The sequence below is a fragment of a genome, unplaced genomic scaffold (assembly GCF_019419815.1).
Source record: "Pyrus x bretschneideri cultivar Hongxiangsu unplaced genomic scaffold, Pyrus_bretschneideri_v1 Contig94, whole genome shotgun sequence".
Taxonomy (NCBI): domain Eukaryota; kingdom Viridiplantae; phylum Streptophyta; class Magnoliopsida; order Rosales; family Rosaceae; genus Pyrus; species Pyrus x bretschneideri.
Genome location: NW_025999836.1, coordinates 414,669 through 537,268, shown reverse-complemented (window position 1 = coordinate 537,268; position 122,600 = coordinate 414,669). Strand labels below are relative to the sequence as shown.

The following is a 122,600-nucleotide window of genomic DNA, read 5'->3' as shown; positions in this document are numbered from 1 at the left end:
CACATTTTCTAGTGGAGAACTAAACTGGTTCAAGCTAAAATCAACTTTTTCAGTTTATTTTTTTAGGTTTGATTCAGTCTGGTTCACTAATTCAAACGCCAACTCCTGCTAAACCAAGTTTAACTAGTATACTCATTCATTTTTAGCTTAATTACATCTGTGCCCCTTAAAACTAAATACAAGTCTTGCTGATTAAAGGATTAAACTCTTCAAATTAAGAATAAATGTACAAACCAAAAAGGATAAAAAAAAAAAAAAAAGTCTTCCATAAGTTTGAAGTCTTTTGTATGGTATTCAATGTGTGGTGGCATCCGTGTTTGTTGCTTTCAATCAAAACATATATAAGCATTGAGATGATGGGTTAGTTTAACGGTTCCTTCGAATATGAGGAATGGGTACGTGGTAGGTTTAGCTTAATAAGAGGCCACTAATGTACTATGCTTATAAAAAACGAGTGAGTTATTAAGTTTTAGCTTTCAACTAAATCTGCATCAACAATCAATTAGTAGGTTTAAGGGTGCGTGATAGCAAATATTCTTGAATTTTCCCTCATGTTTAGTTTTCATCTCTGAATTCTCATATTAGTTACTTTTGTCCTTTAACTTACCTCTGTGTTGCATGAATGGTCATTCCGTCGAATCTGCTTTATTTTCTATCAAATTTGAGGGTACAGTAGTCTTTTCATATGAAAAAAAAAACGAATTTATTTATTAAAAAAGAAAAGAAAAAAAAGAGAGAAGAGCTTGACTCCTTAAGGTTAAGAAGGAGTTCTTCCTCAAAATACTTTGTGGCCTATTCAAAGAATTTTGTTTTTAGCAGAACTATTCATGTTATAAATCCTTATATAAAGATCATCTCTGCAAAAAATCAATTAATACTAAGATATCGTATAGTCAATCCTTAAGGAGTTCCGATCATAAGCACGAAGTTCTATGAATAAGTCACAAAGTATTTTAAGGAGGAGTTCCTCCTCAATCCTTGAGGAGCCAAGTTTTCTCGTTAAAATTCATTTTCATATTTTTTCGATGAATTAGTGTTTTATCCCTCAATTTGACAGAAAAGTTGACGGAATTAACGAAAAGAACTACTAGTGCAACGTCATAATTCAAGGACGAGAGAAACTATTCATAGGATTCAATGACAAAAACTAAGCTCCTGGTATAGATAAGACCTTTACTACAACTTAGACTAAATTTAAATACAAGACTAGCTACAATACATGTATTTATTTAATAACACATAATGTTTGAAGTGAAATTCCAAATTCTATACCCTAGGCAGCAATCGGTTGAGTTTTTATGTTTTAATATGATAGTGTTACCACTCAATATTACGGTCTAATAGTATTTCTCTTCATTTGTAAGTGAGAGGTCTTAGGTTTGATTATCTCCTAAGGCGAATTTAAACCACATTATTATTAGTCTATTATGAGGCTAAGCTTACCTCTCACCTTTAGTGTAGATAATTAAGCCTACCTTTCACCTTTATTGTAGAACCTTTAGTGTAGATAATTACGCCTACCTTTCACCTTTATTGTAGATAATATTGTTTATTTAGAAAAAAAGAAAAAGAAAAAAAAAAGAATAATGTTATTCACACATCCATTTTGATCTCTCACACCCTCTTATTAATTTTTTGTCATTGATCTTTTTCTTTTTATTCGATCCAACGACTGAAAACTAAGTAAAATGTGTGAGAAGTAAAAATAAGTATGTGAATAGAACTATCTTTTTAAGACACACGTGTTACTTCCGTTATGAGAGTCCAAAATGTTCTTATCAAGCTTGTGAGTTGTGAGTAGTGAATCATGATGATGGCAACTAAATTAATCTTATTTTCTTTCTAAAATTTTCTCTAACATCCCAAACAGAGTCTAGTAGAATATCGATAACTCAATTACTTTACAGAAGTTTACACCAATGAAACTGATCACAGTCTTTTAATAAATAATAGTGATGTAAACAGATTCTTTAAGAGAAGGGGTTTCTAATTTTTGAAAAAAAAGGACTTGTTGTGAGACCCACACCATATCGAATTTCAACGATTCGAACTGTTTATTTTTTAAGGTGCACCCCATAGATGATCTTTGCAAAATATTAGCCAAATCGGAAATATTTGAGGCATCTAATTGAGTTCAAAGAAATTGACGAACACTATATTCTAAGAAACATTGAACTTTTATTGTGACAATCAAATAGACAAATGGTTTCGGATTCAATTGAATTTTTGCAAGGATGATCTATGAATCAACACTTACAAAATAGACAGTTCGGATCGTTGAAGTTCGATACGAGAGAATTGTTCTAAAAGAATTTATAAATTTTTGTTACATACCTTTATAATACTCCTATGATGTTTTTCTAACATCTCTTGTCAACCCCTTTAAGACCTTTTTATTTTTTTATTTTTTTTTTAGAAAGAACCCCTTTAAGACTTAAAAATCTCTAACTCAAACATAACTTACATTCCCTCCTAAGTCCATTTTTATGTTAAAAAAAGCTGTAAGAACATTGCTTAGTAACTCTAAAATATAATGCAGACTCTCCCAGTCCTTTAAACCAGTTTTATATACTCTATCCTTCTTTTCCTTTCTGTGTTATATATAAAGTTTGGTTGACTCCATATTATAAAAGAAACACCATCTAGCAATCGGTTGAATTTTGATGCCAATTAGTTGACGGGTTTCTATCCCAACAACTATTTGGTGCAGAGACAGCAACTCAAGTCCTTCCCATTTCTCTTCAACTTCCTTTTACTTGAAGCAACAACTAACAAAAAGAAAAATTACTCACCAGAAGAAGCACCTCATAACAAAAACAAATGTTCTTTGAGTTTGCCAGTATCAATCATAACCAAGTTAGCTAGCTCCACCTTTTTTTTTTTTTTTTTTTATTATAAATTAACACCTTTAAGCATAAACCAATCTGATATAAAATTTCTCATACAAATTCCTACATTATATATATTATACTGGCCAAAACCCACCAAAAAACCCAGTAACCCTAATTCCAAATTTAATAGATTTTTCAAAGAAATGGGTACAACGGAAAGAACAAAGAAGAGGGTCCAATTATGGAAGAAAGCTGCCGTCCATTTTGCTTTGTGTTTTGTTATGGGGTTCTTCTCAGGCTTTGCTCCAACGGATAAGGCTTCGCTTTTCGCTAGAACCGATGCCGTGGTTTCCTCCAATAAATCACTGGACTTTCCGCCGCAGTCGGTAGAACCGCCGCAAGAAATAGTACCGGATGTTATTAATAGAAGTTTGATAGCTGCAGAGACACCAAATGTGTCAATAGCAGCAGCAGCAGAACCTGCAAGGCACAAAGAGAGCTCCGAAAACTCGAGGTTCACACAAGAAGAAGAAGCAGAGGAAAAGAAAGAACCCGAAGTGACGCCGAGAAGGTTCATAATCATAGTCACTGCGACGGCAACGAGCACGAAAGACATTAAGTTTAAAAGTGTGTTTTTGAGAAGACTAGCCAATACTATAAGGTTGGTTCCTCAGCCGTTGCTTTGGATCGTGGTGGCGCCGAAAACGGAGTCGAATGAAGTGTCCGAAGTGCTGATGGGAACGGGGATTATGTACAGGCATTTGGTTTCGAGAATGAATTTTACAGACGCAGAAGCTGAAAGGGATCGCCAGAGGAACATTGCTCTTAAGCACATTGAAAAGCACAGGATTAGTGGGATTGTTCACTTTGCTGGGCTTTCTAATGTTTACGATCTTGGCTTCTTCGACCAACTCAGAGAAATTGAGTACGTAAATATTCCTTGATTCCTTATTTTTTTCATTCGATTAAAATTTTTAACTTTGAATATTATGTTGTAAATTAATTTTACCTAGTATTTTATGCTGTTAGGAATGGATCATGATATCTTGAATTTTTTTTATTTTTTATTTTTTTGAACGTAAGAAACCTATGGTTATTTAGCTGGAGGGATGGAGGTTTCAAAGTTCGAGTAGTTTTTAAGAAAGGTGTGATTGCCGGAAGGGTAAAAAAATAAGTGTCCCTTATTACTCATTCGGACTAAAAAGGTTGTGATTAGTGAATTTTGTTGGACTTTGCCAATATTCTAAAGTGCATATGTAAGTCTAAGTTTTTGAAACAATTACGAGTCTCGTAGTGGGATATACGCACATCAATAGCTAACAGCTGTTTACGTGCGTGCGTGACTGTTATATATGTATAGTTTTCAATTAAAATTTATAAATAAAAACAACTGGGTATAATTTAATTTTGATTTATTTATCACTATATACAAATGGATACATTGTAATATCTAAACAGAAATTTGTTGAAGGAAATAATCTTTTGTCAAGTGCTTCATTTGTTTATTAATTTGCAGGGTTTTTGGGACATGGCCAATTGCTCTACTTGCAGCAAACAGAAAGAAGGTGATCATTGAAGGACCTGTATGTGATTCTTCACAAGTCATAGGATGGCATTTGAAGCAAATGAACAATGAAACAGAGACTAGGCTTCCCATTCATATCTCAAGTTTTGCTTTCAATAGTTCAATTCTTTGGGACCCCGAGAGATGGGGTCGCACTTCATCTCTCCAAAGCTCCTATCAGGTACATGAATTGTCTCTTATCATAGTCTGACGTTAATTTTAAAATTACGGTTATTAAATATGTAGAATCATGTTTTTTAGGATAATGTCTCAATTCATAATTTGATAATATAAAATGCATGTCCCATATCTGTCATTCTTCCCTCTTATATACCTCATGAAAGTGGAGCTATGTGAAATTTAATATGCACCCATCGATGATAGACATGCTTCTATGCAAACGCATATTATCATAACTTTTCTGAAAAAAGTTTAAATTACAGTAAAAGGGAAAGTATCATTAAGAAAAAAGATATATGGAAGAAATCAAATTATTTAAGTTGGTGTAGCTGTAGCTGGGGTCCTGTCACACCAACCTGTCAGAGTATTTTATGCTTAAATATTATAAGTAAAATGGTTTAGTAGAGGTTGGCATCCTCCAACCATTTTAAAATCATTCAACTAACAATGCCCTTGAAAAAAATAAATATAAAAACTCTTGTAAAGATAAAAAGATGGAATTGACAAAAAAAAAAAATTATAAAAGTAAATACGATATCAGAACTAATCGTATTTATATATAATTAGGTTACTCTCTTTCAATTATTATTTGAATTATATAAGCATGTGGATGCTTGTTTTGCTTTTGAATATATGTTTATATATTTTTTAAGTTTAACAACAAGGTTTTTTAATTGCTGTTTTGGCAACAGAATTCAATCAAATTTGTAAAGGAAGTGGTTCTTGAAGACGAAACAAAACTAAAGGGAATCCCACCAGAAGAATGCTCCAAGATCATGCTTTGGTGTCTTCGTCTTCATGCTGCAGGAGGAGCCACTGCACCACACCAAATCAATCAATGAAAAATGGAAAATTAATTCGTTGGCAAAATAATTACGTACCAAATAGAGATATTACTCGATCATTTTGTTTTATTTTGTTTTATCATGCATGTAATTCTTTATAATTTTATTTGTTCTCTCTTTTTTGTTTTTTTCCTAAATTTTTGTAGTAGATTTTACGCCGCCAGTATACTTAAGTCAATAGCTTACATGATCATTGAAGGATCCCTATCACACTTATTACAACTTTGCCTACTTACAATAAAATAGGATCAGTACTCTTTTGTTGGGTGTTTATATTTATATATACTACCAAGAACTTATTAGAGCATCTCCAAAAAAGATGTCAAAGGCAGCAACATTGTTTTCTAATTGAAAAGTCAAATCTGATGTGACATGATATGGAATAACAGCTCTCACCTTACTTTCAAAATTGACAACGGCTTTAAATTTTTATTGATTAATTATTAAATACTTTTTATTAATTTTATTATTGTTTGAAAACATTTATCTTCCTCCCACACCAACTCCAACTCTGAAAATATCAGTCTGCAAACTGCAAAACCCAGTTTCTTGGTTCAGAGAAAACCCAACCCGTCACAAAATCTTTGAAGCTTGGCGTTCTCTCCAGCCAATATTTGAGTACTGAATATTTGACCACTAAATCTTGCAATGCATTTGAATCAAAGGGAAGAGGCTATGTGTAACATCCCACATCGTTCAAGGGAGTGGATCATGTAAGTCTTATATGTATATTCTCATCTCTACCTAGCACGAGCCCTTTTGAGAGCTCACTGGCTTCGGATTCCTTCGGAACTCCGAAGTTAAGCGAGTTCGCGCGAGAGCAATCCCAGGATGGGTGACCCACTGGGAAGTTCTCGTGTGAATTCCCAGAAACAAAACCGTGAGGGCATGGTCGGGGCCCAAAGCAGACAATATCGTGCTAGGTCGGGGCCTAAAGCAGATAATATCGTGCTACGGTGCAATTGAGCTCATGATGTGGTGGGGGCCTGGGCCGAGATGTGACAATCAGAGCCAATCCCTAGTCGAGTGTGCCGACGAGGACGTCAGACCCTTAAGAGGGGTGGATTGTAACATCCCACATCGCCCAAGGGAGTGGATCCTGTAAGCCTTATATGTATATTCTCATCTCTACCTAGCACGAGGCCTTCTAAGAGCTCACTGGCTGTATATTCCCATCTTTACCTAGCACAAGGCCTTTTGGGAGCTCACTGGCTTCGGGTTCTATCAGAACTCCGAAGTTAAGCGGGTTCGCTCTAGAGCAATCCCAGGATGGGTGACCCACTGGGAAGTTCTCGTGTGAGTTCCAAAAACAAAACCGTGAGGGCGTAATCGGGGTCCAAAACGGACAATATCGTGCTACGGTGGAATCGAACCCGGAATGTGGTGGGAGCCCGGGCTGGAATGTGACACTATGCGATATTGTATTGATTCAATTTATTTTGAATCCAATTTAAAAGAAAAGAAGAAAAGCAGACGGCTTGAAGTTATATAGGTATGAAACTTATTGAGATGATTTAACTTACTTTGTAGCGCAGAAGCCTCAGTTTTTTATGTCTTGGGTATCAATTCAGCTGCCCATTCTGGTGTACATGCTATTTGGGAAATTAGGAAATTAAAACAATGGAAAAAAATAAAAAAATGTAATCAAATTTGTAATTATAAAACAGAAATTATGAAAAGAAATAATATAATAAAATAATATTTTAATTTGACATAACGGGTGGAGAGAAAAATTTAGAAAGATGTCAAAATGCCACATACAATTTAAATTTTATGTTTAAAATTTAACATCTCCTTTAAAGATGATCTTATGAGTTTGATATATTAAACACATTTATAATTGCACTGAGGTCTTTCAACGAAGAATCTTAATTAGAATCAAGTAGAAAGAGATGTGAGTAGGCCCAAGTAAATTGTTTATTGGATGAAAAATACAGTAATGGACTCATGTATATTGTCTATAAACAAGTCGAGCCAAATCATATATCAATGTTCAAATTTGGCTTGTTCAATATTTTCAAGCTCAAAGTAAGCTTGTCTTACTTTTTATACAAGATAATCTCCATCGTGCTTAAAAGATTCAAGCTCAATACCGAACTCAAGCTATTTACTATAATAACAAAACTTCGAACTTGGAGGCACATTTTCACACAATAAAGCGTACTTTAAGATAGTCATATAAAACATCATTTTCATTTCGTTTTTATTATTTGAACTTAGTTGGAGGCCGAGCGATCACGTTGCAGTTTATGTACGAACAAAATAAAAATGAGTGGCATAATATCTATCACGTCTTAAAAAGGGGTCAATTAGAAGTTTTTTATTTTTATTGTAGGATGCTTTAGATTTTGGCTCTTACAATTCATGATTCCTAAATAAAAACTCATTTACATATAAACATCCAATAAAAGCCCAAATTTAAAATCTACAACTCAGAACACTATTGACCTACTAATATAATTTATTTACACCTATGCTACTTTTCCAAATCCCTAAATTTATTCCAAATTAAAAGTTGTAGAAAAAGTGAAATAAAATATATGAACTGTTGTATTGCATTAATTGTATCCATATCATACCAAAAATTTACCCTTTTTGTGATATATATATATATATATATATATATATTTTTTTTTTTTTTGCATTAATTGGGAAGTAAATTAATTTGTTCCAATTATTAAAAAAAATTATACTAAATCCATATTATATGTTTTGAATCAAATAACACTTCTCTAACTTGTAGGTAAATTATTTTTCATGTATTGTTAAATATATTGGCACGCTTTATTGTTGTATAAATATAGGTATGACATAATATTTTTCAATATAATACATCAAATTATATTTCTTCTTGTAATGGGTAAATTATTCTCCATGTATTAGTGAAAAAAGAGATATTAGATTACACACGGGGTATAATTTTTTGTATGTAAATTATGGAAATTAATTTGTAGGTAGGTAAATTAATTTGTTCCAATTATATAAAAAATATATACATACAAAAAAGTCCTTTTTTTTTTTTTTTTTTTGAGAAAACCTAGATTATATATTTTGAATCAAATAATATTTTTGTATACATGGTAGGTAAATTATTTTTTATGTATTAATACATATATTATCAGGGATGTTTTGTCACATACCGGCCCAGGGGGGGACCACTTCCCGGGCCCACTCCACCACCGTAGCACGATATTGTCCGCTTTGGGCCCCAACCACGCCCTCACGGTTTTGTTTCTGAGAAAGTCACATCCCGGCCTTGGCAAGATCACTTCCCGGGCCTGACTCCACCGTAGCACGATATTGTCCGCTTTGGGCTCCAACCACGCCTTCACAGTTTTGTTTTTGGGAACTTACACAAGAACTTCTCAATGAGTCACCCATCCTGGGAATGCTCTCACGCGCTACTCGCTTAACTTCAGAGTTCCGATGGAACTCGAAGCCAGTGAGCTCCCAAAAGGCCTCTAGGTAGAGATGAGAATATACATATAAGGATCACTCCCCTAGGCGATGTGGGATGTCACAATCCACCCCCCCTTAGGGGCCCGACGTCCTCGTCGGCACACCATGGCTATGGTTAGGCTCTGATACCAAATGTCACATCCCGGCCCGGGGCGGATCACTTCCTGGGCCCGCTCCACCACCGTAGCACAATATTGTCCGCTTTGGGCTTACCATTCCCTTATGGTTTTGTTTTTGGGAACTCACGAGCAATCCCATGATGAGTCTCACGTGATGGCCAGCATGCCCTCCTTAGGTCGGGGTGTGTCATGTTTTTTGGTAAAAATATATAAAGTAATATGTATATGATTTTTTGTAGGTAAAAGATAAAATCAAAAGCATGATCCAATTCCTAAGTTTATATTTTGTTGTTGGTATACAATATTTTGCATAATTGGAAATGTTCAAATAGTAGGTAGGTAAATTAATATGGTCTAATTATATAAACACACACACACATATATATATATACACACACACACACATGTTGAATCAAATAAAATTTTTGTGCATGGTAGGTAAATTAACACACACACACACACACACACATATATATATATATATATATATATTTATACACATGTTGAATCAAATAACATTTTTGTACATGGTAGGTAAATTACTTTTTTTTATGTGTACATATATTAGTTTTTTTTTTTTTTTTTTTTGTAAAAAAAGAAATATATATATATATATATATACATATATATATATATATATATATATATGAACTCATAATGCCAAATACATAGAATTAAGCCAACAATTATCATATTTGATATTAATATGCAATGAATTTTTTAACATTAATGTCTTATTTTTCTTTTTGCAAAATCATTAACTCTCTCCTTACAATCTGCATAGAATTAATTGTGCACATCATATATGCAATAGGGGTATTTTAGGCATCTAAAATATGTAAAATGTGTACAGTAATATGAAATTAATGAATTCACTTAGGTGGATCCTAATCACTGGTTTTTTTTTAAGTAAAAATATTATGTCGGATTTTATATGGAAAAATTTGAATTTGAGGGGTTAAGGTCATATTTTCAGTTTATTTATTACAAACAATATTCTACACTAATTTATGCTAAGGGAAGGATTTGGAGGCGAAAATGAATGGACGAGGAAGGCCGAACCATCAGGGTAATTCACCACTTGTGAGTCAATTTGAAGATAATCATTGTGAACTTACAAGAAAAAAAAAACGTAAACACAATTCTTCAAAAGCAAAATCTCAAAACATGATAATATAGGAAGCATCACCCACCAAAAAATAAAGTTGAATCTTCAATGCTTTACGTGTACTCTAATCCAATGAAAAATATAGATTATAACTTTGGCCATGAAATATAGAGATAATTTTTTTTGAACAAAAATATAGAGATACTTAGATTTAGGATCATTTTCACACTTAATCATTAGACTTAATCTTGAAGATTTTGTTTATAGAGTGCCATTGACTAGCTATTGATCCAACTAAACAATCTTCTCTTTGGTAAAGTTGTTATTTACCATAGTGGTGAAAAGGTGTTGAACCCTTGTATGGTGACGTAAGGTCGAACCCCGTCATTAGCTAATCTAACAAATTCTACCATTTGTAAAAATAAAAAATAAAAAATAAAAAAACAACCTTCCTCTTGTGTAACGATTCACATACTTTTAAAGCTTGCACTTTGCATTTTTTTTTATTGCGGTTTTTATCCTTGGACTATTTTTGACGTCCAAATCAATGTATGAATGGGGGTGAATGTCAAAGATTTAATTTTCCAGATTTAGTTATTGATATCACTCAGTTACGTTACAATAAATTTTGACTTGTCACTGTTTCTTAATTAGTTTTCTGGTCATTATGAACAAATAGTCAATCATGCGACATACTTTCTTCTTATTTCTTTAATACGTTTTGAGTCATTATTTGTTGTGCTTCAAAATTCAATTGTGCCATTTCCTTCCACTACATGTTGTTTACGAAATGTTCTACTTAAATTCAGGTTTATTAATTCTAATGATCCCTACATCATGTTGGAATTAAATTTGTGCACAACTACACATGGTGACAATACTCGTCAGAATCATCCATTAACGTTGGACATGGGGAGAGAATGAGATTGATTGGGGTGTATGACTGAATTCGTGTTGGATTCCCTACCTATCTCTTGGTGTGAAGAATCAAATCACGAGAGTAGTTATAAGGAATGATGTGTGATGTGTGTTGAACCATTCTTGATGAAGGAAACTTTGTTTAGGCATATATGAGAGATGAATCTCCATGAATAAGTCTACGTGTAGACGACGACGGAAAAAATATATTATTTCCATACGCTTCCCAAAACATAAACACCAGTTCTCAAAAAAAAAAAATAATAAATAAATAACACACACACACACACGAATGAGATGGGACTTGAAACAATATATCGAGTATCCCCCAAACACCACCCGCCTTCCTCACACCAAATGGTCACCGTCCATGACCCATTATGGAGAGAATATATTCAGTTTATAATTTTCATCACAGTCGAAGTCATGTCTGTGTATGACATATTGCTTGTTGTCATGGGGAATGTAATTGAAGATAATGGTCAAAATTTGGACAGTCCTATAGAGGGTTTTGGCTCACTGCAAGGAAATGTGGAGAAGGATATTGTTGGAGTTGGCTTCACTCTCCTCTTTTTTTCCTTCTCCTTCTATATGAACTGTCACGGTTAAGTCACGTCAACATCTTATATTAATTTTTTGGATAAAGTACAAAAAACTACCTCAACTATTGGTCTCACGACACTTTCATACCTCATCTTTTTAAAATGACAATGTCATACCTCATGTTACGAATTTGTGTCAATGTCATACCTCCGTCAGTTTTTCTGTTAATTTCTCTGTTAAGTGCTGACGTGGCTAGAGGCGGGGCCCACTCACTAATCCAACTGGATTAAAAAATAATTAAATATTAAAAAATTAAAATTAAAAATTATATTTTTATATTAAATTGTGGGATTCACCTCTCTCCTTTCTCTCTCGCCTCTCTCTTCTTTGCATCCCCAAAATCCCAAAACCCAGAAACCTTTCCCACCCGTCTTTCCCCCAACATTCCTCCACCACCCTCTCTCTCACCTCTCTCTCTTTTCTCTTTCTCTGGGCAACCTGCATCCCCAAAATCTCAAAACCTAGAATCCCATTACAAATATCAAAACCCAAAATCCCATCAAACCTCTATTTCTTCCCTTTTTTTCTTGTAGCAGAACAGTTGCGGGAACTGCCGGAACATTGACATCGCGTTGCGGCAGAAGAAGCCGATTTTTTCTAGGTAGTCGATTCGGGGCAGGAGCTTGTCTTCCATGCTGCAGGAGATGAGGGAGGTGTGTTTGTTGACTTGGTAAATGTTGATGCTCTGTAGGAAGTAGAAGGTGGGGCGAAGGCAAGTTTTGACGCTGTAGGTGAGGAGTCTGGGGCGGCGATTGATGACGCGACGAAGATCGGAGCCATTGACGTGGGCTTCGCGGAAGAGGAAGACAAGGAGTGGGACGATTTCGACGATGCAGGAGGAGAGGATTTCAAGGCACATGCCGATCAGGCGGTGGAATTCCGGGAGGTGAAGTCGATGGAGGTGAGGAGGAAGTGGACGGTGGGTTTGATGTGAGAGAGAGGGAAGGAAAGGATGGGAGGGTGGTGGTTAATTAGGGAGAAGTCGAGGCCAATGGAGTCGAGGTAGAGGACTTTTTCTTGGAAGTCGGAGTGGGGGTGTCTGTGGTTGGTGGCAGCTAGAGGGAGACGGTGGTTTTGGCGGTGGAGAGGATTGGGAAGTGGGGGGTTTTCTTCGGCGGCGGAAAGCAGTGGGAAGAGTCGTGGTGAGAGGAAGATAGGGATTCGAGTTTGGGAATGAGATTGGGAATGGAGAAAATAGGCTGTTTGGTGGCGGCGATGGAGGTGGGGAAGGGTTGCCTAGAGAGAGAGAGAAAAGATAGGCAAGAGAGAGAGATAAGAGAGAGAGGGTGGTAAAGGAAGGTTAGGGGGGACGGGTAGGAAGGGTTTCTGGGCTTTGGGATTTTGGGGATGCAGAGAAGAGAGAAAGGTGAGAGAGAGAAAGAGAGAGGAGAGGGAGAGAGAGAGGTGGATAACACAATTTAATATATATAAAAAATAATTTTATTTTTAATTTTTTAATATTTAATTATTAAAAATATATTTAATTATTTTTTTAATCTAGTTGGATTAGTGAGTGGGCCCCGTCATCATTTAACTGAGAAATTAACAGAAAAACTGACGGAGGTATGACATTGGCACAAATTAATAAGATGAGGTATGACATTGTCATTTTAAAAAGATGAGGTATGAAAGTGTCGTGAGACCAATAGTTAAGGTAGTTTTTTGTACTTTACCCTAATTTTTTTTATAGAAAGAAAAAGACAAAATAGAGAATGTGAGATGAGGGGATGGAAGGGGATGAAAAGAGGAGGGGATAGAATCCTAGTTCGATATTGTTATCTTGGACTGCGGGCAAGGTTTTTTGTGAGAGACAAGTGTGAGAGATCAGTGGGAGATAGGCAAAAAAGGAAAAGATGAATAAATTTTTGAAGGGTCATTTTCGTTACTTTGTTTATTAACTGTGGATGGTTAGATACTGAGTATAGAGTGAGAAAATCTAGTTTAGAGAGAGAATGTTAGAACCTTACTATATACGTCTTTTACAATTGCACAGAGAGATAACTAAACTGAATACCAACAATATTTCATTCACTTTCTTTCTTCTCTTACAAGCTTCTATTTTTAGTAATCCACTAACTCTAACAACTTGTAACTAACTTACAACTTCCATTGTACATTACTCACTAGAGGATGATGCCATATGGCAGCATCTTAACAGAGAAGGGGATAAATGAAAATGAGAGACCAAGGTTTCCTTCTCCATAAAAATAAGAGTAAATTGTAGCAATGGTCCCTTAACTTTAACTCAATTAGAGCAATGGTCCCTTAACTAAAAATCCATTACCATTGGTCCCTCAACTCATCAAAACGTGCAGCTATGGTCCCTCAACTTTAATCCAACTGGAGAAATGGTCCCTTAACTTTATCCCAATTGGAGCAATGGTCCATCAATTTTAACTCAATTGTAGCAATGCTCCTTCCAACATAACTCATTTTGACCAAATTCTGACGAAGTTTTACTAAAAGAACCATAGCTACACTTTTGATGAGTTGAGGGACCCAAATTGTAGCAATGGTCATTCCAACATAACTCATTTTGACGAAGTTGATGAAAAGAACCATACCTACCAATTTTGATGAGTTGAGGGACCAATGGTAATGGATTTTTAGTTGAGGGACCGTTGCTCCAATTTGATTAAAGTTGAGAGACCATGCTACAATTTACTCTAAAAATAATATATAGAAGCTTGTCCAAATTACAAAAAATGCCATTAATGAGTGCTCGAATTTACGCAATAGCCATTAGAACCAATGGTAGCCAAACTAAGTCAAAGAGACATGGGAAAAACAGGAAAAGCAAAAAAAAATTATAAGGTCATTTTGTCCTGTGCCAGTGGAAAAAAAGAAAAGAAGTGAGGAATAGTAAAATAGGGCATTCATTCCGATGTGCTTATAAACAGTGGCTGATAGAATTGAGTTTTAAGATCATCGGAGATGACACGTGAACATTTGGATTAAAGGGATAAAATTACCCTTAAGGTACACCGGAATTCCCACGTACATGCAATGGACAATAACGGCTCAATTAAGGAAGAGTCAAAGGTGATCAAAATGATATTTATTCAAACACCTCTCATCACTCCTTATCAAATCCTTATTCAAAAAGTAACTCCTAATTTTCCTATTTAATTTAGGAGTAACTGCCATGTTAATTGGAATATATTATTTCACATAATATCTTGCAATTATTCACATAATTTCACCATATATGGCGGGCCACTATTCTCCAAATAGGGCCGGCCATTCCCCTATAAATAGCCATATTATCCCACCAAAAAGTCAAGTCATTTGCTACCCACAAACTCCTAAACACACTATTTTCTTCGGCCAAAGCCCCTCTATTCATCGTAGGGGCGTAAGGTTTTTGGCCTTAATCTTGGGTGTTATTATTTTGCAGGTGCATTTTTATCAAAGGAGAAGACGGTGGAAATTCGTATCCATAAATTGGTGCTTTCATTGAGAGTTCGATAGAAGACTCCCACATTCAAAGTTTCTCATTTCTCGTTCGTTCGTAAATTTTTCGTATGTTCTTATTCCTAGAAATTTTTAATTCTTTGAATAGGTGTAGGAGAAAAATAAAATGGCAGGAAATTCGGAAACCACAATGAACAGAACTTCCTATGTTTAAGGATCCAGATCAAATAATGGAGGATGAAAAGTAGCCCTACTACGACGATCCACGAGGCTCAACCCGATAACAAAAGGATCAACTTTGCCACCACGAAGCACCACCACAATGATAGCCACAGGGACCACCATGGTAGTGGGGAGTGGGCTAGCTTCGTGGCAGCAAGCCCACAATGAGCAGGGAGCAGCAAGACAGCCACAAGCCCAGGCCCACGCCACTGTGCAGCAGTAGGCCCAGGCCCCAGAAGCAGCCCAAGCCATCAGCCCAGCAGCGCAAACCCAAGCCTTGCACGCCTCCACTCAGCACACTGCCCAAGCTGTCCAAGCCCAACACTCGTGGGCCCAAGGCCAGTGCGAGCCCAACGCGCTCCCGAGCCGAGCCCAAGCCCAACGCCCATACGCATCGCACGTGGGCCAGGCCACACACGTGGCCCAACCCACTCTCATGGCCCACCTAGCAATCCAAACCGGTCCAAGATCGATCCAACCATTCAGCTTCAGATTTCTGGACCGACGATTGAACCAGGGGTATTTTCACCATATTTCTCTGCAAATTTGACATATCACAACTTAAATCTCACGTTCGGAGTCTATCACACTTCCACTACTCAAGGAGACGCATACCATCCAAGCTCTTTTAACCCAAATGGCGAATAACATTTGTCCCGACAAGTTACAGAGTTGACAAGTGACCTCACACATTAGATGACCTTGGTGAATCAGCTTTTACAACGTACCGAGATGCAGCACACCCTAGACGAGATGTCCCAAAGTAGGATAAAGGTAGATGACGAACCTCTCCAGTAGAATCTCGGCAAGCAGCCCCTCGACCAGCCACGAATCGAGCGTTCGGGTAATATACACTCCCAACTGAGCCCCTAAGATAACTTAAACTCTCATCTTAGCACATGGAGGAGCGTGCACTCTCAGTTAGGCCCACGGATGAGCATACATTCACGGTTAAGGCCATACTTTAATAATCAACATGAGCAACCTTCCAGGCGAAGTGTTCATTTGCTGCTAGACTCACAAGGAGTATCCTCCACCTCACATCGAAATAGGCAGCACGAAGGACAGAGATAAGCAGTCACACAATTCGATTTAAGTTCAACTAGCAACCTATGAGTAATTCGCTTACTTGCTAGGAACGTACCATATGCACTACAGCCATAACATAGACTAGCCAAGCATATGGAAGAGCAGCCTAGATTAGTATATCATGACTGGAAGTAACTGAAAGCTCCGCTACCCCCAACAAAGGCAAATTCAGGAAGAAGTAGAGAGGCTTATGCCTGAGCGATTGCGTGATTTCTAATGCAATGAGGTCACTTACGAGGCACTATAACGAGACATGACCAACATAAGCAGGTCACACTTCATAGACGAAATCAAGCAGGCAAAGCCTTCACGTAAATTTAGCATGCTACATTTCACATCATTCAAAGGAGATAGAGACCTGGAGATACACCTAAAGCACTATTGAGGCGCAATGATCCTTTATCTGAACAACGACGCTCTCATGTGCAAAATATTCACCACCACTTTACAAGGCGAGGCAGAAGATTAGTTTCACACCTTGCCACCATAATCCATCCAAAGTTTCAATGAGCTTTCTTTGGTTTTCACCAAAGAGTATTTCTTTTATCGCTCGATCAAGAAGAAGTCTGACCACTTGTTCAACATCAAGAAGAACCTAAAAGAGTCGCTTTGCGATTATCTGAAGAGGTTCAAAATAAAGAAGGCAAAGATAGTCGAATGCAACAACTCGATAGCTAATGCAACCTTCGTAAAAAGACTCCCAGCAAACCACCCGATGTTCGGAGAATTGATTATGAAATAATATCTAACTCTGGTCGACCCTTTCACTATGGCAGATAAGCATGCACTTTGGAGCGAGGCTCGACAAGCAGATAAGACACCTAAGCAGCCTAAAAAAGAATTGGCAGTAGCTCAAAAGAATGAGGATGGGAAACAGTATAACAACAAAAGTAGGCATGAGGCTAAGCGCAGGGACCGATCCCCGACTAAAGAAGGCTCAACGCCCATGAACTACTCAAAGTTTTTTTATCTCAATCCATTAAATCCTCCACGACATCAAGAGTAAACCATGGTTCAAGCTACCGAAGCAATCGAAAGAAGATACCTCCAAGTTGAACCACACCAAGTACTGCGCATTTCATCAAGGTCCCGATCATACAACCCACGACTGCTACACTTGGAAGAATACCTAGATAAGTTGGTGAAAAAAGACAAGGTCGATGGATACTTGGAAAAGCCAGCTACGCAACCTAAAAGAAATGCAAACAAAGACTAAAAGCAGCCAACTAAGATAATTCAGATCAATGGCATTTTCGCTGAGTCCGAGCACTTGGGAGCGCTAACAACTCCAAGAAAAAGAAGATCTAGCAGGCTTTATTAGTCTTCCAGATCCAGGCAGTTGACACCCAACCTGGACACATTGTTGGCTTTACCGAGCAAGATGTCGAAGGTGTCGATTTCCCACATGACGACTCACTAGTGATATCTATCCAACTAGCCCACGCTATAGTCAACAAAATGATGGTTGATAATGGATATGTAATCAATCTACTTCAGATCTCAGTAATTCAGAAGATGGGCTTAGAAAACACAATCATAGGCCAAGCAGAGGTACTCACCAGATTCAACGAACACACCTCGACTACCATCGACAACATTACACTTGATGTGAGAACACCGCCAGTTGTCTCAAAGAAAATGTTCATGATAGTAAGCAACCCATCTCCCTACAATAGGATTCTAGGGCAACCTTGGCTAATAAAGTTGCATGGCATAACCTCTATCAAGTATCAAAAAATCAGATTTCGTATCCCGGGATAAGGAGTCGAAGAAATCAAGTCTAACCAGGCCATATCTCGACGATGCATTATGCAAGTATTGAAGGAAACAAAGAAGATTTTTACCCCCGTAGAGACTACCAAGGTCCAAAGGGGCGATGAAGCTACCAAATAATAATCACAGCAGATGGGTCAAGAAGCTGGTGTCCAAATCAATGCACCAGTAAACAAGACGGGATGGAAACCCAAAAATGACGCCGAGCACATCATTCTTGATCCTCAGCAGCTGGAGAAGACTGCTAGAATCAGCTTAAGTCTGAGCCCAAAAGAAAAAGAGGAACTCATGACTTTCCTTAAGGAAAATCGTGACATCTTAGCATAGTCACCTTCCGACATGCCCAACATTGACCTCTAGATAGTTTGCCACAAGCTACACGTTAACCCTGCTGCCAAACCAGTGATCCAAAAGAGAAGATATCTCGCACCTGAAAAAGTGACAATCATCGAAACAAAAATCGACAAGTTATTGGAGGCTAGATTCATAGAAGAGGTAGCACATTCAACATGGCTTGCTAACGTCGTGCTAGTCATAAAGAAAGAGAAAGACAAATGGAGGTTTGCTTAGACTACACCGACCTCAACAAAGCATGCCTGAAATATCCTTACCCAGTTCCCCGAATCGATCTACTAGTAAATTCAACTTCCTGAAACCAACTGCTCAGTTTTTTGGATGCATACTCCAGTTACAACCAAATAACGATGCACGAGCTCGACAAGGAGAAAACCGCGTTTGTGATTAAGCGAGGCACCTATTGCTACAAAGTCATGCTTTTTGGCCTCAAGAACGTGGGAGCTACTTACCAATGACTGGTAAACATGATGTTCAAGAAGCAAATTGGAGTAACCATGGAAGTCTACGTCGACGATATTATGGTGAAGGGTACGCAGCGATCAGACCACATTGGCAACTTGGCGGAAACTTTTGACATCCTTAGAAAGTACAAGATGAAGCTTAATCTTGCCAAATGTACATTTAGGGTATCTTCAGGCAAATTCTTAAGGTACCCAGTAACCCAACGAGGAATCGAAGCACATCCCAAGCAAATCCAAGCAAACCTATAGATGAAATCTCTAACTACCTTGAAGGAGATCCAAGGCTTAACCAGACAAGTAGCCACACTCAACCGCTTCCTTTTGCGATTTATCGATCGATGCAAGCCTTTTTTCAAAGCAATCAAAAAGGCATAATGAGACAAATAGGATGATGAGTGCAAAAAAGCTTTCCAAGACTTGAATAAATATCTCACATCACATCCCTTACTATCCAAGCTAGAAGCAGCAGATGACTTATACATCTATTTGGCAGTCTCAGAAGTAGCAGTGAGCTCTGCCCTCATATGAGAAGAGTTGGAGGCCTAACTGCCAATATTCTACACTTCTAAAGCTCTTCTCGATGAGGAAACCAGATATCCGAAGATAAATTGATTTTAGTGCTAGTTGTTGTGGCTCAGAAACTTAGACCATATTTTCAAGCTCGTACAGTCATCATCATGACTCAGTATCCTCTACGATCAATCTTAAATGGTCTAGACATTTTTCAACAAGTAATGAAATAGGCGTTGGATTGGTCAATACAACTTAGTTTACCGGCCTTACACGACGATAAAGGCCTAAGCCTTGGCGGACTTCATAGCAGAATTCACGCCCAGCCTAGGCGACGCAACAGAGTGACCTAACAACTCCTCGAAGGCAACCGAGCACACCATAGCCACGCTTACCTCACATAAGGGAGACTTTTGGCATTTGCACGTCGACAGTGCATCCAACTATAAGGGCTTGGGAGCAAGCGTGGTCCTTATCACCCTAGACAGTTTGATGCTTGAGCAGACGATCACTCTAGGCTTCAAAGCATCTAACAATGAAGTAGAGAACGAGGCCTTACTAGTAGGCTTCTGAATGGCAAAAAATGTGGCGGTGAAAAAGCTTGCAATTCATTTTGATTCCCAGCTAATCACCAGCCATATTATATGGGAGTACACAACAAAGCATCTGAAGATAGCACAATACCTAGAGAAAGTACGAAAGCAGCTTAAAGAGTTTCAGACTTCACTCTCACTTAAGTTCTGCGGGCAGACAAGGCCCACGTAGACGCGCTAGCCGGCCTAGGCTTCGCCCTCGACCACCAACTCAAACGTTCTATTCCGATGGAGTATCTGGACAAACCAAGCATAGAGGCAGAGCCATCAGTTGAAGTGTCACAGATTAGTACAACTCCAAACTAACAAGATTCCATTATAGACTACCTGGTCAATAACACACTCCCCACAGAAAGATTGGAGTCTAGAAAACTCCAAACAAATGTAGCACAGTACTACATATGGAACGGCATTCTCGTCCGAAGATCCTACATTGGATCACATCTCCGCTGCCTAGCACCTTTCGACAACCTAATTGTTCTAAGTTCAATCCAAGAAGGCGTTTGTGGAAATCACTCCGAAAACCGATCCTTAGCACATAAAGCTTTTCATATAGGCTATTACTGGCCTACTATGTATCAAGATGCTAAAGAGTTAGTACAAAAATGCGACAGTTACCAATGCTACAAGTTGGTACCAGCACTGCCTGCCAGCAAACTAAACACACATACGAGTCTTTGGCAGTTCATGCAATGGGCAATTGACCTAGTAGGGCCAATGTCGCTCGCTACTAAGGGTATGTGCATGATGATTATGGCAACTGATTACTTCACCAAGTGGGTGGAAGCAGAGCCTATGACAACCACTACTCAAGCGGACATAGAGCGCTTCATATGGAAGAAAATCATCTGTCGATTTGGCATCCCTCAATCCATTGTCACAGACAATGGCTAGCAATTCGTAGGCAAAGATTTGGTAAAGTTTTTCCAAAAATATGGCATCAAGCAGCATATGTCCACGCCTAGGTATCCTTGAGGCAATGGGCAAGTCGAAGCATCCAACAAGACGATTCTCAACTGCCTCAAGAAATTCCTCTCTGACAAGAAAGAAAAATGGCCAGACGAACTTCCTAGATGTTTGTGGGCGTATTGCACAAATAAACGACAAACAACCGGGGATACTCATTTTTCCTTAGCATTTGGTTTAGAAGCAATCATTCATCTCCATGTCATTGTGCCAAGTATCAACACTCTACTGCTAAGCATCGAGTAGAACATAAAAGAGATAGGCATAAACTTAAATATGGCAAAGGAGGAACGCGAGAATGTCATCACTCGCATTGCAGCCTACCAGCAACAATTCCTCTCTAGCTGCAAGAAAAGGGCCAAGATCTGGTAGTTCCAACCCAGAGATTTAGTTCTAAGAAAAACCTTCATCACTGCTCGCTGAGAAGGCTCCAAAGAGATGGATCCCATCTAGGAATGTATGTATAAGATCAGCAGAGCAGTCGGCAAGGGTAGCTACACCCTCGCACCATGAACGACAACGAGATCAAAAAAATAGTGGAACGTCTACAATATGAGGAAGTACCATGTGTGACCTCCCATTACATTAAAGCCCAAAGACTTAAGCAGCTCGACGGGTACCACCTTGCAAGCCGATAACTATCCAGTTGTTATGCAGTTCTTACCTTACAGCTAAGTTGTCATTCGTTTCACTAGTTGTTCAATGAAGAATTCAGAAGTAATTTACAACTTGGCTCAGCTGTATGCTTACAATAATTGATCACTCTTGCATTTCAAAAGAAGATCACGCCCTTCTTAGGGACTTATCGCAAGAACCCTATAGGGACCAACCATGCTCTCCAATGCAATAGGGTAAACTAATTCCCCGAAACCCATATAGGTTTGCTTTCCGATGCAAGAAGATAAACTATATACTCTGAATATCCAGACGTGGATGAGTCGGGCTGCCCTGGTGTAACTAGGTACACAATGGCTTGCGTTGGGATTCTTAGAAGTAGCCACAATGGCTTTTTTCAAAGCTTAGCTAACTAAAGGATTTTTGGTCTCTTGGCCTAATCCGTGGGGAACTGGACCTCAGAGACAGAGGCAGCATATTACGCAGTACGCCTTATGGACAATTGCCCTAGAACCCTCAAGCTGCTACTGAGTGTACTAAGGCAGCCTACGGTTTCCAAAAGGTTACCTACGGCTTGCCATTCGAGCAGTAAGTCGCGCTAAACTTATACAACCACACATTTTGGTGAAAAGTTAAACATTTAGCGTGTATATACAAAGCTCTATCCAGTGTCAACATGCTACGCAGTTAATAAGCTTCACCTTTGCTAAGCGCGAAATGATCGTTCAGATCTACACTTATTCCTAAAATGTTGTGATACTTGATACGCAACCCACATAATTGGTTACATAAAGAGCAATGAGTTCTCTCAGACCTTGCTTACGAAATTCCATACAACCGCGTACCTTTGGTACAAAAGCTTAACGAATTTCATGACCCAGAAATCTTTAATATGTTGTGATGCAGGCCATACAGCTCAAAGGATTGAAGAAAGCCAAAGTTAACAGTCACACGAACTTGTCTACTTCTGTAAGTAAGGCGTTTGGCTGCCTACCCTATGGCTAACAACTTTGCAAAAGTTATACACCGACACCTACGGCTGCATAAGCTACGTAGGCTTGTCTGCTTATAGAAAAGCAGCATGCCTGCCAATGGTCTAAAAGTCAAAGGTTGGGCGTAAATAATAGAAGCGAAGATGAAGAAAGGCGAAGGAAACAAGTTTATTAAATTTTCTACCAAAATTGATAAACAAATAACAAAGGCGATAAAGTTCAAGCAAAGTAAAAAAGCAACTAGGAAAAGAAAGAAAATCCTAAAGGCTACCTAGAAGATTACTCTTCAACAGCATGGACATCCTACGACTACTCGGTTGCCACACATTCAGCAACCGTAACACTCATAGCAGCGACATCTCCAGCGCTTCGCCCCCGACTGCCCCAACCTAAACACCAACTTCTCAGACTACTTAACCAATGGAAGCCTCAAAAGTAAAGGCAAGTAAGTCTTCCAGAGAAATATAGAAGGTCTCGAAGTCTTTCCCAGTAAATTCAAAGTCAGACGGCTTACCAAAGAGATGATCTACATAAACCAGCTTGTAGAAATTGGTCTGACTCTAAACAAGCAAAGCCTCAAGTCCAGCCTTCTCACCTTCAGCTGCTTGTTCTCCTCGAGCAGACCAATACGGACGCACTGTAGCTCATCCACTTATTTCTTCAGATTTTCGTTGATCTTCAATGTTCCTTAGAGTTCCAACACTTGGGGTTCAAACCTATCAACGACTTTCTTGAAGTGGATTACTTGATTATAAGCAGCAAATAACTCCTCATCCTTTGCATAAGCAGCAGAACGAAACTCAGAAATAGCACGCTCAAGATCTTAAACCTGAGGTATGTAATAGCCAATCTTTTTCTCTGCACTTTCATACTTAATGAGGATCGCGTCAAGCCTAATCTTCAAGTCAACGATCTCTTGGTGAGCGGTCTTAAGCTACAAAGAAGTAGGGGCATAGATAATTGGCATCTTCAAAGCGACGAGCTCAGACTCCAATCTCTTGATCTTCTCGGCAGAAGAATAAGCATCAGTTTCCATAATCGTTGCCATCTCCTTGGCAGCCTTAGTATCCTTTTGGTCAATGAGCATAGACTCGGCTGCCAGAATCGTCGTTTTCTGCATCAAGGCAAGCAGAGCAGTCTTCCTATATTAGGCCGTATGCTTTGCAAATGAACTTGGGGAAAAAACCCATCTAACGCCATCAACAAGCTTGGCATATGCGTCTATGTCTTCAAGCAGAGCTAGCTTAAAAAACACACAGATCTCAGTAGCTTTTCCAGAAACAGGCTTGGTGGATTTCTCATAACTGCCCACATGAGTAGCCTTCTCTTTCTCAACAGGTGAACCAGTCTTAGTAGCAAAATGAATAGGCCTTGATGCCACTTTAGCAGCAGAGTCCACCTTATCGCTCTTCATAGTAGTAAGCATTTCCAAAGGTGAATCAGACTTAGCTCTTAACGGACGTCTTAGCACAGACTTCGGCATTGAAGGTACGACAGAATCTCCACACTAAGCAATCTTATCAGTAATCATACTAGTTGTCTTCGGCATGGCAGGCGTCACCGGCTCAAATCTAGTAGGGGCAACCCACATTTCTCTCGGCGAAGAGGACTAATCAGCCAACACCATTCATGATACTCAGCAATGATACCTAAAGCAACGTGCACCTTCTTCATATATGGAGAAGTCTTGGGAATTGAGCTGAATCTACATAGATAGAGGAGGATAATCAACAAATTAGAAAACAGATTAGCAAAAGCACAAATCAACCTAGAGACTAAGCAGTTTACTTACCAGTGATGAAAATCGTTGGAACACACAACTCAGGGGATGAATCAGACTCCCACTCTCCACTTATCTCCAAAGTCTCCTTGGCCTAGTCATGATCTCTCTTGCTCGAATAATCATAGAGCCTGTGGTGGCATCGCAGCTGCCCAACTCCATCAATATGGCCTATGTCAAAGAAGTACTATAATTCGTTGACGATCAGATCCAAGTCAAAGAATTAGCTTAGATTGAGGAATCTCACCATCACACGGGAGCACATTTGGAGAACATTGAGCGGGGGAACACTTCATGGAGCAAAGCACTTCTTGGAAAAACGTGGCATGGGAAAAGTAAATCCTAACACGAAGTAGTATGGGTGAAACTTGATAACTCTCTGAGCCCCACTACATGGCTCATGGTTGCTACCCTCCTTGACATGTTTCACACGCATCCCAGACAGAATGGCATGCCTATATGCTTCAAGGGAATCTCTGAATGACCCAACCCAATTGAAAGGGAGGCTGATGCCTCCACGCCTCAATCTCTTTCTCATCTCTCATGCAGACCAGCCCAATTGCACGGGCCCGAGATCAACGGCTTGAACCTTATACCTTAGCACCCAAAAGCCTTGGCCCAAGCCAAGTGGCCCCTAGCCTATGCCAACATAATCCAAGCCGAGCCCCAACTCGTCTTGGTGGCTCACGCCACTGCACCTAGACATTGGGCCATGCCGAGCTGTTGTCACACCAAGCCGACAGTAACCACCTACAGCATCAGCAATGTCATGGCCTCCCTAACCATTTTTCCACACACCATCGATCCTCATCGAGCCAAATTTCAAGCCCCGAGGCTCCCAAAAATTAAAAAGACAAGGAAAATTAATTTTTCCTTACCTTGGTGCAGCATGAAGATGAAGAAAGCAATGAAAGACAGTCCTTTGCACGGGCAAGTGTAGAAGATTACTAGGGGAGGGGGAACAAATATTCTTGAGCTTTCTCTCTCTTGTAGGGTAGAATAAATTGCTTTTTAGAGTTGATTTAATCATATACTTAAGGTAGACTTAAATAGACTTTGGAAGTAATTTGTTTCCCTTTCCTAGAAGGATCTAATTTCCAATTAATGTGGGAATCTACATCAAAATAAGAAACAATCTTATGCTTCCTAAACCAAGGGAAGATCTCTACCTGCTGCCCTTTCCTGCAAGTAGCCCAACACGTGTGGGGGCATTTGTGGAGCAAAAAATAATCAAGAAAATTATGAAGGTGTCACGTGGACTTTGGGTCAGAAGGACAAAATTACCCTAGAGGCACACCGGGATTCTCATGCGCATACAACGGACAATAATTGCTCAATTAAGGAAGAGTCAAAGGTGATCAAAATAATATTTATTCAAATCCCTAATGGCTCAATTAAGGAAGAGTCAAAGGTGATCAAAATAGTATTTATTCAAATCCCTCCCATCGCTCCTCATCAAATCCTTATTCAAAAGGTAACTCCTAATTTTCATATTTAATTTAGGATTAATTGTCATGTTAATTACAAGATATTATTTCACATAATATCTTGTAATTATTCACACAATTTCACCATATATGGCCGGCCACCATTCTCCAAAAAGAGCCGGCTACTCCCCTATAAATAGCCCTATTATCCCACCAAAAAGTTAAGCCATTTGCTACCCACAAATTCCTAAACACATTCTTTTCAGAATTCAAACTTTGGTGTCTGTGATTCTTCGGCCAAAGCCACCCCATTGCAAGTGCATTTTCGTCAAAGGAGAAGACGGTGAAAATTTGCATCCACAATATTGCCTGACACTTTTCATTTAAAAATAATTTTTTTGCAGAACTATACCCAACGACGGAGCCACACGAGAGCCTGGATAGGCTTAGGCCCTTCCTGCAGCACCTACCGTAGCATCAAGGCTGGTTTGGTACTGAGGTGATTCTGAAAAAAACTGGTATAAAAAAAAGCTGGGAGTTGTTTTTGTGTTTGGTAAACATTCAGCTTCAACTTTTTTTCACAGTTTTGGGTGACAAAAAGCCAAAAACAAGAAGCTGCAAAACCTAGCTTTGAAAAACAGGCCCTTTTTCACATCTGTTTTACATAAAAGTTTACCAAACACTATAATACTGCTTTTTTTTTTTTTTTTCAAAAGCACTTTTACAAAAAAGTTTACCGAACACTCTGTTGCTTTATTTCACAGCTGCTTATTCTCACAGCACAGCAGAAGCAACTTTTTTTCAAATCATGGCAATACCAAATCAGCCCTTAGTATGTTGGTTTACAAGACTTTAATAAGCCACCATTTTAATGCATGAAGGTGCTGAGATTTTTTAATATTATAAAATAAGGTCTACTATAATGTGTTTTTGCGGTGGTAGTTTTAAGCCATGACGTTTTCAACAACTAGTTCTGCGTTTATGCTACATTTTTGTAATACTACCATGAAATCTCTAAACCTTCATAATTTCTCTTTAGTTTATAATTATTCATGACAATGTCACTAGCACTACGTGTATTCTTCTCCACTTATAAGTATGTGATTTTAAGTACAATTATGATGAGTGCGATGGTAAATTATTGTGGCTTACTCATAGCGTGGCTTAGCTCAATCTTTCACTCTTAATGTAAAATATCTTTGTATCAAAATAATTATCCATGCCAATACAACCCCCAAAGTTTCTCACATTATACTCATATTGTGCTTAATTCTTTTAATATGACTTAACTTAAAGGGAGAAGGATTCTCTCCCCTATCTTTTTTTCCTCCCCTTCTATTTGAACAGTTACGGTTAAGTCACATTAACATCTTATATTAATTTTTTTATAGAAAAAGAAAGCCAAAATAAAGAGTGTGAGATGAGGGGATGGAAGGGGATAGAAAAAGGAATGGAGAGAATCCTAGTCCAACTTAAAGGCCCATCCTAACCTCGATTTCTGGCTCCGCCACCGACTATACTTCTGATCAAGGCTAATTTTAGTGTTTTCAGTTGGAGATGACCTAACATGTATACAATTTAACTTATTCAGGCCATATTTAGGCAGACCAACCTTGATGGAATTTCGACGTGGTTGATTTGAGGGAGAACTGGTGTTTGAGTTCGGACACTAGTCCACCATCTGAGTCGAATCAACAATCTTTACTGGTACACTAAATGCCAACTATAATATTTGATATACAATAATATCTTACATAAAAGACAGTTTTGTAATAAGCAACAAAATAAGCTCGGTTTTGTAATAAGCAACAAAATAAGCTAATCCAATAAATTGATATTAAACTCGTCGTTCATGAAAAATAAACTTAAAATCTCACACCTAAAAATAAAAAGAAAAAATATTGTACCGCACTACAAGTCATCTAAAACATGAGTTGAAGTTCAGCTTAATTGAAATAGTCTTGTTTTAAAACGAGTCCTGAGAGTTTATGCTTAAATACGTCTTACGTTTGAAAGTAGACATGGAAGGCATTTGGACGCTCTTCCTAAACGCGTTATGCAGCATGATGAGCATGTTGGGTTGCTAACGAACAGGTCACTTTCTAAGTCAAATTAATTAAATCAAAAGAAAATGGATTGGGGGTCCAATCTTCAACCTGCCTCAATAATACGTTAGTTATGAGCTTTAAACACGTAGCTACTCAGGGGAACGTTTTAAACTCATCTGACATTCACCGTGCAACCACAATTTGGTATATGTACGTTCATCTTAATTCTTATTTTTACTTGTGTGACAACAAATGTGAAAGGTTAGCAATCAAAATTGATGAAAATTGCAACTAGATAAAATTAAACGCATCACTCGCTTAGTACTATGATTTATTAGTATCTTTCTTTATTTGTAAGTGAAAAATTTTAGGTTCGATTTTTGTTAAATGTGAATTTGAACCACATTATGAGGCTTAGCCTATTCTCTTACGGCTTAGTGTAAATAATATCGTTTATTCAAAATAATAAAAAACAAAAACATTCAATTGCATATGACATGTTTAATTAAATTTAAGTTCAACTAACTTTACTAATTATATACAACGTTCTCCTTGCATCGCATACGTATTATCCTATTGATCATATCAAGAGAAATAGTTTTCGTTTTAATATATTGTCATGGGTGATAATTATTTACAGTTACGCTACAAAATCAGTTTGCATATTAACGTATTAGTTTTTTAATTAGAGAAAAAATATTTTCTCTAAGCTTACTGTTCACCTAAGATCCCATCATACACATATCCTTGTTAATTTGAAGATTCGTCGTCAATGTATGCATGCAATTTATGTTTGATGTATTTTTAGCTTATTTTAGTTCACGAACTTTACAATATTGGATTCTGAACGATCTTGTTACTGTACTCAACATTATGCTTACATTTATATATACTACGAAGGTTCGATAATTTTAACCCCACATTCTCTCATGTTTGACAATGTTGGTGATTTTATTCAAAACTATACAAAAATCCGACCAGTACGGTGTAAAATATTGTTTGCGAGAGAAGTAAGCTAACGGTGACGGGGACAAATTGACCTCCGGTAGGGTCCTTAGTTGTTACCGTGACGGTAAAGGTGGCATCTGGTCCATTCTTAAATAATTGGGGCCCACTTTGCCCGACCCAAAACGTAGGACCCACGGGAGCAGAACCCAGCTGGTCTTCTTCATATGATATTCTGCTTCTCAATCCTTGAAATTTTCCTTGTCAAGATCTGACTTTATTTTCCCTTTAAGTGAAAGACAGGAGGGCCGGTGGAGGCCTATTGGCTGTTGCGCTTTCAAGTTTGTTGCAATACTTTCTTTGGTTGGTGGGGAAATAGTTAGAGGAGAAAGAGGAGGGCCAGTCTCTTCCCATTTGAGATCTGCCGCTTTGCTTACAGGGTAATGCTTTTGACTTGCTCTTTAATTTGGACCCGATTGTAGATTTTGTTTTTGGAATTCACTATGTGATGTGATGCTGTTTGAATGCTGTTTTTTTGCGCTGTATTTCTTGGATTGTTGGCATTTGGGTTACTAATTTTGGATAAAAGAAGCAATTTTTAACATGTCGGTGTTGTTTAATTTTGATTTGGAAGATAACCCAGTTGCTAGTTGGACCTGATAATTGTTGTGAATTTTCCTTTTTGGATAAAAAGAGGCAATTTTGGCATCTGGGTCTTGTTCCTTTTTTTTATTTGGAAGTTACCCAGTTGCTAGTTGAACTGGATAATTTTTATAAATTTTCATGTTTGATTGCTTAAATTTTACTGACATTTAGCAAAAAAAAACTTCTATTCTGCCATGGAAAGTCATTGTCTAGCTTAATTAACTGATTTTCTTTCCTTTTTTGCTCCCCCAGGATTTATTCGATAATCGATTTGATCATTAAAAATGCTGATTTTGTTATGGATGTGCCTCCTTGTACAATTTCTGATATTATGTACCAGATGCAGTCATTATTTTTATGCAATTGAAATTTGGAAGTTAACTTTGATTTGTTCCTCACAGGGATTAGTTCGAGGAATGTTAAGGAGATGGGGAAGAAAGGTTGGTTTTCTTCAGTAAAGAAAGCTCTGAGCCCTGATTCTAAGAAGAAAGAGGAGGTTTGAAGATGTTCGAATTCAGCTAACGTTGTGTTTAGTTGTATATTCCGTTACGAGTCTTTGATTTTTTTGTAACTTTTTTTTTTTTTTTTTTTTTTTTTCAGAGATCAGATAAATCAAAAAAGAAATGGTTTGGGAAACAAAAGTACCCGGAGTTTGAATCTACTTCTTATCAACCGTCCATTATATTGCCACCTCTTCCACCACGAGAAGAGGTGAAATTAACCACTGTGGAGAATGAGCAGAACAATGATGCTTACTCTGTTCCAGTCACCACCACAGTCACCCCTACCGCAGTGGCTGAGGCTGCAGTTTCCGTGGCTCCTCCGACTCAAGCTGTTGCAGAGGTTGTAAGACTCCCTACAACCACTCAGTATGCTGGAAAATCAAGGGAGGAAGTGGCAGCAATCAAGATTCAAACAGCATTTCGAGGATACCTGGTATGATTTTAGAAATTTATATTTTGGCCTTTGACATCCTTGATGGCAGTGTTCATAAGTTTATAAATGGATGCTAAAATATAACCTTATATTTTGGAATTAACCTGAGTTGTTTTCCAAACTTTCCAGGCAAGAAGGGCGTTGAGGGCGTTAAGAGGGCTTGTTAGGCTGAAATCATTGATAGAGGGATCTGTTGTGAAACGGCAAGCCACAAATACCCTCCGATGCATGCAGACTCTATCTCGTGTGCAGTCTCAGATACGTTCCAGGAGGATTAGGATGTTAGAAGAGAATCAGGCTCTGCAAAGGCAACTCCTACTAAAACATGCAAAAGAGCTTGAGACTTTGCGGGTCTGTTTTATCACTCTTTGTTTGTTATAATCTTTTAGATTGCAAAGTCTAAGTTCTCCTTTGGATTTAACATTTCATTTTTGCGGTAATTAAACATATGAGCTGTTTGGGAGACAAGTTATACTGGCTACGTTTTTATTTGAACCTAATTTCTAAACGCTTCTTTGTGAATAAACTAAAAAGTACGGGTTCAAAGTTTTTTCTCATGCTGGTGCGAGAAATGCAAGTTAGAATTATTGCATTGTTGACTCGGCCAAGTCAAATGGGACAATTACAAAGGTTGAAATCAAAGCAAAGATTCCCAAACAGATATATATTTGGAGTTTTATTGAGATAACTTTTCATCCAGATGAACGTCAACTGTTAACTCATTTTGAAAATTGATACAGCTTGGGGATGAATGGGATGATAGCATACAGTCGAAGGAGCAAGTTGAAGCAAACCTATTAAGCAAACATGAGGCAGCAATGAGAAGGGAAAGAGCACTCGCTTATGCATTCTCTCATCAGGTATTCTAATCTATTATATTACAGAACATAAATGAATTGAAAGGATTAGGAATAGCTTATGCATTCTCCTCTCCTGTGCTAAATTATGATGTAACGATGAAAGTCATGGGAACATTCAACTAGTTACCACTATGCTATTTGATTAGTTATAGTGAGTTTTGTTAGCTTGTAGGTTTTATTTTCCAAGCCTGAAACCAAATATTTTAGTATGCAACAAACCCTTGTTTACAATTCAGCAATATTCTCCAGCCTTGATTCCTTTGGGATTCTTTATTCATTTCATTACTATTAACTAGGTTGAGATCACATAATTTCCAGACTTGGAGTGAAAAAGGCGTAATCTTGGTCGTTATTGGTCTTGTCGAATGATATGGTACATGCATGATCAGGTGACGTAAAGAGTTCACAATTGCAACTAAGTCAGCTAAGTTAAGATTTATAGAGTAGAAGGTTAGGAAAATCATTTTGAAGAAAAAATAACTTGGTTTCCTTTAGTATAGTTTGCTTATCTGTGCGCTTAGTTGATTGGTCATTTCCTTGTGCATGTCAGTGTGTGTGTGTGTGTCTATGTTTACAAATAAAACCATGTAACTAATTACATATGGTGAATATAAACTGCTTGGTCCGCGGTTACCATTTATGAAACCAAAAGAATTTTAGCCGCTGATTTAATTTTAAGTTTTCCTGAATCTTGAATTCACCTCATTCTGGGTCTAACCCCTTTATCACTCCACAGAAAAATGGGAAGAATACTACAAAATCTGTAAACCCAATGTTCATGGATCCAAGCAATCCCACATGGGGTTGGAGCTGGTTGGAAAGGTGGATGGCTGCCCGGCCTTGGGAGAGTCGTGGCATGACAGATAAAGACATGCAGGATGAGCATGCATCTGTAAAGAGTGCAAGTCGCGGCATTTCTGCTGGAGAAATTAACAAGTCCTATGCCCGCTACCTCCTCAATTCCGACAAGCAATCCCCAACAGCCAGTGAAAAGCCAAGCCATCCTGGATTTCGGTCCCCTTCAACTCCTTCTAGGCCAGCTTCGAAAGTAGCTCGAAAATTAAAGCCAGCAGCAAGCCCAAGGGGTAGTAGGGTCCCGGATGATGACATGAAAAGCATGGTCAGTGTGCAATCAACTCAGTTTAGGAGGCACAGCATTGCTGGCTCCTCTGTGAGGGATGACGAAAGCCTAGATAGTTCTCCAGCAGTTCCGAGTTACATGGTACCAACGAAATCCGCAAGAGCTAAGTCCAGGCTGCAGAGCCCAGCAGAGAAGAATGGGATCACTGAGAAGGACTTGCCGCCTGAGTCAGCTAAGAAACGGCTGTCATTCCCAGCCTCCCCCGCTCGACCAAGGCGGCATTCTGGTCCACCAAGGGTTGACAGCAGTATAATCACAGCAAACAAAGTGACCGATATTGGAGTCGAAAGCTAATTATTTCCAGCACAGAAAGAAGAGTGGAAGAAAAGCTGTTTCATGGACCAAAAGGGAAAGAAATAAAGGTTTATTCCATCGGTGAATTGTTTGATTTCTTAATTAATACTTCCTCAAAAGTTGTTGGTGTGGGGTAAAATTACTCCCAGGAGTTTGCTTATGCTGCAAGCTATGGGCATTTGTTGTTATTTTTTCAAATTTGTTTATTTGTATCTGATATAATTACACCTCTTATCTGGGTCCTTGCCATTGTCAGAACCCAATTCTTAGAAGACGAAGACTAATAGTGTTCTGTTGAATTTCTTGTTTCCTCGGATTGGTGATTATAAAATATATGTATATGTATTTAATTTATGGATTATTGTTTCATTATTTGGTGTAGACAGTTCCCTTTTCTATTATTTTCAATTGCCTAAATCGGTTATTACTTTTAGTTTTTTAAAAAAAAATGAAAACTATACTCTAAATTGAAAATGAAATAATTATCAAACAACATTCAAAGTATAAAAAAAATGATAGTTGATTTCCAGCTTTGCCATTATAACATTGGATAAAACAATTTTCTATTTTTAAAAAGGGAGAATTTTTGGTATTGTATTGTATCAAATAAAGAGGAAAGTTAACAATCTAAGGTTACATGTAGCGTTATAAATCGACTTGAAAAAAATCTGAGCATGCATTAGGTTTGGCTCAACGAAGTTCAACTGGTAAAAGAAACAAGTCGAGTTAATGTTTGGTTTAATAAGAAACAACTCAAGCTTGAGCATTTATAGGTTTGGCTCATAAAAAATTGTGAGCAACTCATATTTCTTCCATGCAACTCAAGTGTAATGCAGCGGCTTGCTGTAAACAGCAGAAACCTTGAATGAGACATAAAGATGATCGGGATAGCGCTTAGAGAGATAGGATTGGATAACCAAGATCCGAATAGAACGCTTGGCACACAAATCCATAAAAGGACGCGCCGTTCCGATTGCAAGAATGTCACTTTACCGTCAAAAGCCTAGCTGATTTGTTGGAAAGATGCCAGCACAATGCTAGATTGAAAGGCCGCACGGCGGGATGGCGTATATAAAGGTCTGAAAACCTCCAATATTAAACTAATTTTCAGTGATTGAGATAAAACAAATTGGCTTGATTGAATGATATCTCTTAATGGATTTAGTCAGCACACACTCAGACTCCATCGCGTCTCCAAACTGCAGATTTGGAACGGAACCATCCCAAATCCAAGCATTCAATATCTTCCACAATCTGCTCCTCAGCTACTTGTAACAACCATTCTTTTAAGGATGGCTCCTACAGAACACACCCCTCAACCTAAATGGAATACCAAGTCAGTTTTTTTTTTTTTTAACAAACGATAGTATCTACACTAAAAAAATGTGGAAGTGAGCTAAGTTTTACAATGAACTTGGCATAATGATGTAGTTCAACTTTACATTTGGCGAAAATTGAATCTAAAATATCTCACGTGAAAAGAAATATCAATAAATTGTAATATTAAATCATTTTTTTCGTTTCCTTTTTCTGAATAATTTTGTATGGGGTAAAACAGAGATTTCAAAATAAAATAAAAAACAAAAGTCTTTCCTTATACAACAAGTGGTTTCCTTTGGCTTCTTCTACAAGTACTCGGTTGTTGTTGTCGGCGGTCTTCTCGTTTGCAATTACGTTTATTTAACCACCAAACATTATTTTTGTTGCAAGAAATCAATTCCTAAACGAAAATACCATAAACCCTAGTTTGGCTGAGGCTGACGGAACTGTTTCTCCGACCTCCAAAGAGTTACAGAAATGGTGAGCCCTCTTTCTCCTACATATATTTGCTCTCTCTCTCTCTCTCCCTCTCTCTCTCTCTCTCTCTCTCTCTCTCATATCCAACAGGGTAGTAATTTTATGGATTGGGATTATGCGGAAGATTCTAAATTTAGGGTTTATCGTCAGCGTCTGTTCTAAATTCAGATGAAAAATTATAGGACCCGAAAAATTTAGAATCTTTTGTCTAAGTTAGAACAATAAGTTAATTTTTTTTAGATTATTTGCTTTGCTATTGCCTAATGAACGACGATTTCTAAGAATTTTAATTTTTGTGTATCCTGGGCATCGATCATCCAACACTTTCTGTCGTTTTTCGTTTTGATTCGTTAGAATTTACGCGTGTACTGTCCATATTGGAGTAGGGAATTTTGTGCTTTGTGTGACTCGGACTGCAACAATGAAGGACTGTATCCGATTGAGCCTTTATGTTTGAATTCACAACTATGTACTTTGATAAGTGTTCGGCGAAGAGTTAACCGCTCGTAGTTGCAAAATAAATTTTTTATTGCTCGTAACAATGTTGCACATGCTACCGGTGATGCTTATGTAATATTTGCAACAGGTGACGGCGTTGATAGGAGGAGTTGCTGTGGCTGCTGCTGCTTATGCTGGCAGATATGGCATTCAGGCTTGGCAAGCTTTTAAAGCAAGACCACCTACAGCTAGACTGCGGAAATTCTACGAGGGTGGTTTTCAGTCTACCATGACCAAAAGGGAAGCCGCTCTCATACTTGGAGTGAGGTACAACCTGGCCTCTTTTTGAAATATGTATAAAGCTGTGTTCTGTTTGAGTCATGAAATCTGTATTGTGACATATTATATGCTAGAAAAGGTGTTTAATGTTCTTTATGGCGATGATGACAAAAATTTCTTTGAAATGTTTCCGTTGCTAATGTTTCCCCACCTATGGGTCTGTTATTGGGGTGTGGAGTTTTTCAAGCAATTGCAGCTCTACTTCCTTACATATCTAGAATGGAATATATGGATGAGGTTAGGATTATTTGATCGTTGGACTGGTTAAGCCGTAAGCAAGTCTGAAGGAGATTATTTTCTTTTAGAACCCACTATGTAACTAGCAGTTCTTCCCCTAGTTGTAGTTGTGGAAACCGGGTCTTTCTATTTTGTATTGTACCTATTGGTTTCCTCGCTTCTTTCAGAACCTTGGGCCTTAGCCTCTTTTCATAGTTCAGTTATTTACAATTGTGAAATTTATTACTTTTTTTTCTTTTCTATTGGCATATATGTGTCAAAATGTTCGTCCTGGTACTGATCTTTTAACCTTAGTGGTGGTTTTTAACCCGAGGTATACTTGAGCCTTGAGATTAGCTTATTAGCATCCAATGGATTTTAGGTTCTGCTCAAATAGAATTTTGGAAAGCTTGTGGGTGCCTAGCACAAAATTGGTTGTCTGTTCTAGGTCCTTTGATTCTTCACAAGAAATTTCTTTATTGGCATAAATGACAGGAAGCTTAACTTGTGCCATGTTTCTGACATCCCTCAGAACGTTATCCTCTATAATACTAGCATGTTTCCTATTATCGGTTTCAGTAGCTTAAGCTATTAGCTATGTTAGTTTTGAGTTCAACTATAGTGAATTTTTCATGTCTTGATATTGAGCTTGGAAGTTCATTCTTTCATCAAAATTTGGAACTTGCGTGTCTTTATGCCTGACATCAACTGAACCAGTGCACACGGTCCTGGTCAATTAGAGCAAGTCTCGAGCTGTAAAACCGGGACAAAGTGCAAGCTTTGGGGTGCTGTTTTATGTCTTTTTGCATTATCCGCTAGACCTGATGTACATATATATTCTTTATTTTCTCAGGGAGACTACTCCTACAGACAAGATCCGGGAAGCTCATCGGAGGGTGATGGTTGCTAACCATCCAGACGCGGGGGGTAGCCATTACCTTGCATCCAAAATTAACGAAGCTAAAGAAATGATGCTTGGAAGAACCAAGGGTACCGGCTCTGCTTTTTGATTGTATTGACTTGTCCTATTGCGTTGCGCCGATCCCATTTTAGGAGGGTCATCCCTGTTTTGGATCAAAAAATTTCGGTGTATATCAACGAGGCAGTTTCTATAGCAGGGAAATTATAATTTGAGGATCCCGTTGTTGGACCCTAATTGGAACTCTTGTACGTTTAATTTCATGAAATTTCTGAAGCATTGAAGTCATTTTTCTGATATCTTTGCTAGTTTGCTTCGCTTACGTAAACAAAGGAGGAATTGCTCAATAGGACACGTACTCTTTGCTGTGAGGCTATGACACTTATGTCAATTTTATTTTGTTTTCTAAACAAACCATTTAATATGGAATAAGCTATGGAAAACACTATAAACCACTCAACACTATAAACCCCTCTTAATTGAAAGACTAACAACCATATTTCCTTTGGTAATTCTGGGATACTTTCTCGTCTTCTAGCATGTGGTGGGAGAGATATGCTCTCATGAAAGGGATGACCAGTGACATTACATGACAAATATTTATTAAACAATTAAGATGGTGGAAGAGATATGCTCCCATAGAAAGGGTGACCGGTGACCAGTGACGTTATATGACAAATATTTATTAGGTACCCACAGGCACTGAATCAATTTCAATGATCAGTGTTAATTTATTTTTGAGACTGAATTGCCCTCTGTGCTTGTAGGCACCGAAGAAAAATCGATTGTGAGAATCGACAACTGTTGGAAGAGTTGAGTGCCACCAAAACACGCATAAAATTGGCTTAAGACTCCAAAAACAATGTGTCCATTACATTCGTTCATGTGGATGTTGTGGCATCGAGTGAGTTCAATTACTCTCATTTACTGTTGAAAATTACACATTGAGCATGGCATGTGAGCTAATCCTCCAAAACTTTTCAAACTCTTACCTTCACGCTCCGCTGAGACGACGAGCATCCTACGGTTATTCTATGGTATTTACATTAGAATTCTAGGTAATAAGAAGCGATTATCAGAAACGCAGTGTAAGTCGCGAGAGAATCAAGCATTCGTTGATATCTCTTCTGAGTTGCCTTTCGATGGCGTTGTATCTATATCCACTTTTTCCACTACTGGACCTTGAGGGCTTCCAAAAAGGGTAGTGAAGATCTGTCTGTGGCATTCATCACAGAAGTATAAGTACGAGAAGTGGCCTTCATTTGGGAGCTTATGCACGTAAGATCCAGGCAAAACCCGTGCTATATAGTCGGTCACTGATTGTGGGATTACCATATCATCCATCCCCTGTACAATATTCATTAGACTTAATGTCATTAACAAAATTCTCAGGCCAAGTCGCACTGTTCATAGTAGTTCTAAGTTCTCACTGTGAATTTCAGCATAAGATATAACTGACTCCCGCAAAACCAACGGCATACAAAAGTAAAATGCCACAAGATTCATAGTAGAAACACCAGAGCAGTGAACATTGGATGGGAAATTAAGCGATCGAGATAAAAATATATGCACCAACCTGCCATATGTGTATCCGGCCTAGAAATCCAGTCAGCATGCATTCTGCTTCACTGTTCGAGAGCCAAGCAAGAAATCCTCTTCGTTGACACTGTTTCCGTGCCTGAAGATCTGCCAGACTAAAACCCCACCGTGATACTTGTAGGACAGCTTCCTCTATAAAGGGTTTGATACTCCCTTGGCGGATCGACTCCTCTATATCCCTTTGCAAATATTCCTCAATTTTTGGATCTTCAATTAGAACTTCATCCTGCACATGATTATGAAAGTTGACATCTTGCAATGAACATTCCTGAACATATTAAAAAAGTGACTAAAAATACGAAATTTTTACTCTATCCAAGGCAGTCTTATTATCAACACAAAAACATATTGGCATGCATGATCATGCCTAAGGAAAATGAGAAACAGAGAAATCTGTTTAAAGCTGCAACTGACGGCGGGGAAGAAAAAAGTTTGCAACCTCGCAGACTATTTCAAGATAGATGACAATGAGCTCACCTTCTTCCCCAGTGAGAGAGACAACCACTTATCAATTCTGTTGTGTTTCCCTGATAGGAAGCTTCGGCGATAAAAAGAGGAGAGAAATGTTGGAAATCTACGAGCTAAAAAAAACATCAATCTCCTTCGCAGAACCCATGGTTCCCAAGTCTTTTTCATCTCCTCGTTAGTCATGCCCGGTTCATAGGGATTAATTATTGGGGCCACCATGGCTGCACCTGCAAGTTTACACAAGATTCATAATACAAGAAGTTATTCAACTCTTTAGAGAAGGGTGGGAATATACCATGATCATAAATTTTCAGAAACGAGTGATATACCTGCAACTCTGTCAGGAATATATCTGAGAGAAGCCCATGCATGCATGGCTCCACTTGAGTGGCCCAGCACCCAGAACTTTTCATCAACACCAATCGTGTTGGCTAAGTATAGCATATCCAATGCCGATGAGTTAAGATTCCTGCTGGGATGAGGATCACTCTCCCCAAAACCAGGAAGATCATATGTGACCAAGCGGATACCAAACTCTTCAAGCAATGATATCTTTATTCCTGGTATACCTTTTGAGAAAAAGGAAAAAGAAATTGGAAAAAAGGGGAATTAAGTCCATATAATCTTCAGCAAGAGCATATATATGGCTTCCAAGATTCTAACCGTCTAAAATAATTTAGCAGTACAAGTGATTTATTTACCTGCAAGTCGGGATGAAAGAAAAGAATGTGGAGCAATCAGTAAAAATCGAGTGCTCTTTGCAGGGACTCCTTGTTCTTGATAGGCCAATCGTCTCCCATCTGGAAGTAGTACATGACTAGCACTAGGAGGATGTATTTGTATTTTCTTCACTGATCGGACCAAGCTGTCATTCTTGGTATTGACATTCATAGCTGCACATGTTTAAAAATGTACACACATCATATCATGCTTCTATCACGAAGGAACACAAATGTATATTGCGATCAAATTCACGTTTTGGAGATCCTAGTAAAAAAACTTTCTTAGTTCATAGAAAAACAATAACCAATCTAGAACAACTTTTACAGGACAGTTGTATATTAATGAAATCATAATTCTAATACATACAAAAGGCCAAATAAGAATATTGTAACCACTCCATCAAGGAATTCAAGTGAAGACCTATACTGCGCCCATATGAACAGTTTGGGACTGATTCAGATAATTTTTTCTTTTATTTACTCATTGCACCAAATCTGTCATAAATCAGCAGACTAATATAGCCAGACTGTTAAAGACGAGACCAAAGTTGATTTCCCAAGTGCTAATATCACCACTCATATAGTCATGCCATATCCAGAGGATTTCTAAAGCATAGCAGCATGGCTCCAGGCACCGCAGAGCACCTTTCTCGTTAACTCCTCATAAGATTTAATGTAATGCAACAGAGCAAAGTTGCATCACCTAGAAACAATTGACATTTGAGAGCATGCACAGAGGCAAAACTTTCAAGTATGCATCGCGGATTAAAGAAAGCAAAATGGCAACCCTATGATAGCATCACGGACTAAAAAATCAAAGTAAGGTTTCATGCAAAGTTTAATTATGCCATCTTAAGCATCAACTTTCTGCAAACTGCATGACAACTACTCTAAATATTATAAAATGTTGCCACTCATGATCCATGATCAAGCGAGGATAGACTCGAGCTCAAGAAGAGCTCATGGTTCAACGGTTGAATAAGATGTATCAAAAGAACAAAACTCGAGCCACTAACTCAAAAACATCAGGAGCAAAAATATAACGTGAAAAATGAGAAAGCTTTATCCGAAAAAAGTATGTAGATCAGAAGTGTAGCGCCTCCCTAAACATTCCTTAGCATATAAAAAACATCCATCACAAAAGAACACTTAAACAGTAAATTAATAGTCTTCTGAGTAACAAATCCCTTGTTTAGTCATCACAATCAATCCAACAAACTTTCAGCATTTAACAAATGCAACACAATATACCTGTAAGCGCAAGAATGAACACGAAGAATATCACCGGCCACGCGTGAGCCGGATCGCGATCCTCCGGCAAAAACTCATTCAAGTATCTCAATTTCGCCCACGCCTTGGCGCAGGGCTTCCGAAGCTTTCGTACAATGTACGAGTCCTCAGTCAGAACGTTCTGCTCCACAATGTCCTTACAGCCTCTTGCCAAATCCACAAGTATTTCGCCCCAAGCGATCGCGAATCCTTTAATCTGGTCCTTGAAGCTCTCCGATTGCTCCAATTCTCCGCCGGAGGCGAAACCGGCCTCAAACGACGCCGTGGAGACCTCAGTAGGATCGGCCGCCGAGAATCGTATCCCCGAGTCACTCACTAGACTCGCCAGCTCGTCCCGCCACAAGCTCGATCCTCTCACCTCCGACATTTCGCTGAAATTAGAAAACAGAGTCTACTGAGAGTGAGAGTGAGAGTGAGCGATCAGAATCATCGAGAAGCTTCAATGGAGAGTAAAAGCTAAGTGCTTATATACAGAGAGAGAGAGAGAGAGAGTTGCAGAGGCAATGATGTCAAAACTGCAACTTTCCAAGCGTGAAATTCAAGCTTGGTTTGTTTATTCTAATTTTGCTAAAAAAAAGAAGAAAAACGAACCGACCAACATTAAAAAACGAATCGAAACCAACACAGAAAAAGTAAAAGAAATTATAAATACTCAATGCATCAAAAAGAAAAAGCCAAAAGCACCTCTCCACTGCTCACATCAGCTCAGCGGCGTTTTAGCTTTTGCTTTCCCCAACACTGAAACCGTTGCTTCTCTGAAAATTCTGATCTCAATCATTCAACTTTTGATTGGAATTGACTTGTTCAGTTCTCGTCGGCCCTTCGCCATAGCTGGTTTTCTGCAAGCACTTATACGGAAAAGAGCTTTTCGGTGCTTGAGGTTGAAGATAAAGAGTCGAAGACGAGAGCCGTAATGAGGTCCCATTTTGGTGTGAAGCGGGTAATGACGGTTGAGATGTGTCCACGTCATTAGCTGCTACGCGGTGCTTTTAACGGCTGGCAACCGGCTCGAGCGGTGCGTGTCCGGCGGTGCTGCGCACACTGTCGACCTGGAATTGACGGTTTTCAGTGCACATAGACGGGCCCATGTGACATGGGAACGTGCTTTTTAATCTTTTATGCTCTGTTCGATCTTAACCGTTAGTTCGGGTCAATGTTATGTTTCCCAAATCATTTAGCCTTAGTTTGGTGATTCTAAAAAAAGTATTTCACTTAAACCTAGGCCTGGCAAACGGGTCATGTTTATCGTGTTCGTGACGTTTTCGTGTAACACCTGTTATCTTAACGGGTCGTGTCGTGTCACACCCGTTATCTTAACGGGTCCTTAACAGGTCGTGTCACTTTACCCAACGGGTAAAGTGACCCGACCCGTTATGACCCATTATGACCCGTTAAGAAAAAAATATATTTTTTTAAAATTTGCACATACCACACATTGCCACATAAATATAACTTCAAAACATTAAAACATTTCTCGTTCAAGTACTATATCTACACTCGAAAATAAAAGCCTAATAAAAAAAATAATACATACACTACTAATATATTACAAATATTAAATGTGCAAGGATAAAGAGTTTTTGTTTTTAAGATTGTAAGTCTTTCTCAAAAGTTTACACCTGCATTTACAAAATCTTCAATTTACATCGATCATCATGAAATTGTATTCAATTTACACCTACATCTATATAATTATTATAGTTTTTACTTTTTAGGGATATAAAATTATTAAATTAATGTATATAATTATTAATATTATAGTTGATTCATACTTTTATTAAGTATATAAATTATAACATAAGATTTTGTGATATCCACATCCACTAGTGTATATATTTTAAATTGAAGATCAAATTCATTCTTTGTATTCATATAGGGTCAAGGAGTGTAGCTGTAAAAATTCATCAAAATCAGAGTTAAAATAACCATTAAATCTTGATTTTTCGTTTATAACCGTCGAAAAGCTTTGTCCCGTTACTTGATCTCTGAATGTTTTTTTTTTTGTGATTTTTTGCTGATGTGATCTCCAAGCATATACAAACAATTTTGACGGTTTGGATCGTTGAAATTAGTTTTGGAGAATTCGTAAAACGATAGATTGACTAACACTTAAAGTTTATTTATACTTTTATTAAGTATAACATAAGATTTTGTGGTATCCACTTGTGTAAATATTTTAAATTGAATATCGAATTCATTCATTGTATTCATATAGGGTCAAGGAGTGTAGTTATAAAAAATCATCAAAATCGGAGTTAAAATAAACGTTAAATCGTGATTTTTCGTTTATAACCGTTGAAAAGCTTTGTCCCGTTACTTGATCTCTGAATGTTTTTTGTTTTGTGATTTTTTGCTGATGTGATCTCCAAGCATATACAAACAATTTTGACGGTTTGGATCGTTGAAATTAGTTTTGGAGAATTCGTAAAACGATAGATTGACTAACACTTAGAGTTTATTTATACTTTTATTAAGTATAACATAAGATTTTGTGGTATCCACTTGTGTAAATATTTTAAATTGAAGATCGAATTCATTCATTGTATTCATATAGGGTCAAGGAGTGTAGTTATAAAAAATCATCAAAATCGGAGTTAAAATAACCGTTAAATTGTGATTTTTCGTTTATAACCGTTGAAAAGCATTGTCCCGTTACATGATCTCTGAATGTTTTTTTTTTGTGATTTTTTGCTGATGTGATCTCCAAGCATATACAAACAATTTTGACGGTTTGGATCGTTGAAATTAGTTTTGGAGAATTCGTAAAATGATAGATTGACTAACACTTAGAGTTTATTTATACTTTTATTAAGTATAACATAAGATTTTGTGGTATCCACTTGTGTAAATATTTTAAATTGAAGATCGAATTCATTCATTGTATTCATATAGGGTCAAGGAGTGTAATTATAAAAAATCATCAAAATCGGAGTTAAAATAACCGTTAAATCGTGATTTTTCGTTTATAACCGTTGAAAAGCATTGTCCCGTTACTTGATCTCTGAATGTTTTTTTTTTTGTGATTTTTTGCTGATGTGATCTCCAAGCATATACAAACAATTTTGACGGTTTGGATCGTTGAAATTAGTTTTGGAGAATTCGTAAAATGATAGATTGACTAACACTTAGAGTTTATTTATACTTTCATTAAGTATAACATAAGATTTTGTGGTATCCACTTGTGTAAATATTTTAAATTGAAGATCGAATTCATTCATTGTATTCATATAGGGTCAAGGAGTGTAGTTATAAAAAATCATCAAAATCGGAGTTAAAATAACCGTTAAATCGTGATTTTTCGTTTATAACCGTTGAAAATTTTTGTCCCGTTACTTGATCTCTGAATGTTTTTTTTTTGTGATTTTTTGCTGATGTGATCTCCAAGCATATACAAACAATTTTGACGGTTTGGATCGTTGAAATTAGTTTTGGAGAATTCGTATGCCATCAATCAAATTCCCTGTGTGTGTGTGTGTGTGTGTGTGTATATATATATATTTATTAAGTAGATTTAAATCTATTTATTTTGTACGTATAAATTATAATTGACTGGTACACGGAATAGTATATACATCATGTGTCACGTGTGTCATTATAAAAATAGTGAGATATGTCATGACAGTCATGTGTGTGATAAAAAGTTAATAACTTAAAAAAAAAAAAAAATTTCTCACCACTTCTATTAATTTTCATTTTTCCCTCTCTTTTTTGTTTCCTTTTCAACTTTTTCTTATCATTTTCACTTTTCCCTCCAACATCTTTCCCTAATTCCCTCATTTTTTTTGTTTCATTTTCAACTTTCTTAACATTTTCATTTTCCCTTCATTTTTTTTTTCAAAAAGGGCGGCAAGTTGGCAACGGCAAGAAATTGATTATTGAAATTTGAATGGAAAGAAATCACATCAAATTTCAATGGATGCAAAATCATGCAATGCATTATGCATATTAAATTATTAATTAATAATTATTATAGTTTTTATAAAATTTAATATATATATATATAATTATTATAGATAGACTTAATATTTTGGGGGTATAATTATTATAGTATATATAATTATTATAATTATTATAAATTTTATAGTTAATTTAATATATATATATATATATATATTTATTATAATTTTTAGGGGTATAAAATTGTAAAATTAATGTATTTAATTATTATAGTATTTTTTTAGGGTTATAAAATTATAAAAATAATATTCTACTTATCGTGTATCGTGTTACCCACGTGTATACCCGAACCAACCCGTTATCTTAACAGGTGCTTATCGGGTTACCCGATAACGATCCGATTCGTTATCGTGTCGACCCAAACACCTGTTAATTTCGTGTCGTGTCGTGTCGGGTTATCGGGTCGTGTCAGAAATTGCCAGGCCTACTTAAACCCTGAAAAAAGTGGCTATCAAAGCTTTTTTATGTTTAGTAAACATTCACCTTCAGCAGTTTTAGATGAAAAAAAAAAGCTAAAAACACAAAGCTGCGAAATCCAGTTTTGAAAAACCAACTTTTTTTCATATATGTTTTTACATAAAAGTTTATCAATCACTATAATACTGTTTTTTTTTTTTTCAAAAACACTTTTACAAAAAAGTTTACCAAACAATTTACTGCTTTATTTCACAGTTGCTTATTCTCAGAGCACAATAGAAACAGTTTTTTTTCAAAACACAACAATACCAAACCAGCCCTTAGTTTCATCCAACGATCTTTATTTTGGTGAGGTTTTTGAAAGGACGTGAGTATATAGAGTGGATAGCCCTTCGTGAATCAAACCATGAAAAATGTATTCTTTGAATTAATTTGCCTAGGGTAATGTTGGGAATATAAAATTTGTAAACAAAATTTGCAAATCACCAATATAAATAAGCAAGCTTATCAACGCTTAAGTAATAATTTAATCATCAACTTTCATATCATTTAGTTTACTAAATTTTGTCTACAAATTGAATTTCCTATCATTACCCATTTGCATATAGACCCCTTGGAATTTTAGCGGTGTCCGTTTTTTTTTTTTTTTTTTTTAACAAACAACAGTATCCACACTAAGGGGTGGGAGACTGGCTAATCTTAATAATGTGGTTCAAATTCGTTTTTGGCGAGAATTGAATCTAAGATCCCTTACTTACAAGTGAAGATGAATACTACTAGATCGTAGTTCTAAGTAGCAGAATATGCATTTGGCACTCAAAGAAAAACATTTGAAAACTTTCCACCTAGATTTTAATGTTGGTGCTAATGGTCGTGGCCGGCTACAATACTTCACTATATTTAATACAATCATTACTTGATTGTGTCCATTGTTAGTCTCAACCTATTAGCGAGAATCACTAAGACAAGTGTGTAGGTAACGCGATCAAGTCTTTATATGTTATGTATGATACTAGATACATACTCATGTCAATAAGACCTCAGTCATTGCAATAATGCAAATTAGTCCTTGAACTTGAGGCGTTACATTTGTCTTGTAGTTAGGTTCTTAATTTTAAATTATTGGGATTAAGCTACCTAATCATAGAGGCAAGTGAATGTACAGCAAAGAATCTCGAACCTTCATAGTTGAAGGAGAATGCTCATCGACAAGATTCAAAGGTCTTTGCCCAAAGCATTGTGATTTGAAATAAAGTTTCAAATTTATCGAGTTGAATATTGAGTTGATCACTTAGGCGCTTGACATGAAATAGCCTAACCAATGTGATTGATAGCATTATATTAGAGAATGACCATATTGGATTATAGTTGCAACGAAATAGCTAGATCCTCTCGTAATTAGTACATTGACTAGGGGACCATGACATGCGAATATGCATCTCTCATGATCTATAAGATCTCTGAAGACGAACATTGTTGTCTTTATAAAGAGGTGAATTAAAAGATAAGTTTTTAGGTCGAAAAAAAGAATTAGTTGAATCTAATTCATTTCAAAACCTCGTTAACGAGAACCTAAAAGATCACACATCCTATCTAGGATTATGGTGATGGAAATAACTAATTAGATTAATTAGTTTAGGTAAATAGCTGTTAATTAAATTATTTAATTAATCATTACGATGATTATATGTTTAAAAGCCTCGAAATAGTTTTTGGGGGTGCAGGGTCCATGGGGCCCAACCCCATTGAGTTTATTTGAAGTTAAGATAATTGAGAGTGCACTAGCGGCTCAAATTGCCTAACACGCTTTTTGGACGGAAAATAACATACAAAATGGTGATAAAGGCAACTTGCTTTTACGTGGTCGTGTGTGGACAAAAGAGTGAAAAGGTTGAAACTTCCACAAGAAGTTTAAGGCCTTCTTTACACATATGCACGTTGTCACATGCATGTGTAAAAGGTTGTCTTCTACTCTTTCTTAAAAAGGAAAACTAGTTTTAATCAAAATGAGAAAAATGTGTTGTAAGTGAATAGTACTAGAAGTGACTTTTTAGAGTTAAAATATCATTTTTATTGAAAATGAACAATACCGTAAGTGTTTTGATAAAACTCCATTCTTAAATAAAAAAAAGAGTTGTCTTCCACTCGTCCTTACATGCATTCTCTCTAAGGATAAAAAGTTAGTGTATTATCTCTTAAGTCTTTGCAATAGAAAAAGGTCGAAATGAGAAAAGCACCACCACCACAACCAAAACCATCTCCTCCCTTGCTGCTAGAGTGTTTTGGTCAACACTTTAGCACATCATCCATACTCATCTTAGTTCTAAAGGTCAACTATGGCAGCTATCAGTTCATTGGAAACGGAGTACGTAGGCAACCTACTGATGCGATGACTAGGTGTAACCAAAACCTACATAGGTTGTTCTTGGTCTTTAGAGATGGAGCATGCATGCAAAGGAGCCCTCCCTTCGAGTGATTGACCTTGATGAAAATCAAAGTGGTGATTTCATAGGTATAAAGTTTCTATCTCAAATAAGTGAAGTCGACATTGTGTTAGTTAGGCACCTTTACAACAACTTCAATGTAATAACCTAGGAAAAAATTTAAATATATGAATTGGATATTCATAATTATGAATATGTGGAAAGAATCGAGAATTTATATTAATTTATTTGAATTTAGTTTTAAATTAAACCGGTTACGAAATTTGAAGTTTGGAGATTAATTATTTAAAATCCATAAACCTTTTGAGGTCACAATGTATATTTTTGAATAGAACTTGATCTCACGAATGCGTAGGCGCAAACCGTTCGTGAAACGAAGTTATAACGAATAAGTTATTAACATTTAAAGTCAGGGATATTTTGTTAATTTTACTTTATTTTAGAAGGCTCCAGAAAATCTAGAGCAAAGAGTTGTGCCACGTCTATGGCTGGGATGAAAGCAATAGGAGATATGGACAGCTGGGATGGAAAGTAAAGAATAGAAAAGGAGAAAAGGGGGACCAATCAGAAAGAAGAAAAAGAGGGGAAAGGAGAGAGGAAGAAAAAGAAAAGAAAAAAAAAAAAAAAAAAAAAGGGTTGGGGGGTTGGGGGTGGCAGACCTGCATAACCTTTGGACCTGACCCATGTAACCCTTTCTCAGGGCCTTTCCGTCAATTTTTGCGACGAATCAAACCACCTACCCACCAGGGAAACACTTTAGGAACTTCCCTCTTTCCATTCCACCCCACGTTTGATGGAATTTGGCCTCAAAAAATAGTGGAACCCGCACGGTGGGTACAGCAGATTTGTGTGTAAATTCCGCAAATCCTGAAATGTTTTTCTCCAATTACCACCACCATTAGACTTCCCTTGAGGCCTGGATTAAAGCCCATGCACTAGTTAGGGCGTTGGAGTTGTTTTGGAGTCGAATCAAGAACACCCAAATCAAGGGTTTCCGAGGGTTTAAATGCAAATTGAGGTGTTTTTCGGCCGAATTGGATTTCAACCCAAGTATAAAAGTTGTTCCTCTCATTGAACTCTACTTGCCTGTAAAATTTGAAAATTTTTAAAAATAGTGAAATTTTCCCGCAACCAACCGCCACCCGCAGTGGCACATACGGCGGCGCGTGGACAGTGGGTCGACACTACATTTTTCATGCAAATTTTGATGTTTTGAATCCATAATTGATAACCATTTAATTTGATTCGATTGTGGAAGGTAAAATGGAATTTGGCCGATACTAGAATATAATAGAACGAATGTGAACTACAAAAGGCTTGATCCCGCTCAAGGGTTCATAGGCAGTCTAACAGGGTTAGATGCAACCTTGAATAATCGAGAATTCCATTTTGGTTGAGTAGTTGATTTAAGGAAAGAAATTTGATGAAAAAGATGAAACTAAATCTTATGCGTTTGATAAGATGTTTTTGGTTGAGATTACGTGACTCATTAAGGAATGTTAAATTAAGAATAGTGTTTAATGGTAGTATATTAAAAAAGAGTTTAATTGGGCCTACTATGGTAATTATTTCCCGAAAATAGATATTTCGGGGTGGGGCGTTACGAAAGAGTATCAGAGCAGATGATCCTGCTCTATAATATGCATGATTCTCGAGATATTGTTGGTGTGAATTATGATATGAAATGTGGTTGCATGATTTTAAAAATTTTGTGAATAAAGTGGCATTCATGTGACATATATATATATATATATATATATATATATATGTGAGATACTTATATGATTTGCATTTTGTTAGTGGTGCAATTTCCATGGTGATTATGAAATTCCGATAGTAGGAATTATTGTTTGCATTGATATTGCATTATTCTCAAAGTTCTTTGAATAATGAGGAAGTTATGTGGAATATAGATATTGTGAATCATCATGAAATGAAGTGAATTGGATTGATATTATGTTATGCACTATGGAAATGTTGAATTTGGGCATAACAGCCCATGGAATGGGAGGAATGTTGATTTGGGCAAAAAGAAGCCCGTGAATGTGTGATTTGGGCGAAAAAGCCCGTGGATGTGTGATTTGCGCGGAAAAGAAGCCCGTGGATGTGGAATTGGGCGAAATGACCTATGGAATGCGGAAAAGTGATTGAATGGGCATAAAGACCCAGTGTTTCCAGGAAAAAAGCTCCATGTGTGGGCTGTGAGAATGAATTATTGAAGTAATAAGAATATGTGATGTATATTGGCCAAGTATATTACAATCTTTTCCAACCTATTAGTCACTGATTGAGATAAAAGAAAAAGGTGGCAAAATCCTTGTTTTGACAATGATAAGTGAGGCTAGAAATTTTAAAATGTTGGCCAATGATAATTGTGGTTGGAAATTTTAATATTTATTAAAGTCATGATGATTTATTGAATGGGAATAAAATTATAAAATGTGGTTATGGTTGATCATTATATTTTATCATAAAGATTTCTTCATTTATTATTGGTGGACATGAATGAAAGTATGGAATGAGATTTCGAGTTCTTTAATATAAACGTTTTCCTAGTTGAGTTTTGCGTTTGAGGAAGAGAATTGACGTGGAAAGTTTATGAATTACAAATTTGATTGGTTTGGTTTGCCATTAATGAATTATGGCGAGAAATTCTGATATTTTGTTAGCCGCGATAGTCATGGCTTGAAATTTGACATTTGATTTTGCCAACGTGAGAGAAAATAATTGGACCACTAGTAGTTTAAAAAGATTAATTGATGCTCCATTTTCTACACAATTTGTTGCCTCTTGACATGTCAAAGTGCATTATGCGATGTAATGACCAAATTTGAGTACATGGAATCCCACAAGCCTTATGCTTTTTTACTTCACTTTAATCAAATATACATTATGGAAATGAAGATTTGAACTCGAATGCAGAAAGAAAAGCATTTGCTCTAATCAATATGATTGTGCCTGCATTTGCATTGTTGGATTTTGTTAGAGAAATATTTCATATTATCTACAAGGATGGTTAATAACAAAACACATATCATGTGTGCGTAATCCCAGATGCCCTAAGTTCAAATGCAATAGATGAACATATTCTCAAGTTCAATCGGTGCCCTTGATTGGTTGATGCATGTTTAATTTCAAGCATTGGTTTCTTTATAATTAGGGCGTTTAGTTTGTCCTTGAATAGCTTTAGAGCTCTCTGTCAAGTTTATGCTCACGTGTGGGAAGCTCTTCTAGAAAGAGTTCATAAACGTATATATATTGGGTTCCCATGCCCATTCATTAAACAATGGGAAGGGCAGAAGAAGAAGGAAAAAAAAAAAAAAGGAAGGATAAGGTTTTTTAATTTACTATGGGTAATTTAGTTTAATTGTGGATACAAATGAAATCATAGAACGAGATTTGATTTCGTTCAATGTTGATGATATGGCGGATTTGGTTTTAAACTTCTTTCCATTACCTAGTGATGTGATTGGAAATTCCAATAATTTTGGTTGGAATCTTTGTATTTGAACCACTTCCTGAGTCTGATTTGGTAACTTATATTCTTTCTGGCCTCCTTGACGATTACGAATCATTTTTTGATTCTATTGAAACCAGAAATGAATCTGTTACTTCTTATGAACTTCATGGTTTACTTTTGAGCAAGGAAATTTCCCTTCAAAAGCATAAAACTCGATTGACTACATAAAATGCATCTACTCCATTTCATGCTTATGTTGCTCAAAATTGTCAAATAATTCTGGTCATAACTCTGGATTCCGAGGGAATTATAGAAGCCGCAATCAGAATCGCAACAAATTTAATTAAAATTGCAATTTTGGGGGAAATCATTCTACTAACCAAATTGGTGGAATTCTTGGTGCTTATCCATCTCGATCAGGAGGATTTCAGCCTGGTCAATCGTCTTTCTTCTCTAGAAAATCAATTCCATGCCAGCTTTGTAATCAACATGGTCATTAAGCTCCTCATTGTGGCCACCTCTCTCAATTTGCTTATTTAATGACTTCTGGCAACAATCAATTCTTTGGAAACCAACAGTTTTCGGGTTATTCTCATATAGCTAAGTCGGCAATAACTAATCCTACACCCAATTATTAGATTATGGATAGTGGTGCTTCCCATCATGTTACTCCAGACCCTTATTTTCTCAATTATGTTATTCCATGCACTGGTAGTAAGCAGCTATTTGTTGGCGATGGTAAAGGTCTGTGTATATCTTATATTGATCATGCTTTTATACGCATATCTAATCCAGCTTTTAGACTTAAAGATGTCTTACTTGTGCCTCAAGCTTCTCATAATTTGTTCTCTGTGTACAAATTTGTCCATGATAACTAGTGTTTTCTAACTTCTGATCCTTTTGGATTCTATATCAATGATCTAAGACTTGGGAAGATGTTCTTCCAAGACCCCAGTGAAGGTGATCTTTATTCATTCTACTAGACAACTTCCAATGGATCTTCTAGAATAATAATGTTTCTTCGTGCATTGATAGTTGCAAAGGCCGATATTCATCTCTAGCATAGAAGGCTTGGAGACCCTTCTAGTGCAGTTTTACATTCTATTTTACATACTCACCATTTACCTGTAATTGGTTCAGTAAATAAATTGCAAGTTTGTGTAGCTTGTCAAATAGGAAAAACTTATAAGCTTTCATTCTCTATGTTGCCTTGTAACTCTGTCAAGCCATTTCATTTGGTTCATGCCGATGTATGGGGGCCTTCTCCTACCTCCTTTTGTACTGATTACAAATACTACTTACTACTAGTGGATGATTTCACAAAATATAGTTGGTTATACCTTTTGTTTGTTAAATCAAATGTTGCTTTAGTACTTAAAACTTTCGTTCTTAAAGTTCAAACATTATTTGCATCTAAAGTTCAATGTTTGAGATCAGATTCCGAGGGTGAGTTTTTAAACAAAGTACTTTAGGGTTTCTTTAATGATCAAGGCATTACACATCAGCTGAATTGTCCTCAAACACCTGAGCAAAATGGGTGTACTGAGAGGAAAAATCACCATGTTGTAGAAATGGGCAAGACCTTACTTTCTCAGAGTGAATTACCTTCCAAATTTTCGTTTGAAGCTTTTCTAACAGCGGTTTATCTTATTAACAAGTTGCCTCCACATACTTCATCCTTGAGTTCATGGGAAATTTTGCTTCAAGCTTCATCAAAGTATCACACAATGAAGCCTATCGGTTGTGCCTGTTATCCATGGCTTAAACCTTACTCCAGTCACAAGTTAGAACCAAAGAGTAAACTGTGCATTTTTCTGGGATATAGTTTAAATCACAGTGGTTATAGGTGCTATGATCATATCATTGAGAAGCTTTACATCTCAAGGCATGTTGTGTTTGATTAGAGTTTCTTTCCTTATCTTTGTCATAGTTTCTTAGTTACTACAACTCTTACAATGTCAGTGACTATACCTATGCCATCTACCTCTCTACTTGCAGTATCTCAATCTCAAGAATCTATTAGTACTGATACCCTTCTGCACCATCAATACATGTCATTACATCTGCGACTTCAACATCTGCACCATCACTACATGTCACTGATTCATAATCCCAAAATATTCACAGCCACAAAGCATCATGTTCCTTCTTCAGTTGATCTCCTTACCAAGATACCATTAACACCAACTACTTACCTACAAGCTTCTAAACATACTCCTTAGATAGCAGCAATGTAAGCAGAGTTTTAGGCCCTTCAATCCACAGGTACATGAGATTTGGTACATGTGAAACCCCAAAATTATTAAGTGTTTCAAAGTGGTAGTTATTTCAGATGCCTAAGATATCGGGAAAAAAAAAAGTTTATATTGATTGAGATCAATTCATTAGGAAGTAATAGTATCTTTCGAAATAATTTTTAGAGTTTCGAGGACGAATGAATGGGTGACATGTTGTTGCACAAAGGGTTGAGCTAGCCATGTGGCAAATTGATAGCTAGCCAACTAAGGGTGTTAGTCTTGTTTGTGGTTGACATGTGGTCACACCTGTAGAATTTTGATTGGACCACAAGGAAACAAGAGAACAAAAAGAAGAGGAAAGCACCCATTGTTTCCCTAGTCTGGAGACCCGAAGAAAAAGGGGAAAAAAAGAGAAAGGAAACAGAGGGAACTCTACAACCTTCCAACTTTTTCACTGTATTTTCATAACTTGAGTTGAGTCAGACTACAATCAAATTTTCATCTTAGTGATCGGGAAGTCGAGTCCAAGTATAGGAGGGTGCAAATCAATTTAGAGAAGAGATTTGTGAAATGTACGTGAAGTCGAATGGTGATTTTCGAACCAAGCATATTTGACTCACATATTCAATAAGTCGATTTTCGATTCATTCCTAGCCTACCAGCCTATTCATCCTTCCGCATCATTTTCAAAGAACTATTTGTCAAACTCGTTTCAGTTTCTTTTTATTTATTTTAGATGTATTGACGCATTGGGTGCGGAATCAATTCTTTCAGCGATTTCGGGTCCGGGACATGACAAAATGGTATCAGAGCAAACGATTCTTCGAGTTCTTGATTGAGTAGCTGCCCAAAAAGCAGAAAATAGTTGATCTTAAAACCATGTTCCAAAAATCATAACATTGGCGTAAATTTTCGAGTGATGAATCGTTTTCAGCTACAAAGTACGGAAATCGTTTTCACTTACAAAGTTGTGGAGCTGAGCTTTACAATTCAAGGTAAATTTTAAAAGCTATTTTACGAGATTATTTGTGACTTTGGGAATCCAAGAATTGATCTTTTCTTACATGAATTGCTAGCTTGGTAGATGATCAATTTTGAGCAAATTTTCATGTTCTCAATGTTGACGAAACCTCTAGTTAGAATATGATTACAAGGATTTTCTATTTAGTTCTTATGTGTGTTAAAATTTTGATTTCTCAGGACATTTTTGTCCCCTTTTATTAAGTTGGTGTTTGACAAGGATTGTATATGGGACTAATAACATATTTCATGTGGATTGTGGTTAACAAATAATATCATTTATATATCCATACTTTTGGGGCTAATTATGGAGTGAATTGGGAATTTGCATATAGAAGTAGCTAGTGTTGTGTGTTAATATGTGTTCGATTATAGTCTTTCTCTCTCAACTCTAACTAAACTACCTATTCTGTTTTGTTGGCGTGAAATGCATGGATATTGAATCATTTCATGAGTCCTATAATGAAGGTGCATCCATGTAAAAAAATAAAAAATAAATAAATAAATAAATAATAATAATAATAATAATAATAATAATAATTGTTAATCTCTCACTTTCGGGAGAATGAGTGTGGCTTTCATGGATTATTTTGATGACCTGAGAGTGAAAGGGATTGTGTGGTTCCCTTGGGCTTCGATCCCCTAAACCTTTAGAGGGTGTTTGCTAATGGACTAATCATGCAGGATAGTCTATGTGGTATAGCTGTAGAAATGGACACTCCTAAATTGAGAAGAATTAGGAGTGAAGGGCACCGTGCGATGCCTTTGGTTTCAATCCCCTAAACCTCTGGAGGCCTACACAAACGGATTTGTACCCATAATCCGTAAGGAGGGTACTTGTGATCCATGTGGTGTAGAAAGTAAATGGACACTCTTGTTACCCCATTTGGAATTGTGGATAAAGGTAAGGTGATCGACTACGAGACCGGTCATCAGGTTGGATTATTTATACTCGAACTCTGAGAAATAATTGTGGTAATGCTATTGTATAACCAATGATGTTTATATGTATTGCCAATGATCACTGTTGGAGATTCCAATATTTACAAAGGCCAGGATCATATTTTTTTGATTAGGGAATGAAATCATAGAGTGAGGTTTTGATTTGTTTAAAATAAATAGGGTGGGGGATCGAATGTGAAACATCTTTCACTATTTAATAGTCAAAAATCTCGGGGATGAGATCTATTTTAAGAGGAGACGAATGTGAAACCCTGAAATTATTAAGTGTTTCAAAGTAGTAGTTATTTCGGATACCTAAGATACCGGAAAAAAAAATATATATTTTGATTGAGATTGGTTAATCCATAAGTAATGGTATCTTTCAGAATAATTTTCAGAGTTTAGAGGACGAATAAATGGGTGACATGTTGCTGCACAAAGGGTTGAGCTAGCCACGTGGCAAATTGATAACTAGCCAACTAAGGGTGTTAGTCTTGATTGTGGTTGACATGTGGTCAAACCTGTAGAATTTTGATTGGGCCACAAAGAAAAAAGAGAATAAAGAGGAAAACACCCATTGTTTCCCTAATCTGGAGACCTGAAGAAAAAGGAGGGAAAAAAGAAAAAAAAGAAAGGAAACAGAGGGAACTTTGCAGCCTTCCAATTTTCACTATATTTTCATAACTTGAGTTAAGTTAGATTATAGTCAAATTTTCACCTCAATGATTGGGAAGTCGAATCCAAGTATATGAGGGTGCAGACAAATTTAGAGAAGGGATTCGTGAGATGTACGTGAAGTCAAATGGTGATTTTTGAACCAAGCATATTTGACTCACATATTTAATAAGTCGATTTTCAATTCATTCCCAGCCTACCAGCCTATTCATCCTTCCACATCATTTTCAAAGAACTATTTGTCAAACTCGTTTCAATTTCTTTTTATTTATTTTAGATTTATTTGCACACTGGGTGCGAAATCAATTCTTTCAGCGATTCCGGGTCCGGGGCGTGATAGTACCTCATCATCTTGCTTACAATCTTGTAGGTTGTAAATGGGTCTTCAAAGTGAAACACAAAGCTGATGGGTTTATAGAAAGGTATAAAGAACATCTAGCTGCTAAGGGATTCCATCAACAAGAAGACTTAGATGTTTCAGAAACTTTTAGCCTTGTGGCTAAACTACTAACCATAAGGATTCTTCTTTCCATTACAGTTCATTATGATTGGTTAGTACACCAACTAGATGTTAGCAATGCATTCCTTCATGGTCATTACAGTGCAACCTCCTGGTTTTGTTGATGCTTTAAAGCCTACACATGTTTACAAGCTCAAGAAATCCTTATATGGCCTTAAATAGGCCCCTAGAGCCTGGTATGAATCTTTTTATAGAACTATTCTTTCCTTGGGTTTCTATCCATCTTCATCAGATACTAACCCATTCATCAAGAAAAACACAATTATCACCTTCATCTTGGTTTATGTTGATGAGATAATTATCATAGGCAGCTCATCATTGGTGTGCCAAACCATTATTTCTCAACTACAAGCTATGTTACCTGTTAATGACCTTGGTAATATTCACTATTTTCTAGGAATTAAAATGCAAAGGTCTTCGAAATTATTATTTCTTCATCAATCCAAGTATGCTTTTGATTTGGTTAAGAAAACAGATATGTTTGGGGTTAAACCATGCAACATTCTAGTTAGTTCTTCTAAACTTGATCACTCTGGTACCCTACTTCCACATCATACTTCCTACAGGTCCACTGTTAGTGCATTGCAGTACCTTACCTGGACTCAACCTGATCTAGTCGTTGCAGTAAACCAAGTATGTCAACATATGCAAGCTCCAAGAACCACACATTTGCATGTTGTAAAGCGTATCTTAAGATACCTCAAAGGTACCATTGACTCAAGCCTATTGTTTACAAAAGGTACTTAACATCTCATAGCTTGGTCCGATACAAATGGATATTGTGTATTTTTGGGATCAAATTTGGTGTCTTGGAATGCTAAGAAACAAAACAATGTGGCTCGGTCATCCACTGAGGCAGAATACAGATCTCTTGCAAAAAATGCCGCAGAAATTACTTGGGTTTGCAAAATCCTTTTTGATATTTCATTTCCTTTTCTCAGAAAACTTGCCATCTTCTATGGTAACAAGAGTGCTATAGCACTAGCTTTCAATCCAGTTTTCCATACTAGGACTAAGCCTGTTGAGATCAATTATCATTTCATCTGTGAGAAAGTTCTTTTAGGACAGATTGGTGTACAACATGTTGGCACATTGTTAAAGCTTGCTGATATTTTCACCAAGTCTCTTCATGCTCATCATTTTGCTTCCTTGGCTAACAAGCTTTTAGTTCGCTCCTCAACCTGATCTAGTCGTTGCAGTAAACCAAGTATGTCAACATATGCAAGCTCCAAGAACCACACATTTGCAGGTTGTAAAGCGTATCTTAAGATACCTCAAAGGTACCATTGACTCAAGCCTATGGTTTACAAAAGGTACTCAACATTTCATAGCTTGGTCCGATGCTGATTAGGCTGGCTGCCCTGCTGATAAACGATCTACAAATGAATATTGTGTATTTTTGGGATCAAATTTGGTGTCTTGGAGTGCTAAGAAACAAAACAATATGGCTCGATCATCCACTGAGGTAGAATACAGGTCTCTTGCAAACAATGCCGCAGAAATTACTTGGGTTTGCAAGATCCTTTTTGATATTTCATTTCCTCTTCTCAGAAAACCTGTCATCTTCTATGGTAACAAAAGTGCTATAGCACTAGCTTTCAATCCAGTTTTCCATACTGGGACTAAGCATGTTGAGATCGATTATCATTTCATCCGTGAGAAAGTTCTTTTGGAACAGATTGGTGTACAACATGTTGGCACATTGTTAAAGGTTGCTGATATTTTGACCAAGTCTCTTCATGCTCATCATTTTGCTTCCTTGGCTAACAAGCTTTTAGTTCGCTCATCTACCTTCAGCTTGAGGGGGTGTGTTAGGAGTAATGAAGGTTCACAATCTTATCAAAGGTGTAAAGCACCAGATTAGTATCTTAGTGTATATGTTAGTTAAGGAAGTGCTGAGTCAGCACATTAGTTAAATTTAGTATTTATATATAATTACTCAATGTAATGAAACACAGTTACACAATTCTCTCTCTCTCTCTCTCTAAGATAATACTTTCCACAATGGCTAATGACGAGTTGTGGACACACCAACTTACTGTAAACAAAGAAGTAGACCTAAGAAAGTAAGGGGAATGGAACCAGATGAGAAACCAGCGACACCTATAAGAACGAAGCTTTCAAGATCATTCAATGTCAAAATAAAATGCAAAGTTTGTAGGGAGGAAGGACCCAACATGTGTCATAAAAAAGATGCCAACAGTAGTATCGGGTAATTTAAGAAAACAATGATTTATTTTAATCTGCATCTTGTGGACTGCTTAAGTTAATTAGTGACTTAGTTAAATTTTGGGACTTAGATTATCCATCATTATTTACATATGTATTGACTTGTCGTACGAACACTCCCATGAGAATTCAAGCAATAATGATGCAAATTTAACTGATAGTGCACCAAGAAGCTAACCATGCTTTACAAGTGCACCCAAGAGGCCAACCATACTCCGAAAATAAAACAACTCAACCAAGCTCTAGCATGCCAATGGAATCACAACCCGATGAACCCATTTGTTCTAAGACAAACCAGACAACCAAGAAATGTAGGCTCAAGTATCTCCTGCCAAGATGAGAAAGGTTTGGAAATCCTAGAGGATTTAAGTGCTTGATGTAATAGATTTGGGGTTTAATATGAGCATGTCCATATATGAAATGCTCTTGTGTTTTGAGACTTGGATTTAAGTGCCCATTGTAGATATTGCAAACATGAATTCTAAGCTTATTAAAGCTTATTTTGGTATTTTGGTATATGCCCTGATTTCCTAGAAACTATAGGCTATAATTGATGAAGCACAAGTTTAATTTGTGTGTTTTAAATTAGTTTTAAGCTTTATGGAATTACAAATATCATGCATAGAAATTATGCAAAAATCTAGTCTTTCTTTTCCAGTGAGTTTTCAAAATTTGCTTTTTTGTAGGTCAACAGATGGGTGTATAGTTCACCTTACTTTATTAAAATATTAATTTTTCAAACTTTCATGGAGGGAATTGCTGACCTTAGGCTATACGAACTCCAAACTTTGCCGCCATATTGACTTGGGCAGTTTTATTTTGGAGCCACTTTATTCTAGCTAGTCCTAAGAAGTTAAATGACGAAAATATCCTTACAATTGAGATGTTTTAACAGAAAAATGAATGAAAATTAATGGTAGGTGGTCAATTCCCGCGTCTAAGAGAGTTCAGGTAGTAAAAAATAAAAAATAAAAATTCAAGTAGTTTTGGCGCACATGCATTCAAGTTCAGGTAATATTAATGTATAAAAAGGCAAAGGCATCCTATAGATAACTCCGCTTAGGCGTGAAGTGAAGCCTCTAAAATTTTAATATATACCATATATATAATTATATTTATAAAATATAATACTTTGTAAAACAAATATAATTCTAACTAAATCAAGGTTAATATCATCTTTTTCATTACTAAGTCTAGTTGTACTTAGAAACTATGTCAAAAAGTCTTAAATGTTATAATTATTTATTTTATTGTAAGCAATTATAGAGAACTTCAAGAGAAATAAGGGTGAGTGACCACAATTATAGGGAATTTCGAGGAAAATAAAGGTTGTCACAATTATAGGGACTCTAAAATGAAATAAAGATTGATTGAAGCAATTATAGGGAATTTTAAAAGGAAATAAAGGCTTAGTGGAGCAATGATTATAGAGAATTTAAGGAAAATAAAGGATGAGTGGAGTAGTTATAGGGAATTGGAAGAGAAATAAAACTTTGCTACTCAAAATGCTAGGTGCCGAAATCTGAATGAGCAACAATTTAAAAAATAGAAAAAAGTTAGACTTTGTCATGCAGGATTTGGAGAGAGAAACTCCCTCTTTCTTGTTCATTGAAACTAAAAGTCTCGTGCATTTTAAAAACAAACATAGATTTTGAAGAAAAAAGGCCCAAGTTTAAAGATGTGGCCCAACACCGCCCTACGCACGAAAACCTAACCGTCTAGCTTCCAGGGCTACTTGGGCTCGCTCTGAGACGAGTTTTTTAAAACACTGGGTAATATTTTGGTAAAATTCCCTAAAAAAAGCCTTTAATATGTGGAGTGGAAATAATAATTCTTTTTGTGATTTTGGTCCCAACGGATTTGGATCCTCTCCTGAGCCTACTGAGTAAATCACATGGGCAATCCAACAGCTACAATTATTATAACTTTAGAAGGGCTCATGTTTGTAGTCGTTGGATCAAAATCCAACGGTCCATGTGATTTGCTCAGTAGGCTCGGGATGCTAAGCTGAGGATCCAAATCCAATCCCAACGTCTGGAGTTCGCCGCTCAAGCTCTCTGTCAACGTCTTCCTTTTTCCATACTTTTTCAGCAGAAATCCTAACATCGCCGAAAATATCAACCGGTCAGCTCGCCCGAACACCATTTGACACGTTGTCTGATTTCGAAGAAGCTGCAAACTTAGGCGTAGCCAAGGTAGTTTACCCTCTTCACCTCCTCCTCACGTAAATTTGATTATTTATTAATTTTCCTTTTTTTTTTTCCCAAATCTATATGGGTTGGTCTTAGATTAGGGTTGTGGAAGGGTGTATGGATTTGGATAGTTTTCATATTATTTTATTTTCGGCTTTTCGCAGGAAGATAAGATTTTGGCTTACTGGACAAAGTAATTGCCTCCCCTTAGACATGGCAATTTATTACACGGCACGTAAACGACACAAAAATAACGGGTTTCGGGACAACACGATAACTAATCGGGTCATTATCGGGTCACACGATAATAACTCGTTAATAACGGGTCCTTAACAGGTTTACACGAGAGTGACATGCGAGTAACCTGTTTCGACACGATAAGAAAAATGCTATTTTGATGATTTTAATTTTTTAAACTACTAAAAAAACTTGCTATAAAGTGCAATAGATATAATGAATATGTATATATTGTTTATTAATTATTATTCTATATAAATTTTAAATTTTAAGTTTTATTTATTTATTTATTTTTATAGTATATTATAGGCAAAGATTGAGATTAAAAATCATAAAACACATTAAAAATAAAATGATCAAGTAATTTAAAAATACCAAAAACATAAAAAAAATTATAATAATTAATTTCCCGCCTAATATTTCAAGAGTTTCATCCATTTCCAACCTAATGTTTGGGAAATTTTGCTACCTATAACCATCCATTTCCCGTCTAATGTTTAACCCAAAGAAAAAAAAATAACCAGCATTTTATTTTTTTATCTCTTATAACATTTTAACTTGAATAAAAATAAAATACGTAATAAAAAACATAAATGTAATTTTATTATTAAATATCATCACATACTAATTGAAACATAGTCTAATTAACACTTAAAATGTGACATCCCACATCGCCCAGGGGACTGATCCTTAAATGTATATTCTCATCCTTACCTAGCACGAGGCCTTTTGGGAGCTCACTGGCTTCGAGTTCCATAGGAACTCCGAAGTTAAGCGAGTAGCGCGCGAGAGCACTCCCAGGATGGGTGGCCCTCTGGGAAGTTGCTCGTGAGTTCCCAAAAACAAAACCGTGAGGGCGTGGTAGGGGCCCAAAGCGGACAATATTGTGCTACGGTGGTGGATCAGGCCCGGGTTGTGGTGGGGGCCCGGGCCGGGATGTGAAAATTTGGTATCAGAGCCTAACCCTGGCCGCGTGTGTGCCGACGAAGACGTCGGGCCCCTAAGGGGGGTGGATTGTGACATCCCACATCGCTCAGGGGACTGATCCTTAAATGTATATTCCCATCCTTACCTAGCACGAGGCCTTTTGGGAGCTCACTGGCTTCGAGTTCCATAGGAACTCCAAAGTTAAGCGAGTAGCGCGCGAGAGCACTCCCAGGATGGGTGGCCCTCTGGGAAGTTGCTCGTGAGTTCCCAAAAACAAAACCGTGAGGGAATGGTAAGCCCAAAGTGGACAATATCGTGCTACGGTGGTGGAGCGGGCCGGGGAAGTGATCTGTCTCGGGCCGGGATGTGACATAAAATATATAAATAATTAATATATTTATTCCAAGTCATCAAAACGATAAGATTCACTAACGCTTAAAGTTTATTTATACTTTCATTAAGTATAACATCAATGCGTATCCCATCAAAATGATGAAAGTATGAATAAACTCTTAAATGTTAGCGAATTTATCGTTTTGACGGGATACATATCCTACAAAACTAATTTCAACAATCCAACCGTCAATCTTGTTTATACATGCTTCGAGATCGCATACTCCAAAAATTGCAAAAAACAAACATTCAGAGATGAAGTAGTGAGACAAAACTTTTCAACGGTTATAAACGAAAAATCACGATTTAACGGTTATTTTAACTCCTATTTTGATGACTTTTTACAGCTACACTCCTTGATCTTATATGAATACAATGAATGAATTCGATCTTCAATTTAAGATATTTACACTAATGGATACCACAAATCTTATGTTATACTTAATGAAAATATAAATAAACTCTTAAGTGTTAGTTAATGTATCGTTTTGATGGGATACGCATGTTATGAAACTAATTTCAATGATGCAACCGTCAAATTTGTTTATACATGCTTTGGGATCGCATACACCAAAAATTGCAAAAAACAAACATTCAGAGATCAAGTAACGAGACAAAACTTTTAGACGGTTATAAACGAAAAATCACGATTTAACGGTTATTTTAACTTTGATTTTGATGATTTTTTACAGCTACACTCCTTGACCTTATATAAATACAATGAATGAATTCGATCTTCAATTTAAAATATTTACCCTAGTGGATACCACAAAATCTTATGTTATACTTGATGAAAGTATAAATAAACTCTTAAGTGTTAGTGAATCTATTGTTTGATAGGATACGCATCTTAGAAACTAATTTCAACGATCCAACCGTCAAACTTGTTTATATATGCTTTAAGATCGCATAAGCCAAAAATTGCAAAAAACAAACAATCAAAGATCAAGTAATAAGACAAAACTTTTCGACGGTTATAAACAAAAAAATCACGATTTAACGGTTATTTTAACTCCGATTTTGATGATTTTTTACAGCTACACTTCTTGAACCTAAACAAATACAATGAATGAATTCGATCTTCAATTTAAAATATTTACACTTGTAGATACCACAAAATCTTATGTTATACTTGATGAAAATATAAATAAACTCTTTAGTGTTAGTGAATCTATCGTTTTGATGTAATACGCATCCTACGAAACTAATTTCAACGATCCAACCGTCAAACTTGTTTATATATACTTCGAGATCGCATACGCCAAAAATTGCAAAAAACAAACATTCAGAGATCAAGTAATGAGACAAAACTTTCCGATGGTTATAAACGAAAAATCACGATTTAACGGTTATTATAACTCCGATTTTGATGATTTTTTATAGCTACACTCCTTGACCCTAAATAAATACAATGAATGAATTCGATCTTCAATTTAAAATATTTACCCTAGTAGATACCACAAAATCTTATGTTATACTTGATGAAAGTATAAATAAACTCTTAAGTGTTAGTGAATCTATCGTTCTAATGGGATACGCATCCTACGAAACTAATTTTAATGATCCAACCATCAAACTTGTTTATATATGCTTCAAGATCACATGCGCCAAAAATTGCAAAAAAAAAACATTCAGAGATCAAGTAATAAGACAAAACTTTTCGACGGTTATACATGAAAAATCACAATTTAACGGTTATTTTAACTTCGATTTTGATGATTTTTTACAGCTACACTCCTTGACCCTAAACAAATACAATGAATGAATTCGATCTTCAATTTAAAATATTTACACTAGTGGATACCACAAAATCTTATGTTATACTTGATGAAAGTATAAATAAACTCTTAAGTGTTAGTGAATCTATCGTTTTGATGTGATACAAATCCTACAAAACTAATTTCAACGATCCAACCGTCAAACTTGTTTATATATACTTCGAGATCGCAGACGCCAAAAATTGCAAAAATCAAACACTCAGAGATCAAGTAATGAGACAAAACTTTTCGATGGTTATAAACGAAAAATCATGATTTAACGATTATTGTAACTCCGATTTTGATGATTTTTTACAGCTACACTCCTTGACCGTAAATGAATACAATGAATGAATTCGATCTTCAATTTAAAATATTTACACTAGTGTATACCATAAAATCTTATGTTATACTTGATGAAAGTATAAATAAACTCTTAAGTGTTAGTGAATTTATCTTTTTGATGGGATACGCATCCTACGAAACTAATTTCAACAATCCAACCGTCAAACTTGTTTATATATGCTTCGAGATCGCATACGCTAAAAATTGCAAAAAAAAACATTCAGAGATCAAGTAATGAGACAAAACTTTTCGACAGTTATAAACAAAAAATTACGATTTAAGAGTTATTTTAACTCCGATTTTGATGATTTTTTACAAGTACACTCATTGACCCTATATGAATACAATGAATGAATTCGATCTTCAATTTAAAATATTTACACTAGTGGATACTATAAAATCTTATGTTATACTTGATGAAAGTATAAATAAGTGTAGATTTTAAAAAATCTCATGAACAATGTTATTTATTTGAGTGAAAAATTAATAATAATAAGTGTGAAAAATGTAATCACACGTAATGACAAGCTTTACAACTTTCATTAAGGGGTCAACTCCGAAATTTAGTATGTATATACTAATTTAGTATTATGTTTTACATTTTTTTGGGTCAAATTATGTTTTTCTTTTCATTTTTATTGATTTAAAATATAATTTTCTTAACGGGTAACGGGTCGGGTCATATTACCTGATAATATTAACAGGTTGATTTCAGGTCGGATCATATTACCCGTTTACTTTAACAGGTATTACATGACACGACCTGTTAAGCTATCGGGTATGACACGAAAATGACACGAACACGAGAAACACGACACGAATGCCAGGTCTACCTCCCCTGTTATGAACCTGTATCTTGATCACAATTAGTGATGTATTAGCAGATTAAATATGAGTATTAGGGAGTAATTAGTTATTGCCAGCTGGCAATTTGTTTTAGTGGAAACTTATATATAAGCTCATGCTCTGGAATCTGGATGTAAAGAAAAGATCAGTTTTACAGGAAAGAAATCAATACAAAAAACATATTGGAGCTCTACTCCCTCTCCTTCTTCCCTCTCCCTCCATGGCTTGTTGTAATTCGAACATGTTCAAACATCCTAAATTTGGGATTTTTTTTTTTTTTTTTGGGTCAATCAATCTTGGAATTATTTAGGGCTTTATGAAGTTATTTCATTTTTTTTCTCTTATATAAATGGTTCGAGGATACATTGTTCATTATCAAATTATGAACTTATTCCGTTGCCTTGTTGAAATGCACGTACTATTTGAACTATCTGAACTGATTCGTGCACAGTGCTTGGCAGTGTCAAACACGCCTTCCCCTTCCCTTTTCTCTGCCAGTATTTATCGTAGTTCCCTGTCTATTTACTGGCAGTTGTCGAGTGTAAAGTAACTTCATACACTGGAGTGAGTGGTATGATGATTCATGAAACAGCAGAAACGTTTGGGATAATTACACAAGATGATAAATTCAGAGGTAATTGAGCTGCTTATTCAAACCTTCAATTATTCAGTTGTTCTTGGTACAACTCTTGTGTTGATAAAACTTTGCCCTGAAAGTAAACATGTATGTGTGCATGCTGTAGATGATTTATTCTCCTCTCGTTCTGTGAATCAATAACGGATATTGGGCTTATTTGCAGTGGTGCCCAGAAAGTTTTCTGTTTTATATTTCAAGTTGATTGCTGGAAGATTACCTTGCATGGGGATAAACTCACTTCAAGAAACTTGGGCTTGTAATTGTTTCAGGTGATCTTCTGCACTATTTACACGATTACTCCCTTCCAGTACCCTTTTATTGTCTGTTTAGCATCCCTTTAGTTAAAAAAAAAAATCCCCTAATGATTAGTTCATTGTTATTAAGAAAACTGTTCAAGTCAAGTCAGTCACTCTTCCAAAAGGACGGAATTGTTCATCCCTATCACTTCTTCTGAACTCTGGCATTGACCGAAGTTTTTATTTTGAATTTTTTATCAGTTCCTCGAGACTGGTTGCTTCAGAGTTTAGACGGTTGTAGCCATGTTTCGAGAACACTATTTTCAGTTTAATTATGAGTATGAACAAGTCTCATTGTTTGAAGTTGCAATGAATCAGATTCAGGGTAAGCTTTTCTCTTTTAATGATATTGAACCAGCTTTTCAATGCATTATACTAGTATCTTCCCTTGGCCTCTATTCTATTCCTTCGCGATCATTTTACTCGCGATGTTGTTTCTGCAGGACCAAACGATATCCCCTTATTTCATCAAGACATGGTTGATCCCTTGGGTGACTGGTTGGTTTGAGCCATTTGACAACGTTGGTTGGCGGATGAGCGGCTGAGACGGCTTTGGCATTGAACATTCGAGACTAGTACTGGTCACAAGAGCAAGGAGCAATCATTGCCTCTCATTTTTTATGCCATGGATGTTTTATCTTCGTTGTATGACACTCGTAAATTCGGAGATCAAGAAAGAGTGTTATAAATCTGGCTTTGCTTGTAGAAATATGCATTTTCAGTCATAAGAAAGACATGACAAAACCAATAATCTTTCTAATCATGGAAGATTTTTATTTTTGACATTATATATGATCACAAAGCATGGAAGCACTGCCTCCGAATTCAAAACAACGAGTTCTTTCGATTCCCTAAATTGATCCGCAGTCCAGTCGACAGAATCAAATTCGCCCTCTTCGTTATCCATGAATGACCACCTTCCATGTCCATGTGCATAGTAATGAGCAATGTGCCCTGCAATCACTCTGCACATCACAATAGCCTTCCTTGCACTTGCACACACTCCTTTCCCTGCACATTCCTTGCTCATCTTCTCATGCGCCTTCCAACTGTTGTCGAACAACGATATCAGCCCTTCACCGGTAAACTCACCGGCTATTAATCTGCAAACTTGGCAGCACTTTCGATGACAAATACTTGAGAATCCATTGATCCCTAGCGAACATGTAATGGTGCCACCATGGAATTGCAGTAGCTCATTCCCATCAACCACCAACCTCTCCATCCTCTTGAGAATCCGACCCTTTTCATACCTGGATTTCACCACTTTCCTATACTCTTCAAACCTATGAAGAACATCCAAACTATGATTCACCCTCAACACCCTCTCAATTTTGAGGCCTATTTCACCCGCCCAACTACACCGGAAAATATCCTCCACAACGCCGATCCAAGGGTCTCCGCTGACAAGCTCCGAGACCGCATTAATCCGTGTCGCGACTGTTTTCTTTGCGCTCTTTTTCGACTGACTTGGAGATGAAGAACCTCCCTTGGGGCATGGTTTTACCTTGGATTTTGAGGGCACTTCCTTGGCAATCACGTCACGTCGTTTCGCCCCTTGCGGCGGAGGAGAAGGGTTGCCTTTTGGTTGTTCTTGTTGTGGGGATGTGGGTTTTGGCCTGGGTTTGAAACACTTGATGGTGGAGCTTGGATGGCACACCAACGCTGCCAGAGAAGCTGCAATTAGGCAGCGTTCGACCATTGTTTTGCTTTCTGAGAGTGCAAAGTTGACTCACAAAGTTTTTTAAAAACTCAGAAGCTTTATGTTAGTCCCATGATTACGTTAAACTTGAAGGTAAAATAGTAAGTGACCGATTAATGTGCATGATTTTTGGGAGGTGCCGCTGTAACGTTTCCTTGGCTGTACAAATTAGGGTATTAGAATCGCCAATAAAATCGCATGTCTAGACTTTACCAAATCCATTTGGGCCAAAATTGGATTACACATTAAAAATTCTTCCGCGGATTCCAATAGACAAAAACATGAGAAACGACAAACTGAGTGGTGCTTTTTTCCTAGCTAGCTAGGGTTTCCATTGCATAAATTAGTACATACAAGTGTTGGATTTATTTGGTCTTGTTGTCTTGGTCACCCAGCGGCTAGGGATTAATGATTTATGGTCACTCGATCAGATATTAAGAATTAAAATTGAAATTTAAAAGTCTGTAATACTACAATCTAGTGATATTCCTCTTCACTTGTGAGTGAGAGGTTTTAAATTTGATTCTTGCCAAATACGGTTTTGAACCACATTATTATGGCTCGCCCATTGTGAGACTTAACCCACTCCCTTACCCTTAATATAAATAATATCGCTTAATAAAGAAAAAATTAAAATATAAAAAGAACACCCATTCATTCTTAATATCAATTGTAAAATTGAGTAATTATAAATTATTAGTCCCACTAGACACGAAAGAGGAGGGGTAGGGGTGGGCTATCAAATCAACAGAGACTTGTTCGGGTGGTACATAATATCATCTATTTTGGAACCAAATTCGTGCACAGGCGTGAAGGATGAAGATCTACAAATGCGAGTAACTTGTAAAAGAACAAAAACCGTGAGTTAGCCAAAGATGGAGGGGGGGTATGGGTGTGCTGGTCAAAAGTTATCCGACAATCAAGTTCATAATCAATATATGACTCAAGTAGTGACCAAAAGAATAAATATGCATTAATTGTGTTACCAGATACTCTAAAAGGGTGCATATACTAGTCGAGGATGAGACCTTTTAAGATAGAGACTCCTTATTAAACTTGGAGAATCCCAGAGAATATATAGGAAGTAGATATTGCGTTCTCTTAGGAGTGTAACTACTTGCGCTGCATGTCAAGACTTAGATTGTAAGGACTCCAAGATTAAAGGAAACTTATTGATTCCTTGTTGGATTAGGTTTTCGTATCTTGTAGAACAAGCATGGTCAATCTCAGCGAAGTCATAAGACTTCGCCCACTGATTCTAGAGCAGAATGATAATGGCATCACTGCTCCATTTATTCAGCTCCATTGTGGAGGTTGTCGAGTCCGTGACCAAACTTCTGAGGTATTCGTATTCCGCTTTTCCATGCTCCCGCCCTTGAAAATTATGGTCCCATAATTGCCTCTAACTATGTACTAAAAAGACTTGTTCCACTTGAGGATGGATATTATCCAAAGACTATGCCTTTCAGAGTAAGTCAGAATACGTACCGTTTTAATTCTTCTTACGATGGCGTCTTGGCTTCATAACCGTCGAATTTTTTATATTCCATATTCAAACATGCATCCTCGAGAATCATGACAAATATTAGCAATGATGAAGCATGTCATGTTGCTTGTGAACATTTTATAAGGGGCGACTCTTTGCATCACCGAACATCTTCGACTTTTCAAATACACAAATCTCTAGGTGAAACCTTCCGTATTCAACAATGAGATTTCTTAGTAGCTTATCTCTAAGGGAATTGTTATTGGCACTCCAAAATTCTCATTCTACACTCCAAACTTTCTATATTTAGAAAGAAAAATACACTTATGATGAGTGTAGAATGAGATTTTTGGAGTGCCAATAACACTTCCCCATCTTTAATTGCTCTAGATTTGACCCTATTTTTCCAATTGATTCCTTTTGAGTTCTAAGCTTTCACAAATCACTCATGTCTTTTTTATGCTTTTGCCTTCAAATCCAAACTCCACTTTAAGCCTTCGATGATTAGGATATGTAATCAAGTAGTTTGCCACAACCTTCAATAGCTAACCTTGATTCTCTCCATGACTTCCTTAGCCTGCATACTTTGCCCCACAACCAAAGGCAACATTCTCCTCACAACTTTCACACTCGAGTTCAACTTGAAGAGAGTATAAAGACTCTTGAAAGAATTCTTCTTCATTAGAGCCTTCGTAACTTGCTCTCGATGCATTGTTCTTCTTGATAGACTTGACGACGAATTGAACCTCATCAGAGTGGATGATCCTGAAATAGCATATACTTGTAAAAGTGTACAACGGGTCAGCCCAAACCATGTACAATGATTTATGGACTTGATTTATGATTTTAATTGATTTTTATGGGTTACTATCAAAACCCTGTTGAGATTTTGCATTAGAAAAAGATCAACTTGTTTGGGTGACTTTTTTGTTTTTTATTTTATTTTTTATGATCAACTTTTTTCCTCCAACTTTTCATCCCCAACTATTCACAACCATTTTTTCCTCTTCAACCATCTTCTTTCCTCCAAATTTTTATCCCTACCTATTTGTCAACTGTTGAAATGTGTTAAATGGTTTAGATTAAAAGTTCAATACATTGCATAACTAAGATACCTTGGAGCTACATATTGTTAACTGAGTTGAACCAATTAATTTTTTTCTCATGAGATTGCAAGTAAATATTGCAAATACAAGAATTTACTACTTTAACATCTCCTATATCCCTTGAACTTTGAAAGTAGATGGGTATACTGCCCTTTCTCCATCATATGTGCTATTACTTATCACTTCATGAGCTTCAACAAGCTTTCAAGCATTGTGCAAATAACTTACTAGGGTGCTATACACAATAAAAATTGAATTACAACCTCTGTATTTCGTAATCGTAACCATCCATTATAAACTTTTACAAGCTTAAATTTAAAACAAATTATGCAATCCTAAGAACAAAACTTAAACTTTCAACAATCATTTCTTCGATTTTTGTAGCTACACAACTTAAACTTCCAGCCATCATTTCTTCGTTTTGCCAAAATTTTCTTCCTTACTATCTCACATTCTCGTGTCGTGCTCGGCACTTCAAAGAAGTCATTGTGCACATCAAACTTTCTATATTTAAAACCCAATAAAAGTGCATTTAAGCCTTCGATGATCAGAATATGTAACCAAGTAGTTTGCCATATTCGTATCTACTCTTGTAAAGCAAAGTCAACTGAAATAGGGATTGGCCACAACCTTCAATAGCTAACCTTAATTCACTCCATGGGTTCCATAACCTCCATACTTGGCCCCACACCCAAAGGCAAATTATCCTTGCAACTTTCGCACACTAGTTCAACTTGAAGAGAGTATAGAGACTCTTGAAAGAATTGGAGCCTTCATAACTTGCTCTCGATGCAATGTTCATCCTGATCGCCCTGAAGACAGATTGAACCTTTTCAAAGTAAATGATCCTAAAATAACATAAATTTGTAAAAGTGTAATAATGGGCTAGCCCGAACCATGTACAATGATGTATGAACTTGATTTATGATTTTGATTGATTTTTATAGGTTACTATCAAAATTTTGTTGAGATTTTACATCAGAAGAAAATCAACTTGTTTGGGTAACATTTTTTTTTTTTTTTTTTTTTTTTTTTTTTTTTTTTGTGATCTACTTCTTTTCTCAAACTTTTTTTTTTTTTTTTTTTTTTTTTTGTGATCTACTTCTTTTCTCAAACTTTTCATCCACAACTATCCGCAATCATTTTTTCCTCTTCAACCATCATCTTTCCTCCAACTTTTTAATTGTGACATCCCACATTGCCCAGGGGACTGATCCTTATATGTATATTCCATCTCTACCTAGCACGAGGCCTTTTGGGAGCTCACTGGCTTCGGGTTCCGTAGGAACTCCGAAGTTAAGCGAGAAGAGGGCTAGAGCACTCCCAGGATGGGTGACCATCTAGGAAGTTGCTCGTGAGTTCCCAAAAACAAAACCGTGAGGGAATGGTAAGCCCAAAGCGGACAATATCGTGCTACGGTAGTGGAAGCGGGCCCGGGAAGTGATCCGCCCCGGGCCAGGATGTGACAATTTGGTATCAGAGCCTAACCCTGGTCGCGTATGTGCCCACGAGGACATCGGGCCCCCTAAGGGGGGTGGATTGTGATATCCCACATCGCCCAGGGGACTGATCCTTATATGTATATTCCATCTCTACCTAGCACGAGGCCTTTTGGGAGCTCACTGGCTTCGGGTTCCGTAAGAACTCCGAAGTTAAGCGAGAAGAGGGCTAGAGCACTCCCAGGATAGGTGACCCTCTGGGAAGTTGCTCGTGAGTTCCCAAAAACAAAACCGTGAGGGAATGGTAAGCCCAAAGCGGACAATATCGTGTTACGGTAGTGGAAGCGGGCCCGGGAAGTGATCCGCCCCGGGCCAGGATGTGACATTATCCCTACTTATTTATCACCTGTTGAAATATGTTAAATGGTTCAGATTAAAAGTTCAGTACATTGCATAACTGAGATACCTTGGAGCTACATGTTGTTAACTTTGCCGAACCAATTAATTTTTTCTTATGAGATTGCAAGTAAATATTGCAAATAAAAGAACTTACCACTTTAACATCTCCTATTATCCCTTGAACTTTGAAAGTAGATGGGTATAATGCCCCTTCTCCATCATATGTGCTATTACTTATCACTTCATGAGCTTCAGCAAGCTTTCTAGCATTGTGCAAATAACTTACTAGGATGTTGTACATAGTGAAAATTGAATTATAGCCTTTGTATTTCGTAATCATGACCATCCATTACAAACTTTTACAAGCTTAAACTTAGAACAAATCATGCAATCCTAAGAACAAAACTTAAACTTTCAGTGATCATTTCTTCAATTTTTTGTAGCTACACAACTTAAACTTTGAGCCATCATTTCTTCATTTTGCCAAAATTTTCATCCTCGCTATCCCACATTCTTGTGTCATGCTTGGCACTTTAAAAAAGTCATTGTGTACACCAAACTTTCTATATTTAAAAATCAATAAAAGTACATTTAAGCCTTCAATGATTAGGATATGTAACCAAACAGCTTGCCACATTCATATCTACTCTTGTCAAGCAAAGTCAAGTGAAATAGGAATGAGCCACAACCTTCAATAGCTAACCTTGATTCCCTTCACAGGTTCTATAGCCTCCATACTTTGCCCCACAACCAAAGATAACAATCTCCTCACAACTTTCACATACGGGTGAACAAAATATAAAGACTCTTAAGATGATTCTTCTTCATTGAAGCCTTGACAACTTGCTCTCAATGCAGTGTTCTTCCTGATCGGCCTAACGACGAATTAAACCTCATCATATTAGATGATCCTGAAATAGTATTACTTGTAAAAGTGTACAACGAGTCAGCCCGAACCATGTACAATGAGACTAAGTGGGCTACAAGCCATGCTTGAATCGTGTTGTCCCAACCCATTTTTCTCGACAAACAAACCCCGACTTAACCTATATTTGGTCACACCATATTTTTGTCAGCTCGTTGTGACAAAATTTTCGTCCTAACTCATCCCAATTTGGCAAGGGTACGTAATTTAATTATACGGTAATTCTCACTTCATTACCCTCAAGCATCGTGAAATTTCAACTTTCATACTTAAAATTTTTTGAAAATTTAACTTCCTCCTCCAAACTTATTTTTTCTAGCCTATAATCCATCATATTATTTTTATCTGAATAGAACCCAGTGATTAGGACCCAACTAAACAACTTACCAAATTAAGCTTGTGTATTAGTTTTCATATTTTTTTGGATTCCTAATATACCCCCAGCTAAGCCATTTATGTATTATGTATCTTGATATAGAAACTAATATGCAACGTTTTGTAATTGATCACGTTCACTCAGGTTTGGCAAGGGTCTTGTAGCCATGAAATATGTTCTAGTTGATGTAGGAATTAATTTGATTTTTTTTCTTTTATTTTAACAATAAATTTCAATTTTAATATCCTTAATTTTATTGAAATAGTTTATCCATTAATATTTTCTTATCACAAAATAATGTATTTAAGTCGGTTGTCAATCTAGGAATTAGGAGGATTTTAAAAGATTTTAAAAGTAATAGATTTGATAGGATTTGAAAACTCCTACAAATTTCATATGGAATTTTAAGGATTTCTATATGGCTTTTTAAGGATTTTTATGGACTTGATTTTTGGCTTTGATTGATTTTTATAGGTTATTATCAGAACCCTGTTGAGATTTGCATTAGAAGAAGATAAAACTTGTTTGGGTGACCTCTTTTTTTTTTTTTTTTTTTTTTTTTTTTTTGGGTGATCAACTTCTTTCCTCCAAATTTTCATCCCCAACTATTTGCAATCATTTTTTCCTCTTGAACCATCTTATTTCCACCAACTTTTCATCCCTAACTATTTGTCACCTGTTGAGATGTGTTAAATGGTTCAGATTAAAAGTTCAATCATGGCATAACTAAGATACCTTGGAGCTACATATTGTTAACTGAGTTGAATCAATTAATTTCTTCTTATGAGATTGCAAGTAAATATTGCAAATAAAAGAATTTACCACTTTAACAACTCCTATATCCATTGAACTTTGAAAGTAGCTAGGTATACTGCCACTTCTCCATCATATGTGTTATTACTTATTACTTCATGAGCTTCATCAAGCTTTCCGGCATTGTGCAAATAACTTATTAGGGTGCTGGTACACAGTGAAATTCATATTAGAGCCTCTGGATTTCATAATCGTGACCATCCATTACAAACTTTTACAAGCTTAAACTTAGAACAAATGTTGCAATCCTAAGAACAAAACTTAAACTTCCAGCCATCATTTATGTGATCTTTCTATAGCTACAGAGCTTATACTTCAACAGTTGAGAGATTCTTCAATAATCACGGTATATTATAGTGGTTCTCCAGCAACAATAGTATTAGCTCGACCTTGGGGTAAAACTTAAGGGTTTCGCTTGGGTTTGGGTGGTTGGAATTAGATGAGGGTAGAAGATAGTAGGAAAAATAGTTGATATCGAGCTAGACAAGGATGGAAAAAAGGTGACCCTTTTCGAGGCCAAGGTTTGATCTACATAAATAAAAGCTCTCATTCGTTTCCCATAAATGTTTTATTTTAAACCTAAAGCCCAACATATCACAAGACTGAATATTATACGAGTGTGTCATGCCTTAAAGGGATGGTTAGATTATCCAATTACTTTATAAAAAATTGTGTCGTCAAGTTTATGTTTGCTCGTTTTTCCAAAATCTTCGTCCTCGCTATCCCACATTCTCGTGTCATGCTTGGCTTAGCTCATCAAAATTCGTGTTGTGTTATGTTCTCTCAACTTTAAACAAACTGGGCTTGTGTATATTGTCGTGAAAACACGTATTTTAAAAATATGTGTAGTTATTGGCACTCCAAAGAAGTCATTGTACACTCCAAACTTTCTATATTTAAAACCCAATAAAAGTACACTTATAAATAGTACACATTGACCTTTTGGAGTGTCAATACATTTCTCTTAAAAATCCATATTTAAAATGAATATTAAAATACGGGTTTTCAAGAGTCTTATGAAATCGTTGTGTTGTACACCTCCAATCTGTTGAAAGGTGTAATCAATTAAAGCAACTCCACTGGTATCCAAATGCATAGGCAAATGGACATTTTTCTCCAAAACTTAGTTGCACCAGTGGACAAAGCCAAGCTAGTGGAATCAGATTCAAAGGAGACGATTTTATGTCGAAAAGCAGTCCATTCATTATGGCAGTTGGGAGGCATTTCCTACACTGAAGAAAATTATTCATTTGGGAGAATCCTTTCAAGTTTGTTGCTGGTCTTGGATAAATCAGTTAATATAGCAAGGGATATATGGGCATCATTTAAGAATCTTAAGATGAGTGTTGGCACATAGGTCCTGTAGACCCCTGTCTTCATTGGTGCACATTCTCAACAAGGATGGATTGTCTTGTCCTCTTTCTCATTAGTGTTTTCGAATGTTTAGGGGGGTGACATTCTTGCACAAAGTGGATTGTCTTGTTCTCTTATGCACCTTAATACTCATTTGCTTGTAAGTTGCTGTTGTGTATGTTTGTTAGCCTCTTTCTAGGCTTTTGGTGTTCCCTCGACCATTTTTCCCTAGCAATGCATACCCAATTTACCAAAAAAAGAAGAACCAAGTATGTGGTGGAACCCACAAAGCATTGGAGGCTGTCGAAGCAAATCTGGCCCAAACAGCTACTATGAAGGCGATGGGGCTCAATGGACGTCAACACAAGTGGCCCAGACAATAGTCTAGCTCCACCGTTTAATATCCTCATTCTTAATCTTGTCATTTCTCGCGTGCCCACACATGCAACAAAACATTCTCATCTCCGCTACATTAACTTTTGCACGTGTTGATGTTTGATTGTCCATTCTGTGCCGTAAAGCATTGATGGCCTTATTGTCGTCCTTTATAATTATCCCTTAAGCTTTAATAACGTACAACAGTCGCACAACATCCAATGCACTCTTCCACTTCATCCATACATCTTGTACTTTACAAGGTTGCAGCAAAAAAAATAAAAAAATAAAAAAAAATCATTTAGAATCTGCTAATGTTTAGGCATCTAGCAAGTAGTGAACTACGTCAATAGGTAGGGCATTTATTTTAACTCATTGTGTTCCAAACTAAATATAAATTAGTATAGAATATCATTTAGCATAGAATATCACTTACAGTTGTAAAAATAAAATTGTCTAGGCAGCTATTACCTAAAAGTATCATAACAGCACCAAGCCCATAATCCTAAATGATAAACCCACCAAAGCATTGTTTGGTGGAATGAAGGACACGTGTATTAAAGACAGGTGTACTACTGGCCAAGTAAACGTAGCCTTTGTTCCTGCGGTTTTCCACAACTAACTTTGCATGTTCATCTCGTCATCTCTCCCAATACAAACCATCTGCCACAAACAAAAAAGCAATAATAATTCAGTGAATTAATAAGATGGGATCCGAGACATTCCTAGAAGTCTTGTGTGCCATTTTTCTTCCACCAGTTGGTGTCTTCATTCGCTATGGCTGCGGGGTAAGTCACATCATTCTTACCATTTGTATTGAGATCGAGTTCTTTTACAGTTACTTATCTCAACTAGCGATCTAGTAATCTATCTAACCGAAGTTTGAATTTGTTGTGTACACATTTGAGAGAAGAAAAAAATTATCATCAGGTGTATACAATTATGTATCTATCTTCGTCCAGTAATTTGAATGCGTTAGTTTCAAAAGTTATGAGAAAAAAATAACTTTTATTTATAAAAATTATGTGGTTATATTCCAGTCACATGACTAGAACTCATTGCATATAATTTTATCTCTATCATCACGTGGCTAGAGATAGTACAAAATAGTTTTATCATTGTCGTTTTTATTTTGGGATATTGCAGGTGGAGTTTTGGATCGCCGTATTGCTGACGCTGTTTGGATATATACCAGGAATTATATATGCAGTTTATGTCTTGGTTGTATAAACTTGCTAATTAATTATTCAAGTTTTATTGGATCAAATAAATGGCTTGTTTAGTTATAGGTATTAGATATAGTACAATGTACATTCATTTTTAATTAGTGATCAATTTTTGTAATGTGTGATCTGATGGACATATTTTGAGATCAAAGTCTTTCATTTTTGTCAAGTTTTCATCTCCCGCATGCTTAGAAATAACGCAAGAAGGTATGGGCGGAATGAAGCTATGTGAATTAACCACCACAGGGTGTTTCAATGGTTGGGGAGAATTTTTCAGGCTTGTATTTCACATGTTGGTCTTGAGTTCGATTTCTGGTGTTGGTGAATTACACACGATGTTGGTCAGAGAAAGGTTGAAATGTCTCTGTGAGTTTTTCCATAAAACTTACACATTATACATGTTTAATACTAATTGAATATTTTTTTTCATCATTTCTTTTCTGATCAACGGATTCAAATTTGAAATTTTTTTATATTGAGAAAAAAATATCACTGGACTCGAGTTACAGTAATACTGATATGATGATAGTGACAATAAAACAATCATAATGCAAAGTGCAAGTTAGTTAAGCAAAGGCATTATTTTGTTTCCTTAGCAGTTGGAGAAATGATGTAATTTATAGACAAAGATCCCCACCTCCAGCCCCCCTTCCTTATCTCATTTTGATCATTGTACAAGCAACAAACCAATTTACGTATAAAATATAAAAACCTAATCGGATGAATGGATGGCTAGCCTATGATACATCAAGTTGTTGTGGATAAGTACGTACTAAATACCCTCTCCCTTTCAGAGAAGTCTTAAAGTTAAAACAACAACCGAAGCTTTAGTCTCTAGTGCAACTTTTGAGCAATGAGTGCGACTTTCCCTTTGCTTTTCCAGATCGATCTTTTGCTTTTACCTCTTTCTGTTCGAGGAAATGAACAAAATTATAACCTATTTTTATGACATATATAAACAGGCGACCTTGATTTCCACTTACGTTTGACATGATAGAATTAAAGAAATGAATGCACCATTCTTTAACTTATATCAACTCATGCCATGCACACTGCAAGGACACTTGACAACGCTTTGATATAATGGGAAGGCTATCTTCTTTGTTTTTTTTTTTTGCATTTTTATAAGCTTTTATTGTGGACTAAGTCGGTTGCCCATGTGTGCGTTGGGTGAATCCTACCTTTCGATATACTGTGGGTCTTGCTTGCTTCAATAATAAGTGTGATTCAATAATAAGGAATCGCACGCCTGCGTATGAACTGACTGTAGCATTAGCACAAGATAATTTTGTGTTTGGTTATTCATACAAGGCACCAGACACAAGGAAGATGAGAGGCTTAGTGTGTGCAGTAAGACGACCACGTGGTCTCTGGGTGTTCACACCTAAGAATTCACTCAATGTTGTTACTTTTAAGAAAATTATAATGCTCAAAGCAAGCATACACTTCATCCTAACACGAGAATATAGTTATAATAAATAACAATACCGAGATCTATAAGTTTGATAATTGGAATGACCGATTGTAGCAAACACGAGAGAATTTTGTGTCCGAACACTTGTTTAGGGCATTAGACAAAAGAACGTAGGTGGACAAGAGGGGGGGTGGTGGTGGATTGAGCACTTTGAGTGTGTGATCAGAAAACAACGTGACCTAGACTTCCGCACCTATGAATTTCTGCAATAACACTACGATTCATCATGCAGAAGGAACTTTCTAAACCAAATGCATTACTCCTTAATAACTGCACTGACTTGACAAAGCTAGAAGGCCTATAGTTTGAGCATACAAATAACTGCAAGTACAAAGCGGTTGGTGCAATTTTTTTTTGGGGGGGGGGGGGGGGGGGGGGGGGGAGGGGGGATGGACCCCATGGAAGAAAGGACCTAACTAGTTAGCTAATTACCAGCCATTTGTGTCCCGTAAACCCTAAGCAAAAGACTTAGCACATGTGACGGTTGAAAATGCATCCATAGCCTAATCAATCTATGTCTTATCAGTCATTCTATATCAGTTGCATTGATCAGTTGCTTTGACCAAGCAAGAGTCCTAGGTCAAAGGAAGGACGAGAAAGTTCCAAGTAACAATTGGGGATCAACAAGTTGGTGAATTTATAACATCCAATGGGCTCTAAAACCTTTGAAGAAAACTTGAAAAATTGAAGCTTTGACAAATCCAAGTGTGTCCCAATTGCTTGTGCAAGCCAGCTGTTTAGAGCTGTGGATATGTGAAGGATGATATGCCTTAATTCCAAGACCAAATTGGAAACATGGGAATTGAAAACTGAGAAGAACTAACAACTCTTCATTATTTTAAAGTAGTTATAGTTTGAAAGTCTTATAAACACTATTGAAAATTGGGGTCATGAATAATCTCCGTACCTAATTAAGCATGAATCTTTATTAAGTAATATTATTTCTGTCACCGCTAAGCTCTTTCACAATGGGCAGAAAAATTGGGTTTGATTCTAATTTTATCAGAATCAAACTCCTGTAGTAGAACACAAAATTAGTTTTATGGGAGTAAAGGTTGGGGATTATAAAATAGTAGAAAAAATAGATGGGTTCCACTATGTTAAAATGTCTCACATCGACTGTATCAATGAGAAAATAAGAGTTTAAATATCATAACCCCACTCCAACTAACATCGAGGCCTTTTGTGATAAAACCTCACACCTAACGGATTGTGCAGGTGATAATTACTAAGTTGGGGACAATATCGATGTTGTTGGAAGTAGGCGTGTTGAAATGTTTCACATTGACCGTATCAATGAAAAAAGAAGAATTTAAATATCTAACCCCACTCCAACTAACATCGAGGCTTTTTGTGATAAAACCTCACACCTGACGGATTGTGCAGATGATAATTACCAAGTTAGGAACAATATCGATGTTGTTGGAAGTGAGCCGTATGGCCCGTGTCTCTGATAATTCTACACACTATTAATAAATAGAACTCTCTTCTACCAAACACACACAAATGTAGTAATAATGTTATAGAAATAAAACTCAAGGTGTCTGATTCTTTTATTTTGAAATTAAACTCACCAAAACGATTATGGAAGGTCTAACGTACGACTCACACCAATGTGTGACTCACGATTATGCATGCACACATAAATGATCATCATTATCGTATTTATCAAACATGATTAGTTACGTATATCACGGAGGATACCTAAGATTTGTTTTACAGCCAAAGAAATTAGTTTAATAAGGGAATTGAGAGGACAACAAATTATGCATAGAGGGCCTAATGGAAACAAATTATTGGGATTACCTTAAGACGGGAGAGTACACTATAAATAATCACTAATCCACCCCATTTTTTGGATGTTGGAACTTGAATTAAGCTTTGCTCTTCCCCCAAACCAAAACTATTTGGGTAGCTGTAGCAATCACATAAGGTAAGACCTACTACCCATGTGATTGGAGCGTGTGAATTAATAGGCGCGTCAGGCATTGCTTTGTTCTACTGCTCACTTCCCTCCCTCCACTGACAAATACAAAGAAATGGAGTAAAAGAGTGTCACTCACTTGGGAAATGGACACCCAGAAGCAGCTACCAAGCAAGCTCTAGGGCTTTCTGCCATTTTCAAAGCCAACATCTGCTAATTAGTACCATCCAACCTTTTGCAATATTAGCCACCCCAGTAAGAGGCAGAGATCTTTCTGGTAAGACCAAATGTCATGTTTTTTTAATTATTTGAACGATATTCTAATTTAATCTAAACTACGGAGTGAGGGATTCAAATTATATTTTTGTGTCATGGTTTTCTTTGCAAAACTTTTCCCATTTTTATACTATCCTTTCAACTTGATTTTACTCTTATTTTTTCCCTTCTGTTGAAAATGTGTTTCCTTTTCTGGGTTTCAAGAGCTTGTTTTAGCCTATGAATTTCTGGGTTTAGTTGCCTTTTTATTGAAAATGTGTTAACTTTTCTGGGTTTAAGGAGCTTGTTTTAGACAGTGAATTTATGGGTTCTGTTGCTTTTAGTTTGTTATTACGTTATATTTGTTTTTTGGTTTAATTTAAATGTTTGGGAACTTGTGGTTCTGAATGAAAATGTGGGTTTGTGGTATTTTAGCTCAAAGTCTCTTACCTTGCAAGCTCTGGTTTCAAATGCAATCTCTGGTTTTTGAAGAGTTACTGGAGAAGAAGAGCTAAAGCTTCCTCCTTTTCATTAATTTTTTCTCTTTTAAAATTTTTTGGTCCAGAACATTTCTTTTTTCCCATTTTGCTAACCGTGAAGCTCTGTTCCAAGATTCTCTCTTTAAGTTATTCATGTTTAATTTTCTGTAGATCTGTTGTTCGAATCCATTGTTTCGTCAATCTATGGGTTTCATTAATATATTCGTTCTGTAATTTACTGTAATTTAAGAACACTTGTAATTTCATTTGCTTGCATTGCTGCTTTTTAAGGATATTATGTCCTAGTTTTTAATTTGCAGAAAAAGTTAATCAAGAAATATTGGGTTTTTCATCAAACAAACAGAAATGGGGTTCATCTGTGCTCTGCTGGGTCCAGTATGCCTACAGTTAATCAGCTATTAACACAAAGACCCTCCTTTAATCATTGGCAATTTGGCATTGATGCAAAGTAAAAATTAACAAGCGGCAATGAGACGTGGCTAACTCTTGCTGGCCCCTTGTGTCTTAAATCTTTGTTTGGAACATAGTATAAAGGTGGGCAAAGGAGAAGGGCAATTGAAAAGGTTGTGGCATAGCTTGCTTAATGATACCCAATGAATCTTGCAGCTGCAGCTTTCTTTATTAAATATATACACACACACACACACACACACACATATATCTATTGACTACTTTGTGGGATTGGTTGGTAGTAGTGGTGTTAGTTTTAGTGGGATTTCTTTGAAGGGAGGTGTTTGTTTGTTTGTTTGTTAGGTTTTGTAGAAAAACGGATCTAAGGTGGCCATCTTTTGTGAGCCATTTTTCTTGTGTTTTTTGTTTGCATATATATATATATGATATTCTCGTTGATGTTTCTCTCTCAGCCAATGATTGTTTCTCTGAACTACTTCAGGTGTTGTGGGTCAGGGGATTTGAAAGGGAGATTGAATTAGGACAACACAATCAGCGGTTATAACAAATAGATGTCGAAGATGCAGACACCAAAAGCAAAGTAAGATCAACTTCTATTTGCGTCTTTTATAAGAACATTAACATTTGTTTGCTTAATGTTGTTGTGTGCTAATAATCACTATTAGTCTTCGAATCTTGTGTCCTTTTTTGCAAGTATTTTGAAACATTGGCTGTAAAAGTAACGGCGACACAATAAGGTAAGAAAACGAAACAGGATAGTCTTTAGAGTGATACGTATCATATTTGTATTTGTCCATGCGGAATTCGTGCTATGTGCCAGTATCATCAGAATTCGTGTTATATTGTAAGAATCCATTTTTTTTTTTCCCTTTTCTGCCTAAGTTATTCTCGCACTGTATCTGAATGATCCTTGTTGGAGTTAGGCTGCTATGGAATTTCTTCGTCATTTTCTAGTGTATGTCTAAGAAGCAGCTTGCGCAATGCTTGGGTGACTTATGCTTAATCAGTCCAGTTATGGGTGAATCCACTTGAAGCAAAATTGTATTTGCATCTATAAGTTGAATCTATCTTTTTTTGTGTTTCGTGTTCTTAATGCATCAATTTGTGCAATTTATCTTTATTTTTAGTATTTGATGCATGTCTTCTAATATTTAAATGCCTTTCCTAATCGATAGCAGAACTGGCTCTTTGGAAGTGCCTCAAAGGAGATCTCCAGTAACACCTCGAACTACCAAGACACCTGGATCAGAGCCTGATTCGATATCTTCTCCAAATATGGCAAAGAGGACTCCGAAAAACAGAAGTCCAAAAGTCATTGAGCGCAGGTCACCACAAAGCCCAGTACCTGAGGTATTCTTTTTGAGAACTTATAGCTTTGTGAATTATGGAAGGTTCTCTAGTGTTGCTTCTTATCATACTTGGAATAGCTAATGCATCCAACACTGTTCAAGTGTATTGATCGTCTACCCTTTGATATGAAAATATCATAGTTTTTAATTAGTTTACTGCCCCTTTCTCTTGTTTTGAGCTTCAGAAAAAGCAACCGAAAAGAGTTTCAGAATTGGAAACGCAACTTGCTCAACTCCAAGAGGATCTGAAGAAGACAAAGGACCAGTTGAACTCAACTGAGTCGCTGAAGAGGCAATCCCAGCAGGAGGCTGAAGAAGCGAAGAACCAGATATTAGCCATGTCTGCGAAGCTTGAAGAATCCGAACAGCAACTTTTGGAACTTTCTACTTCTGAAGATGCTCGTCTTCAAGAACTTCGTATACTGTCTCAGGATCGGGATAGAGCATGGGAGTCTGAACTCGACGCTGTCCAAAAGCAGCGTGCTATGGATTCTACTGCCCTGGCTTCTGCTATGAATGAAATTCAGAATCTAAAGGGACAGCTCGAAAGGGTGGCTGAGTCTGAAGACGCCCAAAACAGGCATGCAGAGTCAGCATATGGTGAGATCCAGACCTTGAGAATGGAACTTTCCGAAACTTTATCTCTGGTTGAGAAATTGAAGACTGAGCTCAATGAATGCAAAGAATCTGAATCCCAGGCCCTAGAAGTTATACAAAGCACTCATATGCAATTGGAAGCCGCAAATGCAACCATAGAAATGCTCAAATTGAATGGGATGAAAGCCATGGAGTCTTACAACTCCCTACCATTGGAGTTGGAGCAATCCAATGCTCGAGTTAAATCACTGGAGGGTCTTGTGAGCAAACTTCAAGCAGAACTGATTAATAGGAACGGAAATCATTTGGTAAACTCTGCAGACAATGTAAAACTTGTTAAGGAAGGTGAAGAAAATGAAGAAAGAAGACAGTTACAAGCAGAACTGAATTCTTTGAAATCTGAAGTGGGTCAATTGAGATCTGCATTGGATGTGGCTGAGGTCAGGTACCAGGAAGAATACATACAGAGCACATTACAGATTAGGAATGTGTACGAGAAACTTGACGCTGCGAAATCTGAAGCGTCGGAGAGGGAAGCTGAGCTGGCAGCAGAAATGAAGAAAGCAAAGGATCATATTGAAGACTTGAGAGCACAGCTAATGGATAAGGAAACTGAATTAGAGAGTACATCGGAGAAAAATGATGGGGTTGCCGTGAAAATTGAGAAAAATATAACTGAAAATGAATCCACAATTGCACTGGAGCTAAAGAAGTCGGAGACTGTAATGGTAGAGTTAAAGGCGAGTTTGTTGGATAAGGAGACAGAATTGCAGAATATAGCTGAGGAGAATGAAATGCTCAAGATGGAACTTAAAACCAAGGAAACGGAGAGGAATAAAGTTAATGATGATGCTGTTGTTTTGGCAGAAGCTGCAAGGGCTGCAGAGCGAGAGGCTTTGATGAAACTTGGCTATGTGACAGAGGAAGCAGATAAAAGTACCAGGAGAGCTGCACGGGTGACTGAGCAGCTGGATGCAGCACAGGCTGCAAATTCTGAAATGGAAGCTGAGTTAAGGAAGTTAAAAGTGCAGGCGGATCAGTGGAGGAAGGCCGCTGAGGCAGCTGCTGCCATGCTTTCAACTGGAAACAATGGGAAACTTGTCGAGAGAACAGGTTCTCTTGACTGCAACAACTACAATCCCTTGAGTTCGCCTTATTCAGAAGACATGAATGATGACTCGCCGAAGAAGAAAAACGGGAATATGTTAAAGAAGATCGGCGTCTTATGGAAGAAGGGCCAAAACTAGTCGGAATTATGGGACAAGTTGCTTATCATTGCTCGTTATTTTTTTGTTGGATTCAGTATGTTCTGTTGTAATCTTGACAGGTATTTTGGAGGGTACCCAAGTTTCGTATGGAGGTAAAGACCGATGTTTGTAGACTGTATAGGTATGTGGAAACTGGCGAACCTTTTAAAAGTCCTATCTCACCTGATGTATCGCTATGGATTAGACTTGATTAATGTTGTATTTTACTTTTGAGTCTTTCCATCTATGTTAATAAAAGCACAATGCAGTTCGTATTTCATTACCATTCATGGTTGCATTATCTTAATATTGACCTAATGCATCCAGTCCCTTGTAACGAACGGACCTTCCGGATTCAAACCGGACACTGTCCCTTTTCCGGACTAAAGGGTTCAAAATGCACATGCATCTGCTCGCCTTTGCGCTAAATCTTCCGCCTTGTCACATAAAATCCCGGGTATGCTTTGTGTCATTTCAAGTTTTGCATCTATGTTTCAAGTTAGAAAGATGAAGAAAGCAAGTGGTGGATTACCCTGGTGGATAGAAAATTCCTCTTCAAATCACTTGGTCTCGGGTTTAAACCCTTTATGGCTCCTCTCCTTAGTGTAGCTTAGAGTTAGAGTAGGAATATCGTTTGTAACGAAAATTTAAAAAAAAAAGATGATGAAATGGACAACAATAGAAGAATATTTTGAGGGTCAGCTTTAAGCAACCTTCTCCTATAAATATAATAAAACGTAATTGAGAATTCTAACCTCAACGATAAAAGCATATGCTTCTCTCAGCAATCATGGGTAACAAAAGACCGTAGCATGTAATATTGTTCTCACTAATCATGGACATCAAAAGACCCTAGCAAGCATAAATTATTATGCCGTCTACTAAAAGCAAATTAAACACAAAATATTTGGAGGTATTTTAATTCTTGGATTGAAAGTGGAGTTATACTAAAGATAAATCAAATATTAAATGAGAAATGATAAACACACATCTTTTGTTCTCTTTTTATTCACTTTTGTTTTTTTTTTATATATCTAGATGTTGGATTAAATAAATTAAACATGAATAACGAACAAAATTAAACATGAGTGTGCAGGCACACGAGAAAAAGTATGTTTATTTCCCATTCAAATTCTTTTGTAAATATATTTGTCTTCTCAATGCAGGAATATTTGGTCCCATTAAGTATTTGTTTGATTGGGACCAAATGCCTGAAGTATTTATATTGACTTGATTTCGAACTTGCAGTTTGAATCTTGGAGGACTTGTTAGTAAGATCAAACTTGTACACACAATGCCTCACTCTTGGCATCAAATTTAAACGCCAACCGAAAATGGTATTTCTTATGTTGGATATAGCTTGATATGATCGTAATTTGCACGGAGATTGCACAATTGCAGGGCAGTTCAGTAGATATATGTCTCGTTCATGTTTTGGAACTAGCTGTGGAAGAATGTTGCAAATATACGGCAATCATGGGCACCTTCGGGGTAGTGAAATTCGATCTCCTGATTCAGTTGTATCTCTTCTCTTATGCTAGGGATTAGTTTCCTCCTAGTTTTTCAATTGCATCTCCTCTGAACGAAGAAGACTGAGAGGTTTGCGGTTTCTTTTGTGAAGAGCAAGACCACCAATGACAGGGGCAGGCTTAGAAAGGAAGAGATTGAGAGATTGTGCTGGAGGCAGAGAGGTAGAGAGCTGAAAATGAGGAGGATAAGAACAAGTTGGATGCCAAGAACTCGCTCGAGAACTACACTTGCAACCTGAGGAACATCGTCAAGGATGAGACGGTTGATGGGAAATTGGACCCGGCAGACAAGCAGAAGATTGATTGAGCCAGTGATAAGACAAATCGAGACCTTACAACTGTACCAGTGGCAGTTAGGCAGGCTGCTGCAAGCTTTGAATCCCTTGGAGAACTTATCAGCAAGATGAAGCTTGCATACACATTGTTCACGCTTCCTCCGTGGCAGAGGTATCATTACTTGATCAGTTTTTGTGTGAATTGACAGCAATGATTTCAAAAATGCGCCATGAGGCGCGCCTAGGCGACTTTGGAGGTGGGGTAGGGGTGAAAACGCTTCTACCGAGTGGGAGAAGGCGAAAGCTCGTCTAGATGTGGTCGAGGTGCGCCTTAGGGAAGAGGGAAAGTGAGAGAGTGTACCTAGAGAAAGAGAGTGGGTAGAGGATGTATGTGAACCATATTAATGTTGCAAATTGATAGATATTAACGAGCGAGAGAGAGAAGAGGGAAAGTGGGAGAGAGAGTGTACCGAGGGAAAGAAAGTAGGTGGGAGATGTATGTGGATCATATTAATGTTGTAAAATGAGTGGATATTAATGAGAGAAAGAATATGTTTATTACAATTTTTTTTTTCTTCAAAGTATGTGGACCATAGTTGGATGAATGATTTCGTTTTGGTTTTTTTTTTTTTATTTTTTTTATTTTTTTTATTTTTTTGTGATTTAAAATTGTTTATGACTTGTGTACTTTTGCATGACAAGGAATATTTGTTCAAATTATTATATTTTATATATGAAATAAAAATTATAGGACCCATGCCTTAAGGCTTTAGCCTAGACAGGACTATCCAATAAATGCCTCGCCTACGCCTTCGCCTAATGGAAAGTGAAATTTGTTTCTTATGCACCCTATATTTTACAGTTTTGACTGAAATTAAAAATCTTATTTTTCCTTTACCACCTGCTACTTGCACTACCGCCCTGCTTTGATGGCTTGATCTCCATTATTTGGTCGACAAATTAACAAATCAAGAGTAAATTTACTTAAAAAACAGATTCAAGTAACTAGTGCCAGTGCCGAATATTGATTGGTCAACCACATTGTCAAAGTTACTTGGATGATAAGCTTCTCCTACTCCTCTATCAGCAACGATCCTGGCGGTAAAATGCTTGTACTAAACTTGGATTCTGAGGTTCCTTTTCCTGGGTTTCTGCAAGCCAATATTCCTCTACTAAACTTGTATCCCAAGCTTTCTCTTCTACCGCTCCATCTTAAGCGATTCCACATGCGGGCAAAGGCAGTTCTTGGGTTTCTTTAATTAACTCCTCTAACATACTTGAATTCAAAGCTTGCTCTCCATCAGCAACGACGACCCCAGAAGCAGTTGGCAGAGGCACTTCTTGGAATTCTTGACCCAATAGTTCTTCTGGTTCTTCTAATTTGGCAACGTTGATGGTCATTTTTTCGGCAACTTTCGGATCAATATCATAATCATAAGCAGCAACATCATAACGGACCGTAAACTCATTGATCTGATCATGATCAAAAGCCACAAGATCATTAGTTAGACAAGAAGTGCCTTGCGGTCCTTCCTCCTCAACAGCATTGATCGCATTCACAATTTGTTTTGATCCCTCGTGATCATCATCTTTTTCAATCTTTTCGTCAGCGCACTTCTTCTTTGAACTCGTCGCTTGATCCTCCGAAGTCGAACACTTTCTCTTGTTAATGCCAGGTGATCCGTCCTTCCTCAGCCGACAAAGCACATAATCAAAATCATACCTAGAATCCCTGTAGTTCTTTCTAGGACTGGCGAAAAGACTGTATTCGTCAAGTAACCATCTGCCGTTGTCTTCCGAGCCTTCATTCTTGTAGCAGAAGGTTCTCTTTAGTCCAATGGGCGAAGGGTTTCCGTCAGTCCCATTAACCCATGTGGCAACTGCCTTGCCAATATTCCAAGTACCTCCGCTTCCAATCTTTCGATCAATGCGGGAACCCATGGGGTTTAATTTCTTGAGTTCGGAGAAGAAATACAAGGCTTGATCGGTGCGCTGAGCTCCTCCTTCATAGGCTTCCCATATCTCAGAGGGTTCGGATCTGTTGCCAAAGAGATTGCACTCGTGTATGATGGTGTTGTATGGCGGCAGCAGTAGCGGCTCTCTGTTCATCAGAAAGTCGCGGAGGAAGCAATGGATGAGTTCTTGATCGGTGGGTTTGAAGTGGAAACCGCACAGCACAAGGGAATGATTGTCCATTAACACCGGAGAGAGAGAGAGAGAGAGAGAGAGAGAGATGGAAACCCCGTTTCTTGATCTGTCTGTTAATGATTGCCTTTGCGTTTTGATCGGACAAAAGCAAGAGAGCAAGAGTGATGCATAGATAGATATATGAGTGAAATATTTATAGATATAGAGGGGGCAGTGAGTGAGGGTTTTGGTTTAGGGTTAAGTAGTTGCTTGGAGAGTAAGAAACAGAAACACTCAGTCCCAAGATATATAGAGTCCTGACTCCTAGGAATTAGCCGTTACTCAATTTTGTTTTTTAACAAACTATAGTAATTGGACGGGGTGGGGGGAATGGGCTAAGTCATTACTCATTTTAACCATGTGTTTAAATTGGAAACGATTAAATTTTTCTCTTTTTTTAAGTTACCTTATTGGTTCAATTATGACTAATTGGGATGGAATTAGATTCAAATTTCTTAATTAGTGTTATTTCATTAGGACCCAAACTTTTGATCACTACAAAAAAAATGAGCACTGCACACAATAAATTATCTGTGCCCTTTGAGATCAAAAAGCACCAACAATTGTGCTCATAGACCAATAGCAACAGTGCAGCTACTATCTTTAAGTCTGTGCCCTCTATGGGCGTCACCATTGCTAATAGCACACAATATCGCTATTTGTGCTCAAAGAGTTCAGCACAAATAACAGCCTATTTGTGTCTTAATTCTGACAACCATGTCAGATTGCAGGTGACAGGATCATACACGCACAATTTTCAAATCGTGCCCAATAGGTTCTATTTAAAAAAAAAAATTATTAATGTAGAAAATTTGAATTTTCTTTTAAATCAACAAATCCCATAATATACACATACTTTAGTTATTTACAACAAATCCCACAATATACATGTATTTCAGTTATTTACAACCAAGTCCTTCAGAATCCTATCCTCCCCCACAACACTACAGCCGATGGACCCAAGTTCTTAGTGCAATGAAGCTCACTTAAACCACATTCTCTTCTCGCTTAAACTGAGAGTCCCACAACTTTTTCTGAATTGAAAATAAATCATAGTTGAATAAGAATCTTAGTAAAAAGCATAGACTAGGAAATATTTATACCTTACAAATAGCATCCATTTCATCAAAGATTATCGCATGCAAACCACTCTGGTCTCCAGGGGAATTAAGGGCATAATGAGATTAGAAATTATTGAAAAACCAGCCTAAGTGCACTTGACATGTATATATTTCCCTTACCACGAGCCCTTTGATCATTCTCAGCATCAGCATATAGATTCCTAACATTTTTCTTAGTTTCACCAACTTGCTCAAAACTTCAGGGCCATTAACAATCTAGCACAGTTCACAAAAACAGAAATCTCATCAATCACCAATGCAGATAATAGCTAACTTATATCTAAGGATAAGTTGCATATCCAAAATCATTCAGACATGCTCAAATAGCTTTGTTAAAATAATGTACTAGCATCAAAATGATGTGCTAAATCATGATTCGACATGGGTCAATGTCTTTCCAAAAAGGAGTGTGGTATAAAGTTATACCAAAAAGATATCAGCGCAACTAGAAGAATCAGTTATCTTACTTATTTGTCATGTGAGGAGGGAAAACATGGGATACAAAAGCTCTTCGAAATATATCTGCAAACTCAGCACCTAAGCCACCAATTCCAAGTGTTTGAAGACTAAACTCCTTGTGCCTGACAATGTTGCTACTTGTAGCTTCATGCTGATTTACAATTTGACGAATTCAGTTCAGAATATTAAATTTCAATACATTATTTGGTATTGTATACTATCTAAAATAATACTGAAAATGTTCACCTGAAAATGCACATCATATCATGACTCTAATATATGTAGCTAAATAATTGATCAAAGGAGCAAGTGCAAAAAATAAATTAAGAAACAATTAAAGAGATATGATATCTACACCCTTAGCAAGAGTAAGGCCAATCCTTTCCAAGAGAAAGAGAGATATTACCTAACACCGACATCATCAACAATGCTGATAGCCATACCGATAGAGAGACCAGCACAACCACAAGCTAGATAGCCATATAGGTACTGATGATCACGACAATGATAAGTCCTTAAATACCCAACAATATAAAGTTGTGTTAATAACTGATTAGCAGCTCCTGATCAAAGAATGTAAACAAACAACTTTATAGATTAGATTATGTCTTTGTTCTACTGTAATACAAAAGAAAGAAAAAATCACAACCAATTTTAATACAATCAATTCAAACATTACACACAAACTAAAAATTCTAGAACACTAGAAATATGGAAAGGAAACTAATGCAGATACTATTTGATTAAAAAGAATTAATTAACAAAAACTTTAAAGTCATATATAAGATAATGTTTTAAAATTGTAGAAGTATAGAGGTAGGATTATATCCCACGTGAAAAACCACAGGGTAATGAACTCTGTTTCTCTCAGGTTTTCAAAACTTAAAAAATTATAGGACATAATTGTATAAATTTAACTGAGATGAGCTCAAATACCTCCAAGCTTATCATACAACTCTACAGCTAGCTAACAAAAATACAGACTATCCAATTTTGAAATTCCAGTTGATCGATCACAAGGTATCAAAGGTCAAAAACGAACCCCTAAACCATCTAAACCCCTTTGCCTCCAAATACTGTAGAATCCCAAAAAAATTACGATAAATTTGAAAAAGTAAACAAAAAAAAGGAAAACTTGATTGCGAATTAGGAAAAATATAAAACAACTACCTCCTTATGGCATTGATCTGAGGAATAGTGAAGACGATGGTGCTTCCTCAAAATCTTAGATCCGATCTCAGACTTAACCGACTCGACGAGTTTGAAGTCCTGCAGCTTCTTCAACTCCATCTGAAGCTTGTCTTGCTCTTGGCCCTTTGTTTGGAGCTCTTCCTTCTTGAACTTCAAGATCTCCTCCTTCTTAAGGAGCTTCTCGGTTTCTCCTTCTAAAGCCTCGTTGCCTGAAGCTTCTCTTGCATTTCTTCAAGTTCTTTCTCAAACGACAGACACTTGGGATCTGAGCGTGAGATGCTACGAGAGGGAGAGACGGATCGATTGAGATTGAGAGAGATGCGGAGGCGTTGGTGTTTCTCAAATCTGATGCACAGGTGTTTTTCCAAGAAAAAAACGAAAGAAAATCTCAGATCTGAGAGAAGTAAGAGTGGTAGAGAGAGATGCATAGATTTTGTTTGGCTGAGATAGAAAGAAATTGGGTAGAGAGACAGAGGGAGGGGTTAAAGGGAGAGAGAGGGAAGTGGGGTGTGGCGTGTGGGTGGGTTAAGGAGGAAAGTGGGGTGTGGGTGGGTTAACTGAGACAGACAGAAAGGCAGAGAAAGTGGGGTGTGGGTGGGTTAACTGAGAGAGACAGAAAGCCAGAGAAAGTGGGCAGAGAAAGTGGGCCTTAAGTATTTGAAAAATAATAAAAAATAAATAATTGTGTCTTTAGAAGTAAAATGTTGGCACAAATGATAATTTGAGTCCATTATTTTTATAATGATGTCTTGAAAAAATATTTGTGCCAAATTTGTAGAAGAATGGGCACATTAATTAGTGCCTTTATACAAAGGAAACAGATACAATTTTTTTGTGTGTAAAATTGGTTAGTTACCCACAAAATAAATAATTGTGTCCTCAATTTTGTATCCATAGGTCATTTTTCTTGTAGTGGATCCTTGTTAATATTAATATTAATTAGGATCAAAGTTTTTTGAGGACTGATATTAATTAATTGAAACTTTGGGACATTCCAATTGTTCCTTTTGGGAATTATGCTCACTCTTCTGTTCCGCCACGGCAAATGTATCGTTTCATTAGATTTCGCGTGAACTGTAGGTTTTGCTTGGCCTCAAATCTTGTAGCTGTTGATCTGCTACTTATCTGAGGTTTTTCATCTTCATTACAAAACTCGAGTTCCTTGTGTCAAAATTCTGATATTCTCTTGGTAATTTTGATGAGTCTCTGTCTGAGACCGAGTACATGAAAAGAGCGTCCACAAAATTGCATAGTGGCTCGTATTGTGGATCCGCCCAGTTGACTTTCAATTCATAGTTTGCCAAACAGGAACAAAAAAGAACGTCCACAACAAAACAAACACACCATAAATATGACTTAATAATATCGAATAAGAGTACACGAAAAACCATTTAATTGGCAACTGAAGTGCGTTCTTCTTGATATATGCACCAAAGAAACAATTTACAATGCAAAGTTCTACACAACAATCCTATGTAACAAGACCAGCTTCTATGCTACTGCCCTAATTTCGGCTTGTTCTCCCTTCAGCACAATTGATCCTCTTGAATCATCGACAAACCCACATGCGTTGCAAAGGTTCGTGACAAGAAAATGCTAGTCTTTTCCGGCCTTAATTTAAGGACTTACTCCATTTCGGCACAATCAATGAACATCATCTGAATCACAGTTCTAGCAGCACCAGCATTATCTTCACTAATGAAATTGAGTTGACGAGAGAGAATCACCAACCAGCATTTACTGAGTCTCTGTGTTTATGTTCATGGCATCAACTTGTTTGCTCAAGCCACCAACCTGATCTTCGAGATGGGATCTTTCCGTCTGCTTGAAATCACTTGGTTCGTATGTTGCATCACCCATTTTATCAGAAAGGGTTATATTGTCAGCATCAAAAGTGGAACTTGTATCAAAGATAGTAGGGGACCCGCCATCAATAGGAGTGACTTTCGCAGCCTTCCCATGGGAATGAACCTTCGATTGTGGGCTCACTTTATCTTTCGAGAAAGCAGAGCTGTCCTTCAACTCCACAACACAGTTTTCTCGCTCATTAATGTCAATACCAAGTCCTTCAGTTCCAACTTTCTCACACTTCAAGTGATTTTCTCTGCCAGATTTATGACGCCCTTTACTTGGAACTGTAGGAGATATGCTGTTCCTTGAAGGACTAAACACCTTCTTTGCAGCACTGGATGCTTGCTGGAGTGGTACTTGAGAAATAGGTTTCGTGTTAAAGGAGGTTTTTTGAGCATCAGGGGTGTTATTCCCCAATTTAGATACATTTCTAACAGCTTGAAGCTTTCCCACCTTTCCCTTGTTTTGTCCCGTGCTCAGGCTAACATTTCGTGCCCCACTTTTAGGCAAGCCACTACATATGACAGGATGAGGCTGCATACTTCCCTTTGGGGAAGACACCACTGACTTTGCCTACATAAAGTACAACACCAGATGGTTATTTAAAAGAGAAAACAAAAGAAAAGTAACAAGGTGATTTTGCTAACATATTTTTCATCACATTCACAAAAATGCTACTTTCAAGTTATTTAGCCTAGGCCTTTCAGTAACAGTATAGTTTATCTTATTCAACTTAGGGAGTGACTGGAGATAATAATTTCCCATCTAGAACACAAGGATCAAAAGAAGCAAGGAAAAACGAACCCCATCAAAGAAGCCAATTTTGGGTGATGGCAATCGTAGTCCAGAAGGTTTTGAAGCTGGAGGAAGTGCACTATTTTCAGTTGATGCTTTCACATCACAACGATGACGCACCCCAGTCACCTGAGTTTCATCTCCAGTTGAGCTTTGATCATAGGCATGGTTCTCCAAATCCAAAATCTCTGGTACATCACCTTCTACGGAGATGCTTTTGGAAGATCCTGTGTCAAGGCTAACTCTTGGACTGTATGACGCTTTGTTTAAAGTTGAAATTGATGATGATGATGATGACTCTGAGGACCATGAGCGAGCAGGGGATGTGATAGTAAGCAGCTTTGTCCCAGGCACCTTGTTAGTTGACAGATGAGATTTTCCAGATTGACTTTTATTTCCTGGCTCAATTCGTGGTGGTGTTTTGCAGGTAAAACCAGAGGAAGGTGGATTAGCAGTCCTGGAATCAGTTTTTCTTTTGGAGTTGAAGGGACCAATGTTGTTAGAAGTACTGCCGGAATTATCAATTGAGGAAGAAGCTCCTTCTCTCTTAGTTTCTGGTATTTTTGGCAATGGAGCCCCTCTACCTGCAGTGATCAAACTAGGATAAATGATTATTTTATATCACAAGTGTAAACACTTCTACCTTCAAGGGAAAAAAAATGAAGAAATATAATCAAATGGAAGGTCTTGTTACCAGTTGTGCTTTTAACGTTATCCCTTTCCATTTGGATAAGATTGCTACCCAGAGAAGCCCTCTTGGTTAAAGGTGTTGGGCTAGGACTAGGCTTCCCTAATAGCTTTGTTTGCTTCAAAAGGGAGGTTGCGTCTCCACGTGCGGAAACAGACTTCATTTAGAGAATACAAGTGATGTGTCAATTACAAATATCATTATCAGATCTATTTTTAATAATGTTTAAATGACTAAATCAGCATAAAGAAGAAATATGTTCTCTGTAACGTTGAATTCAAATACAATTAAAGCTTGATAAGTTGGTTAAATCGTCGTTATAATATTACGAATAGATTGATTTCCCAGTAGTATATGTTCCAGATCTAACTGCTTGTATGATTAGTAAGTCATTTGCATGGTATAGCATAATTAGCATTGATATCTGGACATGTAAACACGCCATCTAGAGTATATTTTGTTTTACATACCTGGGATGCTACTGGACATGTAGATGGCTTTTTGACTTTCCCTGGTTTTTGCACACTAACAGTTGGCTTCTTAGAAGCAAGTCTAGGCATCACCTGAAACTCAACACATTATCTCAGATATTCTTATGATCGTATCAAGGAAACCGAAGCTTTCACGCATTAACTTGGCATACCTTATTTTGAGAAACAACATCTACACCCTTCGAAGCTGAAAAATGAAAGGGCCTGGTTAGTATGGAAAATAAGTCTTCTAAGAAAATAGGCTGGTATGAGAAGTGTGAAGGCAGTGGCACCACAAAGGTTTCAAAATAATTCCAGAGTTCCTCAACAGAGGAATATATGTTATATAACAACACCACCTTTACTTCTCTAGAGAGAGAGAGAGAGAGAGAGAGAGAGAGAGAGAGAGATGCTAAAGAAAAGAATTGGTTAAATTCCCTCTATCCCATCAACTTCCAATTTATTTCTACAGTTAGATTGTATCAAGAAAAGAGACAAAAAGGAAGAAACAAGTAAAAAGTATGGCACTAAATTCCATTTCTGCTTCCAATCCTCTCTATCAAGCACAGATTTACGACCTTATAAACCAGGCTAATTCACAAATTTATGAGGGTGTCCGATTAAACAAGAGATCACCGTTTGGTCCAAATCTTTGTCACACATGATCAGTATAGGTTTCAGAATTGGTGAAGTATGGTACAAACAGAAGTATACTTACAACTGCTATTGTTGGTTTCTGTTACTCCCGAACCATCTTTCATACTTTCATTCACTGCTTTGGATGCTTTACTTGATTTCTGGATTGAAGCTCTCACATCTTCAAACAAATTAGCCTCAATACTTTCTAGTGTCAAAGTATCACTTTCTAATGTGGAGATTGAATCAGTGGATCTGTGAACTTCCTCTTGAATTCCAGGTAACATCTTTTTCCCAGTCTTATCTCCTTCAATCATGCAAGACAGCTCCTCGGAGTCCAGAACACCTGAATTCACAAAATGTGTATCCCCGCTATTAATTGGAATGTGGATGACAGAAACAACCTAAATCACATTGACCTAAAAACTTCTGAATATCAAATCTACACACAAGTGTACCTGCACTGGTGAAAAACGCACTATCCCAAGCTAAACTTTTGCGAAGATTATACTTTCCACTTTGCTTTGTCATTTCAGGTTCCAATGACTCAGAAGGTTCAGTTACTTGCTGGGTTAGCTCAAAATTTTCAGGCACGTCCTCTAGTTTGTTACCGGCCATACCCTCAAACAACTGAAAAATTCTGCTTTCCTGGTCTTCTGCATACCACATCACGAAAGATTATATTAAATGTGACACCAACCACAGAAATAATTGAAAAGCGTTCAGTAACAATAACAGCAATCCGGAAATTATGAAATCGCGAAGGGTACTTTTCTTTTCTTCTCATCGCTCCAGGCACAGCCTTTGCATTACATACTTATACAGCATTACAAATTCAAGACTTGTGAGAAAATCAATTTTTCATGCTTCCATCACACAAACTTAAGTTTTCACTTTCTGATTTAATACTGCGCAAAAACAATCTCCCACCTTCCCCTTTTCGATAACAATACCGATACCAACTTAATCAGGTATCGAATGGACGAAAAGAACAAAATGCACCAAAAAATCATATACTTTCAAACAAGAAGAAATCAGTTCAATTTCAACCATTCCGAGCATTGCGCGAACTAGATCAATATGCTTCTAGAAAAAGCTCCAATTACCTATAAATCCGAAAATAAATTGAAAAATTTCCAAATAAATCGTAAAATTGAAAGGACCTGAAATTGAAAACATGTTGTCTCCAGCAAATGAATTGAGGAGCGAATCGTCCTCGGCCGAGACGTCGATAAGGCTAAGACGCCTCGATTGGCCGGCATCGGTCCTCTTGTTCGTCGACTCGGACTTGTCCATTTTGGAGCTCCAGCGAAATCGAATCGGATTGGATCGGGGTTGCTGCAGTGATGGAAAAAGCGCAGGTCGTTCTGTGGAGAAAGTAAAATGAAATGAAATATTTGAACAGCGAAGAAGTGGCGGTTCAAATTTGGAATTATAATAATTAAATAAATAAAAAGGCAGTTTTTTTTTTTTTTTTTTTTTGGACAAAATAAAAAAGGGAGTTTATATGTGTGGGGGAAGGATAATGGGAGCGTCTTGTGTGTACTTTGCTCAGGCCGGATTAACGTTGTTTTACTTATTGCATGGGCCTTGTGTTAGGCCTAGATATATCCAGTGTTTTAATGTTAAATTTTTATTTAAAAATATAAAATTAAGATGTAATGGTTAAAACATTTAAAAAAATTTATGCTCCGGAGTATCCTAAATTTTTTGTTCTCATTCTAATCTCTCAATGTATTTTTCCAACATTTAATAATTAAAGTATGTCATTTAGTACTATGAACTAGTAGTATTGCTCTTCAATTGTAGATGAGAGGTCTTAGGTTCGATTCTCGCTAAAGGCAGGTTCAATTCTCATTAAAGGCGAATTTGAACCAGCTAGCTCAATATGAGGCTAAACCCATCTCATTCCTTTAGTATAGAAAATATCGTTTGACCAAGAAAAAATATAATATAATAATTCTGAAATATCCCTAACAAACAATATTCTCTTTTTTTTTTTTTTGTTACCAATGAAATTCTATTAAAAATAAATAAATACCTAAACTGTAAGACCTACTTCAACTCTTAAAGTAAAACTCAAATTTTAGGTTCTAAGCTCAACTTACTCCAACCCTTGGGGCAAATATGAGTTTTAACCCAAAACTTTTATGGGAAAAATTTAGGCTAGAATTTCCTCGGGTGAGTGGGGTTGGCCCCATATATGTATATTTTTTTTTTAGTTTTATTTTTATAAATTCATTGAATCCAACAACTAAGATCTAATATGTAACACCCACATCAACCAACAGAGAGGGGATGATGTGCCTTATATGTACATGTCCACCTCCTATAGCACGAGACCTTTTGAGAACTCACTGGCTTTGGGTTCCATCAGAACTCCGAAGTTGAGTAAGTTCGGGCGAGAGCATTCCCAGGATGGGTGACCTACTGAGAAGTTCTCGTGTGAGTTCGCAGAAACAAAACCGTAAGGGCTTGGTCAGGGCCCAAAGCGAACAATATCGTGCTACAACAGAGTGAAATCGGGTCCGGGATGTGACATAATATGATCAAATCCAACGGTAAAAAAAAAAAAAAAAAAAAAAAAATCTAACAGTCCAAATTTAAATCTGATGGCTAAAGTAAATAAAAAATATATATATCTTTTATGTGTTTCATATTTTTTCATAGCGTTCCATAAGTTTCATGATGTTGATTTCGTAATTTTTTTAATATTTATCAGAATCTAAATATTTTTATGTTAAAATTTTCACAAAATTAAATTAGAATAGTCTGCATAAATTTTTTTAAATTACTATAAGAAAAAAATTATCCTAAATTCATTCTTTAATAATCTTGAGCTAAAAATTTAGAATCACATTTGCTTTAGCTGTAACCATATTGGTGTTTGACCAAATTTGTGAAAAGATGATTAGTGCAAGTAAAGAAGAGTTTATCTGAGTATTCGTCAACATACTCCCGTTTCGAGCAATTTTTTAGTGGGACCATTATTATATTGTCAGACTTTTACCAATTCACATATTATATACAAATAGTTGATCTTATGTTTTTTTTAAGGGAAGGGATTCCTATTTTTTGGAAAGAAAAAAAAAATTAGGAATTAGTTGTAAGACTTACTCCACATCGAATTTCAACGATCAAAACAGTCTATTTTGTAAGTCTCAATTCATAGATCATCTTTACAAAAATTCAATTCAATCCGAAACCATTTGCTTATTTAATTATCACGATGAAATTGCATTGTTTCTTATATAACAAAGTGTTCGTCAAATTTTTTGAACTCAATTAGATGTCTCAAATATTTCTGATTTGGCTAATATTTCGCAAAGATGATGTATGAGGTGCAACTTGAAAAATAGATGGTGAAGTTCGATGTAGCGTAGGACCCACAACTAATCCCCATTAAAAAAATAAGAGTCCCTTCTTTTAAATGGAAGGGATCCTCTCCAGATCCATTTTGTGGAGATCTTAGGAATCCTCATATCCTAGTCATTCATCGTATATCGTGCAATCAATTTTCATCAGATACTATTTGTGTTTAATTTTAAATAAAAAAAGTCAAATAATTTCTAATTGCACGATACACAATGAATAGTTAAGATATGGGGATCCAATTCCCCTTTGAATATCTATCATCTTCCAAAAACGAGGAGGGTTTTATGATTGATGCTCCCATATTCAAGAGGCGACATATTCGCGGCTATGCTGGTCATCCTATTCTAGACAAAATGCAAGTTCTACACTCCTAAATAGTTTGCTAGAAGGGGTCATGTATTAATTGCCTGGGGGGAGAGCTCTAACGCTGGAGTTGCTCTAAAGGAAGTTAGATTGAAACCAAATGAAGGAAAATGACAAGATTAACAGAGAGGGTAGTCTTCAGCTATCTGAAAGTTCATGAAGTAATAAGCCACAAAAGAATAATAAAAAGGTAACTCTAAATAGTTCACAAAGAATAAGGGCAAGAAAAATAATTTTCCCTTTGGACATTTTAGGGTCAATTGTCTTAAGCAAAGGAATATAAGTAGAAGAAAATGATTATTTGATTCTATTCAAGTAAACTTAATACTACATATTTGTCATTTAGTACTACGATTTAGTGGTATTTCTCTTCATTTGTAAGTGAGAAGTTTTAAGTTCGATTATCACCGACACACACACAATATTATATTTGTTAAGGTGTTTGTAAATTAAAGTATTTCTTTTGTGTATAAGAGTTTAATTTAATAGTGTAATTACTATTCTTTTGCGAATTATGTATCAAAGAAAATTCGTAGAGGTACAAAGGTTCATAATGATCAAGAAACGGTTTAATGTTAAGATATTTTTAATAATGATCAAGTGGAAGAAAGATGTAATCAATGACCATGATACTGATATGGTTAGTAACGTGCTATAAGATTCTTCCGCCAAGTAATGAATCTTTACTCTTTATCAAATTATGGGTTTTAATTCTTGTAATTCAAAGTCAATTTAATATTATTCTTATTTTTTTTACCAAGCAGTTGTCCTTAACATTACTTTGTCTAATTAGTAATCATGCATCATTTTTCTTTTCCTACACATTCGACTTTATTTACTACAAAAATTAGTATAAGAAGAATAAGGTTGTGCAAATAAAATTAAGAGTCATTTTGCAAAAATTAGTGAAAATTTAATGTAAGAATAAAAAATAAGAAAAAAAAATGCATTAAGATAAGGCGATCGCAATCGCATACTCGCAAAACGACTTCAAATCCACCGCCCTATCGGACAACTCCTTTCATTTCTCCCGCCAAAACCCAGGAGGGCCGGGACTTTCAACACCATAAGCGCATAAGCAAAAACCCAAACCGCTGCACCTGCATTCTCTCTCCACCGCCATGTACGGAGCACAACGGAGAAGCTTAAGCTCGAACTACGGCTCCTCCTACGCACCTGACCTCCACACCATCTGGCCTTTCTACTTTGCTCAAATCGAGCTCGGCGACGACAAGCCATGGCTCAGTCTCACACACTCCCTCATCGGCTTCTTCTCCACGACGCCGGGGCAAGCTCTCCTTTCCCAGGTCTCATTTCTCTCTCCTTCTTTTATAAAATCTGTTAATTCCACGCAAAATGTATAATTTGATTACACCGATTACTTGGTATCGGTCATCAATTGCATTAATTAGGGTTTAGGGTTTATGAAACATTTGATTTGAGGCTAAATTTCGTAATTTGTACTTGGAGTGACACTTGGTGCAGGTGAAGGATGATGGCGGTGTAGCGGTGTTGCCGATTGATTTCGAGCAATTTCGAAAAATTTGTGATGTTGAGGAGTTTTATGAAGCTTTAGAGGAGAAACCCAAGATAACCCTCTTATGCATGAGTGCTGCAGTTCACAAAGTCCTGCTGACTCAATGGGACAATTGCAGGGTAGAGGACGGTACCAAAATTAATATTCGATTGCATAACTACCCCGAATCCATGATTGCTTTGAAGAACTTAAAAGCTGCATATATTGGTATGTGTACTATACTCTAAGGCCTTTTTTTGGTTTTCACTTGTTATACATTTGGTCAATTGTATAGAATTAATGTGGATGTGATTGCATGACAGACAAGATCGTATCTGTGCGTGGAACAGTAGTAAAAGTTAGCACTGTCAAACCTTTTGTGGTGCAAATGGATTTTGATTGTGTGAAGTGTAAAACAAGTATTACACGCATGTGTCCTGATGGGAAATTTTCACCGCCAACAACATGCGATCTAAATGGGTGCAAGAGCAGAAATTTTGATCCCATTCGATCTACTGCTGTGACGATAGATTTTCAGAAGATAAGGTAGGCACTTTGGATATGAACCAAATTCACATTTTATATTTTCCTTTATTGAACCTTGTTAAAATTCTTTGATGCTTCTTAAGGATACAGGAGCTACTAAAGCCTGAAGATCATGAAGAAGGCAGGATGCCTCGAACAGTAGAATGTGAACTTTTTGAAGATCTTGTTGATGCATGCATCCCAGGAGATGTGGTGACTCTCACTGGGATTATAAGAGTCATTAACAATTACATGGACATTGGAGGAGGTAAAGAAATTCTTCCTAATTCAATCCAGTATCCTGCATGCACATTCAAGCTTCTATGCCTTTGGAAATAATTCTGTCTGATTCATAAGTGTGCAACTGATCAGAAAAAGGATAGTTCCAATTACATGAATGACAGACAATTGCAGTTATTGAACCAATTCCCACCACTAATATACATTGGATTTTATTTATTTATTTATTTATCATTTCAGGCAAATCGAAGGGAAAGACACAAGGAATTTACTATTTGTATCTAGAAGCTATTTCCATTAAAAACACAAAGTCACAATCTATGCCCGAGGATTTACAAGATTCTAGTTCTAATGACAGACCTATGGCACTTGCTGATCTTTCCTCATTTTCCCCAAGGGATTTGGAATTCATTGTGAAGTTCTCTGGGGAACATGGTCCAGATACCTTCAGGCAACTACTTCAATCTATTTGTCCATCAATCTTTGGTCACGAGCTTGTTAAAGGTAACCTTAATACTATTGTCCATATTGTGTCCCTAAAAATTTCATGCTATTTCATTTTTGGTTATCTACTGATTTAGTTTCCTCAATTTTCTTATATTTTATCCCTCTAATTGTGATATCATTTGTAATTGTGACAACATTGCACCAACTTATTCAGAACTAGATGAAAAGGAAAATATCCAGAAATATCTCTATTAATAATGTCACTAGGTCCCTAGTTTTCTTTCACTACTACTAGTTCTTTTAAAATTTCACTGAATAAGGGTTTTGTTTTTTGGTAGAAAATCAGATGCCAACGGTAATATCTTATATAAGTCACTTATGGATGATGAAACCCACCTGGTTTCTCAAGTTCCACATTTGACTCCTCACTAAGAATATCTCCTGAACGTGATAATTAAGCATTATGATGATGCTAATTTACTTATTTTTTTTACAGCGGGAATATTGCTGGCACTCTTTGGAGGTGTGCGGAAGAATTCAAATGATCAGAACAAGGTTCCTGTTAGAGGAGATATCCATGTGATAATTGTTGGTATATTTGAAACCCATCATGCTCTTAAAAATGGTACTAAACCTGGTAATTTGTGGACGGAAAACAGAAGATGAACATGTACCTCCTGATTTTTTTAGGTGATCCCGGACTAGGCAAGAGTCAGCTTCTCCAAGCAGCGGCAGCCATTTCTCCACGAGGCATTTATGTGTGTGGTAATGCCACAACCAAAGCTGGCCTCACTGTTGCTGTTGTAAAGGATCCTATGACAAGTGATTATGGTTTTGAAGCTGGTAATTCTTTTCTTTCTTTCGTTCATCATCCTTTTTTGCTTTTATTTTCTTGGCAATAAAGATATCCTAATGCTATCTTGTAATTGAATGCAATATCTGCTTATGAATGTCTACTTATGATTAACTTCATAGTTGATTGGTGAGACTTAACTAGTAATCCATCTCTCTCAAGGGAAAAGATAATCATTCTTCTTCCAGTATGTGTTCTGCTGTTATAGCTTCAAACAATTATGAACAAAATAATTGATTTGGTAGTCCAAAGCAATAACTCACAATTTTTCCAGGTGGTACGGCTACACATAGTGGATGAGAAAGAGAAATATAATTGATCCACTTCTCATCTATTACATAATTGTACTAAATTTTTAACTTTTAGAAATGCCATAGGTACAGAGACGTCTAAGTCCATATCATTTGCAACCCATGACTCAGTCAGTAATGAACAAGTATAAAATGCTGTGCGCTAATAAATGATAAATCAAATTTTGGATTAGGTGCAATGGTAATTGCAGACAGTGGGTTGTGCTGTATTGATGAGTTTGACAAAATGTCTTCAGAGCATCAGGTTTGTCCCCAGTTGTTCTGTATTATTTTCTATTATCTAATTTCTGCAAGAAGCTTCTTTTACTTTAACATTGCTGCAGGCTCTACTGGAAGCCATGGAACAACAGTGTGTCTCAGTCGCAAAGGCTGGACTGGTGGCAAGTTTGTCGGCACGAACTTCTGTCTTAGCAGCTGCAAATCCTGTTGGTGGTCATTATAAGTAATGCTTTCTAATTTTAACTCGGTGGTGAGAGGACTGTTACAATTCTGATAATGGATTAAGTGCTATTTTGTGGTAGATTTTGATCCCATTGTCATTTCCTACACTGCATCCACATGAAACTTGTTTCATACCCCTTATAGTTCATTTCAGAGAATTCTATATCAATCTGCGAATTCCCATTCGTATTTCCCTTCAGTAACAAAATAACATTTATTTAGCTTTGATATTGTTACATTTCAGTCCCGCATTTTTTGATACCGTTAACATTTCAAATTTGCAGCCGTGCAAAAACAGTGAATGAAAATTTGAAAATAAGTGCTGCCCTCTTATCGCGATTTGATTTGGTTTTCATATTACTTGACAAACCTAATGAACTTTTGGATAAGCGAGTCTCAGAACACATCATGTCAGTAAGTTATCGTTTCTGATCCCTACCTACAATACGTCTTTTTAGTTATTTGCTAGTGTTTTGATACCATATATGTGTAATGAAATTGGTTGAGTATGGTAGGAGCTTAGTAAACCAGGTCCTCAAGAACTTGTAATGGGAGTAACCAAAAAAGGTCAAAAGAAGCGATAACAGACTACTAGGTAATTTTCTTTGTTCAGTGTTTAATTCAAGGATTTTGGTTGTTTATCATTAGCTTCATGCTGGATCTGGAGAAAATTCGCCAGCTGCAAAAAAGATTCGTAGAGGTAGTGTCTAACATATCCAGACATATTAGTTCTTTCTTGTAAAGCAAGGGAGTCATTTCATATCATAAAATGCAGCTCCCCATACAAACAATTCTCTATTTAACAAGATATTGCCTTTTGCTTCAAAAAGTGCAGCATCGCAGAGTGCAGAAGGCATAGATATCAGTGGAGAAGGTGGTTCTTTGGTTTCAAGATTGAGGCTTGACCCGAAGAAGGATGAGGATTTTGTTCCATTACCAGTACAACTCCTCCGCAAGTATATTGCTTATGCAAGAACTTTTGTGTTTCCTAGGTGATTTTCACATGACTTGTGTTACTCTTGTGCATCCAATTTCTGTAGCAAGAATTGCGATTCAATTCTCCCTTTTTTTAACTTCGAGTTTTCATTTTGGGGTGAACCAGGATGTCAAAGCCTGCAGCAGAAATCCTGCAAAAGTTTTACTTAAAACTGAGAGACCATGCGACATCTGCTGATAGCACACCAATAACAGCAAGGCAATTAGAGAGTCTGGTGAGGCTGACCGAAGCTCGAGCGAGGCTAGATTTGAGAGAAGAAATAACAGCCCAAGATGCAATGGTTACTTCTTATTCTTCTATCTAACAAATGTTTTCAGTTACCCTGCTTTCCAAATATAGGAAGGTCCAGGATCCAATACAAGTATACATTGTCATGGAAGACTTAGTATTCCGGATGTGAGATTCACTGATCCAGTATTTTCAGTAGTCCTATTGGGAAAGAATTTGAATGCTAATCATTGAGCTATTCATGTGCTAATGGACTACTCCACAATCGATAAAAATTTAAGACAACAGAGTTTGGACAGACCTTCTGAATCATTCTATTTTGCAGGATGTGGTTGAAATCATGAGAGAATCCTTGTATGACAAGTACATTGATGAGCATGGTGTTGTGGATTTTGGTCGGAGTGGAGGGATGAGTCAACAAAAAGAAGCAAAACGGTTCTTAAGTGCCCTCAATAGGCAATCAGAGTTGCAGCAGAAAGACTGTTTTACAATTTCTGTATGCCTGCATGCTTTTATGCGATTTTGCAATTATTCATGCTCCTTTAGTGACTCATATTCGCGCAATCCTCTTTTGTTTCAGGAAATATACAGTTTGGCAGATAGGATTGGTCTAAGAGTTCCAGACATCGACACATTTGTTGACAACTTAAACAGTGTTGGTTATCTACTGAAGAAAGGAGCAAAGACATACCAGGTACTACAAACTGCAAATAACCATAGGCAACCTATTTGGGTAACTCATAAGATTCCAATGCCGACAACACAAACAATTAGCCCTATTAAATTTTTCAATGTCGATGATGATTTTTATGTCCAGCAGCTCTTATTTAACCATGATTTTTGTTCAGGTACTATCATCGTCTTATTCTCGGAGTCAATCGTCCTCAAGGTCAAGAGGCTAAGGTTAGTGCAGCAGTTCACGCCACATCAAAATTTGTTCCATCTTAAAGTTTGTTTCAGAAGTAAAAGCACTTGCAGAATCTAAAGCCAAATTGTATTAGATTTTCGAAATGGATAATTTTGTAGTCGAAACAGTGGCCTGGATATTTAACACACATATCAAATGTGTTCTGTGAAGGACCAAATTATGTATTGCCTATAATATAACATGATTATATTACATGGGAATATTTCTTTTCACTGGAATTACATACCAGGTTTTTCAAAAGCATAATATCATTCATCTCCATCTATAGGTTCTAGCCGCCATTCGCTCCCATAGTAAGAATTTGGCAAACCCAACCAAAATTTGAAAGCCTCAGCTGCTCTCTTCCTCTCGCTCCTCCGGTCCTGCCTGGCTTGCGAGGCATGCTTGCTAGTAAACATCCTCGAATGCATCTCCACATAAATCTTAGTGAACTTGGTTTTATTCGGAGGAATCCCATTCTCTTCCATACAAGCCACTATCTCCAAAGCCTTCTTAAAGAAAGCAGCCCTGACACAGATATCAGCCAGAGTATCTAATAGCCCTTCATCCGGTTTCAGTGTTGGCGGGTCGGAAGCACCTGAAGTTTCTCCCTCTTCTTTCACCCTACATCTCTCCTTCACTTCATTCCAGAGCAAAAGCGCCTCTCCAGGTTTTCTAGCCAATGCAATTCCATTGGCAAGGCTGCCATAAGTTGCCACATCAGGGTGAAACCCGTTATCTTTGATTCTCTGAATGATTTTCTTGGCTTCTTCAACCAACCCGAGTCTGCAGTACGCTTCAACCAACATATTCCAGGCAACCAAATCAGCCTTCACCCGAGGATCATTAAGCATCTCATCAAACACCTTGTTTGCCAGCTTCGGCTGACCCGACAAGGCAAACGCTTTCATCAGTGTGGTGTAGCTGATCTTGGTGGGTGCAATTCCTTTCGTTCGCATCTCGTTGAAAAATGCAAGAGCCCCAGCACTGTCATCAACCAGTATGCATCCGTCAATCAAGATGTTATATGAAACCACATCAGGCTCGATCCCCGCATCATCAGCCATTTCTCTAAGCAGCTGCTTGGCCTGGTCTATCTGCAGCTGCTGGCAATAACCCTTGAGAAGAATATTATACGTAATCCGATTTGCAGGCACACCAACTCTTGTCATCTCTGCAAGCACTCGACGAGCACGGTCCATGGAGCCAGCCTTCACAAATGCAGAAATAACAGTTGTATATGTTACATGGTCAGGATGGCTTGCGCTATCATCCTCGTGCCTCAGTGCCTCCAGCATCCGAACCGTGTCAGTAATGCGACCGGCATTCATATAACCCTTCATTAGAGTGGTGTAAATTCTAGAGTCAGAAGTATACGCTTTAGGCAACAATGGCGGCTCCGAATCATTTCCTCTAACCGAATTAGGAAGCAACTTTTCGAAAACATCCCCATTGCTTAGACTCGGATTTGAACTCATCGAATTCAAATTTGAATCCCTTAGAATCTTGCAAAGGTCTCTCCTCCCTTCCCTCATTGCCTGAACCATCTTCTCTGCGGTTTCCAAATCACCAAAACCAACAAGAGCCGCCACAAGTGAGTTCAACGTCGTCATACACAACGCAATGCCCTTGTCAAGAATGCTCTCCAACACGAAAACAAGCAAGTCCTTCCTTCCAGCTCTGGCGCACAGCTTGATCATAACATTGTAGGTGAGCACATCGGGCTTGGCGCCGTACTCAGGCATTTCATCAAACACCTTCAAGAACCTCTTAGTGTCCCCCAAATTGGCACAAGCATTAAGCGCAGCATTGAAGGCTGCCGTGTCCGGCCGCGAGTCCGCCACCAGCTCCGGCTCTGCAAACCGCCGGACACGGCGTGTAACTGAGTAGAAGAGCTTGAGCGCATCGGAAGGCCCGTCATCGGTGGTGGCAGCGAGGCGGCTCACAACAGCGCTCCAGGCCTTGACGTGAGGGAGGTAGCCGGAGCGGAGCATGGACTTGATAATGGATACAGCGTAGCGGGTCTGGCCGGCCTTGGCGGCAGAGACGGCCAACAGGCCGAGGGAGTTAGCATCGAGGTGGCGGAGCTGGCGCTCATTGCGGAGGCGCGTGATGATGGACTGGGCGCGTGTGAGGCCGGAATGAGAGTTCTGGTAAGACAGTTGAGAGAGCAAACGGCTGAGGCAAGTGGGATTGGGTAAGTGGGTAGACTGGGTGTAGGCAATCCAAGCCTCCTCTGTCTTCCTCTGGCGGAGGAGCGTTAGAAGCTTGTGGTCTTCATTGGGCGGCGCTGCGGCGGGTGTAAGAGAGAGGTCGGAAGCTGGGTTGGTGGGGCTGGCGGTGGCGAGAAGGCGAAAGGGGCGCGTGGGGTTGGAGATGGAGGGGAAGTAGGGAGGGGAAGAAACCCAATGGAGAGTGAGAGAGTGGTGGGTTACCGGAATTAAGTTGTTAGAGTTGGGGGCTAGCGGGGAAGAAGATGGTGGTTTGAGGTTCATGATTGGTCCATCTAGAGAGAGAGAGAGAGAGAGAGAGAGAGGATGAATAATTGGGGAAGGTTGAACAGACTGAAGGAAGAAGAAGAAGAAGATAATGGAGGTGGAGAAATGAGAGATTTGGGATTAGGAGGGAATTTTGGGTGAGTGGAAGGGATGGTATGTACGTCCACTATATTTCTATCCTCTTGTTTATTTTGCGTTTGCGGCTGCTGCTGCTTGCAGATATTTAGATATTCAGATTAGGGATAATTACAGGTTGGTTTCTATTTTTAGCCAGCAACACTGACAGTTGAACAAAATGCTATTTATGTGACCAACAGGATCCTCTCTGGCCTTTTCGCAAGGATCTTGGAAATCTGTAAATCATGTTTATTTATCGTACATTGTACAGTTAGTTTTTGTCAAATATTATTTGTATTTAATTTTAGGGAAGTGTTATTAGCACTTCAAAAATCTCATTCTACATTCCTCACAAGTTTATTTTTCTTTCCTAATATAAAAAGTTTGGAGTGTAGAATGAGATTTTGGAGTACTAATAACAATTCCTTAATTTTAATTAAAAATATTTAAAATGATTTTTAACCGCACGATGTACGACGAATAGATATGATTCACGGATTCTCAAAATCCTCGTAAAGAGGATTTGGCGAGGATCCGAATTCTTTATGCGACGAATTTCTCAGGATACTAGTATAGGATGTTTTAGATATTTTAACGGTTAGTTTTTATTTTGTATATTAAACTAAAAATCTAATGGTTAAAAAAATTTGGAGTATCATATATTATAGAATACTTGCAAGTCGCTCTTTACCACAATGGTGGAAATGTGTTGATTTTTTGCATGACGACGTGAGTTCAAACCCCGTCGGTGGTTAATCTAACATTTAATCTAACAAAATCTACCATTTGACAAAAAAAAAATATTTTCTGGAATACTACAAAAAGTTCTATAAATTTCTAGTTGAAATCAACATATGCTGTTTATTTATCAGTGGCCGAAAGTAAAGGTAATGCTAGAGATACTATCTGCTTGAACTATATATTTCAGAACATGTGATGTGGTAGTTGATGGTTGGATTCTCCATTTAATGATTAAAATAAGAAATTCAACCATCAATCACCATATCATGTAATCTATAAAATATGGTCTAAAAATATAGTTTCTTTAACATTTTCTGAAAATAAATAAGAGTGCACAAAAATGAAATATGATGTGCATAAAATTACTCTTCTAAATTTAAGGCAAGGTAGGGTGGTTTTGAAATTTTAAAATTTGCAAACATCACTTGGACTGTTAGAAGTGTGTACAAATACCAACCAAACTAAAATTTTGCCAATTTAAAACTCAAACTCCACTTGTTTAGAAATTACGTCTACACTGATTATATGTTGAACACGAGACAAACAAGAATTTCATTGACTGCAACTTGCCTTCGAGCAAATAGAAAAAAGGTATCTCAAGCTTTAGTGTATTGAATTTTCTTCTTAAATCAGCTTGTACAATAAAACTTTATAGTAATACTCCATAAAGAAATAAGTGAATAACCTTCATGTATTCATAAATTTTTTTTGGTCGGACCAGTTATATATAAGAATAAACTTTGCATTATAATACTGTTAATAAGTCTAATGTTACATCTTTCTTTGGGGAAAAGAAGCATTGGCTGTTCTGTGTGTATTCATAAAGTTACTTGGAAAGAGAAGCATTAAAAAGAGCACTATATACATATATGAACTAACACTAAGCATTAAAAGAGAAGCATAGAATGTAGGGAAATTTTCAGTGTGCTGGTCACACGGTCCAGTACATCAAGCGGCATAATTTTATTGAAAAAGCTAAAAGGCTAAGAATTACAAGAGAGGGAATCTCCTCAATCAAATCATAGATTATAATAGGAGGTTCCTCAAACCCAGTAAAATCATTAGCTAATCAAAGGGCCAGATGGGCAAGGTAATGAGCAACTTCATTGACATGTCAACAAATGTGAGAAGAAGTTGCTTCAGTGATCAAATTCAGTGGCACCTTGAGTCCGCAACAATAGGTCCAATGACAGACATGTTAGTAGAACTCTCATGCAAAGTCGCTATGATCTGAAGTGAATTAACTCTCGAGACATATTTTATGAAACCCCTTATTCACCATTAAAGTCAATCATGTAAGAATTTTCTAGTCAAATTGAAAAGAAAACTATTTTGTAATCGAAAAAATGAAAGGAAAAATGATATTGTATGGCTCTTACATTTAAGAGGTCATTCCTCACATAAGGATGTAATTACCGTTGTTCTTTTAACACAAAGATATATTAACATTAAGAAATGAAGATTAAGCAATGTCACACAATGACCTACCTATAATACGGTTTGGACGAAATCACAACACTAGATGGCACGACTTGACATTATTTTTATGTACAAACATCATAACTCAAACTGGTCATTCCATTCATCGTCTGTAGAAACTTTCATTTGATTACCTTTTAGTCATTCATATAAATTAAACAAGTTGACGATTAATCCTTATGAAAATGTTACTTGTTATCATAAATTGTCGATTTGTTCCACACATGATGGACAAATAATCTACAAATCAAATGATTTTTTTAACGAAGATCATTTAAATGAATTAAACCGTTCATATTATGAAGTTTGTATGGTGATGTCACTTCAATTATCCAAAAGAGATTGAATAGATAAATTTAAAGAAATGATACTCGCACATTCATGTATATTGTTATTATTTAATCTCCTTGTATGTCCTTTATATATTTGGGCTAGAGCTCGGCATCAATTTCGTTTCTGAATTTTGTTTTGCCGTGCTTGAGGTAACAAACTTGAGAAGATGCAAAAGAAAAAATGATTTCGGCTCAAACCCGCCCAAAACCGTTGAACGTTGGTTTGGTTCGGTTTCTTTAGGGAAGTTTGTCAAATCCGAACCGAACTGAATTGTTATGTTGCTATTATTTTGATCGTGAATTTGGGATAAAACTGATTGAACTCAGGCCGTGCTCACCCTAAGATACACAAGGTCAGCCGCAATGGTCGGCTCCCATTAGAATCAACCGACTAATCTTCGCCATCGATCCGACAGAAGCACTACTGGACTAAGAGCTAGTTGGTGACTAGGCCGTGCTCAACAGCCAAAACTTGCTCAAGCCAAACCGAAAATGCTTTGGTTCGACAGAATTTTACAACGTCTTGGAACATCCTCACCACGACGCTCTCGACCGCCATCATTTTGTGCGACTAATGATAGCGGTCAACAAAATACAATTGCAAATCTGTTCAATCTAAACTTCCATTGCAACCAAAAAGGTAGCTGTGTAATAACCAAAACCTGTCTACAGCTCAGTAAGAAAATTATTAAAGTCCAACGTATCAATCTAAACTTCCCCATCCTTTCTTCTGTACAGCTACCTGAAATTTCCCAACTACCTAAACTTTCCAGGTATTTACAGAGTCCTACCGATTAGTCGGTCAAAGAAGCCTCCTCTTGTTTCACCAGATTTAGCTCCCCTTTCAGCAATCAGTTCCACCACCATCACCAGCCACCCCTTCTTTTTGTCTACACCGGCAAAGGCCTACTCTAATAATTACAAATGTACAGTTGAACTGATCCTTCAGACTGAGAAATGGAAGGCTATGAAAGGTGGAATGATCCCTGCCCTTCTGTAATGGCATATAAGAGCTTCTCTCTCATCGTCTCCTGAAAACGGATATGAAAATATGTAAGCATCTTGTCGGTGCAATGTTTCCCTACAAAAGACTTCTAGTAACATGAAAAGCTATAAAGAAACAAAGCTCACTTGCGAAGAGTAAGGTGGTAGCTTAAGATAATTTGCACAAGTCATGACGCTTGGTAGGTCTAAGTCTTCCCAGTTGCTAGAGTGCTGTAAGAGAGACAAAGCAAACAATGATCAAATGATGCCTATACAAATAATAAAGAGCAATCTGGAAAAAAGGAAGAAGATGTTTTTCTGATAGGGACCTTTCGAACAATAGTTAACTTCGGACTGAGAGATGCAAAACCTCCAGGAGGTAAGCGAGGTGCCCCGGTCACAAATTGCAGAAACGCTCTTCGCTGTTCTTGGTCAAACTTGTGTATGATTTCCAGCAACTGATTCAAAGAAAATGGTAATATGAAATTTCTTTAAATGCACGTGAAATATCACCACAAAACCAAAGACGAGAGCAGACTAACATTGATAATGGGAGGACTGCTAACTGTGTAACCATGGTCGAACTTGATATGATCAAGGAGCTCATTGAACTGCCAAGATAAAAACTTATAAATTAGGAATATAGTCAATAGCCTTTAAAAAATAAAAAGTAAGTGGTTGCAAACATACAGCCCAAGAATCACGTTCTCCACATAGCAAACGCTCTAATTCTTCTTCAGTGAAAATCTGAAGATGTTCAATAGGGAAAACCTGAAACATCATGATGAAAGAAACCATAAATTTATACCAAAATTAAAAGGCATTGAGGTAGTTTAGTCAACGTCCTTCTTGTACTGAAAAGCCACTTCATAATGGTACACACCTGATTAAAACCAGATCTGAAAGCTTCCACTTGTCTAGAAATACCAGCATTTACCGTTGAATCCGCCACAAGTGAGACGTAATCTTCCAAGTTTGTCATATTTACCTAAACAATGGGGTAAATTAAATTTACGGTTCACCAAATGAAAAGCATGAAACAATAAATGGGATCATAGCTAGGTGAGACTTAACCATTTTATGATCAGGCCGAGAGGAAAGAACAAAATCAGGATAACCAGGAAGTGTAAAATCAAGACAAAGATCCTCAATTTGGGTTTTCCGAAAGCAAGAGTCAAACTCCAATGTTGTACTTCCTCCAGGAACAGATTCCGAAAATCTTTTCCTGTCTACTAGAGCCTTAAACTCTAGCAGTGTCTTCCCAAGCCCAGGATCAAATGACAGGATGTCATACACACCAAGCTCCTGCAATATGAAAACATATGTTTGAGATGAAAACTTGCTTCATAAGTGATGATGATTGATGAACATTCACTTTCAATAATAAATAGTACAGAAATTGGGAGAGTACCTTGCCAAGAATAAGCTTATAGAAGGCTTTGGAGAAATGCACATCCAAGACCCGCCCATCTTGGAGCGCTCTACCTACAATTTGCCCCAAAAGAACAAACTTCTTAATTACTTCATCAGACGTAGCCAACCATGGACGAGGGAAGAGACCAAAAGGACATATCAAAATTCCAGTATCCCCATCACCAGAGGGAAAAGACCCACGATCCTCTCTCCACATGCCTAGACCAGACTTCTGAAACTCGTGACTAACCAGGGTATAGAATTCCAAGGTTGGACCAAGGCCAGTACCAACTTCTTCATTGTATTCCACCTCAAGGAGTACCTTCTGACTGGCATGCAGGTCCATCATTTGGGCAGCAGAATCCAAAATTTGGTTGCGGAAAACCAAAAACTTTTTTCGAGGCATGCTTCCAGAGCTTGGTCGCCTGTCACTTGTCACCCCTGAATCCCTATAAGATGGTGAATGAGGCTGAACTAGCAGTGGACCAAATGCCACCAAGCGGAAGTACTTACATTTAACTTCAAAACTAAATAAAAAGGGACACGATTCCATTAACTGATTACACCACAAGGGCATACCACCAATGGACACTGCAAAAGTATCCCGCATCTGTTGTTCCAGTTTTTCTGTCAATTTTTTGCTCACAAACTCATTCTGTGGCACCGGAATAGCTGCCGTCTGAAAATTATCCAAGTCATCGATTTTCCTTTTAGCGAAAGCACATATTCTTTCTCGAGACATCAGATGAAATATAAACTTATTCATGCCTTCCAAGCTTTTGAGGATATATATTATATCATAAATAGGACTTGACTTATCCAAGTCAGAAGCAAGCTCACGAGCAAACATGCTGGAGAAAAATGAAGTGTACAACTCATGTACCCCAGCTTTCTCAGCAGAACTTTCTGCTGAACAAAGACTTTCTGTACGTGTACCATGATGACCTTCAGCTTTTCTGTATGTTAATGTGTATTCTTGACTCCACAGTTTTGAACCAATGACAATTTCATGTTCCTTCATTTGTTGTTGGAGAATTGCTTGGTATAATGTCAATGACGGCTCCAGCTGTTGCCCTTCAAGGTAAAGTAACAGTTTCGAAGAAGAATCTTCATTGCTACAAGATGCGGGATACTGTTCTTCCATCTCAGTGTCTTCCTCTGAAGGACATTGTGCTTCTCTTTCCACAGGTTCCTGAAACATTACACAACCGATCAAAAGTAAGGGCATTTGCACCACCTTAGAGCTGATTAGAAGAACCAATCATGACTAAATTTATCCACGGTTTTCCCAAGAACAAAAAATTATATTTTCTTAAACATAAGTACATTAAAGATTTCCTTGGCTTGTCTATCCTAAGCTTATCGCTTGTTAAAGTGAGGCCAGTGTTAAATTGACCTCATCAACCTGGAGAGTAAGGCTGAGGATGAAGAAATGCACCCAACAGGAACTCAAAAAAAAAGAAATGCACCCCTCAGTCTAATCAATTGTGAGACAGAATAAAAACCTGCAACTCAGGCAAGTCCGTCGACATGCTTTCAGGCTCCATAGGATGTGGACCTTGCCCTTGACTAGAGCTTGCATTTGATGGTGATTGATCCAGTGGACTTTCAGATTGGTCCTTAACTTGTGTAGGTGAATTAATGTGGCTGGTTGTTTTTGCATTGACTTTAGGCCACAGAAATTCTTCAATGGCATGCAATGAGGAAAAAGGGTCCACAGTCAGAACATCTTCACGGTAATCACAAAGGCACATCTCTGCTTTGTCTTTCACAAAACGAACTTCAATACTTGGATATGGTGTGCGACGCCCATGTGGTACTGTAGCATAAGAACTTATTTTGGGCACATGGCTCAAAATAACAGGGAAATTTTCCAAAGAAGATAGCGCATTTTGCAGTTTGCGTATTAATGTTATCATGGGCAGGTCGGCAGGGATCATGTCTAAAGGAGAAAATAACAGCCTTGCAAACACCTCAAATCTTTTTTCTACAGAATAAATATCACTGTTACCACTACTAAGCTCCCCTTTTTGTTTCAAGTACTGGCCATTGGACAGGTAAGTCATTAAGGACCTTAGAATTCCAGATTCAATAAATTCAAACGTGGAAATGGGTTCTCCTCCACCAAGCTTTTCCATTACTTGATGCATGATACTATAGAACCTTTCTTCACGCTGATCAAGAGCTTCATCATTCATGGACATGTTCAAATCACTTAATGCAGAAGAACATTTTCTAAGCTTCTGAAGGACATCAGTTAACGCTTTCTCAGGGTCACATAATTCTTGTGCAAAGTACTTGGTCCTTATATGCTTTGCAAGATTATAAACAGAATCCTTTTCAAGCATGCAACTTCCTTTTTCTGACACTGATGGTGATTTATCAGTAGCAAAAGCATAACATAAGCACCTCAAGACCTCACTCGAGGCAGACTTCTGATGAGGATCCAACAAAATCTGTGAGCCACTAAACACAGGGAACAACAACCTCGAGCATTTTTCCAGGGTCACCAATTGACACTTTTCCGGTGTTAAAAGTGCATCGATGGCAAAAAAGACGCCTTCTTTTATGAAAGAGTCCAAGAAATAATCAGAAAGTTTCTGCAGGATTAGCTCAGTAATCCGTAGAGCTAATATTGACACATGGGGATCCTTTCGTGTAAACACTCCAGCCAAAAAACTGCCACATTGAGAGGATTTAATAAAATTAGCATAAATTGCTGATCTCTATTAAAAAAAAAAACAAGTAGACCAAATCACCTTGAAATGTTGGCCTTCTGAAGCAGTTCTACAAGCATGCCAGGTGTGCTCAAATAAATTAACTTGTCGATAACAGATAAGCAGCCATAGCAAATATATAAATTGGCACCGGAGTTTACAACCTGTCGAGAGGTGAAATAAACATTACAACACTATTCATTTGTTGGATGGACTGCACTAAAGTGCCATATATTTATCACAAACAAAACCTGAATCAACAATGGAAGTATATCCATCCCAAACTTTTGCAGAAGATCAGGCTGATTAACTAAAAGAGATTCTTTATCTGACAACGGTGGATTCTCTTGATCTCTGGTCGAAGTTGGAAGAAGCTCATTTAGCAATTTCAAAACTTCATATACCTGAAGGAGAAAAATAGAAACAATGATCCCATTCACTTTCCTCAAGTTATATAATAAGACAACACATGCTTATTTTGTAATCACATACATTTATGTTTTTAGGAAGTCGGTAATTATCTCATAAAGCAAAAAAGGAATAGTAAAGTCACAACATTTTCATAAACACAATTGACATTCCAATGATTCAATAAGAATCAGTAACCCTGGAAAAAGAATAGAACCAAAATATCCACTTGTAAACCTGATTGCAATGCCCATCCACCACATGATTAGAGAACATTCCATGCGAGAGGTCATATGTAGATAAGATATCCTTCAGTATGCTGCTAATATTAAGCTCATACAGCGTCCTGAAGGCTACAACTGAACCAGAAGAAAGTTTGACAAGTACCCCCATCAAACTCTGCCAACCAAAGTACAACAGTAAGAACATATTCCAAGGCAGTAAAATACAAAAGCAGTGGATCTCATGAAACATGATTGAGTTGCCTACATTACTAACTAGCTGGGATACCGTTGGTCGGGTATTCAAGCTCATAAAATGTGTAACTTGACGAATCAGCCCATGCTTACAAAGTTCATCCAGCATCTCTGTAGACTCACTCACTCGTTCTGTAATTTTAATCAAGCAAACAGCAACATTTTCGACAAGCTGAGAAATTAAAACAAAGGCTGAGTACTAAGGTCATATGAAATCTATGCAAAAGGCTTAAAAATGCACTTCACAGTCCATACCTGTGGATCCTCACACTGGAGAAGATTGCACAGAATGGGAACAGCCTCCATGATGGGTGAAGTACATTCAGAAGGAAGTTTCTTACATATGTTCACCACAGTGGAAAGGGCAACTCTCTGATGCAAATAAAGTATGATTAATATACGAACCATTAAAAGAGCAATGATCCAATTTCCAAACAAGAACACATCACTGATTGGATTACCTGTATACTTGTCGAAAAGAAATCTATATAATTCAGGACAGCCATTATTGCCCCAGACTGTAAGCACGCAAGTGGTTGCTCCTGTGACATTTTCTCCAATGCTTGTAGGCACTGCGTAAAAACAGTAAAAGAATCCCATGCAACCCCATTCTTACATTGTATAAACAATCCCATAAATGTCATGCCTGGATAACATAAATATGACCAAGTACAGAAACATTACCTGTTCAGCTACATCCAAGTATTCAATAGCCATTAGTCTGTCGCAAAGAGCAGGAACTGCATCATGCCTAACAAGGAAGCCCGATGAATGCGGATACACATCGCATAAATAAGTTATAGCCCTTATAGCCAATAGCATGATATTCGGGTTAGTCTCATGCCTAGCAAGTCTAACAAGAAGCCGTGACAACGAGTCTGATGTCATCCCGGATAGTGAATCCTCTGTACAAAATGACAGGACTTCACATAGCTCGGTGAGCACAGCTAACTGCCCAGAAGGGTCAGTCTCTTCACTTAAAGATGATAAGAACCTCTTAAACTTTCGATGATCACCCGAAGATCTCCGTCTCTGATAGTCCTTGAGTTCACTGTGTCTTTCGTCTGCATCATCTGAATCACAAGACCCATATGCTGAATCCCTCTCACGTTCTCCCTCTGAGCGACTATTAGCCGAAGCAGAAGATGAAGTATCCATATCATGGTCATTGGTTTCAGGTGTGGAGTTCACAGAATTCATATGGGTTTGAGCTGAAGAGTTCGACGAAATAGCTCTAAACTCCATTGAATTACACACCCGCTTATCTGCGGGCAATTCATCATCAAGCTCAGTACGCTTTTGACCTCGACTCTCCATTTAAAACTCAACCTTTCACAGAAACCCAATATTTATCTACTCCTGCGTGATCAGAGCATAAATCCACCTTAACTCTAGTTCTAAAACTAAAACTTAATTCAACCCAGAAATCCAAATCAGAATTACCAAACAATTAAAAAGAAACAAACTTTAGCATTAGATATCACTTCAAACAGAAAGAAGCCACGAAATACAATCTTAGACCGAAAAAATCGAAAACTGAAAACAGACGATCATCAAAAAGCACCCAGATGATCAGCAAAATGTATTTTACTAATGTGAAAGCTTGCGTTTTTATCTCATACCCAACACTCAAATCTTCAGTAGCAATACAAATTCTCCAAAAACTTGATCATAATCCAAAAATAACCGACTCATAAAAAATATATATATAAAACCCAGAAAAACAAAAATCCACATTCAACACAAAAACTCATCATTGGTTCTCCATATCAACACGGATAAGAGTGATCATGTACTTAAAAAGCAACAGATTAATCAAAAAAAAAAAAAAATTAAATCAATCAAAATTGCGAATTATGGTTGTTTAATTGTACCTGAGGTGCAGTAGTTGATGCTGTTGTTGCTGCTGTGGTTAATCGGCCTTCGAGGGAGTCGAAGACCTTGAATTGTAGAGGTAAGCGTGTGGGGTTTTTTCGTAGGGGTGAAGGGTTCGATTGTCTCTGGGTTTTTTCGCCTTGGAAATTCTTCTGGAGGACGACGGTGTCACGGTGGTGGGGATGATGATGAGGGGGTGTGGGAGGGAACGGAAGATATATATACGTGGGAGCTGAATCTTTATTAAATTAAAAGATTTGTTTAAAGTTGAAGCCACTTTTATTTTATTTTTAAAATTTCTATTATTCTTTTTTAAATACTTCTAAATTTTAAGCGTCTTAGTACTACGTAGCAATTCGATGTTACAGGTGTTTAGCAGTTGAATTTACTTTTTATAATTATTTTCTATTTTCAATCTTAGCTATTTATTTTTTTGCTATAATCACCGCTAAGTAATCTCGAAAAAAAAAATTGCTGAATATTCTGGAGAAGGGTAATGTGATAATAATCACTAATTAGGATAGATCAAGACTATTTTGGAATGCTAATAAAAAATTTTATTATATTATTATATATAAAAAAATTTAGAAATTGCTATTGGCACTCTAAAAAAATCTCATTTTGGACTCCAAACTTTCTATAATTATAAAGAAAAATACAGCTATGAGTAGTGTAAAATAAGATTTTTGAATTGCTAAAAACACTTCTCTTTTTTAACGTAATATATACTTAATAATTGAAGATATTTGATTAAATAAGTTATTAACTTTTTATGGAAAGAAAAAACCTTGTATCATGTATACTTTTAACCCTTTGTGAAATATTTTGATGAAGGGAAGAAAATAATTGAGGTAGAGTCACATCATATGTGACCTCATATTATAAAAGGAAAAACTAATGAAAAGGACTTGAAAACTTTGACTTTTAATGATAAGGACAAAATAAAAAGTAAAAAGAATAGTATCAGGATTGACATTTTAGTGTAATAATGTGATTTTTCGTTAAATTGAACAGTACCGTAGGTTTTTCGTTAAAAATCCCTATTATAAATTAGCACTACTTGGAACGCATGTTTTTCATATAAAATAGAAATATCCAAAAATACTCAAAAAATATTATGATTATTTAGTTTTTTTTGTTTTGTTTTTTTTTTTTTTGAATTAGTTATGTTCTTAATAAGAATTGCACTTTTTAATTGTTAGTACATTTCAAATGATAAATTAGAGATCTTTAAGGGATAAAAATATGTTGGAAAGATAATCTCCCCAAGAATATTTGGAATGCTTTTGCATACCCCAAATTCCTTTATTAATTAGAATTCTAAGGCTGCCAGTTAGCCATTGACTATTGTTTACACGAGTCGCATTGGGATGACGCGCCCGGGACCCTCTTCTTGATTATGATTAGGATGGATCTGGACCCTCCAATTATTGAGATTCATTAGCTTCAGTGACACCGCCTTACGAGTGCCCTTCGATTAAGCCCCAATTCCAATGCTAAGTCTCTTCATATATATATATATATATATAAAAATGCTCGCATTAGAATAAAAATTGTAAATCTTGCTGTAATTAATATTTAACGTAGCGTAATTGTGTAAAATTATAAATTTTAAGCAGAGATAGATTAAGAATTTTTCGAATCTAGAAAATATTTTATATTAAACTTTGTATTATTTAGACAACAAGTTATTATCTCCTCCTTATTAGTGTAAAGCAAAGTTCTGGAGAATAAAACATAGTACCTTTTTTCACTAACACTAAGTTTGGATGATGGAAATAAATTTGGAGTTTGGATAAAAATCAGAATTTCCGCGTAGAAAAACAACTTGGAATTCAGAATCTCGAATTACCAAGTTTAAATTTCATGTAAATATGTGTCATTTACTAATTTTTATGATTGAAAGTTATAAATAACAAATTCAGTATTGAATTCCATTATTCTTTTAGATTAACCAAACAAGAAAATTCATAAATTCTAAATAATAAAATCTCATCATTTCAACTTCTGTCGTTTAAAATTTCTTAGTAAATTAGTAATATTAAATTTCTTCCTCCAAACATAGTGTAAGTTAAAAGTTTTAAAATTTGAATTGTATAAATAATTAGTTTGATACCAATTTATTTCTCACTTCTTACACTAAGTTTGGTAAGAAAATGAATTCATGAGAAAATAATTGCTCGTGTCCGCTACTAGGGGATGGAAAATGAAATTCATATTCAAAAATCAATGTTGATGCTAGCTGGTCCAAGGTGACTAAGTTGGGTTTCACTGGGGTGGTGATGCAGGCAAAAGGGGGGGGGGGGGGGTAGGTTTTTGGCAGCAACGAGGTACTCTATCATGGCTCCTAATGTTGCGGGGGCTGAAGCTTTAGCACTACTTCATGGGTGTGAATTGGGTGTCTCTTTGGGTGTTAGCTCTGTCATTCTCGAATCAGACTCTCTCAAAGCTGTCTCTTGTCTCAATGATTCTCTTTAAAATGGTAGTTGGGAGGCTTACCCTATCTTGGCAAGGGTCAAACAGCTGAGTGGGGCTTTTCAAAAATGTCATTGGTCTTGGGTGCCAAGATTACCCAATATGGCGGCGGATGTTCTTGTGTCAGTTGGTTTTACGGAGATGAGTGATTATGTTTGGGTCGATATGCCCCCATCTTCGTTGGTACATGTTTTGAACAATGATGGTCTTCCGTGTCCACATTAATTTTTTTGTGGTGGTGATTGGGGTGACACTTTCACTTGTTTGAAGTGTCTTCTGGATGTATCCCCTTTCACTGCTTTCATCTTGGTCTGTCTTTCATGGTGTTTGCTTCTAGGTAGGCTTTCGTGTACCTATTTGGCTTCTTTGCCTTGGAATGATATTCCTAATTCCAAAAAATACAATATATATATATATATATATAAAGTGAATTTTATGCATAATACAAAAGCATAGCTCGAATTAAGGCATAAATACAGCCCCGTTTGTTTTTTTCACCAAAAACTGCTTCACTTTAAAGTTAAAAAATAACCAAGTTTTTGGTAAAAACAAAATGACCTACTTATTTTAAAAACATTGGCCTCCAGATAGCAGCTTTTAAAAGGTTGCTTTTAAAAGTTAATTTAATAAAAAGCAGAGTTGAGTCTTTAATGAATATTTCAAATTCCTGTAATACCTTCTTTAGTTTTTAAAATGACATTGTTTAACT

General features: G+C 37.1%; 11 protein-coding genes and 1 pseudogene across 25 annotated transcripts; 6 read left to right on the top strand and 6 right to left on the bottom strand.

The window, feature by feature from the left end:
• Positions 1-2,089: 2,089 nt before the first annotated feature.
• LOC103948820 (beta-1,4-xylosyltransferase IRX9) lies at positions 2,090-5,642 on the top strand. The gene is made up of 3 exons (XM_009359889.3): positions 2,090-3,756; positions 4,348-4,576; positions 5,268-5,642. Exons 1-3 carry the CDS (start codon positions 3,035-3,037, stop codon positions 5,415-5,417), a joined length of 1,101 nt encoding a protein of 366 aa, XP_009358164.1. The 5' UTR covers positions 2,090-3,034; the 3' UTR covers positions 5,418-5,642.
• A 6,484-nt stretch (positions 5,643-12,126) lies between these two features.
• Positions 12,127-15,515, bottom strand: LOC125473732 (annotated as a pseudogene).
• A 13,554-nt stretch (positions 15,516-29,069) lies between these two features.
• LOC103948826 (protein IQ-DOMAIN 2) lies at positions 29,070-33,064 on the top strand. The gene is made up of 6 exons (XM_009359896.3): positions 29,070-29,259; positions 29,866-29,960; positions 30,065-30,400; positions 30,530-30,751; positions 31,141-31,260; positions 31,997-33,064. Exons 2-6 carry the CDS (start codon positions 29,892-29,894, stop codon positions 32,693-32,695), a joined length of 1,446 nt encoding a protein of 481 aa, XP_009358171.1. The 5' UTR covers positions 29,070-29,259; positions 29,866-29,891; the 3' UTR covers positions 32,696-33,064.
• A 1,273-nt stretch (positions 33,065-34,337) lies between these two features.
• Positions 34,338-36,701, top strand: LOC103948828 (mitochondrial import inner membrane translocase subunit TIM14-2). The gene is made up of 3 exons (XM_009359897.2): positions 34,338-34,495; positions 35,079-35,257; positions 36,339-36,701. Exons 1-3 carry the CDS (start codon positions 34,493-34,495, stop codon positions 36,493-36,495), a joined length of 339 nt encoding a protein of 112 aa, XP_009358172.1. The 5' UTR covers positions 34,338-34,492; the 3' UTR covers positions 36,496-36,701.
• A 534-nt stretch (positions 36,702-37,235) lies between these two features.
• LOC103948829 lies at positions 37,236-41,391 on the bottom strand. 4 transcript variants are annotated; one of them, XM_048576978.1, is made up of 7 exons: positions 41,168-41,391; positions 40,445-40,874; positions 39,173-39,364; positions 38,801-39,040; positions 38,481-38,698; positions 37,981-38,229; positions 37,236-37,751 (listed from the first exon to the last, which is right to left on the bottom strand). In XM_048576978.1, the coding sequence occupies exons 2-7, from the start codon at positions 40,848-40,850 to the stop codon at positions 37,509-37,511; spliced, it is 1,548 nt and encodes a 515-aa protein (XP_048432935.1). In that variant the 5' UTR covers positions 40,851-40,874; positions 41,168-41,391; the 3' UTR covers positions 37,236-37,508. The 4 variants fall into 4 exon arrangements, with proteins under 4 accessions (XP_048432935.1, XP_048432938.1, XP_048432937.1 ...); XM_048576981.1 differs by having other exon boundaries at positions 41,183-41,391; XM_048576980.1 differs by having other exon boundaries at positions 40,445-40,854; positions 41,183-41,391.
• A 25,383-nt stretch (positions 41,392-66,774) lies between these two features.
• On the bottom strand, positions 66,775-67,716 carry LOC103948830. The gene has a single exon (XM_009359899.2). It carries the CDS (start codon positions 67,714-67,716, stop codon positions 66,775-66,777), a length of 942 nt encoding a protein of 313 aa, XP_009358174.1.
• Positions 67,717-75,650: 7,934 nt separating this feature from the next.
• LOC103948831 (salt stress-induced hydrophobic peptide ESI3-like) lies at positions 75,651-77,446 on the top strand. The gene is made up of 2 exons (XM_009359901.3): positions 75,651-76,776; positions 77,135-77,446. Exons 1-2 carry the CDS (start codon positions 76,696-76,698, stop codon positions 77,216-77,218), a joined length of 165 nt encoding a protein of 54 aa, XP_009358176.1. The 5' UTR covers positions 75,651-76,695; the 3' UTR covers positions 77,219-77,446.
• Positions 77,447-80,587: 3,141 nt separating this feature from the next.
• Positions 80,588-85,257, top strand: LOC103948832 (interactor of constitutive active ROPs 2, chloroplastic). Of its 10 annotated transcripts, none has more exons than XM_048577000.1 (5): positions 80,588-80,889; positions 81,711-81,930; positions 82,260-82,358; positions 82,954-83,128; positions 83,307-85,257. In XM_048577000.1, exons 3-5 carry the CDS (start codon positions 82,330-82,332, stop codon positions 84,969-84,971), a joined length of 1,869 nt encoding a protein of 622 aa, XP_048432957.1. In that variant the 5' UTR covers positions 80,588-80,889; positions 81,711-81,930; positions 82,260-82,329; the 3' UTR covers positions 84,972-85,257. The 10 variants fall into 10 exon arrangements, with proteins under 10 accessions (XP_048432957.1, XP_048432960.1, XP_048432955.1 ...); XM_048577003.1 differs by having other exon boundaries at positions 81,667-81,901; positions 82,957-83,128; XM_048576998.1 differs by having other exon boundaries at positions 81,667-81,901.
• A 7,817-nt stretch (positions 85,258-93,074) lies between these two features.
• LOC103948834 (cell wall protein DAN4-like) lies at positions 93,075-97,602 on the bottom strand. Its single transcript, XM_009359906.3, has 8 exons — positions 97,337-97,602; positions 96,632-96,829; positions 96,256-96,519; positions 95,711-95,745; positions 95,538-95,630; positions 95,074-95,224; positions 94,389-94,963; positions 93,075-94,157 (listed from the first exon to the last, which is right to left on the bottom strand). Exons 1-8 carry the CDS (start codon positions 97,467-97,469, stop codon positions 93,471-93,473), a joined length of 2,136 nt encoding a protein of 711 aa, XP_009358181.1. The 5' UTR covers positions 97,470-97,602; the 3' UTR covers positions 93,075-93,470.
• Positions 97,603-100,743: 3,141 nt separating this feature from the next.
• Positions 100,744-106,589, top strand: LOC103948839 (probable DNA helicase MCM8). 2 transcript variants are annotated; one of them, XM_009359912.3, is made up of 16 exons: positions 100,747-101,218; positions 101,397-101,655; positions 101,751-101,973; positions 102,057-102,220; positions 102,433-102,696; positions 103,136-103,231; positions 103,330-103,482; positions 103,977-104,047; positions 104,127-104,245; positions 104,529-104,658; positions 104,893-104,944; positions 105,080-105,236; positions 105,347-105,521; positions 105,795-105,965; positions 106,050-106,163; positions 106,318-106,589. In XM_009359912.3, the coding sequence occupies exons 1-16, from the start codon at positions 101,033-101,035 to the stop codon at positions 106,369-106,371; spliced, it is 2,388 nt and encodes a 795-aa protein (XP_009358187.1). In that variant the 5' UTR covers positions 100,747-101,032; the 3' UTR covers positions 106,372-106,589. The 2 variants fall into 2 exon arrangements, 1 of the variants encoding a protein (XP_009358187.1); XR_007255527.1 differs by lacking the exons at positions 106,050-106,163; positions 106,318-106,589 and having other exon boundaries at positions 100,744-101,218; positions 105,347-105,637; positions 105,795-105,918.
• On the bottom strand, positions 106,442-108,891 carry LOC103948838 (pentatricopeptide repeat-containing protein At3g09650, chloroplastic). Its single transcript, XM_009359911.3, has one exon. The coding sequence runs from the start codon at positions 108,869-108,871 to the stop codon at positions 106,646-106,648; it is 2,226 nt and encodes a 741-aa protein (XP_009358186.1). The 5' UTR covers positions 108,872-108,891; the 3' UTR covers positions 106,442-106,645.
• Positions 108,892-112,148: 3,257 nt separating this feature from the next.
• Positions 112,149-119,622, bottom strand: LOC103948837 (E3 ubiquitin-protein ligase UPL4). 2 transcript variants are annotated; one of them, XM_009359909.3, is made up of 17 exons: positions 119,416-119,622; positions 118,226-118,900; positions 118,003-118,113; positions 117,797-117,913; positions 117,555-117,713; positions 117,303-117,464; positions 116,909-117,061; positions 116,700-116,821; positions 115,446-116,619; positions 113,939-115,132; positions 113,602-113,832; positions 113,411-113,515; positions 113,218-113,298; positions 113,070-113,138; positions 112,857-112,985; positions 112,675-112,758; positions 112,149-112,574 (listed from the first exon to the last, which is right to left on the bottom strand). In XM_009359909.3, exons 2-17 carry the CDS (start codon positions 118,856-118,858, stop codon positions 112,509-112,511), a joined length of 4,590 nt encoding a protein of 1,529 aa, XP_009358184.1. In that variant the 5' UTR covers positions 118,859-118,900; positions 119,416-119,622; the 3' UTR covers positions 112,149-112,508. The 2 variants fall into 2 exon arrangements, with proteins under 2 accessions (XP_009358184.1, XP_048432905.1); XM_048576948.1 differs by having other exon boundaries at positions 118,226-118,806.
• Positions 119,623-122,600: the final 2,978 nt, after the last annotated feature.

Coding starts and splice junctions, on each gene's coding strand:
- LOC103948820 (XM_009359889.3), top strand. CDS start 3,035: ATGGGTACAACGGAAAGAACAAAGAAGAGGGTCCAATTATGGAAGAAA. Junction 3,757..4,347: donor GACCAACTCAGAGAAATTGA/GTACGTAAATAT, acceptor ATTAATTTGCAG/GGTTTTTGGGACATGGCCAA. Junction 4,577..5,267: donor CTCTCCAAAGCTCCTATCAG/GTACATGAATTG, acceptor TTTTGGCAACAG/AATTCAATCAAATTTGTAAA.
- LOC103948826 (XM_009359896.3), top strand. CDS start 29,892: ATGGGGAAGAAAGGTTGGTTTTCTTCAGTAAAGAAAGCTCTGAGCCCT. Junction 30,401..30,529: donor CAGCATTTCGAGGATACCTG/GTATGATTTTAG, acceptor CAAACTTTCCAG/GCAAGAAGGGCGTTGAGGGC. Junction 30,752..31,140: donor AAGAGCTTGAGACTTTGCGG/GTCTGTTTTATC, acceptor AAATTGATACAG/CTTGGGGATGAATGGGATGA.
- LOC103948828 (XM_009359897.2), top strand. Junction 35,258..36,338: donor GCTCTCATACTTGGAGTGAG/GTACAACCTGGC, acceptor TTATTTTCTCAG/GGAGACTACTCCTACAGACA.
- LOC103948829 (XM_048576978.1), bottom strand. CDS start 40,850: ATGTCGGAGGTGAGAGGATCGAGCTTGTGGCGGGACGAGCTGGCGAGT. Junction 38,699..38,800: donor TATTCCTGACAGAGTTGCAG/GTATATCACTCG, acceptor GTAAACTTGCAG/GTGCAGCCATGGTGGCCCCA. Junction 37,752..37,980: donor GCCGGATACACATATGGCAG/GTTGGTGCATAT, acceptor AATATTGTACAG/GGGATGGATGATATGGTAAT.
- LOC103948830 (XM_009359899.2), bottom strand. CDS start 67,716: ATGGTCGAACGCTGCCTAATTGCAGCTTCTCTGGCAGCGTTGGTGTGC.
- LOC103948831 (XM_009359901.3), top strand. CDS start 76,696: ATGGGATCCGAGACATTCCTAGAAGTCTTGTGTGCCATTTTTCTTCCA. Junction 76,777..77,134: donor TCATTCGCTATGGCTGCGGG/GTAAGTCACATC, acceptor GGGATATTGCAG/GTGGAGTTTTGGATCGCCGT.
- LOC103948832 (XM_048576996.1), top strand. CDS start 82,330: ATGTCGAAGATGCAGACACCAAAAGCAAA. Junction 82,359..82,953: donor ATGCAGACACCAAAAGCAAA/GTAAGATCAACT, acceptor CCTAATCGATAG/CAGAACTGGCTCTTTGGAAG. Junction 83,129..83,306: donor CACAAAGCCCAGTACCTGAG/GTATTCTTTTTG, acceptor TCTTGTTTTGAG/CTTCAGAAAAAGCAACCGAA.
- LOC103948834 (XM_009359906.3), bottom strand. CDS start 97,469: ATGGACAAGTCCGAGTCGACGAACAAGAGGACCGATGCCGGCCAATCG. Junction 94,964..95,073: donor TAACGTTAAAAGCACAACTG/GTAACAAGACCT, acceptor TGATCACTGCAG/GTAGAGGGGCTCCATTGCCA. Junction 94,158..94,388: donor AAATTGGCTTCTTTGATGGG/GTTCGTTTTTCC, acceptor TACTTTATGTAG/GCAAAGTCAGTGGTGTCTTC.
- LOC103948839 (XM_009359912.3), top strand. CDS start 101,033: ATGTACGGAGCACAACGGAGAAGCTTAAGCTCGAACTACGGCTCCTCC. Junction 101,974..102,056: donor ATAGATTTTCAGAAGATAAG/GTAGGCACTTTG, acceptor ATGCTTCTTAAG/GATACAGGAGCTACTAAAGC. Junction 102,221..102,432: donor TTACATGGACATTGGAGGAG/GTAAAGAAATTC, acceptor TTATCATTTCAG/GCAAATCGAAGGGAAAGACA.
- LOC103948838 (XM_009359911.3), bottom strand. CDS start 108,871: ATGAACCTCAAACCACCATCTTCTTCCCCGCTAGCCCCCAACTCTAAC.
- LOC103948837 (XM_009359909.3), bottom strand. CDS start 118,858: ATGGAGAGTCGAGGTCAAAAGCGTACTGAGCTTGATGATGAATTGCCC. Junction 117,714..117,796: donor TCCAGTGTGAGGATCCACAG/GTATGGACTGTG, acceptor TTAATTTCTCAG/CTTGTCGAAAATGTTGCTGT. Junction 113,139..113,217: donor GAGAACGTGATTCTTGGGCT/GTATGTTTGCAA, acceptor TTATCTTGGCAG/TTCAATGAGCTCCTTGATCA.